The 144,179-nt window shown below is 39.4% G+C and overlaps 1 non-coding gene across 1 annotated transcript; it reads right to left on the reverse strand.

Moving 5' to 3' along the window:
- Window positions 1-69,254: 69,254 nt before the first annotated feature.
- On the reverse strand, window positions 69,255-69,361 carry LOC130030940 (U6 spliceosomal RNA). Its single transcript, XR_008793584.1, has one exon. It is a non-coding gene; the product is annotated as a U6 spliceosomal RNA (small nuclear RNA).
- Between the last annotated feature and the right edge of the window lie 74,818 nt (window positions 69,362-144,179).

Consider the following 144,179-nt stretch of genomic DNA (forward strand, 5'->3'; position numbering starts at 1 on the left):
AATTTCTTTTTTCTTTTGCTTTCACTTAAGAATGTCCTTTATGTATACGTGAATCATCAAGACTGCAGAGGTTTTCAAGAAAATATCTTACACATAAGATTACATTTTCTTCTTCTATGCATGCTTTCCTCTGCAGCTAAAATTATTCAGGAAGTTATTTTACCAGCAAAGAATACTATAATATGCATTCTTATTTTCTCCACTTAAAAATAGGAAAAGAAGAAGTTGATATTTGTCAGGATTGCATATCATACTTCATGGAGATACACGTTTCTTCTTGGTCCTTTTCTATAACATGCCTCACTAGCAATATTGAATAATTAAACACTTTTGCATTTACATTAGGCAACCTGAATTTAATGAAACAGTTCTCTTCTCTTCAACTGCTCTTACCAAACCTCCAGAAGTTGAAGGGTGTTGCTGTTGACAATGGCAGTCCACCATGTGGAAAATTATGCAAAGAAAATTGAGAAAGTAGGAAAAATGCCAGGCCTGGTGCCTTAGGGAAGGTGGAGAATAGGAAAGTAAATACAGTACAGAGTATTTTGGTTATTGCTGTTGGCACTTGTCTTGATTATGTAATTGACTTTGTAAATTGATATATTACATGTTTATTACTTATTATCAAATCACAGGAATAGGAAACAATTTTGTTCTTGAAAGAATGATGGCCCATTACACAAGTCCCATCAAGAATGTATTTGGCTATGTAATTGACCATGGTGGCAAATTAAGCTAATTTCAGCATAGGCGTTGTAAAGCAGTATTTATCTGTGATTTCCAATAGTTAGAGCCAACTTTTTATGATATTCATATATTTCACATGCACAGGTCCATTTCGTTTTCATACAATTAGCATTTTGCTACCAGGGACAATTAAACATTATGTAAGTAGAATCTGGATTCCCATTTTCAATGTTCTGAAGCCATGGTGTTCTATTGATGTAGCATTTGTTAACTTTTAAGAATTAGTACAACTTCATCATTTAATAGATATTTAGAAAAACTATAGTTATTGGCTACAAATATAGTTCACATTCTTGCAACAATTACAAAATGCCCACTGTGTACTGGCATGCTGTATATTATACAGTAACACAAAGATCAAGTGGGTATGGTTTTTCTCCTCAATATGACCCTAAATTTTAATGTATTAAATTCACTACCAGGATCTCACCATTCTACAAAGAAGTAATCTTGATGTCAAGAGAGGGGTTCGGCAGGGTGATACCATTTCACCGAAACTCTTCAGTGCCACCCTTGAGAACATCATGCGACGACTGGAATGGGAAAACATGGGAGTGAAGATAGATGGTCGGCAACTACACCACCTCCGCTTTGCTGATGACATCGTTCTAATAACACCAAACATCAACCAAGCGGCACAAATGCTGAACGACTTTGACCGTGAATGTGGAAAGGTCGGACTACAGCTGAATCTTACGAAGACAATGTTTATGAGAAACAGCCTCGTTCCTGACACCCCATTCGCTCTCAACAGAACGACCATCTCCGAATGCAACAGCTATGTGTACCTAGGTCAAGAGGTCAACATGACAAATGACCTGGCACCCGAGCTGCGCAGGAGGAAGAGAGCGGCTTGGAACGCCTTCAAGAACGTCGAAGAAATAGCTAAGAGGATGAAGAACCTCCGGCTCCGGGCACATCTCTTTGATTCCACTGTTCTTCCTGCATTAACATATGCCTCAGAGACCTGGGCCCTACGCAAACAGAATGAGAGCACTATTTGGGTCTCCCAAAGAAGAATTGAAAGAGCTATGCTTGGAATATCACGTTTCACTCAAATGAGAGAAAGAATCCGGAGTTCCAGCATCCGTCGATGATCAAGAATCAGGGATGCTGTCTCATTTGCCAAGGTGTCAAAAATCAGATGGGCTGGTCACATAATGAGATTTAAAGACGACCACTGGACTAGAGCTGTTACCGACTGGATTCCACGGGATGTCAAAAGACCGTGTGGCTGCCCACCTACCAGATGGTCAGACCTCTTCATCAAGATCATGAACGATCGGTTTGAGGCTCTTCATGTTCCCAGAGCGAACAGATGCCATTGGGCTACACTAGCACGTGACAGGGACAAATGGAGATGTTACTGGCGCCCGCTAGATCAAATCGACAACTAAAGGGAAGTTAAGTGATTAAGTGATATACACACACATATTAAGTTGAGTGATTGTGTTCCACACCAAAAGAAAGAAAATATGTCCTGGAACCTGTAACTGTGGAATATTTAATAGAAGGGTCTTTGTAGATTTTAATGATATCTTTATCTTTATCTATATCTTTATCTTTAATGATATCTTTATCTTTATCTTTAATGATATCTTCTTAGATTAGAGTGTGCCCTAATTTGGTAGAATTGTCCTTTAAGAAGAGATATAGATTCTTAAAAGTGAATACTGAGTACTTAGATGAAAAGATGTAAAGATTTAAAATTATGCTAAGTGAAATCACCTAGTTAGACACAGAAGGACAAATACTATAGAATATCTCATTCATTATATCTAAAATAGTCAACTCACAGAAACAGAGTAGTAGAGAGTAGTGACAGCTAGGAACTCATGGAGGGCAAAAGGGAGATGGGATTGACAAAGTGTGCAAAGTTCCTGTAATGCAAGATGCATAGGTTCTACTAACAAATAAAATAGCAACTCCCAGAATGGAGAGACATATGAAGATATGCAGAGGGCAAAGTGAAGAAAAATGGAAGAAATGAAAAAAATCTCACTTTGGGTGAGATTGTACTGAAACTCTGGTGCGTGTGGTAAATCCATACACAAAGTGTACTGCACACACACACAATGTAATAACTGAAGGGAGCAAGAGAGAACTGCTTGAGCTGATAGATATATTGACAATCGTGATGGCTTCACTATCTCCAAATGCACTGAGTTCCATAGATTAAATTTATATAGGTCTTTACATGCCATGGGAAGAGGAAGGGGATGTTGGATTTGGGTAGAACACTGATGATGTTTGAAGAGGGCACATTAAATGTCCTGATCTCTTTATGAAATGTTTTGTAAATCAAGGTGCCTAAATACAAGGTGCCTAAATACCTCAAGAACCTCATGTGACAACTGGAATGGGAAGTAATGGGAGTGAAGATAGATGGCCAGCAACTACACCACCTCCGCTTCTCTGATGACATCATTCTAATAACACTAAACATTAGCCAAGTGGCACAAATGCTGGCTGACTTCAACCATGAGTGTGGAAAGAAAGGACTGCAGCTGAACCTCAAAAAGACAATGTTCATGAAAAACAGACTTGTTCCTGATGTTCCTTTCGCTCTCAATGGAACGAACATCTTTGAATGCAGCAGTTATGTATACCTAGGTCAAGAACTGAACATGACAAATGACCTGGCACCTGAGTTGCGCAGGAGGGAGAGAGCGGCTTGGAATGCCTTCAAGAGCATTGAATAAATAGCTAAGAGGACAAAGAACCTCCAGCTCCAGGCACATGTCTTCGACCCCACCGTTCTCCCTGCACTAACATACGCTTCAGAGACCTGGGCCCTAAGAAAACAGGATGAGAATGCTATTTGGGTCTCCCAAAGAGGAATCGAAAGAGCTATGCTTGGAGTATCACACTTAACTCAAATGAGAGAAAGAATCTGGAGTTCTGATCTCCGTCAATGCTCAAGAATCAGGGACGCTGTATCGTTTGCCAAGGCGTTGAAAATCAGATGGGTTGACACGTAATAAGATTTAGAGATGACCACTGGACTAGTGCCATTACCAACTGGATTCCACGGGACGTCAAAAGATCGTGTGGCCGCCCACTTATGAGATGGTCAGACTTCTTCGTCAAGACCCTGAATGATCAGTTTGAGGCTCTTTGTGTTCTTAGAACAAGCAGATGCCATTGGGCTACGCTAGCACGCCACAGGGATGAATGGAGACGTTACTGGCACCCACTCAAGCAAATCGATGAGTAATAGGATATCAAGTGATCAAGTGATATGTACATATCTATCTGTACATGTGACCTGTGGAGAAATTTCCATGAAAATCACAAAGCCTGGAGTGATGTAACCTTAATCCAGGGCACTCAGGGATACCAGACTCAGGAATGGAGAAAAAGAACCACCGAGAACTAACTCAGAGAGAGAAAAACCCTGGAAATTCCTTCATCAGACTTCTAAGTCTGCAACTGTGAGAAAATAAACCTCTATTGTTTTTAAGTCACACATTTAAGGAAAAATTCATTGACTTTAGCTGTCATTCTGCTAAACATTTTCAAAATTTTTTTCTTTTTGTTTCTTGTGACAACTCCCCATCGTGCCCCCACCCCATGCTGCTCCATTCCATGCCTTATCCCTGGAAAAGGAGGCTGGGACAGTTTTACAGTCTGCAGAGGTTGCCCGCAGAGAGCACCCTTTCCTAGGAGTGGAAGATTTGGGATATGTTGTGACCATTTTTTTTTTTTTTGCTTTGTGGGTCACAGCTGGCGATGCACAGGGGTTGCACCTGACTGTGCACTCAGGAATTACTTCTGGTGGTGCTCAGGGGACCATATGGGATGCTGGGAACCTAACCCATGTCAGCCAGGTGCAAAGCGAATGTCCTATGCCCTGTGCTATTGCTCCAGCCCCCTTTGTCGCCATTTTCATTCCCTGTTCATCTCTGACTGCTATCCAAGTGAGGACACGCCTGACATTCCACTGATATTGCTTTTGATGAGTTCACTAAGGAAAGTGATGTGGGAATGTGGAGAAAGGTAATCATGGAACTCTCATAAATAGTTGGATGTCGTCTGGGTCAGTCTCTGTGGAAAACAGAGAACTGCTCAAAAAGAGAAAAGAACAGACTCATCATGCGACACAAGTATTCCAATTCTTGACATCCACCCAAACACAAAAATATTAACTATATAATAAGTACAATAGCTAGTATATACAAACAACTCAAATATCCAATGTCAGTAAACACACACACATATATACATATATATATAAATATATATAGATATAGATATATACTGTTATTACTGGCACCTGCTCGAGCAAATTGACAATCAACGGGATGACAAGTGATACAAGTGATATATATGTATATGTGTGTGTTTAACACAATGGAATACTATGCAGACATGAGAAAATAAGAAATCTTGCAGTTTCCTCAAATTTGTATAGAACTGGGAGGCATCATATTAAGTGAAACTGGCCAGAAGAAGAAGAACAAATGCCAGATGATCTCACTCATCTGGTATATACAGAGAGAAAAAAAAGACAGTAAGTAGACAGCATCAAATGGTGAACTCTTGGCTCTGGATTACAGAACTGAGACTGCCAAGCCAGAGGGGGAGTTGGGGGTATGGATGGGGTGGACAGGAAGTAAAATGAGGACATTTGTGGAGAACTTTGGGCACTTTAGTGGTGAGGTATGGGTAACTGTGTACAATGAAACCATGAACATTTTAACACTATGTAAACATGTAACCTAAAGTATAATAATCAAGTTTAAAATCATTAAAAATAAAGTGATTGGCTTCAAAAGTAAGGAAAGAAAAGATAAATCGTGACACTAAATTCAAGAAACCTTTTACTCCTTGGGTACAGTGGACTTAGCTGATGACTCCTTTTGTCTGTTGAATAATTTGCTACATTTGCCAATATTTATATAAAGAAAAGAGCTGACTTAAGTAGTTGTCTGTTTCTTGGAATAGGATGACTATTATTAGCCTATGCAGACTTTTAGTTTTATTTTTATGTATTTTCTTTTCCTCTGTGAGCCCATCCTAATTACTGGCACAATGGACATCATTCTACTATAGCTGGTAATTGCTCTTGTATATAAAGCAGTTTTGAGAAAAATATACTCTTTCTGCATTATTAACTGAACAAACACAGTGTTGGCTATAGATTTATTGTGAGGAAATTCTGTTGCTTATGTCTACCAACATTTTTTTATGTAGGAGTACTGCTATTTATTCAGCCACTGATTAGCTGATTGATTTGGGCATGAACTCCACCTTACTTTTTTTTCATAGTTTTATTTATTTATGTTTCTTCTTATATTTATTTATTGAATCACTGTGGAAAAAGTTACTAAGCTTTCAGGTTTAAGTCTCGGTCATACAATGAGCAAACACCTTTCCCTTCACCAGTACTCATTTTTCACCACCAAGAACCCCAATATACCCCCTCTCACCCCTCCCAAAACCCGTGAGGCAGATGATATCCACTTAACTCTTCTCTACATTGATTACATTCATTATTTCGACAGAAGATGCACCATTATTATTTAGAATCCCCCCCCCAACAATCAGAATTGCTGAAAAGGCATTGTGAAATACTTTGTTTTCTATAGCTGGTTGTGAGAATCATATAATGTCATGCTGCCGAAATAGCTATTTGTATATAATTTGATTGAGAGTGCAATTAACCTACAGATAGGTGTGTTTAGAATTTTAATCTTAAAAACATTGACGTTTGGAAAGGCTAGAGAGGTAGTGTAGCAGGCAGGGTGCTTGCCCTGAGTGCAGCTGACCTGAGTTCAATTTCAGACATCCCATGGATTCCTCCAAGCCCACCAGGAGTGATGCCTGAGCACAGAGTCAGGAGTAAGCCCTGAGTACAGCTGAGAGTGCCCCCCCACACACATTGGAAAAATGAGATTTTAAATTCATAAACATATCACAAAATGACTTTTAATTTTTTTCTTTATCCCAATAACTTACGTTTTCTAAAAAGTCTTTAAAATATTAGATTTCCACCTAGACACTGTATAATGTGTATACGTCTATAAATGTTATATTTTACATTTCATCTTCATTTTTGTTAATATAACTAAAAAAGGTAGGGCATTTGCCTTGTACGCAGCAGACCTGGGCAACCCAGGTTCAGTTCCTCTGCCCCTCTCGGAGAGCCTGGCAAATTACCAAGAGTACTCAATATGCCAAACAGAGTAACAAGAAGTCTCACAATGGAGACGTTACTAGGCCCGCTCAAGCAAAACTAAAAAAGGAAGGGCGTTTGCCTTGCATGCAGTAGACCTGGGTGACCCAGGTTCGATTTCGCTGCCTCTCTCAGAAAGCCTGCAAGCTACTGAGAGTATCTCGCCCGCATGGCAAAGCCTGGCAAGCTACCTATGATGTATTCAATATGCCAAACACAGTAACAACAAGTCTCACAATGGAGACATTACTGGGCCCACTCGAGCAAATTGATGAACAATGGGAAGACAGTGAGAGTGACAACTAAAGACCAAAGTAGCTACCACTGTTGTATTTAATTTCAGGTTTCCAGGGAGAAGTATTTGCTTCTAGTTTCTTTTTGCATCCATAGAGTCAGAAAGCTCACACACACACACACACACACACACACACACACACACAAACATGTAAGCGAAATTTTGTTGCAAAAGTAAGTGAATAAATTGCAGATATACAGGTAGATATGAATCAGGGGATGAATTTCCACATTGATGCTCACTTTGTCTCTCATCAATAAACCTTTAGCTATAGTTTTTTTCTCATTCTCAAAAGGATGTGAGTTTGTCCAAAATGCATTCACTGTATCACTGTATCACTGTCATTCCGTTGTTCATCGATTTACTCAAGCAGGTGCCAGTAACGTCTCTATTCGTCCCAGCCCTGAGATTTTAGCAGCCTCTCCTTACTCATCTTTCCCATTGCTGCTGTATTGGAGGCTCTTTCAGGGTCAGGGTATGAGATCCATTATTGTTACTGCTTTACTAATGCCCAAAATGATTTAGTTATTGCACTCCATCATTGCTCTCGATACCAAAGACAAACATTTCAATACTAAACACACCAAAGAATGAAATAAATGAATAAAAATCAGCTTTGTCTACCTACTGTCAAATTTTTCAAAATTGCCATCACGCGCAAGTGTAGGGGTTAGCTAAAAGCCACAGTGCAAATAAGGTAACAATTCTCTGAGCTAAATTCCTATGACAAAACAATGAACTGTTGTAAACTGTACCTGTCATAAAATCCCAGAAAATCATCCTTGATTCCCTTCATTCAAAACCCAATAATGCATCTAAAGTTCTGATTGTTGGTAATGAGCAATTTGCACATAATCAAGAGGTAGAAAATGCAAACAAGTTGGTCATGTGCATTAAAGTGAGACAGCTTCTCTGTGATTATTCAAATCAAATATTTGGCTCTGCTTTTTTGGGAGAAGGTGCCTGCCAACTGTCAAATGTCAGGCTGGATGAGACTGGAGGAAGGAGAGGAAGCTGAGATGGGGGAAGAGATTTCCTTCTGCTTCCGTCCGCGCATTTCAACCTCATCCATGCTTTCGTGTCAAGAAGCATCATTGTCTCCTGTCTATCGCTTGCCCCAACCCCACCATCTGGACAGTGCAGGAGGTTAAAAGCCCAGTGTAGTCAGGGTTATTTCTATCATTGTTCAATAAAAATGTGGACCATTTTTAAGTTTATTTCTCCTTTTATTTTTTTATTGAACTACCGAGAATTACAATGTTATTCAGGATTCAGTTTCAGGTGTAGAATATTCCAAGCCGATCAGTGTCCACTTCCTTCCACCAGTGTCCCCAGTTTCCCTCCGTCCCCCAACCCGCTTCTATGGCAGGCATCTTTTTCTTTTTCTTATTAGACATGGTGGTTTGTAATACTGCTACTGACAGAGTATCGTGCATATCACTTAACCATCTTTCATTACTGAGTCCTCTGCCAGAGTGACCATTTCCCTCTATCTTTGTCAGAGAGTTCCCCTCCCTGACTTATGCCACATTCTTCCTCAGCCCCTGTGGCAAGTTTTCGAACAAATACCACTTCTGTTGTGCCTTTCTATTTTCTTTAGGCATTTAGTTCTTCCCTTACTATGTTTCTTTATATGTTACATGTGTGTGAGACCATTCTGTGTCTGTCCCTCCTCCTCTAAACTCCTTTCATTCAGCAAGATACTCTTCAGATTTATCCTTGCAGCAGAAAATCATCTGATTTCTTCTACTACTTCAATTTCAATATCAAAATAAAAAGCAATAGTCATGTGCTATCCTTTCAGAGGCCAAAGAGAAACATATATTTTGTAATTTCATTAGAAAAAAATAGTTTTCTAATGAAAGAAGCATCCACCCATTTTTCTGTTTATTAGTGAAATATCATTTGACTTAAAACTTTGGAGCAAGTTACATTTACTGGCTTTTATATTGTATTCATTTATTTATTTATTTATTATTGAATATAGTTACAGAGCTTTCATGATTGAGTTTCAATTATACAATAATCAAACACCCATCCCTCCACCAGTGTACATTTTTCATCATCAATATCCCCAGTATCCTTCCTGCCACCCCATGCTAACCCACCCCCTGCCTCTGTATATATTTTTATGGAAAACTAACTTCCAAAGTGTTCATCTCTCCAGAAAATTTTCACAAATGTCACAAAATAGATGATAAAAATTTCTGAAATATAGCATTGTTTGAGATTTCATAAGAATTATATTAAAACCAAGGTATCTAAATTTTTTATATATACCTATGTATTTGCCTGACAAAATCTGTACTATTGATCAAACTTGTCATCCAAAAATAGCAAGGAATTGCTTCTCAGTAGATTTTTAATATAGATTGCATAAACAAAAATTATATTTAAACACAAACTTCACCAGTAGTGAAAGATAGTGAAACTGTCTTCAAAATTGAACATTAAATTTTGTCTTTACAATATAATAGAGAAATTCTTAATCCTTTACCTTCTTTAAGAAAAACTGGAAAGTTAACTTGTCATTTTGAATTATAAAATTTTTTCACATATATGAAAATATACTAAAAGCTACAATAGTACACCAGCAACTTAAGTCCAAAAAAAAATTCATTGAAAAAATAAAATAGGCAAAATATCCCATGATACTTGCTTCAGTGTTTTCTGTTATTCAACTTCACTGGCAAGGAAGTAAAACCTTAAATAAAAAGAATTATATCAAACTACAAAGTTTCATATTAGAGAAACAAATTATCATTTAAAAAAGGACATACTACAAATTTGAGAAATTAGTCACACACTATACATATGACAGGAGGGCCAATATCCAAGATATATAAGAAACTCACAAAACTCAACAAGAAAACAATCTCAGCAAAATTTGGGAAAAACTGAGCCAATGTTTTTCAAATAGAACACAAACAGGCACATAAAAAATGCCCATTATTATTATAACTAGGTAGATGCAAATCAAAATAATAATGAGATATCACGAACTGGTGAGATACTATATCAAAGTTTTCAGGGAAAGAAAACCTTAGGAGTGTATCGTGAAAGGAAACCTCATTCACTAGTAATGTGAATGCAACCTGTTCTAGCCTCTGGAAAATAATCTGAAGATTTCTCAGAAGCTTACTGTGGAGCTACCATATGATCCAGCAATTCCACTCTGGGATATATACACAAAAGCAAGAGCTGAAGATAAATTTCAATGGGATGAGTACATGATTTGTCTATGAGAGGCTGCAGTTGGTTTTTGGTACTTCATGGAACAAGCACTTGAGCACTTCAGGGAACAAGCCCCCCAAAGCACAGAGCTGGCATGGTCCTGAGCACCACTGCATGTGCCCTCATTAATACACACTCACACAAACACACAGAACACACAATGTTAACTTCAGATCTATGCATATCTATGTTCAATAGTTCACTACAGAGCTATTGACAATAGTCAAGGAATAAAAACAATGCAAATACCCAACAAAAGATGAGTGGCTAAAGAGTATGTAGTAAATGAGCATAATGGAATACTACTCAGCTAGAAGATGGAATCTTGCATTTATTCCATGAAGAAACCTAGAGGTTGTCATTCTATGAATCTGAAGGAGCGGATTCAGTATTTGTTGACTGGATAATTTCACTCATATGTGATACACAAAGAAAGCAAGGAATAGATAATGTAGGGCTGGAGTGACAGTACAGTGGGTAGGGCATTTGCCTTGCATCTGGTTGACCTGGGTTTGATATCTGGCATCCCATATGATCCCTTGAGCATCACCAGGAGTAATTCTTGAGTGCAGAGCCAGAAGGAATCTCTGAGCATCTTTGGGTGTGACCCAAAATAGCAATCAATCAATCAATCAATCAATGGAATAGACAATGCCCAATGACATCCAATTCTCTGGTTACACTGGCAGTTCAACCCCACACTAAACAAAACAAAAAAAACCCTTTAATCCTCTACTCCATTCACGACCCCTCCTGAATTCGTGCTCTTTTTAGAATTAAGTTCCCCTTTATCTACGCTGGCCCTTTGAATGCCTTCACCACGAGAATATGGAGGAAGTGGTGCTTTATATCTCTAAGTTCAAGAAATAACAACATGGCCAAGTTTTTCTTTTTTTTTTATTCTGGGAAATGCCAGTTATGATCTAAGAAGTCAACTACCCTGAGATTGTCTCACTGTGATATGAATAACCTTCCCAGATGGAGGGGTGACACGGAACACAAATAAGATCCTTGGCCAACAACTCTAGCTGAGTTCCCAGATGAGAAAGAGAACCAGCCTGACAGACATGAAAGTGAGGTCATTTTGGAAATACATATTTGTTCCTATGAGATTGTCATGGGTAATATGACAGGTTCAAAAGTAGCCTGTTCTCACCAAGTGTTACCTAACTTGATCATTTATTTTCTCTACTCTTATAAAAATAAAAATATATATGTACATATATATTCACATCTGAAGACTCAACACTGAAACATGTAAAAATAAAGATTATTCTTATACTGGTCACACAAAACTATTCCTCTTCAAGTTGATTTCCAATGGATAAAGAAATTGGTGCATATCTCCCAAATGATTTTCCATACGTAGGTATTCATGGAAGCTCACATAAATATTCCTGTGTAGCACATCAAACTATATAAAAGTATTATCTGCATCTCTGATAAATAATATTTCAAGCCCATATGTGCACCTTGAACATTTTAATAAACCTATCAATAGAAATACATAGACATATTTAATAATTTTTATTATTTTGTATTATAAATTGGATTAACCATATGAATGATCATATGGGTATTTAAGTTATTTATACTTTTGGATTCACCAAAGCAATTCCAATTAATTTTCTTGTATGGCCATGAATACACACAGATACACGCATGCATATTAAAACAAATACTTCTCTATGAGATTCTGCAAATATACCTCCAGAGTTAAGAGAAACAAACTCTCTAAAGTTAAATCAGCTACTGTAAATTCATAAGACAATCATATTGAAGGGCTAGATATTGGTAGACTTACATAATTCACATAGAATATAATTGTTTTGCTTTATAAAGAATTTATTTTGCTGTTTGGTTTCGAGACCACACTTGGGTATGCTCAGGGTGTACTCCTGGCTCTGTGCTCAGGGATCACTTCTGGTGGTGCTTGAGACGGAACTGGGGTCAGCAATGTGCAAGGCAAGCACCTTAGCTCCTGCACTATCTCTCTGGTCCTAGCTTAATAATTTATCAGAATTTTATTGTATACAAGACATTTTCATTTGGTGATAAAAGATAAGTTGTTTGCTCCCTGCCACTTTGGTCCCATTTCCATCTATTTTGTAACCTATTCCTATAATCATTAACGTAAATTATATATATTTCTGCACTAATAATTATTAATTACACATCCCTAATGAGAACAGTAAGCCAAGGGCAACATTGAAAATTATTTGCATTAGAAGTTGATTTCTTCAGAGGAAATGAATTTTATTTATCTAGAAGATAATTTTGAAATCGAGATATGTCCATCTTTTAGCCGAAAGACTGGATGCCATTTGATAGGTCACCATTTGTATTTCAATATTTAAAATATACAGTCTACAAAGAAGCCCAGACTATTTTTCTCATTGGATAATCTATATGTCAAATTACATGACTGGAGTCGCATTTCATACCAATGTAATTCATTGATACTATTTAATTCTTCCTTATATCTCTTAGAGAGAAAGGGCTATGCTCATCATGTGTCCTAAATCTTGATCATGATTAAATTAGGGTTCATCGAACTTGGTACCTATTTTCCTAGGCTTGATGATTTTGCGTCGGACGGTCCCTCTGCTCAGAAATCTCATTTCCTTCTCTCCTGCCATACTCATGTTCTCCTTCAAGATGCCTTTAGCCACATACCTCCTCAAAGAACTGTTTCCTGGAGTCCATCCTCTCCCAGTGGGGCGATCTGCAGAGCAGATCAGTGTGCCCGCGTGTGTGCTGTGTTCTCACCAGAACAACTGCCTCTTCCTGCCTTTGCAGCAACTGCATCCTCAGCCTCCCACTGGCTCCTGTGAGCATCTTAAAATGCACATCTTGTATCTGCAGCACCTAGTTTCTGCTAATACCTCCCACACACTCAATTATCCTCTAAAAGGGTTTATCAGCAACTTGAGAGCAGGGACTCAAGTTCTTTGGGTGGGTTCTTTTCCCTCTTGGCATTCAATAATCATCACTGCAGTATTTACATGCGATTATATTTCTAGGTACTAATGATATTTAATTTTCTTCATTAAGTCCTCACAAGAAACCTCTGAAGCTTGTATTTTTTCTTTTTTTGGTTTTGCAGCACAAGGACTTGCAACTCACCCATGGAAAGCATGCAATCTTCCTCTGAGTCACACACTTTAAACCAGAAAATGCTGAAGAACACAGAAAATCAAGTGAATGCTCCAAGGTCACGCAGCTAGTTTGTGTCAGAATCAATATCCAAACCCGAGGAGTCCAGACTCAGACTGGAGGAGGTTCGTGCAATGCTTACTTATAATCTGAGGCACAGCAAGCCAACAAATATGCATGCAAAGAGTAAAAGATCATTACAAATCCTCAAGTGTATATCGCAGTGGTGTGAAACCTTTTAAATGTTCCAACCTTGAATATAAAAATTTGAATTTATAAATGTAAGCAGGATGCTAGCAATTAAGTCCTTTACAGATCTACAACAATTTTCCTTCAAAGCCTGTGCACTAAAAATAGGACTTTGAGAAGAATTTTAACCATTTAAACACACCTGCCTTTTGAGAATGAGTTTTCCCATGTTTAAATCAATGAAAATAGTCAAAATAAAATTTTGATAGTATTAAAAACAGAAAAATTCCATTTATCAGTTTTACCAATTGTTTCTAAAATTTCAGGGGAAAATCAATTTATTCTTAAATATACATACATAGATAAATAAGCATAGCTAATATTCAAGCAGCAGTTAATTTTGTACTCCATTGAAATTTATGCTTTTATTTTTAATTCTATGCATGAATAAAAATAATCTAAATTTTAAGAAAGAGTTAGAACTCTATAAATATTTGAGGTAAATTTATATGTATTTTAGACTACATCTTGTAATGATCATGTAGGAAAGCATGTTAGTGATTCCTTTATTGCAGCAAAAGTTTTGAGGATAAACTTTTAAATATTGCCACATGCCAATTTAAATAAATGCCAATTCTGTTTTCTGGCACCAGAAATAAAGTCAATCATTTAACACTGAGATCTGCAGAATGCATACTCTACAACACACAAAAAGTTAATATTTGCTTCTCAGCAAGCCAGGGTTTTCTATCCTAACCTTCCTAACTCCCTGTGCATGGAAGTAATAATACTATACACATCCCTAGGTTTATTCCACTTCCTTTTTTCTCTTCTCAATCATTGTCGTAAAAATAAATGAATATTGTTCCACCGTGCATGCTTTTTACACTCTTCATGATGAGAATGGATTCATGATAACCCATTTATTTTCTTTTCTTCTAACAATCTTTGCGGCAAGAATAAGATGCCTGAATTTTAATGTTTAATATGATCTTTGGAAGACTATAAACTTTCAATGGACTTAACCATAAAGTGAGGGAGAGGATATATAACAGGGACATTTGAGGTTTGTCCCAGGAAATTCCAATTAATAGCTTCTGATTGGGTCAGACCACCCTGAACACATTCTGAAAACAATTGGTTGATTTTATTGACAAATAAATTGTAATTATACATTCTAACTTCTCACCACATTACTCTAAATGAAAGGAGGCAGAAAAGAATAAAAATACACATTTCTTTATTTGAGACGGATCTAGAACATATTTTATTTGCTCTCCTCAGCACTCTTTATCCCTGCTAATTCCATGTGATCAGCAACCTATAATGACAAAGGTTTTGTTTTTGCACTTATTCTCTCTGTGAATCTTGCTTGGGTAACCCTAAATTAAAGTTAAGTCAGAAATATTAAACATTGCCTTTAAAAAATCTAAAGGGCAAAAAACAGAAAAATGGACTAAACTCAGTGGGTATGCAAGTACAAAATTTAAATTTTTCCACTGAGAAAAAAATCTCTTCTGTAATCTCACCTTTAACAACATTATGAAATTTAAAACTTGGTTCTCTGTCTACGATTTTTAAAATAAGTTGTAAGCGTTATGATATGTAGAGCTCTTTAGTCTTTCTTGACTTTAATATAACAAAACACAATTGCATTATATAACCCAGAGGTGGGGTCCAGGAGGATGTAAGTTATTCATATTGTGCAAAGAGGTAAATCGCACATATGTTTTAATTTCTTTTTATGTTCTTTAAAAAATACAAAATGAAAATTTATTACATAAATAAAAGCATGTAATTTCTTGGAGTGCCAAAATACCTCTATTCATTTGTCCAAAATTGGATCTCCCTCTATTTAAGTGGAGGGGAGAAGAAAGTGGTTAAAAAAAATTAGTTGGTATTGCTACAGTATACACAACCCCCTCAGCTTTGCCTTTTAAATCAGCATTCTGCTGTTAAATAATAAGAGGAAAGTCCCATTATTTTCCCAACTTCACTTTGCTTCAAGTGATTGATGTAGAATTTTACTGCCATCCAATGGCAGGCGCCTAATATAGCTCAAGTAAATGTCTGAAGCCTTTTGATCAAATTGCAGCCTAGGGAGTTTAACTTATGTAGCACACTCAGAACTTACATCAATACATCTCTGTTTGTTACACAGTGAGAGAGAAATATGACTCCCATTTCAATTTATTGTGCGTTCTCCAAATTCAATTTAACAGTGAATTACTAATACAGCTGAACATAATTACCTAAATGAATAAATCAACCTAGGCTACTCGCTAGAGAGAACATTAGAGCATAATATTAATTTTTACATGCACCTCATCTTATTAGTTTAAAAGGTTTCTTTTTACAACTAACAATATTTTCCTACCAGGCAAAATGGCCTTTATTAAAAGACTGTTCTCAGCTCTACTTACGTTAGTTGGAAGTCATTAAAATCTTTTAAGCTGTTACTGTACGTCATATAATTTCTGATTAACATTAAATTGCATACTGTTTTAATTATAATCTCCATCCTTAAATGATTGACTATTTAGATCATTTCTCAAAAAGGCAAAATAAAAATTATGTCTGATTGATATGAATGAGTTTGTGCTTTAAATATTCAAGCTATTTAAAATTCCTGATTCGAGACAGAAGAGATGATATGTTATAAAGCAATTTTATTTTTCATTATCATTAACTTAAATATAATGTTTGATATGATGGGAAAATTGTTATCCCGAAGTGATTATTTGAATAAAACTGCATGAAATGTATTTTATTAATTTATATGTAAATGACCAAATATAAAAAGTTCAGTTTGGTAATTATTTTAAGTAAAATCCAAATTCAGATAAACATCTGGTTCATAATTTTAAAAATTTTTTAGTACTATTTTATCCAACTGGATATTTTGAAATTGTGTGTGTATGTGTGTGTGTGTGTGCATTTGTGTACAAAAACTGCCTCAGGCTTTAAATATGTTTCAGTCTCCTTGAACATCTGAGACCAATATTTCAATGAAATTGAAACACAATAACATGCTTATTTTAACTTATTTTGCTACTGAATATTTAACTCCCACTTTTCTTGTGGTTAAAAACTTCACCAGACTAATGTTTTTCTCTGAGGTTCCCAAATAAGTTTACAAATTTTTTAGAAAAATTCAAACTAACTACATGTAGCGAGAGATGTGTTCAGGAACTAAAAACAATTGTAGAAATTTGGGATGAAAAAGATAAACTAATGAGCATCTAGTGGTGTTGGATGAAATTTGAAGAGCAGGTATTTAGAGGAGAAGCATGCACTGGAAACCTCAGGCCGCACAGTCTGATTTGCAGCCAGGCCCCTTAAGGAGCAATCTAAAGAAAATAAATAACAGGATTTGAACAGACACCCACAATCAAATCAGATGTTCCATCCCAGAAACATCACAAGAGTAGAAACTAGAAAGACATTTTTTGTCCAATGGCTTTTTTTTTTACATTTCCCATCTCTCTCTTGTAAATTTGATTTCTGTTTCAATATTTTATATTTACATGATGACATGACCCTCAATTCCATCCCAATGTCTCTGGTCAGGAAGCTGAAATTTCTCTTAGTAAGGACTGTACAAGTCTGAAATTTAGTCTACCTCAGCTACATTACTGATAAGACTTCATGAGAAGTAATAGGGTAGGTTAAAATACCAAGAGCTTAGGATATTAGACATATTAAGAGCTTAAAAGTAAATTTAAAACAAATTTATCAAAGGTGCCATTTTACATTTTACATACTATATGTTTATATACTGCATTTTTATGTCTACATGCAAAATAATTCACTTCTGCACTACAAAATATACTTTTAGAAAGTTTTATATTTGACTGTCTATTGTTAAGTATTAGAAATTATATTTTTATATTATATCTCTGATATTTTTATATCATGATTTCTATTATATTTAAAATTATATTTTCTTTATCTGATAAATATAACTCTACATGTTTCTTTATAAAAGAAAGGTATTTTCTTTATCACTAATCATTGCATACTATGCACACATTAGCATTTTCTTCACTTGCACATATATTTCTACAAATTACAGCATCCAGTTTTGTTATTAAAATTCATTGTGCATAATATTTTTCTTATATCCATATTTATTCCCATTTTCTTATCCAATGCAACAAACATTATTTAACTTCTTTCTTCCATGTAAAATATAAAATTTCAAGATTCAGTAGTTTGAAATATGTTGTGTTGTAATTATTTTAATGTCCCTTCATTATCAAGAATACATAGAAATATTTATGTACTGTTTACAATATTCACTGCAACTTGGAGAAATGTCTGTTTTGTAATTGTTCTAAAACATCAAGGGTTGCAGTAGACATAGCATATGTAGATATTTTGTTTAAAAATATTTAAACGTGTATGATTGTTTTGACTACCTGTGATATTAATTCTTGCACTGATATTAGTCCTTAAATATAACTGTAGAAAACATAACTTAATATGAAATAAATCGTATATCAACGATGATTTTCCCAGATATAATTTTTTTATGTCACAACTATTGAGTACACTCGTGACACCACTATATAGATATAGGGAGTGAAGTGGGGGGAAGACCATATACCATTAGAGACAGGAATGAGTAAACTTCGAAGCCATAGATATATTTAAACCAAGAAATCTTTAGATACTTCTTTATCCTTTTGGTTATAAAATCTATGCTTTCATATTTGCACTACATTAAGAAAATCTGCTTGGAATGAAATATACACATGAAATCTGTGATTACTTATAGCATTCTGTATACTTATTTCCCTGAAAATTAAAATCTTAATACGATGGATAACACATTTCCTATGCCAGGATGACACAGAAGTTCCCACAGCTTTTCAGTTTGACCAGGAAAGGCAAAGCCCATTATGTTTCTGAAGACAAAAAACACTGCTGAAGGCTACTGCAGGTCACCTAATAAAATGATTGCTATTTTGAGTTCAGCATGCTAATATCAGGGCCTATAAAACCTAAGAATTTCAGAAGCACAGAACTTGTTCTTCTTCCAAAGACAGCATCAAAATCTGATTAAGATAAAAGCCAAACTTTCTGATAAACAGATACTACATGATTTAAACTCTAAGTCCCTATGGTATAAACCTTGAAGATGTTTTAATTATCTCTTTAACATCTTGCTATTTCTGGAATTCTGACTGAGAATGTTTCTGACATAGTATTTTGTGGAATGTCCTTTTCTCATACTGAGCAGCTTTTTAGACTCCAAATGTAAACACAAAAGCTTGCCCTTTATCTTTTTAAACTCCAACACATAAAAGGAAAGGTGAAAACCAAAAAACAAACAACCCCCCCACAACAACCAAAAATCACTATTTCATATTTTCCTATCATATAGAGTATAAATAAATATTTTTCTCTTTAGATCTAAAAGTCTAATTGTTTTCCTTAAAGTTGCATATGCTCTTAAAGAATGTGTTTATAAATTCTTTGACTGTCACAACTTAATTTTTGTGTGCTAAGAGGGGAGAAAAAGCTATTTTAGATTTGATATAAACTGACCCTGTGCTTTGTTACAAAATTTGGCATTAATTGAAATGTCCACTGAGTTTTCCATCTGAGTAAAGTCAGTATCATCATTAAAAAAAAAAAAATGTTCCATGTTCCCCTACAAGTCCAAATTTACATTTGCTGAATGCATTTTTACTTACAACAAAGTTGAGCTCAGTTAGGTTTAATTTTCTTTAAACGAAGTTTTATGCAAACCTTGAATGAAAGTGGACTTGTAGCCCCATGTACTAAGGAAATTTTGATGTTTGCCAGGATCAAAGCCAAAAGCAAATGTCAAACTTCTTATAGTGCTATAGTTCGAGATTTTTCTTCATCTAATTTGTCATTTCTTTATATTCTTGCTGGAAGGCTTACTTGGGGGCCTCTGTATATCTAGAAAGGTTAATTCTAAAGTTCTGTCTCTGCATAATCATTTTACCTTTGAAAAGATATGAACAGCGAACCACGATATATTTTCTATTGGCACACATATCTCAGAATACACATGGTACAAAACTCTAACTTTTTGTATTGGGTTAAAAGATAGGTAAAGTTCAAAAATAATTGTTTCTAAAGCGTGCCCAAATTGTAATGGGATTTGGATTAAAAAAAAAACAACTATGCCTTTGCTTGGGTTTAACAGCCTTATGGCCCTGATGGTTACTCAGAGGAGACAGATTTCATCCTCGAAGGGGGTATTTGCTAACTAGGATTGAAAGCCTCATGGAGGTGGCATTCTCCCAGCTTACCACTTCAGAGCCTTTGCTGCCTCATCAACAGAGTAGCTTTGATTGCACTTTGACGAAGCCAGGTTCCTGCTGTCCTGGCTATGAGGTTTGTTTCCTTTTGTTTGTAGCAAGAGGGAAGGTGATGTGATGCTTGATTTTTCTCCTTTGGTCTCCACCTCCAAGCTGAATTTGGGCAGAAGGAAGGAAAGCAGTTTCTCCAAACCAGAGTTTTTCCACTTGGCTACATGAAAACACTCAGGAAGAAATTATGCCTGCAGGTTTTTCATTCCCATTTGATTCATCTACTTACTTTTCGTTTTCATTTGAAACTCTTTTTGAATTGAACACGATCTCTGAACCGAAGTAGCAAGATAACCAAGGTTTCCAGTTCTGGAAATGGAGAAAGGACTCAGTTAAACACTAAAAAGTTGTACAAAGAAAATACAGAGGCGCCAAGATGCCAGTCTCCATGTAAGGAAGTACTTCCTCTGGCTACGATAACACATGACAGAGAATATGTCCTATTAAATTGATGTAAAACAAAATACTGAGTTGTAAAGTAATATTGAAAAAATGTAAGATTGTATTTTAAAAAAAACATGTGAGTGTTACCTAAAAGATTGAAGTTTAAAGCATGGTTAGACTTAAAGCGAAAAGGTGTGGTATTTACACATGGCAGAACACTCTGCAGCCCTGTGAAAGGACAAAATGATGCAATATTCTTCATGAATGGAACCAGAGTAAAGACAGTCAGTAAAGCATGCTGAGTAAAGACAGTCAGGAGAAGGACAGATAAAGAATGAACTTCCTTATGTGTGGAATTAAAGACACACAGTAATGGAACAACCAGTGGCTGATGGAAATAGAAATAGAGAATTGATCCCAGAACTAAGTGGGCAGTGGGGTGGGAGTGGGTGTCTCTGGGGTCTTGGTGGAAGGAAGAAAGTACTCTGGTGACGGGTGTGGTGTTGGAATGAAGTATGTATGAGACCATCATTAGTTGTACTGTAAATCACAGGACCTCAATGAAGTGTAAAATATAATACAATAAAATGAAGGAACCATTAAAAATATGCTTTGTCAGCTGCCTCCACCTTGACCCATTGGCCCTACTCTACCAAGGCGTGACTAAATCTCCAAGGAGATGCAAGCCAAGCAGCTCAAACACATGGACACAGGAGTTACCCCAGACGAAATCTCTGGGGCATGCTTGTGGGGCGGCAGGGGCAGGATGAGTCCCTGATAAAAGTCTGGCCAAGTAACCAAAATTCATGGACACATGATTTCCCTGTGAAGGCTCAACTAGTAATGAATAGCTTAGTAAATTCTCAGAATTAGACTGAACTGCCCTGTGATGAGATGCAACAATTTTCACAAGTTTTCTTTTACTGAAGTATTTTTTGATAATTTCACAAGCCACTTAGTTATAACAAGCAATATAAAATAAATTATTGTGTGCCTGGTAAGGGGACAGTGGTGAAGGGTAGGTCACTCTGGTGGTGGAATTGGTGTTGAAACATCAAAAATCTCTAACTGTATTATGAACAATTTGTACCAAGGTGTTTAAATGAAGTATTTCATTTAAAAGTCTGCTTTGTTATATGCCTGTCATCAGCATTATGGTGTATCTTGTTGTTCAAAGTGGAATATATAATTATGTCTGAGATTGTACTTGCCATTATCCTATTGCATCATCATACCGAGCTTCACATTCCAAATGTCTAACATGTGCTCAATAAACCATGCTTAACAGAATGAAATATAAATGGAGTGACCATTATTATTTTGTAAATTATCAGTATCCTGCACAAACTTGATGTTGATGTTAGAATGCTTATGAATTATATTTATCCACCTAGCTCACAGCTATCACATGCTCCTTCATTTTAGACACAAAAATGAATTAATATTATTAGAGAACTTTTTATCTCATTGGACTTTCCTTCCTCCTTCCAGGAGTGTGAGACAGGTTGGGACTCCTGTGTGCTACAGAGAGATACTTTCTGTCACTATTAGTTCAAGTTTTATTTCTAGGAAAATTCATGTTACCCAGTCATTAATTCTTATTTGGAATGGTTATTTTGGGCCACCTAGATCATCAGAAAAATAAAAGTCATTATTTCTAGAACAGTCAATGAATTTTGGCTGAAATGACCTTTTCACTAGTGGTGGTCCAAATATTTTGCTGTGGGGTCAACCCCTGTAGACTGAGACTTATATTGCAAATTTTCTTTATATATAGTACTTGATCGAGTCATTAGCCATTAAATGACAATCAGATACAATTCTCAAGATGTGTCCCCAGGTTTTCAATGGGATATGACTTTACATGATCATAGTATTCGATAATAAGAAAAAGAAATTTTTTTGCCTTGGCCCCAGAATATTTGCAGTTTCAAAGTTTATGCACTGTAGCACTGTCCTCCCATTATTCATCAATTTTCTCAAGCAGGCCAAGTAACGTCTCCATTGTGAGACTTGTTGTTATTGTGTTTGGCATATCGAGATACTCTCAGTAGCTTGCCGGGCTCTCTGAGAGGGGTTGAGGAATCAAACCCGGGTTGACCCGTCAAACACCCTACTGCTGTGCTATCACTCCAGCCCTGGAAACTTTATAAAATTATTTTTCTATATTACGTTAAAATTTTTTCTGTCATTATAATAACAAGAGTAATAAACCAACCATCCTTAACACTTTCTACATATTAGTTGCCAAATATACTCTTAGAAACAATTATCTAGAAGAAAAAGTTAACCAGATACATTTTTATGGACTTGAAGGTTATAGCACAATGAGTTATTAAACTAGAATGAAAAATAAAATATAGTCAGATTTAATTAATCAAATGTGTAGTATGTATTTATGGTTTTAAAAATAGTAACTTTCTTAATTATTTTATTTTAAAATTATCTCACGTATTTCCAGCATCACAGTGCCTAGGTCAGGCTAAAATTATTTTTGCAGGGGGAGTTAGTAGCCTATAAGAAAAACTCAAAATTTGACTTAATCCTGCCTAGAACTCAAAGGAATGATTCTGGGTTTTTTTTCTCATCATTGTTATATTGTTGTTTACCTGCTTTGCTCTGTTTAATTTAGGGTGAAAGGTTCTCTCTCTCTCTCTCTCTCTCTCTCTCTCTCTCTCTCTGGTTTAGACTATGGTACGAACCCTTATTTTTTCAATGGAATGGGTGAGTCAATCTGATTGTTTATTCAATGATTGTAACAAAGATACCTTCACCTTAGATGAACAATAAGCCTATGATGTTCATAGGGTGCTATTTACCCATCAAATTTAAATTACCCTGTAGATGAAGTTTAATTTGAATTAGGAGCACATTAGGCTTAGTAAATAATTTAGCAAGTCCCCTAGAGAATGATCTAAAATGCCAGCACCCACTTGCACTATATGTATGGTCAATATTATTTTCTGTTATAGACCCATGATGAGATTATGGATAAATTAGAAACTAATTAAGCATATAGAACCAAACTTTTCACTCCCTAGTCCATTATATGTAGCCTATTACTCCTCCAGGAGCTTCTTAAACTTCACTTTAACAAGCTGAAAAGACATTATGAAGATGAATTTATCAACAGTTCTAATACATATTTGCATATGATTAACAGTGCAAGAATAAAACACTCTCAGAACTATACTCGATAGGATGTATAGTATTTTTCCTCCTGATATATAACCTACTCAACTATTTATTGGCGAATTATAATATACCTTTTCACAGTAAATGATCGTCAATATTGAAAGAATTAGTTTAAAATGAAAGCTAATTTTTCTTTCAAATACATTCAAATACGAATCACCTGGAGTTGATGTTGCTCTGACTCTTTGAAAATAGAATATTTTTATTTGGTATAAATTCTAGGTTACTTTATGTTGTCTGGAAACTCTATTACCACAAATTTTCATGAAACACTTTTAAGAATTCCCAGACCATCACAAGCAACAACCAAATCATACGAAATACATACGTTTTACTTTCATAAAGCAGAGAAAATCAAGAAGGCAAGGACACTGCTAAGAGAGTTACAGAGGCAGAGTGATAAAGCAATGTGACACAGAAAAAAAATATATATATACACACATACACATATATATACATTATATATATACATACACAGATTGGGCACTTGCCTTGCACACAGCCGACCCAGGTTTGTTTCCTACGTTCCTCTTGGAGAGCCCGACAAGCTACTGAGAGTATCCCATATCATATTCAATATGCTAAAAACAGCAACAACAAGTCTCACAATTTGATGTGAGACGTAACAGGTGCCCACTCGAGCAAATCGATGAACAACGGGAGGACAGTGGACAATGGATACACATATACATTGTAATACCATGTAGTCATAGAAAGATAAAATTATGCAGATATATATATATCACTGATGTATATATACATAATATGTGAGTGTGTATATATATATGTATGTGTATATACACACACACACACATATATATATACATATATATAAACTCTATCTTTTTCCCCTGAAGCTTATATTTTATCCAGGAGAGCATTTTTTTTCCACACAAGCACCGGGTTTGCTCCACCAATCCTTTAGGAACGCAGGTGAACCCCAATAGGGAGTGGGATAAATTGATTTGAGTAGGAAATGCAGGGTCCAAATTTTATGCAAATATGGCAGTTGCAAATCAGTCAAGTTAAATTTCCCAAGTGTTGTTTATGGTTGCAGCTATTGGAGCCACACCCAAGGTGGGGTTAAAGACAGGTGAGCATGCACTATCGAGCATTAAGCCCCGGGACTCTGGCATCTGTTGGACCTGAGTCCGTGTTCTCTACTGCTTGAGCCTCATCCCTAAAGACTTGAGCTGCTGTGGTTTTCAATGAAGTGAGCAAGGCAAGAAAACACCTTATTTTGACTTGATTATGGTTGCATCCACAGCCGTGGTGATTCTCTTGTTAATGTCATTTACTTTGGATACTCTGATATAGGCTTCATCTAATACTTTCATTTTGCATTGAAAAATGAAGTTATTTGTTGATTGAAACAGATCAGCTAGGCTATTGCCATAACAATGCCGAAAGCTTCCATAGTGGAGTCTGGAGGCAAGTTCTCAATTTCTCCCCCGTTGATCCAGGGATCTGTTGCAGTTGAATTTATCCAAGCTGGGCTTAGCTGGGTTTGGCTTCAATCTCCTTGTGTGCCAATGTGTCGCTCTTTAAACCAACAACTAATCAGGTCATTTCCTGTCATGAAAAAAAGATAGGGAGTTCAGTTGACAAACACATTCCAAGTCTCTGCTTGCATCTCATGTAATAATACCCTATTGGACTCTGCCCAGAATTAAGGAGTCAGGAAGAATTGATTTGCCATGTAGAGGAGGACTATTTGCCAAGTCATTGGACTATCCCCATAATTTTCACTGACTAGAGTGTAGGACAGCTTTAATCTTGTTATCACTAATATGGGGTATGCAAGTGTCTCCTTCTCCAGAAAAACCCTAGGGATTTTCTTTGGAACTTTACTATTGCAACCCTTTCTGAACTAATTTTTGAGTCAGGCTGACAAAATAAGCCTGTTAAAGGTTTATTGGTCTCATATCTTACAATTATGTAATGAGGCAGACACTAGATTGAATGTAAGAACTTGAGAGGTTATTTTGGTGGGAAAAATGTAATATTGCAACTGGTGTGCAAATAATTTCATAATAGATTCCATTTTACATGAGAAATTATATATATTATTTAACTACTCTCCATGGCTAATTTGCTATCTGGTAAAATAACTCAACTAAGCTGAAAACTAGAGCAGTTAATCAATGTAAGTAGTGAGGATTTCTGGTTAAATGCCAGGAATTTGATCCATTAATTTAAGATTCTTTTTCTTTTTATAACAATTTACTGCCTAATTATGGGAAATTTTATCTCCCATGACCACAAACAGTTGTTAAAAGGATCAATACAGATGAGAAACTTTGGCTATGTTTTCTGATTCTAAATTCCTTCTTATTTTAATAAAGATATATAAGGTAACTTAATATGTCCTGTGCTTGGGGACTCCTTTTATTAATGATCCAGAAAATTAAATTAAATGTATACATTTATGAGTGTGGTTTTTAAAGTCTCATTTTTGTAAGTATGCTAACTGTATTTTAAGGAATGATACTTGATATGTGGGATAAAAATATTCTTGAACTTTTGCAAATTTTGTTTAGATGTTGTATATAGTTCATTGTCACTAGAGATCCAGGAATTAATCAACAGATTATAGATTTAGAGAATAAAATATCCCAAATGAGAGGACTCTATTTCCCAGATCCAAGATCAAGTAAGTTACCGTGAAAAATTATTAACAAAGGCCTCATTCAAGAGAATTTTAGACACTAAACTATGCATGGCAGAGTTAGTCACATCATGTGGCATAAAGACACTGAATAAGAATTATGATTAATGTTTTGTTTTGGGAGCATCTAAGTTTTGTTTCTTGTAGCAAAAATTCTATCCTGCTCCAATGCAATCTTGCAGTGAAGTATTGAGGCGTGGGAGGAAAATCTGACAAGCAGATTAGGAATTTCAGATTTGCTAGCAAACTTGTATATCTCCCAAGGGACCCTCACCTCAGGATGTCAGAAAGCATGTGTGTTGCTCCAAATGTGACCTGTCCATCGCAGACACTGCCTTAAAGTTCTCTGCTCTTGCCTGAAATCCAGGATATTCCATCTTTTCATGACTTTGGGCCTGCACAGACCAGCAGCACATTAGCAGATGAAGATCCACTGCTCTACATGGCTAAATTAGGATCAGGGCAATAATACTACAGGTAAGGCATTTGCCCTGCATGCAGGTGGCTTGGATTCGATTCCTGGCACCACATGTGGTTCCCCAAGCCCTTCAGAAGAGATCGCTGAGCAGAGTCAGAAGTAAACCGAGAGCCTGCCAGGTGTGGGAGAGCCACAAATAAACCCTGAGCACACCTGAGAGTTCCCCCTCCCCAGAAAATGTTAAATCAATAGTCATTAAGAATTCTACATGTAGAGACTGGAGCAATAGCGCAGTGGGTAGGCCGTTTACCTTGCACATGGCCAACCCGGGTTCGATTCCCAGCATCCCATAGGGTCCCCAAACACCGCCAGGAGTAATTCCTGAGTGCAGAGCCAGGAGTAACCCCTGATATCACTGGGTGTGACCCAAAAAGCAAAAATAAATAAATAAATGTAATCTGAAGGTTTTTTAATGTTATGAGGAAATATAAGATTACCCTAAGTTAAAATTGATTGAGACATTGAAATAACCACAAGTAACTGCAAAATTCCTCTTGATGTTAACAACTAAAAATTAATTCAGGATTTCATCTTGATTTGTACCTCAATCAAAATTTCCCCATTGGGAGTCCCTGGGAGTAAATGGACTCAGTGAATTCCAACTACACTGAAAGGAGACATAGTAACTTATGATTTAAAAATAAAAAGTATGTTCTCTAACACTTTTCATGGGTGGTAATGAATCTTTGAAAGGAAAGAGCAACATTTTTACTTCTTAAATACCTGACAACTAGTATCATTTTTTTATAGAAGCCATTTTCATTCATCATGAATTATTCATGCACCTACCTTAATTTTAATTACCAAGCCAACAAAGTTAAAAATCACACTGTACCTAAAAATATAAACACTATCACACTGAAGTTGAGAATGCATTATTCTTTATACATAATTGCTATCATGCTGAGGTTGGGTTGCCACCTTTTCCTGAGAAACCACAAAAGAGGTTCTGCATGTTGGCTTCAACATATGCACATGTTACTTTTACCTTTGTTAAAATCAGACCCTTTTGGCAATCTTGTTTTTTTCTACTACTTTTAATCCTAGAAATTTCATTAGATTGACTTCACAAAACCATTCAGAATATATTGTTACTAAGTAGAAGACTTCTCACTAAATAATTGACTTAATAACTTATAGGTAGGGCAGACTAAGGTTTCATGAGTCTCAAAATGGAGATACTTATGAATTGCATTGTTCTTAGTCTCTGATATAAATGTGTAGGAATTAAAATAGATCTAGGGATTGAGTGGTGAACTGCCTCTAGCAAGGGTCAGAAGCTAATTTTAATTAATCTACTTAGATACCCATGGTTCAGTGATCTCCCTTTGATAGAACATCTTTCCATGAAGCAAAAAAAAAAAAAATAGTACTCCATACTGAATTTCAACTCTTCCCAAACACATCCAAAAGAACATTTGAGAGACTGTTCATTAGAGCTCTTGGTAATCAAACACATTTTTTTTTGGCTTTCACCTTTTTTTATCATTTTTTTTATTAGTGAAACACCATGAGGTACAGTTATAGACTTATAAATTTTTGTGCTTGGGTTTCAGTTATACAATGATCAAGTACCCATCCCTCCACCAGTGCCCATCCTCCCCCACCACGGGTCCTAGCATCCCTCCCACTCCGCATCCCCCCCCGTCCCACCCTGCCGATGTGGCAGGGCATTCCCCCTTGTTCTCTCTCTCTTCTTTTGGGTACTGTGTTTTGCAAGAGAGGCATTGAGTGGCAATCATGTTTGGTCTATAGACTACTTTTAGCATGTCTCTCCCGCCCTGGGAGGGTCTTCACAACACCCTTATTTGGTGCTCTCTTCTCTATCTGAGCTTCCTTTTCACCTAGCACATGTGGCTGGCCTTCCATTCATGGAGCAAAATTCCTGGTACTAATCTCAGCCATTCCTGGGTGTTAGTCTCCCGTTTTGTTGCTTTATGTTCCCCAGATGAATGCAATCTTTCTGTGTCTATCCCGCTCTTTCTGACTCATTTCGCTTAACATGATACTTTCCATGTAGTACCACTTGTATGTAAATTTCATAACTTCATCTTTTCTAACAGCTACATAGTACTCCATTGTGTAAATGTACCAAAGTTTCTTTAACCAGTCATCTGTTCTCGGGCACTCAAGTTTTTTCCAGATTCTGGCTATTGTAAAGAGTGCTGCAATGAACAAACAATTGCAGATATCACTTCGACTATACCTTTTTGCCTCTCTGGGATATATTCCCAGGAGTCAATCACATTTTAAATACTACATTTCATTTTAAAATACAAGTATAACACCAATGATTTAATGCCCTCTTTATTGATAGTGTTTCCAAAATTTTTATAAATTGCTAATTCTATTAAGGAAACTATCAGAAATCAAAGGGAAAAAATTAAGCTAAATCAAAAATAGTCATCTTAGTCTCCTTTATAATAGGAAATGTAATGGGGAGATTATATAGCAAAATCTATTAATGGGAAGTTTTTATAAGAATCAGTAAAATAGGGATACTAAAAGCATTGCATTGCTAAGTTAGAAGGCACATTTTCAGAAGAGCAGTTTTCATACAGTATTATTTATATTCATGTATTTATTTTGTAGTGTATATATTAGTGATCTTCATAACAGTCATATGGAGTAAATGTCATTACAACACTTATTTTCAGATGGCACAAATTATGTGCAAATAAATTGTAATAATTCTGTCCAAAGAACCGAGATTAGAACCCAGAGTATTTAACTCCAGAGTACAATTTTCCAAATATACCCAATTATTGTTTTAGAAGAGAAGTGATTTACTGAATTGATTTTGTTATTAAAAAAAAAAGACTTGTGTATAGTTTATTCAAATGCAAAATACTTGCAAACCATAACACCCAAAAAGAGAGAGAGGGTAAAAGGAAGTGTGACTGCCACAGACGTGGGGGAAGAGGGAATGGGATGAGGGTGGCGGGAGGGATACTGGGAATATTGGTGGTGGAGAATTCACACTGGTGGAGGGATGGGTACTTGATCATTGTATGACTGAAACGTAATCACAAAAGTTTTTAGAACTGTAACTGCATCTCCCAGTGGTTCATTAATTTTTTAAATGCAAAATACTTTGAAGACTTTAGGTAAGAAATTATTTTCTGAGTGCAATGTATCTATTTTCTAGTTTGGGTTTGGGGGCCATATCCTGCAGTTCTCAGGGTTCCTCCCTGGTCTGAGTTGGCATTATATGCAGTGACAGGATGTGTTTAGCCTGCAGTGTTTAGCATTCATGTAGTGACAGGATGTGACCCAGGCACAGGGATATAAAGAATGTACTCATCTCACTCAGGTATCTCCTTATCCCCTCATTTCTTTATATTTAAAATAATGAATACATTTCAGCTTTGTATTATTAGTTAAAACTAAGAACTATTCCATGCTCTGGTTTTCATGATTGTTGTTATAGGGACTATAGCTGGTGGTGTCAGCCATGGCAGATATCAAACTCAAGGCTTCATACATGCAAGTTATATGTGATGCCACTTGAGTAATCACCTCCAACAGAAATTTTGGCCAAAGTATTTCAGACAATCCCCAAACGGAACTTGTGTCAAAAAATCCCTACGTAACATAATCCAATGATGCTCTATTTTACAAAATAAAACAAAATAACCAACCACTAGCACCGGAATAAAGTCTTTGAACCAATCTCTTTTTTGTATGTTTGTAAGATCACTTTAGGAAATATCATGTTTTTCCTGTAGAGTATTAGATTCCTTTCCATTGTGACTTTGCAGGAAGCTTGTTCCACAGAAAATACACCTGGCACAAACTATGATTATGCTAGTTATTTGATTTCAGAGGGGAGCTGGAGCTCACAAAAATATGTTATTGGCCACTGGATTTTTACAATGCAGGAATTTTGGAACTTGTTTTCAAATTATGTGTAGCTTTTAATGGACCAAGGTTACCTGGTTGATGTATGAAAATTCTACAAATCTGGGCTTTCCCCAGTTGAACAAGCTGACTTTCCTTCCTGTGCCTGAACTGGCAATGTAGATTCACTTTTTCCTCATTTATCTATCAACCTTACAAAAACAAAAGGAATTTGTAGGTTTTATCCAGACTAATACCCTTCTGTCTCTCTCATTCCTTATCACTCTAATGCTCTAATGCACACAGTCGAGTGCAGTTACAAAGGATGAATTCCTGCAGGTTACTGGAGAAGGAAATTAATTTTTAAATTTTTCTCAATTTTTCATTGCTAAGAGATCACTTATGCTGAAGAAATGGACAGACAGTTTTCCTGATTTAATAACCATGAACCAATTTGTCTTTAATGCTTCCCTTCTGTTTAAAATGGGGTCTCATTAGTCTATGAGCATATGAGCATATTAACCATATTGTCTTGATTGTTCTTTCCTCATTCATGAGCCCTCCATACCTCAAGACTTTTTTTTTAAGGCGGAGAAGAAGGTTTAACTTTGCTGTTCAGCTCAAGTTAACAGAGGCCACAAGTGGCCTCACACAAGATCCAGGGAACAGATGGGCTTGGAAGGCAGGGCCATGGTGACCAGCCGTAAAAGAGCTGCTTCCAGGGTGTCCTAACAACAGTGCAAGCATCAGAAGCATTTCCTCCTGAGCCATCTGGCTTTGATTTTTTTTATGCTTTTTTTTTCTGTCGACAGACAGAGCCACAAAGTTAAGGAAGCAATCATTCTTTCCTAGTTACTGTAACTGCTGATGCTAAACCCGATTTTCCTGAAGTCCCCAATTGAGTGCAGGGACCCATGTCACAGAATGGCAGACAGTGGGGGGAAAAGAGGACATTATCGTGGGTGCCAAGTGAGTGACACCAGGGTGGAAAGTTGGTGAGTATGTTCTGCAGGAGTCCTAATTACAGACTTGCAGTGATGTTTGCTTGCTTCATTCCCACTGTAATTGAAGGCCCAGTTACTCCCTTCCAATACACCCCCACCCGTGCAATATCTTTTAAAAAAATAAGGCAATAGCGAGACCCAGTTCTGAAAAAGCACTCCTACCTCTGCCCACCCCTGCCCCGTCTTCTCTAATGACAGCTGAAGTCCTTTGAATGTACAGATGCAAGTCCTTGAGTCAGATTTGTGACAGCTTTATGAAGTTCTCATCAGATCCATCACTACAGTTAGACGTGGAGTTTTGAATTCTTTGTTGGAGAGACTGGCCCCCGGCTGGGGACGAATGATATGATACAACAGGAAAAGTCATTAGAGAAGATGAGAGCATCAATTGGCAGAGTGGGAAGAGGAGGTGAATGAAAAGTATATGGAAGCGCTTTCAAAGGTTTGATCAATAACTCGGCTCAAATCATAGGTTGTAAAAGATTAGGAAGACAGGAGATTGGTGGTACAATATCAGCCTTGGTGTGGGAGCAGAACAAAAGGAGAGGCTAGCCATGGCCTAAACAGTTTGAGAGGAGAGACTGGATTTGGAGAAAGACTAAATTCATAAATTGAGCATGTATGGTGGTTAAGAAGATTAACCAGATGTCTGAATATGTAAAACTATCACTGTACCACTGTATCACTGTCATCCCATTGTTCACTGATTTACTTGAGAAAGGGTCAGTAACATTTCCATTTGTCCCAGCCCTGAGATTTTAGCAGCCTCTCTTCACTTGTCTTTCCCAACGTTGCCCTTTTGGAGGCTCTTTCTAGAAACAGAAAAAATAGGCCCGACAGCCAAATCTATAGAAACTTGGCTGCATGTAGGCCACACTTGTTTCCAATGGGGTGCCCATAGCCAGAAACGAAGTTGGAAGCTACACTGTGAGCCACAGAGCAGGAAGGCAGCACAAGTGTGTTCTTCGAATGCCTTCTTGCTTGGCCCGCTGCAGCCTCACCTGGAGGCACCCTAGGAGGTCAGACTCACACATGCGCACAAGACTACCTGCATCCAGCCCTGCCTGATGCCCAGCAAGGTCTGCTGGTGGGTCTATTCTCACCAGCAGGATTTCAGGAGAAGTTAAGTGGTGAAGCACAGAACTTTTATTTTGGAAATAAATGCAAAGAAGGGGATAGAAAGAAAAGAGAGAATACACTTACCCATAAATGTTGGAAGGGACAGAGAGAGAAAGGGGGAGGGGGAGAGAGGGAGGGAGAGAAAGGAAAGGAAGGAAGGGATGGATAGGGAGGTAGGGAGACAGAGAGAGGGAGAGAGGGAGAGGGAGGGAAAGAGGAGGAGAAACAGAAAGAGAAGGAGAGAGAGGGAGGGAGAGGTAGGGAGAGAGGGAAAGATAGAGGGAGAAAGAGAGGGAGGGAGAGGGAGGGAGAGAGGGAAGGGTGGAAGGAGGGGGAGGGAGAGGGAGAGAGGGAAGGGTGGAAGGAGGGAGAGAGGGAGAAGGAGAGAGGGAAGGATGGAAGGAGGGAGAGAGAGGGATAGGGAGAGAGGGAAGGGTGAAAGCAGAGAGAGGGAGGGAGGAAGGGAGGGAGGGAGGGAGGGAGGGAGGGAGGGAGGGAGGGAGGGAGGGAGGGAGGGAGGGAGGGAGGAGAAAGAAGCGGAGGTGGGGCATCAGAAAGCAGAGCAGTTGTTGGCATGCAGGTGACTCTCAGGACCAGACTGTGCCCCTTGGTAGCCAAAGAGGCAACCCCCAGTGTAGGGGTTTGTGTGAGACTCTGAGCCTAGGGTAGCGACCACAGAGAGGACAGGTGCCTGCCCAGAGGGGACACAGGGCACTTCCAAGCAGGATGAACAGTGAGCTGCATCTCCTGATTTTCAAAGCTGCTCTTGCAGGATTTTCCCAAGATTTTCTGTCATGGGGTCTGGGGCAGGGTACTGTCATGGAACTGCTGAATCCTCCCTCGGGGTTCTCTGAATGGTCCTGCAGGGGCTAGAGCTGGTTCTGACAGGATGAAATTCAAGAGAAACTGTCAGGGCTCTCCCTCCCTACCTCCAGCCTCAGAAAGGGAAAGGTCACTTGGATGGATCCCTTCCTTCACCCCTGCCTCAGGGCTAGCTCCACCTCTTAAAGGAATCCTTCAGGAACTGGGGGATTGGCCAGTATTGGCCAGTATTGGCACTGATGGCAAGCTTTCAGTTATCTTAGGCTTTGTAAGTTTGCTTGTTGGTTGCTCTTAATTTGGGGTTAAATTAGAAGCCCAACTGGACAGGCCTTCTGTGTATTGTCCAGTCAGCTGCTCACTCTAAGATGCTCATCATCAGACCAAATATCAGGGAGCCAAGAGGAAGGACAAGGAATCGCAGGATCATTTACAGCATCCACCAGCTCTGTGGGAATAGCTCTGCTGAAGAACCAAATAATTAGCTTGTTGAATAATTCCTAATGAATAGATTCTATCTTCTCATCACAGCTTTAGTTTTGTTGAGAAACTGAGCAGAAAGTACAGAAAGTTCCATATCCTCTCCATTTCCACAAACAGCGTCCAGCTCCCTCAGTAACTACATTCTACACGATCCCACTGTTGTCCAAGTATTGCTACCCCTAAACCCATTCACACATTATTATCACCCCAAGTTCATAGTTCAGGATTCATTCTTAGTGTAAGCATGAGATCTTAATAAAGATCTCGGTTATCCAGACCTATGTTCACACCAACACCTAGTTCAATAGCCGGAATATACTCCCAAATGTCCAACAGGTGGATGGATGAAGAAGGTGGGGATTATACACACACAGTGCGGTCATAGAAAAGATGAAGTCTTACAGTTTGTGGCAACTTGTGTGGAACTAGGCATGATACAGAGCAAAATAAGCCAAAGGGAGAAGGACAAGTACCAGATGATACCACTAATCTATGATATATAGAGAAAGAATTCAACGGTATTCTTTCAAGGCAAATCAACTGATGACAAACTCTGGGCTTCCAGACTGCAGAATAATATCAACTATAATAACTGTTTTTCAATTTCAGTGGTGGAGGCCTGGGACACTATGGACAATATTGACACTAATTCGTCAATATTGCACATCAGAACTAAACTTATTAATACTACTCTAACCATATTATTAAACTATAAAAATTTATTTAAAAGCTAATATCAGTCTCAGCTTTTTGTCACATAAGCATTGCATTGAATAATTCTGTCCACTATGCTACTTAAAAGGGGAAAACAGCGATGCACTTGCCAGTAATATACAGGAAGACATTCATTCTCACACTGAGACCCTTAAACTGAGAATTCTTGGTGCATGCAAGTAGTCTGTATTTCTGAAAGTCAGCTTGCCTGTCTTGTTCACAGTATGGCAGTACTAATGCTTTGTCTCTTAAAAATTGTAGGCACAAAGGGAGCTGATATCAGGGGAAGTAAGTTACATTATATAGTAAGACTTCCTTATGTATGTTACTAAACTGTACAGTTTGTCTCCTAATGATGCATTAGCAGAGGCAATATAAAAACTATTCAGTGGGTTTCAAGCTAAAAACATCTAGTTGGACTACTCAGTTTTAACATATATTCATGAGTATTTCATACAGCCTAATCTTATGCCAAAGACAGTTTAATAGTAAATGTTTCTAAGTTATACTGATACAGTTGGAAAACAAACCTTCAAATTGTGGTCACACTCTACTTTTCTGTAAAAGAAGCAAATTGAAATGAAATTTGTGACAATTATGTTATGAAATATGGTTCTTTTCTACCTGCTTCTCTGCCTCTGAGTGGTTTGCCCACAGGTCTTAATTCTCTTATAATCCAAGTCTCTTTTTTTTAGCTTGTATAGTTTTTGGCCAGAGGGATAGCATAGCGGGTTTAGCATAGCATAGCATTTGCCTTGCACGTGGCCGACCTGGGTCTGATTCCTCCGCCCCTCTCCGAGAGCCTGGCAAGCTACCGAGAGTACCCCACCCGCACAACAAAGCCTGGCAAGCTGTCCGTGACATATTCCATGTGCCAAAAACAGTAATAATAATTCTCACAATGGAGACATTACTGGTGACCACTCGAGCAGATTGATGAACAATGGGAGGACAGTGCTACAGTGCTACACATATCGTTTTTAATTTTTCCTAAGGCAGAGAGGCAGCTTCTGAGTTCTTAACATGCTAGAAATCCAGAAATCAACCACACTGTTTAAAATTTTGCAAACTTGGTTGAAATAAAGAGTGTCATATGCCAAGAAAATGAGCTAGAATTATGAGATCAAGTAAAGGTAACCCAGAAATTTTGAGTTGTTGAAGATGACAGTACCTGGGGTTCCCACATGCAAAGCATGTGCTCCAGCCCTCTGAACCATCTCTCTGGATCCTGATTTGTTATTGTTAAATGTGCTATGAATCAGATTCTGATATACAGAAAAGGTGAATGTTTTCTGCAGACTCTTATTGTGCAATATAGGGCCAGAGCTTAGCAGTGTTCTGAGCTGTCATACCTGGTCTGTAGGAAATAATATTGAAATTCAGGGGAAGTGAACAGAGGCTGCACTTAGATGAATGTATTGCTATTAAGACTCCAAGTTTAAGAGCTTAGATTCTCTTACGCATCATTTTCTTAAAAGCCTGCATAATTTTAATTTTATTGTAGTCATCCCCTTCAGACACTGATTATTTTGAAGAAGCAATCATAGAAACCTGAAAAAAATCAAGATCTGATGAGAATTCCTAAATAAACCATGTTTCAGAAGCCCAACTCTAAAAGGCAAAGGTGTTTTATATCTTCCAGCACAAAGGCTGCATTTCTTATCTACTGAGGAATAGGAAGCTGCGTAAACAAACATTTACTTAAAATGTTGAAGAAATAACTGTTTAGTGAGTTAAAATGACTTACAAATAGAGGAGAAAAGAAAAGGGGTAATAGAAAACATCTGTGAATAGAATTTAGCGTTATTTAATTTTTACTTAGAAAATATCATTACACTGATTCAATTATATATTTACTTTTAGCACTTCATTGTTTTACAACTGGATACCTCATCAGTGATTCTCTTTAAATGTAATTCTTTCTCCCAATTTTCTCACTATAAGTTAGTTGCCTCAAATCCTCTCACCAAGTAATTTTACTTTTCCTATATATTTGCATGTGAACTTGAAATGCCTTTTGTTGGCTTCTCTACTAAATCTCTAGAGGTTGGAACTAAGCTGGTCTCTATGGTATGTCCTCTTTGCTTTTTCTTTCAAGGGGTAGACATACTTCGTGTTATAAACACGACTTCTATGTGAACCAATAACACATTTATATCTTCTGGCCAGATCTTTGCTGATGATCAGACTAGACGTGTACAACTGTCTACTTTTTATCTCTCTTACAGCCACTTTGGAAGAAGAGAGGGCCTTTGTGGGGAAACTGTAAAATGAGCATATAGCCGTCAGTTGTTTGGGGACTATATTTCTTTTCTGGCTGAAGCATGCATGCTTCTACTGTTGGCTGTAGTATCCAGTCTCTTCTTCCTGTATATGGTGTCCCATGTCCAGGTTCTTGCTGGCCTCTCCTTTCCCTGTCCAAGATCCTGATCTGAGGTGTGATGCTCGAATCACCAAAGATCCCCGCCCTGCTTTTCGAGTCTGTTGTCTGCTGCTCTCTGTCCCTTTGGCTTTTCCTTTGGTCTCTAGTTGCATGCATGTGGGGAGAACTACACTGCTTGCACTTGAAAACCTCCAGAACTCAACTGTCACCATGCTCATGCCACTCTCCACATGATCGGGCCAAGACTTACCCATTCCTGGATATCCCATACATTATGCCACTCATTTTCCAAGAGTAGAGCCCATATTTGATGGGGTTTAAAGTAGAAGGCAACCAATCTTAGAGGGAAATCTATTTTTACATATATATCAGTGTGTGTATATATATGTGTGTGTATATATATGCGTGTGTGCATATGTGTGTGTGTGTGTATATATGTATATACACACACACATATATACACACACACATGAAGGTACCAGCAGAGGAACAAAGGCACGCAGGTTCCGGGGCTGAGATCTCCAAGCCTGCTTGGATCAGGGCTGAGCATCCTCCACCCAGATCCTCCAAATTCCAGTAGGCAGGGGTCACACCCACCAACTGGCCCCCCTGGCACCGTGTAATCCCATCAACGGCCAAGACTCAGAGACTATAAAACCTAACATCTTATTATCTCATTCCTACTTTGGACAAACTGGCAGGCTACCGAATGTAACCTGCCCACACGGCAGAGTCTGGCAAACTCCCCGTGGCGTACCCAATATGCCAAATACCAGTAACAATGATGCATCTCATTCTCCTAACTCTGAAAGAGCCTTGAATTTGGCACTTTTTTAAAAATCTCAGGGCTAGGACGAAGGAGATGTTACTGGGGCCTGCTCGAGGCAATCGACAAATATGCACACAAGGCTCAACCTTTAACAACATATTAGTAATCTCTTATAGAAAGGCTTAATGGTCCCTGGGTGAAATACAACAATCTTCACACACTTTCCTTTAAGGAAATTTTTTGAAGCTTTTCAGTGGTATACTCATAACAAACAATACAAAATAAGTTATTTTGGTTCTGCTTTGGGGCAGGGATTGGGGTTCGGGATGGAAGCATTCGAAATATGGTGGTGGAAGGTGCAACAGTGGTGGGATTGGTATTCAAATATTAAATGTGATCAGATATTGTGAACTACTTTATAAAAATAAGATTAAATTAAAAAAATAAAAAGAACAGCACTGCTTGTTTCCGCTACCTGGGGACAGGTGAGAGGTCAAAGATGCAGTTACCTGAGCCAGACTCTCTTTTGTATTTACTTCATTCTTTCCCCAACCTATTTCTATTATCTGTTCAGCTGGCTACACCTTCTTCACATGAGAATTAAAATGACCACCTGGATAAAAAAGGTTCTTTGGAGTCCCATCCCACCCCTGTCACTTCCACTAATAATGGATCCATCTAGATGTTGGGGCATGTCCTTAAAACACGCTCTCTCCAAGGTATTCCTCTAGTTCAGAAATGAGCAGGACCATGCACCCAGGTTCAAGCTGGAAATTTATCAAGAGAACCTTTTCCCGGGGTTTCTTCTTCACATCTGACTCTTCCGTGCAGGCTGAAAATAGCAACTCAGTAAATAATGACAATCTTCCAACCTACAATTATGCACTTCTTTTGGCAAGTCACATCACTTTCTTTCCAGAACAGCTGGAGTCTGAAAAGTCAATCTTGGACTAAGTACCCAACTTTCATCACTGGGAAATTGTTCCTCTAAAAATATATATCCAAACAAAGGTCTACAGAGCAACGACATTAAACAAGGATCTTTATTGGAGTGAAAGTCTAGAGCCAATATAATCAATTGCCATTGTTTTATTATATATTTTTATAGCCAACCTTACAGGTAGTAGTTTTAAGCCTATTTCCCGAACCTAAAATTTGAAACTTAAAATGGGGGTACTGTCTAACTTCTGTTGTCTCAACTCTGAAATTATTCTCTTTCCACTATATTGTGCTATCACTCCTTAAGAGCCTCCTCGAGAATCAATGAAGAATCAGAAATATCCTTGTCTTCAAAATCTCCCAGCTGAGCCAAGGTCTAAATTTCCTGTGGAGATTTTACCACGTGCAATTCTACCAAAGCGTTTACAACTGCAACCACAGTTATGCTTCAGTGACCTTTCTGTTCATCAGATACCTGCATGCCTACTTTAACAGAACAATTTAAAGTTAATAAGAATAAGAACTCTTCTCATTATAGCCTCTGACATCTCAAGCTGCTTTCCCATAGCCCATGAATATCTGAAATTCAAAATGTCACTCTCCAAATTTTCAGTATAATCTTAGTTGCGACGGAACATTTACAGAGGTTATTTTGCTACAGTGGTGAAACATTTTTGTTAAATACTGCTATTTTGTAGCAAGAAATAAGCATTAACTGACACATGGGTTTGTCTGCTTGAAATGTTATGTTCCCAGAGAAAATGTTCAGAAATAGGTTTCTTACTTTTTGCTAAATTACAAACCAAAGGATTCCTGACTCTTGAAATGCTGGATGGCTGGAGCATTATTTACCAAGATTGAGAAAGAAAATGAAGGACAAAGATTGGGGAAGGTGCAGATGCATAGAAGATAAGTTATGCTGGGGTGTGTGTGTGTGTGTGTGTGTGTGTGTGTGTGTGTTGTGTACTAGTAGAGTTTCCCAAACTTTCGCAAAGATAAAAAGAATGTATTGAACCTTAAAAATCCTGAGTTCTGGATATTTTCCTTGGAACTTTTCATTCAGAGATCTTAAATAGTACCTAAGAAAATTTGGATTTTTAACAAGACTGCTTAAAGTTATTTATCAAAAAGATCCTCATGAAATACTACTGAATAATCTCAGAGCTAGGTAATCACATTTGATAAAGTAGCTCTTTCTATAAGAATCTTGGTGTATAGCACTATAAATTCAGCATTTATTAAAAGAAAAGCATTTAGTACTCTAGGATTTTTTGAGTATGGTTATAGACTGAGTTGGTAAAGTACTTTAGTTTATGTGAAGTTATTGTTACAGGCTTAGATTAATTCTGACTTGGTGTTTTGCAATCCTTTGGATTATATGTTCTAAACTTTTTTTTGTGTGTGTGTGGCTTTTTTTGGATAGCACCTGGCATGCTTAGGGGTTACTCGTGGCTCTGAACTCAGAAAGTATTCCTGGCGGTACTCAGGGGACCTGATGGGATGTTGGGGATCGAACCCAGGTTGGCTGTGTGTAAGGCAAATACTCTACCCACTGCACTATCATTCAGGCCCCCTGTGTTCTAAAATTTATCTCAGTGGTACAGGAGTTAAACTACTTGCTGTGCATATCTGTGGCCCTGGTTCCATCTCTGGCATTACTCATCACTGGCTTAGCAAGGTCAGGCGTGATCGCTGAGCACAGAGCCAGGAGTAGTGCTTGAGTACTACCTAGTGTGGCCCCCAAGCCCAAAGTAAAATGAAATATTTGTGTTAGGATTCTAATAAAATCCTAGTATAATAATATGTAAATAATATAATAAATATTAAAATACCTTTTATAAATATGCATGTCAAACTGAAAGATCTAATTTAATAGATAGAAATAAGAATAATAGTCAATAAAATGGTATGAGTTTCAAGCACATTAGTAATTATGTAAAGGCAGCTCACCTACATAAATTTCCACTTTGTACTCATTAGCTTGGAAACTACTGAAATAAATAGACCAGCTGTTGAATAGCATAAGGGAAACACAAGATTTTCTGCACTAATCTAGTGGAATTGGGTTATATGTAGTAAAGTTATTGTCATATATGTATTGGCAAAAGTGACTTTTTAAAATAAAACAATGTGCTGGTAAGTATAACATTAAGTAAAATTTAATATTCTTACTGATTGGCATACCATTGTTTTTATCTTGGTGTACCTATAGACCATTTTTGTCAACACTGTTTTTAAAAATTAAATTCATCAAAATCAAAAACACTATTGTGTGACTTGAAACAAAACCAAAGTAATTACATTTATTACATTTATTTACATTTATCATTTAATCATTAAGAATAGCAAGTAGCTTGAGAGATAGTACATAGGGTAAGGAGTTTGCTTTGCATGTGGCCAACCCAGGTTCAAATCCCTAGAACTACATGGTCCCCTGACCACCTCCATAGGTAACTCCTGAGCACAAGCCCAAGAACAGACCCCAAGCATGGCTGGGTGTGACCTAACAACCCAAAACCAAAAAATACCAAGTTGGGTAATTATTCTACAGCTAACTTACAGACAAACATAATTAACACAATTATTAATTAGACACAGTCCCATGACTCTTATTATTTTATAAATATTTTTTGTATAATATAGTTTATAAATAAATTTTAATAAAATGATTTGCCAACTGCTCGGGGTGGGGAGGAAAACTCAATCCGCCTCTCTCCAAGGGGGCCCGGCAAAGGCAGCCAGGCACGGGGGCAGGAGACTCTGTGCTGTTCTCTATCCTAAGAGTTTAGATTTTGGAGATATTGGGGTAATTTTAGGGTTTCATCAAGTGGTGTTCAGGACTTACTCTGTGCTCCGAGTTCACTCCTCACAGGACTCAGAGGAAATATATATATATATATATATATATATAATATCATATATAATACATATAATATATAATATGCATTATATTATATACATAGTACTATAGTACTCAGTATCAAACTGAGGTCAGCTATGTATAAGGCAAGTAAGTGTCTTAGCCCCAGAGCACCCCTCTAGCTTCAGAGTTTCACTTTTGAACTGAATTTTAGAAACCATTCATAACATTGTCAAATACTTCATTTCTAGCAGAATAAACTTGCAAAGGATTAATTTTTGTTCCATTAAATAGCTACTCAACTGAAACATTAATTAGATACTCAGATGACACCGTAATATACTGCTGAATATTTCATAAATGCAGAAAAAAGTTTAGAGTAGAAAATAGTCTATTTGAGAAAACAGTAATTTGTCTTGAATCAAAATCCAGTTTCCAGACTGATAACTTTCTCCATAGTCACATCAAACCTGCAAAAATGCCAACTTTGGCAGTTATCTTAATCTAAGTATTAACTTTAGAAATAGTACCTCATCTTTACCCCTCAGATTGGAATCTCCTGAGTTTCACAGGATCAAAGTTACTTTTTTTGACCCTGATAGAGGATAGAATACACCAAACAGATATATTGTACACATTTTAAGGTGGCCATAAATTCCTTAAAAGGGAAACTAAACAGTTTTCTTTTGAAATTTATTTTCCAACTCATTTCTGAAACATGATTTCAAAATAAATAGTCACACAAAAACAATAGTTGTAGAGATCTGTGGGATGACAAAACTGCACAGTAAGAGCAATTAACTACTGCTCTTTAGCTCTTTGTTTCATTTCACACACAGACAGACACACACATATACACACACACATGCTTCATTGATATAAATTATATTGTCACTTTTGGGGAGTAAGTGTATGCCTTACAAACAGGTCAACCACAGAATCATGTGAATTTTTAATACAACCCCTACCATTTGTTTAGTTTTAGTACCTTTTTATAGTATTACAGAAGGAAAACTCTAGTAAATTTGGGCAATGTTGGTTGAGTGGATGCATAGCAAGAACTACATTTGTATTGGTGAAACAGGTCAAAATGAATGAAGGTGCAAAACAATTAAGACATCTGAACATGCAGACATGAACCATTCTCCTATGGCACCCATCTCCATGCTCCATGATATGACTGGTGCAAATAATTTGCCAAATTCATTATGATTGGACAACCCCCACATACACAAAAAAATCCTTCCAATATACCAATTTCCCTGTTGTATTTCAATAAAGATCAAGTACGACATCATTGGTCTGACCGAAACGAGAAGACACCAATCACATCATGCCGTTTTCGACACTGGAGAAGAACTGTTCCTTGGAACATGTGATAAAAGAGGCGTCGGTGGTGTCGGTATCCTTAGCCACGAGCATTGATTCATTCGAATGCCTAACAACCCGAATCGGACGATTACACTTGAATAGATGTGGCTCACTACCGGCAGTTTCTATCTTTGTTGTCTATGCACCAACATCCAGTTATGGTGAAAGAGAAACTGAGAAGTTCTACATGGAGCTGGAGAAGTTCTATAAAGAAGATCACACCTTCTACAAGATCATTGTCGGTGATTTTAATGCCAAGATAGGACCAAGAAGATCAGTCGATGAACTCCACATCGGGACCCATGGCCTAGAATGGAACAAACAGGGTGACAGACTGTCTGAGTTCATCATGTCAACCAAAACCTTCCATGGTAACTCACAGTTCCAAAGGGCTGAATCTAAACGTTGGACATGGGAGTCTCCCGATGGACGGTACCACATCATATTCAATCGGCGGTTTTGCCTAACCAATGTTGCTGTTGTCCCAAAATTCCAAACGGGATCAGACCACCGTCTTCTTTGTGCAAAATTCTACCTCACAGAACAAGGAGAAAAGAATGCAAGGTTTAAGAAGAGGACTCCCAGAACGACCACCAACTGGGAGCTCTTTGGCTCTGTTGCGGCAACATGGGAAGATGCCGTCATTGACAACACTGATGAGGAATACAATCGAATGATTCAGCACCTCCATGATTGTGCGAGGAATGCCAAGAGAGAGATAACCACAAAAAACCGCCTTTCTTCGAACACTCTTGAACTTATTCGCCAACGTGGCTTGGCATATGCCTCAGGCAACCACAAGCGAACATCCGAACTGGCAAAACAGTGCGGAGAAGCCATCAAGGATGACCTCAAACACAGGAGAGCAGCAGTACTGGTAGATGTGGCAGAAGCTGCGAAAAGCATTCGTAATGCCCGCCTGTCCTTCACCAACTACAAAACCGAGATGACTGCCCTCCGACATCATGATGGATCTATCACATCTTTCAGAAGGGCAATGGAGAAGATTATTCATGACTTCTACTCAGATCTCTTTAATAGCCACGTCCACTTGCCCACATACCACATACCACATGATGGATATGTCGTTCCCAATGTTCTCCCTTCCGAAATCCAACATGCCATCTCGTCAGTAAAGAAACAAAGAGCACCTGGCCCAGACAAGATCAGACCTGAACACCTGAAGAACTTACCATCAGTACTCATCAATACATTGGCTCGGCTCTTCACACGCTACCTGTCTGAATGCAAGGTTCCATCCCAGTGGAAAACCAGCAGGACTGTACTACTATACAAGAAGGGAGACATCCACGACATTGGCAACTATCACCCAATCTGTCTATTGTCTGTCGTCTACAAACTGTTCACTCGAGTCATCCTAAATAGGATTAGAAGAACACTAGATGAAGGACAACCATGTGAACAAGCCGGATTCCGAAAAGGATTCAGTACCATTGACCATATCCACACGATTACTAAGCTCATTGAGGTTTCTCGGGAGTTCAAGATGCCGCTCTGTCTAACGTTCATTGATTTAAAGAAGGTCTTTGATTCTGTTGAGATGGAAGCGGTCATGGAAGCCCTAGCCAATCAGGGCGTACAAACTCAATACATCAGGATCCTTCGTAAGCTCTATTGCGGATTCACTACCAAGATCTCACCATTCTACAAAGAAGTAATCATCCATATCAAGAGAGGGATTCGGCAGGGTGATACCATTTCAACAAAACTCTTCAGTGCCACCCTCGAGAATATCATGCAATGACTGGAATGGGAAAGCATGGGAGTGAAGATAGAGGGTCGGCAACTACACCACCTCCGCTTTGCTGATGACATCGTTCTAATAACACCAAACATCAGCCAAGTGGCACAAATGCTGAACGACTTTGACCGTGAATGTGGAAAGGTCGGACTACAGCTGAATCTTATCCTGACGCTCCATTCGCTCTCAATGGAACCACCATCTCCGAATACAACAGTTATATATACCTAGGTCGAGAAATCAACATGATGAATGACCTGGCACCTGAGTTGCACCAGAGGAAGAGAGCGGCTTGGAATGTCTTCAAGAACGTTGAAGAAATAACTAAAAGGACAAAGAACCTCCAGCTATGAGCACATATCTTTGATTCCACTGGTCTTCCTGCATTAACATATGCCTCAGAGACCTGGACCCTACGAAAACAGGATGAGAATGCTATACGGGTCTCTCAAAGAGGAATCGAAAGAGCTATGCTTGGAATATCACGATTCACTCAAATGAGAGATAGAATCCGGAGTTCTAATCTTCGTCAACGCTCAAGAATCAGGGACGCTGTCTCATTTGCCAAAACATCAAAAATTAGATGGGCTGGACACGTAATGAGATTTACAGACAACCACTGAACTAGAGCCGTTACTGATTGGATTCCATGGGACATCAAAAGATCACGTGGACGCCCACCTACAAGATGGTCAGACTTCTTCGTCAAGAGCCTGAATGATCGGTTTGAGGCTCTGCATTTTCCTAGAACGAATAGATACCATTGGGCTATGCTAGCACGCAACCGGGATGAATGGAGACGTTACTGGCACCCGCTCGAGTAAATCGATGAATAACGGGGATTAAGTGATTAGTGATTTCAATAAAGAAGAAATTTCTCAAGAGCATCAGGCATTATTTTTTACTACATGAATATGAGATAAATGAGAGAAAAGATTTCCTTCAGCACCAAGCAAAAGAGAGGAAGGAGTTAACCACTACAGTTTCATGCATGTCACTTGTCTTCAAGTTTTCTACCCCTGAAGGGGAAACATTAGCCAAGTTTTATCAAAATGGGTCAGGGGAAAAAAAGAGTCCATTTTCTGACCTAACCTCCTACTGAGGACAGAACTATTAATGTGTTGTTTGTCTCATGTTCTAATAGGGCTAGGACAAACGCTGGAAATATTACATAAAACTCACAACTCTAGACAACAGAGACAAGGGAATGAATTGGAGGACATGCACCCCAAGTATAACTAAATACAATATATACTGAACAAGGTGTGCACATTAATTATTCTTTATAGATGAAGGTAAAGGTAAAGGCCCTCCCGTTGATCGTCGATTTGCTCGAGCGGGCCCAGTAACGTCTCCATTGGAGACTTTGTTGTTACTGTGTCTGGCATATCGAATACTCTCGGTATTTGATAACTTTTACTATATCAGAAAATTTTAAAATATTTGTACTTATTTTAATTATGGAATTTAAGGGCGTTCGCCTTACAAGCGGCCAACATGGCCGACCCGAGTTCGATTCCTCCGCCCCTCTCGGAGAGCCCGGCAAGCTACCGAGAGTATTCGATATGCCAGACACAGTAACAACAAAGTCTCCAATGGAGACGTTACTGGGCCCGCTCGAGCATTCTTTATAGATGGGCTGAAATATTGTATTTTTCAAAATTTACTCCAAACCAAAATGGAATGAACTGAGAGACAGAGTACATCTGTAACATTCAGGAGACCTGGATTTCATAGCACCACCCAAGTTTCCCCAAGCACTGCCAGAATTGATCCCTGAGCACTGAGCCTAGAATAGCCCACAGATTCTGTTAGGTGCCCCTAAGCCATATCATCATCATCATTATGATAACGTCATAATGAAAATTTTACGGTTTGGCTTGGAATCTCTTCCTATTTACTTTGCTTAATTTTCTTATTGTTACTGCCAGAGAATTCAAAGCAAGGAAATTAGAAACTGTAGGATTTTCTCAAAGAAAATCTTTTATTGATATAAATAGGGGAAAAGTTTCCAATTGTCAATAATCACACCTTGGATAAACCTCATTGGCTACTGTTACTGCACTGCGCAAAGCTATTGTTTAATATAAATATGAATTAAAGCATGTAAATATGAATTAAAACATATAACACTTTCTTTGACTTATTATAGAAGTGATTGAAACATGATAATAAAATTTTTAGAGGGCTAATGGAAATATGAATACTTACCTGAATTTTAAAGCATAAACTATGGGAAGATGGAAAACCTGCATGAAATTAACTAGACTTCAGTTTCACTAATTAAGAGAACTACAGGTCTGTCAATCAAATAATAATAGGTGAGTTGGAGCACATGATAAATTTGTATTTTATTAAATTAGCTATGGAATCTTCCTCACCTTGTCTTCTATGTGGAAGAGCATCACTTTGCTAAATATGTAGACAAAAGATTGATTGTGCAGATTAGTAGGATTCCAATAGAACATGTTTCATCTTCCAAATCTAATAGAACTTTCCAATCCATAAAACACAAGAAGAGAAAACTGTGAATCAGACTTGACACACATTTCAAAGAGCTGATGAGGTTGCAAATCACTTCCGCCCCACTCTCGAGTTCCCACGATAATGCTTGGCACTTACACCGTGTTTTCTAGCTTCAAAGAGCTACAAACTTTAACTAATTAATCTTTACACTACCCAGTGAGAGAGCGGTAAAAAACCCCTTGAAGAGTGCATCTAACTATATCATTCACACTTTCCTCTATAGAATTCAGTAGACATGCAATGTTGTATTTTGTTATCTTTCTATTTCACTACATCTTGAGAGAGAGAGAAGCCATCCATATGTTAATATATGATGCATCACCATCAACCATGAATCAAATGATGTACGTGAAATTCAATCTGCAACCCACCACTAACAAAGAAAGATATATGTACAGCCAGCACAGAAAAAAACATATGGTACATTCTTCTGTAATTTCCTTTCTCATCCATTTTACAGCTCTCCAGATCATCCAGTGTGGGCATTCTGGATTGGAAATGACTAAAATACCTTCTTGACAATGTGTTCTTCAGCTAATTTTTAGCAATTTTTATTTATTCTGAAATAAAAAGTATTAAAATGAAAAAAAATCTCTGTTACCTCCAATATAAGAGAATACAATATGGTAAAGCTTCACCCAAAAAAGGAGTATTTAAGTAAAATGTTAAGAATTCTCTCTACTGGAAGTCCCTTCTCTCCACAGGTAGCTGGTCATAGCAGTCTACCATAACAAGTCTATTCCTGCAGGAAGGCCAACGTGGGGTCATTCAGGAGAGGGCAATTTTTACAAAGAGCTAAGTTTCTTTTCCCAAAAATAGGAATAACACCAAGCATTTACTGGGATAAACTCATTTTAAAATAAAGAACTGATTTTATTTTGCAGCTCAAATAAATTCTGGTCACTTTCAAGTTTTTTAACCCTTATCTAATCCCTGTACAGAACTAAAAATATTTAGACACTTTTACATACTAAAGAAGTAGTACAACTGGGAGGGCATCCAATCAATGCAGTCATGTCATTTAAAAAAAATTCCCTGGTGTCCTATTTTCGCTAAGGATATAGCTATCATTCAATGATGATCTATTTTACAAATTCCCTAGGACACCATTGGGGTAAGACTGGATAAAATGTTTAACATGACTTCTACAGACTTTCTTTGTAACTAAGTGTGCAGCTAAAGGATCAACTTTGCAGAAACACACCAGCTAAATTTTGATTTTTTGTTAACAATCTTTACTTTCAATTTATAAGTGTTGTTCTTTCAAGCTTATCTAATATGGACTGTTGAATGTTTAAGTGAAATAAAGAAAGGTAAGTTGAAACTATCTGACTTCTTAGTTTTAATAATACAATCATTTTACAATTTCTCTAATCAATTACACAAGGCTAGTGATGGTCACCATGTCACATTGGTATATTCTTTGAGTCTAGAGAAAATAAAATAAAATCCTTTTGGAAAGGGGAATAAATGAAAGATTTTACATATATCTACCTTAACACAAACAATAAACTCACATTCTATCTAGTTATAAAGAAATTTAGCCCTTAATTCTTATTTTCTCTCCTTGTCTGTCTTAAATGGTTGAACTTGAAAATGGAAAAAAAATAGAAGTCTATATAGAGTGACAGACATTTTACACAGTATGAGTGTGTATGTTTATTGATACTAACTTCCTGTCACAGGAAATGTTACAGATGTGCATGTGTGTGTATGCATGTGTGGGTGTGTGTATGTGTCTGTCTGTCTGTCTGTCTGTGTGGAGAGGAAAAGAGAGAGTCAGTGAGAGCATGAGAAAGTGAAAAAGAGAATGAGTGAAAAAAGTGTTAAAGTTATGGAGAGAGGGAGAGAGATGATTTTTTGGGTAAGAGTAATCCAGCAGTAACTGGAACCCAGACACACAGTGAAATTCTAAGTACATTATAAAGGCCATCTGCTGCCAGAATTCCTTCTTGGAGGGAGGTCAGTTCTCCCATTTGATGTCTTCAACTATCTGAACAGAGTCCATGTGACATTATGAAAGATAAAGAATTTCAGGCAAAATTTATTGGTTCAAAGGCTAACTTCAAAAAAACTCAGACATATCTATAATAATGCTCGACAGCTTATTATTATTCATAACTATAGACCTTACACATTTAGGCCTTTACATAAAGACCTAAACTACTTACATATAAAGTTAATCAGTCTATTGAGAACTCTGCAAGATCTATTATAAACAGACATAGGAACTATCCACTTGCTTAGTTCAATGTGATCTGGGCATTGATATAGAAGAATAGTCTTTATTCCTACAACAGGGTGGCCACGGATTGGTGAGCTACATCTACTGCTCACATTTTAGCAACAGTGTCTCAGCAATCTGAAAATACCTGTGAATTTGAGTCATTGCTTTAGAGAATTCATCTGGAATCTGAGCTTGAACCCTAGTGACTGCCCTGGGAAACTCTGATCTTGGTCAAACTAATTTCAGAGACTATAGAGAGTTGTTTCTGCTCATTTACTCCTGGAAAGTCTGAGCTAGTACAGACTTAACTGGAAACTAAAACAGTGAAAGTGAACTTCATACAGGACCAGGGGCTTCAAGGAGAATAACTGCTAATATCAAACAAGCCTAAAATATAGTAGATGCAGTAAAGCTTTGGTTCATTCCTACAAATCGCATTGTTTTTTATATGTGTATGTATACACAAGCTCCGTAAGGTTTGTCCTGGGGGCTCAGACATAAAGAGATCACACAGGGACAAGACAGGGTAGGAACTGGGGGATCTAACATGACTGGTTAGTCTGGACTGAGAGGGGCATATTCTTCTTTCTGGTCTCTCCTTGAAAATAAAACAAACCATGAACTGACTGCAAGGAAGAAAATTGCAAAAAAGAAAATTTAATCTCTTTGTTATAGCCTTGTAAACCCTTTATGTTATCGCTAAGGTTTCATTTAAATATTTTAAACACTCGTTCCTAATCTTGTCTACCAACATGGGAGATATGGTACAAAAGTAGGCAAAATTGACATGCAGGAGCGTGGAAAGAGGCTCAGAGAGAGATTCACTGCCTGAGACGTATGTGAACATATTGGAGATGCCTAAATGCATTAGGGAGAAGCAAAACTGATTTAATACCGTTACAAAACTAAGCATGAGTATATCACAGACTACAAATGTATTTATTTAGTAGAAAAGCTAGATTTCACATACTAACTCTGTCTGGATTTGCACATGTTTAAACCCTCCATTATTCCAAAAACATCTCATAATAAACACATCTGCTTTGGAATGAATGAAAAAGTACTATTTGTCCTCTAATGGAAACAAAATATCATGAGGGCTAATCTTAAACCAGGAGAATATTTCAGCTTCAAGAAAATATTTAACTTGAGACAGAGCAATACTGATTATGCTATTTTTTGATATTATGATAATGGATTTAAATTAGGATCTCCTTAAAATTTTCACCTTGACTGGTGGTCTGGCCACCAAACTAAATGACAAACACTACTAATCTAAGAGGAGCATTTGTATTAGGATTTTTCTTCTTTAGAATATGAATTGGTTTCAATTCTGGCCATGGAAATATGGCACCGCTAAACATCAAGACCCAAATAATCTCATCAATAAATAACAAAACTTTAGCAAGATTAAATAACCTAAAATATTGCCATATTCTCATTAGAATGAGAGAGTAGTTGAAACTTCTGAGCACAGTAATGTTAAGCGAATCTTAATTATATTTTTGACATTTGTCAGGATATGTCCTAGATAACAATTTCAGTTTTCAAAATTTTTTTCTTCCATATTTTTTTCATTTTTACAAATTGGGCCAAAATCCTAGATAACATCAATATTTTTCCTGTCTTCATTCCTATGCAGAAAAATGAAAATAACACAATAGCTTAGTTTGACTCAATCCATGTATAGATAAATCATATTCATTAACACTTACTTTTGTACCTGGAATACTGACATTAAACTTTTTAAGAGGAATACTGATTATGTTTTCTCTCTGTTAAAAGTCATTGAAACCTTTTCTATTTTGCATGAGCAAATACTGTTATTCTAGAAATAGAAATTATACTCACTCAAGCATATTTGTGTTGCTTGTTTTATCTTACTCTATGTACTGGCAGCACATTCCTTTTATGTCCAAGTTTTAAGGAAATTAGAGCATATTTCTTGGTTAAATCTTTGAAGACAGAAAGAAAATATTTCATTAAGAAACTATAGCACTCAAACAATCCCCTTTTGCCCTGTACCAAATAACCTCTCCCTTGAGTGAGTATCTGAGTAGAATATTCTGATATTAAGTCTGGAGCTAATAACTGACACCCAGTGTCTCCTGGGAAGGGCCCAGAGAGACTCCAGAGGAGGTGTGGACATTCATCTCAGAAACGTAACATGTCTGCATTTTATTTTCCTTTTCCTCTTTTTAAAATAATACAGGTAGCATGGGTACAGTGGTGTTAAATTTTATGATTTTGATGTGTAAAGGCTCTACAATGTCACCAGTACCAAATGCCCAACACTCCATGTCCTTGTCAACTTCATCTTTAGTAAGGGACATTTTGTCTGGGGAGAAGACAAATATGACCACAATTTTTTTCTTTTTATTGAATCACCATGAGATACAGTTACAAAGTTTTTATGTTTGAGTTTCAGTCATGCAATGATCAAACACCTATCCCTCCACTAGTGCACATTCTCCACCACCAATGTCCCCAGTATCCACCCTTCCCATCCACCCCCACCCCCTGCCTATATGGCAGATAATTTCCTTCTTACTTTCTCTACTTTGGAGCATTATGGTTTGCAATACAGATACTGAGAGACTGTCACATTTGGTCCTTTATCAACTTTCAGCACACATCTACCATCCTGAGCGATCCCTCCAACCATCATTGACTTAGTGATTCCCCTCTCTATTCCAGCTGCATGAACACAAATTAAGCAGGTTGAGTTGGTGCCACAGGCCCCTTTAAATACCAACCTTGCAAATCCTGAGGAGAGTTTTCTCCCTTGGGCTTGTTTGTCTGATTGAGAAAGTCTTATTTTGCTTTGTTCTGTTCAATAAAATCTCTTGCTATATATATATATATATATATATATATATATACACATATATATAATATGTATGCAATATACAGGGTTCCTTGCATAAAAGAGGATAGAAAAAAATTTGTTTCAGGCCTAGGAGAGGGATCCCCCTGCATGTGAATTCTTCAAAACTCTTTAGAAAAGGAATCTGAGAACATGTTACCTATTTATCCATTAGTCACGATCAACCCAACTACATGATTCAAATGGAACTTGAAATGTTGGTAATTCATATTCTCCTGAAGAAAAGTGCCTTTAAAAATATTAGCTAGATGAACGGCTCCAATTCCAAACAGGAGACTTTCCCAACTCCTCGCCTAGTGCCAGGGACTCTTTCCGGAGCCGCGGCCGCATTAGCGGCCGCGAAATATTTTCCCACTACATATGCCATAGGAACCATAAGCTAACTTCTTAGATGGAAACTTCTCTATTTTAGCTCGGCCACTAGAAACACAGTAGCCAATAACTCATAAGCCTATCTTAACTCACACTGCATATCAAAGCAGAATAGTAACAGTGAACGTGAAGGACTAAACCACACCTCTCACAATGGTAAAGCAACGCAAAAGCCCACCAAACTTTCATATTGAAGAGTCTAGCCCAGATGACACCAACAGTACTGTAGTGTTAGACAACCTCTCTGACAAGGAATTCAGAAGGGAGCTACTTAGGATGCTTAGGGAATTAAAAAAAATAATGGAAACCAATGCCAATAGAAGACAAGAGGATCTGAAGGCAGAAATGAGGAAAATGCAATCAGAAATGTCAGACCTGAAAAATCTCGTAGGCGAATTGAAAAGCTCAGTGGAAGGCCTCAGCAGCAGAGTAACAGCTGCTGAGAACAGAATCAGTGAGCTCGAAGATGAAGTTCAGAGACTCTCCAGAAAAGAGCAGAAAATGGAAAAGAGACTCACAATTCGGGAACAGATGGCAAGAGAAGATCGTGATGAAGCCAAGAGGGGTAACATAAGAATTATTGGAGTCCCAGAGGGACAGGAAGAAAACCTCGATGAAGAAGAAACTGTCAAAGAAATCATTGCTACAACATTTCCAGAGCTGAAGAAAACTTGTGACCACATTCAGGAGGCCCGAAGGGTACCAGCTAGAAGAAATCCGAATAAAAATACCCCAAGACACATTCTGATCAAAATGACCAAAACCTTAGACAGAGACAAAATTCTGAAAGCAGCAAGATCAAAGAAAGAAATCTCTTACAAAGGAGCATCCTTAAAATTCACAGCTGATTTTTCTGATGAAACCCTCATGGCCCGAAAACAGTGGTGGGACATAGTAAAAAAACTCAATGAAATAAATGCCTCCCCCAAAATACTTTTCCCAGCGAGACTCTCATTCATAATAGAAGGAACAACACACAGTTTCACAGACAAACAACAGCTCAGGAACTTCATAGACTCAAAACCATGGTTACAAGAACAACTAAATAGGCTACTTTAAGGCAAGAAAGGCCCCTCAAATACACCAAATTTTAACAGAACAATGGGACAAAATCCCATAACAATAATCTCTCTCAATGTCAATGGGCTAAACGCACCAATTAAAAGACATAGAGTGGCAGGATGGATTAGAAAATTGAACCCAACATTCTGTTGCCTGCAAGAAACGCATCTCAATAGTCAAAGCAAACACAGACTCAGAGTCAAAGGCTGGAAAACAATCCTACAGGCAAACAGCTCCCATAAAAAAGCTGGGATAGCCATCCTTATATCAGACCACATCAATTTCAGAGTGAGGAAGGTCATAAGAGACAGTGAAGGCCATTTCTTATTGATCAAAGGATCTGTACAACAGGAAGAACTTACAATAATAAATGTATATGCACCTAATGAGAGACCAGCAAAGTACTTAAAACAACTACTCATAGATTTGGAAAAAGACATCAATAGCAACACAATACTAGTGGGAGACTTCAACACTGCTTTGTCACCTCTTGATAGATCAACCAGACTCAAGCTTAGCAAGGACATACTTCATTTGAGGGAAACAATGGAAGAAAGGGACTTAGTAGATATATACAGGACACTTCATCCACAAAAAGCTGAATACACATTCTTCTCAAGCGTACATGGAACATTCTCCAAGATAGACCACATGCTGAGCCACAAAACATGCCTCCATAAAATTAAGAAGGTAGAGATTGTATCAACAATCTTCTCAGACCATAAATGCGCTGAAATTAGAAGTAAATCACACACAAAAACAGAAAACTAAATCAAACACCTGGAAATTAAACAGTGCACTATTGAACAACGAGTGGATTAGACAGGAAATCAAAGAGGAAATCAAAAGATTCCTAGAAACGAATGAAAATGAGAACACGAGTTACCAAAACTTATGGGACACAGCAAAGGCTGTGTTAAGAGGAAAGTTTATAGCTCTACAAGCATTCCTCAGGAAGGAGGAGCGAGCACACATAAGTAATCTAACCTCACAGCTTAAGAGCTTGGAGAAGGACCAAAAAAAGGAGCACAACCCGAACAGGAGAAAGGAAATAATAAAACTCAGAGCAGAGATTAACGAGATGGAAACCCAAAAAACAATCTGAAAGATCAATGAAACCAAGAGCTGGTTCTTCGAGAAAATTAACAAGATCGATAAGCCTCTAGCAAAACTCACAAAGAAAGGGAGAGAGAAAACCCTAATAAACCGAATCAGAAATGAAAAGGGGGTCATTACAACAGAAACCACAGAAATTCAGAGGATCCTCAGGGAGTACTTTGAAAAGCTTTATGCCACGGAACATCAAAACCTCGAGGAAATGGATAAATTCCTAGACTCCTACAGACTCCCAAGGCTGAACCAAGAAGACCTGGAATACCTGAACAGACCTATCACCATCAAGGAAATTGAAATGGTAATAAAAAGTCTCCCCAAGCACAAAAGTCCTGGCCCGGATGGATTCACTAGTGAATTCTTCCAAATCTTTAAAGAGGACTTACTCCCAATGCTCTTTAAGCTTTTCCACGAAATTGAAATATCAAAAACACTTACAAACAGTTTCTACGAAGCAAATATCACACTGATACCAAAAGCAGACAGAGATACCACAAAGAAAGAGAATTACAGGCTGATATCCCTGATGAACACAGATGCAAAGATCCTCAACAAACTACTAGCAAATAGAATCCAACTACTCATCAAAAAGATCATACACCATGACCAAGTAGGATTCATCCCAGTGATGCAAGGATGGTTTAACATTCGGAAATCGATCAACATAATCCACCATATCAACAAAAGAAAAGATAAAAAGCATATGATCATATCAATAGATGCAGAGAAAGCATTTGATAAGATCCAGCACCCCTTAATGATGAAAACCCTAGCCAAAATGGGTATAGAGGGGACCTTCCTCAACATAATTAAAGCCATCTACCACAAGCCTACAGCAAGCATCATCCTCAATGGGGAAAAATTGAGAGCCTTCCCTCTAAGATCAGGGAGGAGACAAGGATGCCCACTCTCTCCACTGCTGTTCAATATAGTACTGGAAGTACTTGCAATAGCGATTAGGCAGGAAAAAGATATTAAGGGCATTCAGGTAGGAAAGGAAGAAATCAAGCTCTCACTATTCGCAGATGATATGATACTCTACTTAGAGAACCCAATAACTTCCACCAAAAAACTCCTAGAAACAATAGACTCGTATAGTAAAGTTGCAGGTTATAAAATCAATACCCAAAAGTCCATGGCTTTCCTATACGCAAACAGTGAGAGAGAAGAAAGCAACATGAAAAAAACAATCCCGTTCACAATTGTGCCCCAGAAAATCAAGTACCTAGGAATCAGCTTAACTAAGGAAGTAAAGGACCTGTACAAAGAAAACTACAAAACGCTACTTCAGGAAATAAAAGAGGACATGAGGAAATGGAAAGATATCCCCTGCTCATGGGTCGGGAGACTTAACATTGTCAAAATGGCAATACTACCAAAAGCATTGTATAAATTCAATGCAATCCCTATAAGGATACCCATGACATTCTTCAAAGAAATGGAGCAAACACTCCTGAAATTTATATGGAACAATAAGCCCCCACGAATAGCTAAAGCAATTCTTGGGAAAAGGAAAATGGGAGGAATCAACCTCCCGAACTTCAAACTGTACTACAAAGCAGTAATAATTAAAACAGCATGGTACTGGAACAAAGGCAGAACTGCAGACCAATGGAACAGGGTTGAATACACTGACATCTCTCCTCAATCATATGCTCATCTAATCTTTGATAAAGGTGCAAGTAATGTGAAGTGGAGTAAGGAAAGCCTCTTTAATAAATTGTGTTGGCATCACTGGACGGCTACATGCAAAAAAATAGGCTCAGAACTCTGCCTAACACCATGTACAAAAGTAAGATCAAAATGGATTAAAGACCTCAACATCAGACCAGAAACCATAAGGTACATTGAAGATAAAGTTGGAAAAACCCTCCATGACATTGAAGCTAATGGTATCTTCAAAGATGCCACGCCACTGGCCGAGCAAGTGAAAACAGATATAGATAAATGGGACTATCTTAAACTAAGAAGCTTCTGCACCTCCAAAGAAACAGTGACCAAAATACAAAGACAGTCTACAGAATGGGAAAGGATATTCACCGAATACACATCTGACAAGGGGTTGATATCCAGGATATACAAAATACTGGTTAAACTCCACAAGAAGAAAACATCCAACCCCATCCAAAAATGGGGCAATGAAATGAACAGAAACTTTCTCAAAGAAGAAATCCGAATGGCAAAAAAGCACATGAGAAAATGCTCTACATCATTAATCATCAGGGAGATGCAGATCAAAACCACAATGAGATACCATCTCACACCTCAGAGACTAGCCCACATTCAAAAGAACAAAAGCAACCGATGCTGGTTGGATGTGGCGAGAAAGGGACACTCCTTCACTGTTGGTGGGAATGTCCACTGGTTCAGCCCTTCTGGAAAACAGTATGGTCGATTCTCAAAAAATTAGAAATTGAGCTCCCATTTGACCCAGCAATACCACTCCTGGGAATATATCCCAGAGAGGCAAAAATGTATAGTCGAAGTGACATCTGTACTTGTTTGTTCATTGCAGCACTCTTTACAATAGCCAGAAACTGGAAGAAACCTGAGTGCCCAAGAACAGATGACTGGTTAAAGAAACTTTGGTACATCTACACAATGGAGTACTATGTAGCTCTTAGAAAAGATGAAGTCATGAAATTTACATACAAGTGGTACAATATGGAAAGTATCATGCTAAGCGAAATGAGTCAGAAATAGAGGGATAGACATAGAAAGATTGCATTCATCTGGGGGATATAAAGTAACAAAGTATGAGATTAATACCCAAGAATAGCTGAGATCAGCACCAGGAGGATTACTCCATAACTTAGAGGCCAGCCGGGTATCCTAGAGGAAAGGGCAGTTCAGATAGAGAAGGGAGCACCAAATAAAGGATGTTTGGAGGATCCTCCCAGGAGGGGAGATGCATGTCGAAAGTAGACTATGGACTGAACATGTTTGCCACTCAATGCCTCTTTTGCAGACCACAACACCCAAAAAGAGAGAGAGAACACAGGGGATTGCCCTGCCACAGAGACAGGGGGGATGGGGGGATGGGGGTGGGAGGGATATTATCCATGGTGGTGGAAAATGGGCACTGGTGGAGGGATGGGTATCTGATCATTGTATAATTGAAACCAAAGCACAAAAAATTGTAAATCTACAACTTTAAAAAAAAATAAAATACAATAAAGGGGAAAAAAAAGAAAAAAAATATTAGCTAGAAGCTTCTGGGGATTATGATAATGTTCATACAGATTATTGTAGAGGTTCTCTTGGAACTGAGTGGGGTTTCTAATTACATACACATAATGGAAAGATGTGGTTGAAAAATATGATAATGGAAGAAACCTAAACTACTAGAATTAGTAAAATACAGAGTGGGCCTTTTTCATCCAAATTATGTATCTTTTAAAAAGAAAAAAAAGAACTCCTAATGCACTTTTTTTGTTCTTTCTCTGCAATTATGCTAACAAGTATCATGCTGAGAAAGGATTAGTCCTGATGGACAATCAAAGACAATGCTTCCTTCCTGGTAAAAAGGTGAGAAAATATGTAGGCATGGGACTTGCAGTTATTAGGCACAGCGGCAGGAGGTCCATCTGACCAGAGTTTGCTAAAGTAGGAAACTGCCTCGTCACTCTTGCAGTCTCCTCAGGGCCACCATAGAGGGAACATTTCTGAGTTGGTATGTCGAAATCACGCCACACACATCTCCGTGACAGTTTGACTTAGTGTGCTTCCCTCAGCTTGCCAGCCATGACACCTAGCCAGGTAAAAATCTCCCGGTGGGAAGAGGCATTTGGCATAGCAGCGGGATATGCACCTGCAAAAACTGGAGGATCAGAAAACATCCCTAAAGGGAAGAACCGACCCAACTCGCTCCCTGTATATAAAATATGGGAAAGCAGGATTTTCAAAGGCAAGGTTAAATTATGCTTCATGATATCCTCCTTCCTTTTAGTGGTAGCTAATACAGCTAAACGCTGAAAGGGTAAAACAAAATCTGTTGGTTTTCATGACACTCTTGAGTGATGATGATATGTTTTCCTAGATCTTTTTAATTTTTCAGTGACTGTTCTATTCCATGTGACCTTCTGAAAGTATTTTCCTTAATATCAAAGTTTGGAACATAAAAATCAAGACTTATTTTCTCTCTACTGTTAAATGCTGACATTTTACATCAAAATTCATTTCCGATTCTTTGAACAGATTCATTTAAGTAGCACAATAGGTAATGTGTTAGCCTACCCTTATATAGTGTGTAGACTACCGAAATTAGCATGAGAAAAATACAAGTCTTCAAATGAGCTAATCATATAATACTAAGTAAACATGCCTTGTCTAGAATATATGGGTTAGATTACATTCCAAAGGGACAACTTAGAATAAAAACATGGTTTCGTAGAAAAGGGTGTCTAATACAATCATTTTTAATGTACCTCCCAGAGACTGCTTTAAGGCAAAGGTGACCACAAGGCCAGTGGTTGATGGTTACAAGCCGTCTCCCCCAACATCTGTGTAAATAGATTCAAGGATCCAAAGGCTGCAGTCTCAAAAATTAAGCTACTAAAGGCCATAACTATAACTGTATAAAAAAATCTCCTGTCTACCCCTTCTTCTTACCCCCTACATCTTCTTTTGCTATTAATGAAAAAGAATGCCTGAAGACCACCAAGGAGAAAAAGGGCAGGAAGAGGACATGGGAATGATTACTTCCAAGAGTGCCTTGAAACAGTTGTTAATCCTCTTCGGAACTCTGTAGAAGTAATATCTGTGCATATAAATCAAACCAGACCCTTCAGATGCCATGTGCTTACCAACATGGGCACTATAAGTACTTGTCTTTACCCCTCTATTTCCCCATTGATTTCAGAGATAACAAGATTCATTAATATGACACCTAGGAGTGACACACTGTTCTTTGTGGGTTGCTGATATTTTCAAATATTGCCACACATGGAATTTGGCTATCCCACTTCCCAACAACAAGATCTAAAGAGATCTTTTTGTGTGTCATTAATTCACTGATATAAAATGACCATCTATTTATAGGAGAAAGAATACAAATTCTGATCTGAAGAGAAAAACTGCACATGTCTTTTTAGTTGAAGAATGGAGCAGAGGATGATGGTGCTTTTATTGAACCATGGGCATCAGGTACACAACATATAATTTCTCTGTGAGGATAAAGAAAAATGAAGAGTTACCATTTCCTAAGGGCCAAAGAGTTAACAGGGGCTAAGACCAAATTTAACTCCCTCCCAAATCCTCTTTTCTTTCTTCCAAGCCTTACTGTGCTTTTTTCAGAGTTATTGATTCACAGATAAGGAATATACTGGCATTGGAGAAATTTAAAATCTAGGGGATAAAAAAGAGCAGATATATCTCTGAAAATGGCATGAACTTTCAATTCTGATGAAAATCTATGAAAATTACTATCCATATTTTTTTTCTACTAACTGCTCAGAGCCCAATCTGTTCTCCAAATACTATCACTCTGAATGGCACACATTACTCCATTGCATGGTCATATCTTTCTTTTTCTCTAATATATGATATATATGTATCATATATAATATTTGCTCGAGCGGGCCCAGTAACGTCTCCATTGGAGACTTTTGTTGTTACTGTGTCTGGCATATCGAATACTCTCGGTAGCTTGCCGGGGTCTCCGAGAGGGGCGGAGGAATCGAACTCGGGTCGGCCATGTTGGCTGCGTGCAAGGCAGACGCCCTACCCGCTGTGCTATCTCTCCAGCTATAATGTATAATATATTACATATATGTATGATATATAAAGGAACTAATGTTCTTTTATTTTAGAATCAAGAAAGAAAAGAGAAAATATGTCATATCCACTATTGCATCATATCTATGACTTGAATTCAGGCTTCTATATGCCCACTTTCTTTTTTCATGGTATATTTTCATTTGTATCTTGAGTGGAATGATTCAATGCTCAGTTTCTTTATCATGTCTCAGTGGTGCTCAAAGGCCGGTGTGTAAGACATTACTTCTTGGCCTCTGGACACTACTCTCCAGGCCCCCAGTCCCTACTACTTGCCCCTCCACATCAGCTGAAACAACTGCAAGGGATTCACCACTCTATTTCAACTCCTTTGAGCTGGTTCTGTACACATAAAATACAGACTATATGGAAAAATTACTCAGCTGTGGAAGAAAAGGGAGTCAGGACCCAGGTTTGTGGTTGAGTAATAGAACATGGGGGGCTTTGCCCATGGGGAGCTGGGAGTTCAATTTCCTTGTGCTGTAAGAGATCCTTCAGTATACCAGTGAGCCCAGGGGCCACAAACAAAGTGTACAAATCTCTGGGGCACTGCAACCCTGCACAACAATAACCAAAGAAGGGAGAGAGGGAGCATCAAGAGAAAGCACTGCCTTTTGTAAGCACATGGATGGGATTGGAAAGGATTATGCTCAGTAAAATAAGTCACAAAGTATGAGATAAAGATTCAGTTTGATGCCGATTTTATTCAATATACAAAATATATTGGATATATTTTTAATAGAATATAAATCACTGGGGCCAACATAAGAGAGAATCATAACCAAAAGAGCTTTTGAACCCAGAAAAAGATGTTGTATACCAGGGGTCAAAGAGAAAGGGGTAGGTAGGAGTCATGGTGAGGGCAGGCACTTTAAGTGTTATGGCACTTTGGTGGTTTGGTGTGGTAAGACATGCTTATTTAGAGGTGTGAAGTTGTTCTATGGAAATGTTGTACTATTATAAAGTAACAAAAATTGATTAAATGGCATTTGAAAGTAGTATAATGTCTTTCCTTCCTTATGACAGAAAGAATACATAGTATTAGTATATAATATTATAAACCTATGTAATGGGCTGGAGCGATAGCACAGCAGGTAGGGCGTTTGCCTTGTACATAGCCAATCTGGGTTCGATTCCTTCGCTCCTCTTGGAGAGCCTGGCAATCTACCAAAAGTATCTCACCTGCACGGCAAGGCCTGGCAAGCTTCCTGTGACGTATTAGATATGCCAAAATCAGTAACAGCAAGTCTCACAATTTGTTGTGATATATAACTGGTGCCCACTTGAGCAAATTGATGAACAATGGGAGGAGAGTGCTACAGATCTACAGTGCTATACTTGTGTAATATATTAATAGATAATATTATATAATTATATAAAACCTAAAATACATAAAAATAATGCAGAGAAATAGTGTCACATATTAACTAAAAATGCATTAAAGACTTGTATGTTAGTCCTGAAGCCATAACATTTATACAAGAAAATACTTCATAACATTGGTTTAAAAGCTGTATTCATTTACTTCCTTCTATTGGCAAGGAGAAAAGTATAAAAAAAACTAAGTTCTGTAATCTTTATACTAGAAAGCATCTATGCAGTGAGGGGAAAATTATAAAATATAAAAGTACCCTAATTCATGAAAGAAAATATTGACTTAAGATGCATCTGACAAAGGAATAAATATTCAAGATATTTAAGGCACTCACAAACTCAACAACTGGAAAATTGGGGAAAGGAACTGAATAAAATACTTTACCAAGAAAGACATGCAGATGGCCAGCAGACAGGTGAAAAAAATGCTCATTATCACTTATTATCAAGGAAATGAAAATCAAAAGGACAAGAAGGTATCACCTCCCACCTGTGAGAATGGCCTAATCAAAAGGCCAGATAAAAAAGTGTTGATAGGGTGGTGGAGAAACAAGCACTCTCATGTACTGCTGGGAATGTAAATTGGTCCAACATGTATGCGTCTATGAAAAACGATTAAGATTTTTCAAAATATTAAAAATGCATCAATTATACATTGCAGCAATTGTATTTGGAGGTATCTGTTTCAACAATATAAAATTATTAACTTAAAAAATATATGTAAATGTATATTCATTGCACCACTATTTACTATAGCCAAGATCTGGAAACAATCCAAGTTTAATTAGAAAAGCGAGTTAAGTGGTCATATATATGGAATACTACTCAACTCTAAGAAGAATAAAATCTTGCTATTTCATGGAGGAAACAAGAGGTAATCATGTTAAGTGAAATAAGTCAGAAGGATAAAGACAAAAATTGTACGAGCTCACTCATATTTGGGGTATAGAGTTTCAAAGAATGGGGAAAGTCCGAAGAAGCACAAAGAAAGGGCCCATATGGACCAAAGAACCAGGTGAGCAGAGGAGAAATGGGAGAACATGTAGTGAATATGGGTACTTTGTGGCGAGTATAGTGTGATGACATACATTTTGTTTTGTTTTTGTTAGGGCGGGAGCGATAGCACAGCAAGTAGGGCTTTTGCCTTGCATGCAGCTGGGTCGGCCAACCCAGGTTCTATTCCTCCGTCCCTCTCAGAGAGCCCAGCAAGCTACTGAGAGTATCTAGCCCGCACAGCAAAGCCTGGCAAGCTACCCGTGATGATGTATTTGATATGCCAAACACAAGTGTCAAAATGGAGACGTTACTGAGCCCACTCGAGCAAATTAATGAACAACGGGAGGATAGTGACAGTGACAGTTTGTTTGGGGGGCCATATCTGTGCTCAGGGCTTCCTCCTGGCTCTGCACTCAGGAATCACTCCTTCCAGGACTTGTAGGACCATATGGGATGTGGGAGATGAACTTGGGTTAGCCACATGCAAGGCAAGCTTCCTAGCCACTGTACTTTCACACTAACCCTGGTGGTTATATTTTGAAAAGGTGTGAAATTGTGCCCATGAAACATAGACAATAAGTATAATCCAATACCATCTGGTTTAGGTTTAATATATATGAAGTAATTTAGCTGATAGTTCAAATGCATGGTCTTTTATAATACAGCTCCTCAGTGGAATCAAACAGAGAAAACAAAGCCACATCAGAAAAATGTTATGAATGTTACTTATAAGAGTAACAAAACTACCATGGTTTTATTACTATACTTTCCTTTCTAAGGTAACATTGACATCTCAAATGATAATTGTGTGTGTGTGAGAGAGAGAGAGACAGAGAGAGATATATATATATATAGAGAGAGAATGAACAAGTACACTTTCAATGACAGCAAGATGGGTGTCATAAAACAAATGAAGAAATTCACCTGAAGGATATTGGTGGTGAATCTTACACCTTATTAAAACTCAGTAGCCTAGATAATTGAAGAATACAGAAGTTGGTTAAATCCACTTACTTTTACATAACCTACTCTTCTGGTGATTTATTGTTAACCAAAAGACAAGAGTGCATACTGTGTCTGAACAAAGTTTAAAAGGATTCCATCTTACTGGTTTTACCAGTGCTCTAAATTCCCAGGTAAAGGTCACACAACCAGAGGAAGATACCTCTCTCTCTCTCTCTAAGAGCGGAAGATACCTCTCTCTCTCTCTAAGAGCTTCTCAAAGAAAATATTTGTAGGGGTAATTGTTACCTCTTGGAATGCTACTAAACTTTCATACCTACATGCCGTGTAGGTTGATTCCCTAGTCCAACTAGGGAACTCATCTGATATCTTGGTAATGGTACAAAACCACAGATAAAAGAATTGAAAACTATGTATGTCAAGGATTTTTCTCATTTTTTTAAAATTTTTTATAATTTTTTTTTAATTTTTTTTCCCTTTATTTTATTTTATTTTTTTTAAAGTTGTAGATTTACAATTTTTTGTGCTTTGGTTTCAATTATACAATGATCAGATACCCATCCCTCCACCAGTGCCCATTTTCCACCACCATGGATAATATCCCTCCCACCCCATCCCCCCATCCCCCCTGTCTCTGTGGCAGGGCAATCCCCTGTGTTCTCTCTCTCCTTTTGGGTGTTGTGGTCTGCAAAAGAGGCATTGAGTGGCAAACATGTTCAGTCCATAGTCTACTTTCGACATGCATCTCCCCTCCTGGGAGGATCCTCCAAACATCCTTTATTTGGTGCTCCCTTCTCTATCTGAACTGCCCTTTCCTCTAGGATACCCGGCTGGCCTCTAAGTTATGGAGTAATCCTCCTGGTGCTGATCTCAGCTATTCTTGGGTATTAATCTCATACTTTGTTATTTTATATCCCCCAGATGAATGCAATCTTTCTATGTCTATCCCTCTCTTTCTGACTCATTTCGCTTAGCATGATACTTTCCATATTGTACCACTTGTATGTAAATTTCATGACTTCATCTTTTCTAAGAGCTACATAGTACTCCATTGTGTAGATGTACCAAAGTTTCTTTAACCAGTCATCTGTTCTTGGGCATTCAGGTTTCTTCCAGTTTCTGGCTATTGTAAAGAGTGCTGCAATGAACAAACAAGTGTAGATGTCACTTCGACTATACATTTTTGCCTCTCTGGGATATGTTCCCAGGAGTGGTATTGCTGGGTCAAATGGGAGCTCAATTTCTAATTTTTTGAGAGTCGTCCATACTGTTTTCCAGAAGGGCTGAACCAGTGGACATTCCCACCAACAGTGAAGGAGTGTCCCTTTCTCGCCACATCCACGCCAGCATCGGTTGCTTTTGTTCTTTTGAATGTGGGCTAGTCTCTGAGGTGTGAGATGGTATCTCATTGTGGTTTTGATCTGCATCTCCCTGATGATTAATGATGTAGAGCATTTTCTCATGTGCTTTTTTGCCATTCGGATTTCTTCTTTGAGAAAGTTTCTGTTCATTTCATTGCCCCATTTTTGGATGGGGTTGGATGTTTTCTTCTTGTGGAGTTTAACCAGTATTTTGTATATCCTGGATATCAACCCCTTATCAGATGTGTATTCGGTGAATATCCTTTCCCATTCTGTAGACTGTCTTTGTATTTTGGTCACTGTTTCTTTGGAGGTGCAGAAGCTTCTTAGTTTAAGATAGTCCCATTTATCTATCCCTGTTTTCACTTGCTCGGCCAGTGGCGTGGCATCTTTGAAGATACCATTAGCTTCAATGTCATGGAGGGTTTTGCCAACTTTATCTTCAATGTACCTTATGGTTTCTGGTCTGATGTTGAGGTCTTTAATCCATTTTGATCTTACTTTTGTACATGGTTTTAGGCAGAGTTCTGAGCCTATTTTTTTGCATGTAGCCGTCCAGTGATGCCAACACAATTTATTAAAGAGGCTTTCCTTACTCCACTTCACATTACTTGCAACTTTATCAAAGATTAGATGAGCATATGATTGAGGAGAGATGTCAGTGTATTCAACCCTGTTCCATTGGTCTGCAGTTCTGCCTTTGTTCCAGTACCATGCTGTTTTAATTATTACTGCTTTGTAGTACAGTTTGAAGTTCGGGAGGTTGATTCCTCCCATTTTCTTTTTCCCAAGAATTGCTTTAGCTATTCGTGGGGGCTTATTGTTCCATATAAATTTCAAGAGTGTTTCTCCATTTCTTTGAAGAATGTCATGGGTATCCTTATAGGGATTGCATTGAATTTATACAATGCTTTCGGTAGTATTGCCATTTTGACAATGTTAAGTCTCCCGACCCATGAGCAGGGGATATCTCTCCATTTCCTCATGTCCTCTTTTATTTCCTGAAGTAGCGTTTTGTAGTTTTCTTTGTACAGGTCCTTTACTTCCTTAGTTAAGCTGATTCCTAGGTACTTGATTTTCTGGGGCACAATTGTGAATGGGATTGTTTTTTTCATGTTGCTTTCTTCTCTCTCACTGTTTGCGTATAGGAAAGCCATGGACTTTTGGGTATTGATTTTATAACCTGCAACTTTACTATACGAGTCTATTGTTTCTAGGAGTTTTTTGGTGGAAGTTATTGGGTTCTCTAAGTAGAGTATCATATCATCTGCGAATAGTGAGAGCTTGATTTCTTCCTTTCCTACCTGAATGCCCTTAATATCTTTTTCCTGCCTAATCGCTATTGCAAGTACTTCCAGTACTATATTGAACAGCAGTGGAGAGAGTGGGCATCCCTGTCTCGTCCCTGATCTTAGAGGGAAGGCTCTCAGTTTTTCCCCATTGAGGATGATGCTTGCTGTAGGCTTGTGGTAGATGGCTTTAATTATGTTGAGGAAGGTCCCCTCTATACCCATTTTGGCTAGGGTTTTCATCATAAAGGGGTGCTGGATCTTATCAAATTCTTTCTCTGCATCTATTGATATGATCATATGCTTTTTATCTTTTCTTTTGTTGAAATGGTGGATTATGTTGATTGATTTCCGAATATTAAACCATCCTTGCATCCTGGGATGAATCCTACTTGGTCATGGTGTATGATCTTTTTAATGAGTAGTTGGATTCTATTTGCTAGTAGTTTGTTGAGGATCTTTGCATCTGTGTTCATCAGGGATATCGGCCTGTAATTCTCTTTCTTTGTGGTATCTCTGTCTGCTTTTGGTATCAGTGTGATATTTGCTTCGTAGAAACTGTTTGTAAGTGTTTTTGATATTTCAATTTCGTGGAAAAGCTTAAAGAGCATTGGGAGTAAGTCCTCTTTAAAGATTTGGAAGAATTCACTAGTGAATCCATCCGGGCCAGGACTTTTGTGCTTGGGTAGACTTTTTATTACCAGTTCAATTTCCTTGATGGTGATAGGTCTGTTCAGGTATTCCAGGTCTTCTTGGTTCAGCCTTGGGAGTCTGTAGGAGTCTAGGAATTTATCCATTTCCTCGAGATTTTGATGTTCCGTGGCATAAAGCTTCTCAAAGTACTCCCTGAGGATCCTCTGAATTTCTGTGGTTTCTGTTGTAATGACCCCCTTTTCATTTCTGATTCGGTTTATTAGGGTTTTCTCTCTCCCTTTCTTTGTGAGTTTTGCTAGAGGCTTATCGATCTTGTTAATTTTCTCGAAGAACCAGCTCTTGGTTTCATTGATCTTTCAGATTGTTTTTTGGGTTTCCATCTCGTTAATCTCTGCTCTGAGTTTTATTATTTCCTTTCTCCTGTTCGGGTTGTGCTCCTTTTTTTGGTCCTTCTCCAAGCTCTTAAGCTGTGAGGTTAGGTTACTTATGTGTGCTCTCTCCTCCTTCCTGAGGAATGCTTGTTGAGCTATAAACTTTCCTCTTAACACAGCCTTTGCTGTGTCCCATAAGTTTTGGTAACTCGTGTTCTCATTTTCATTCGTTTCTAGGAATCTTTTGATTTCCTCTTTGATTTCCTGTCTAATCCACTCGTTGTTCAATAGTGCACTGTTTAATTTCCAGGTGTTTGATTTAGTTTTCTGTTTTTGTGTGTGATTTACTTCTAATTTCAGCGCATTTATGGTCTGAGAAGATTGTTGATACAATCTCTACCTTCTTAATTTTATGGAGGCATGTTTTGTGGCTCAGCATGTGGTCTATCTTGGAGAATGTTCCATGTACGCTTGAGAAGAATGTGTATTCAGCTTTTTGTGGATGAAGTGTCCTGTATATATCTACTAAGTCCCTTTCTTCCATTGTTTCCCTCAAATGAAGTATGTCTTTGCTAAGCTTGAGTCTGGTTGATCTATCAAGAGGTGACAAAGCAGTGTTGAAGTCTCCCACTAATATTGTGTTGCTATTGATGTCTTTTTCCAAATCTATGAGTAGTTGTTTAAAGTACTTTGCTGGTCTCTCATTAGGTGCATATACATTTATTATTGTAAGTTCTTCCTGTTGTACAGATCCTTTGATCAATAAGAAATGGCCTTCACTGTTTCTTATGACCTTCCTCACTCTGAAATCGATGTGGTCTGATATAAGGATGGCTACCCCAGCTTTTCTATGGAAGCTGTTTGCCTGTAGGATTGTTTTCCAGCCTTTGACTCTGAGTCTGTGTTTGCTTTGACTATTGAGATGCGTTTCTTGCAGGCAGCAGAATGTTGGGTTCAATTTTCTAATCCATCCTGCCACTCTATGTCTTTTAATTGGTGCGTTTAGCCCATTGACATTGAGAGAGATTATTGTTATGGGATTTTGTCCCATTCTTCTGTTAAAATTTGGTGTATTTGAGGGGCCTTTCTTGCCTTAAAGTAGCCCATTTAGTTGTTCTTGTAACCATGGTTTTGAGTCTATGAAGTTCCTGAGCTGTTGTTTGTCTGTGAAACTGTGTGTTGTTCCTTCTATTATGAATGAGAGTCTTGCTGGGAAAAGTATTTTGGGGGAGGCATTTGTTTCATTGAGTTTTTTTACTATGTCCCATCACTGTTTTCGGGCCATGAGGGTTTCATCAGAAAAATCAGCTGTGAATTTTAAGGATGCTCCTTTGTAAGAGATTTCTTAAAAATATGGAACGCTTCACGAATTTGCGTGTCATCCTTGCGCAGGGGCCATGCTAATCTTCTCTGTATCGTTCCAATTTTAGTATATGTGCTGCCGAAGCGAGCACTTTTCTCATTTTCTAAATGTACACAGCTCCATGGTTGATTTGATGTTTATTACAAAATTAGAATAGGATTATTAAGATAAGGCAGAAAGGTTTGATGGTAAACTTTGGAAATTAAACACTAACATTGATTGGAACGGCTATGTAGTGCTTTGTCAGATTTCTCAGAAAGGAAATGGGAAATAAGTCATAAAGATGAAAATCTAGGGGAGTACATGGCTGATTCAACAGAACATGAGTCACTGATTTGAGTTCTTTTAAGAGGGATATTAAAAGACAAAATATTCTCTTTGGCCATATTATCACTTCAGATAAATTATCAATAATATGAAATAATAGGTCATACTCTCGGTCCAAAACTCTAAAATGCTGATTATAAACTTGCCTAGCAAGCAATTGACTTTTACACCAAGAGCAAATACCTAAATTTAACTTTAGAAGTAACATTACAGTACTAACAATACTGTCAATTTAATTCATCTTCTTTGCTCTGGAGAAATCTTTTATTTTATTTTATTTTGCTTTTTGGGTCACACCTGGGTATACACAGGGGTTATTCATGGTTCTGCACTCAGGAATTACTCCTGGCGGTGCTCAGGTACCATATGGATGCTGGGAATCGAACCCGGATCTGTCTCGTGCAAAGCAAATGCCCTACCCACTGTGCTATCACTCCAGCCCTGAGAAATCTTATCTGTATAAACATCTTGCTTATTGTGAAATTAAATCAGGTGATTTACACTGTGTGCATAACTTGACAATTTGTGTAAAAATGTTATCTCTTCCTTTCTCTTCTAAGTTTTATGGCAAGTTTTAAGCACTACAAGTGAAGCGGACACTTTCTTTTACAGATAGAAGAATGCTTATTTGCTTTACAAAGACTGAAAGCAAGATAGAAAGACAGAAAGATAGATATATTAAATTATTGGATCCATATTGAAAATCTAACATTCAAACTAATATATGGTCAATTTGTTTTTGTTTTATTTGGGGGTGAAGGTCACATCTGGCAGCACTCAGGACTTGCTCCTGGCTCTGTGCTAAGGGATCACTCTTGATGGGGCTCGGGGGAACAATATGAGATACGAGGTTGGCCCCGTGCTAGGTGAACGCCCTACTCAATGTACTATCTCTTGGCCCTCAGTGTTTAGGAAAAATGTGCTTCCAATAGCCCTCTTGCATTTCAATAGCCAATGAACATGCAAGGTATTACTGCAATTTTTTTCTCTTAGGTCTTTTAGGTGACAGAATGATTATCTATCTTCAGAAATTAAGAGAGTGTAGTGGTAAAATGATCATATTTCATTGAAATGTAATGATTAAATTTTAAAAAGCTATCTTCATATCACGATCACGATCACGACCACCCTGTTGTTCGTCGATTGCCTCGAGCAGGTGCCAGTAACGTCTTCTTCATCCTAGCCCTGAGATTTTTTTTTTTAAAGTGCCATATTCAAGGCTTTTTCAGGGTTAGGAGAATGAGACCCATCATTGCTACTGGTATTTGGCATATTGGGTATACCACGGGGAGTTTGCCAGACTCTGCCGTGTGGGCATGTTACATTTGGTAGCCTGCCAGTTTGACCAAATTAGGAATGAGATGATAAGATGTCGCCGCGCGCTTCCGGGAGCTGAGTGTGATAATCTCTGGATCCTGGCCGTTGTTGGAGTTACACGGCAGTTGGTGGGTGTAACTGTCTAGTTACTGGCAGGTCCAGTCCCAAACTGTGCAGGCTTGGAGATCTCAGCCCCGGGTCCCACACACCTGGGTTCCTCTGTCAGTTCTTTTATGCGTGAGGCTCATCCAAGTGTGTGGAGAGTGGTCCCAGCATGGCCTTGGCTGGGCCTCGGTGGTCTTCAGCTGTTGGGCCCTGGTGGAGACAGTCAGGCATAGGGTAGGAGACTCTGCCTTGTTCTCTCCCAGGAGCTGAGTGTGATGATCTCTGGATCCTGGCCGTTGTTGGAGTTACACGGCAGTTGGTGGGTGTAATTGTCTAGTTACTGGCAGGTCCAGTCCCAAACTGTGCAGGCTTGGAAATCTCAGCCCCGGGTCCCACACACCTGGGTTCCTCTGTCAGTTCTTTTATGCGTGAGGTTCATCCAAGTGTGTGGAGAGTGGTCCCAGCATGGCCTTGGCTGGGCCTCGGTGGTCTTCAACTGTTGGGCCCTGGTGGAGACAGTCAGGCATAGGGTAGGAGACTCTGCCTTGTTCTCTCCCAGGAGCTGAGTGTGATGATCTCTGGATCCTGGCCGTTGTTGGAGTTACACGGCAGTTGGTGGGTGTAACTGTCTAGTTACTGGCAGGTCCAGTCCCAAACTTCATATAAGTCAAAATTTTAAAATAAATGTAACCATTATAGAGAAATATCAGTATAATGCAAATTTGTATCAGCAAATTGTGTTTGTTTGGGGCCACACCTGGTACTGCTTATTACTAGCTCTGTGCTCAAGGATAACTCCTGGCAGTGATCTGGGAACCATAAGGGGTCGAATACAGTCCAGGGGATACAAGGCAAGTCTCCCACTCACTGCACTATCTTCGCAGCACCATATTAGTATCTTTTTAAATAAATTATGTAAGGAAACTAAGGGGTCACACCCACCAACTGGCCCCCTGACGCCGTGTAATCCCATCAACAGCCAAGACTCAGAGACTATAAAACCCAGCTCCCGAAGAGAACAGCGCAGAGTCTCCTGCCCCCATGCCTGGTTGTCCTCACCAGGGCCCCTTGAAGGGGAACAGGTTGAGTTTCCCTCCCTGCCGCGACCAGGGCTCTAGCAGCCGAAGACCTCCAGAACCAGCCACCACCATGCTGAGACCACTCTCCACACACATGAAGGTACCGGCAGAGGAACAAAGGCATGCAGGTCCCGGGGCTGAGATCTCCAAGCCTGCTCGGATCAGGGCTGAGCATCCTCCACCCAGATCCTCCAAATTCCAGTAGGCAGGGGTCACACCCACCAACTGGCCCCCTGGTGCCGTGTAATCCCATCAATGGCCAAGACTCAGAGACTATAAAACGCAGCTCCCAGAAGTGTGCGGCCGCGCGACATCTTATTATCTCATTCCTTCTTTGGACAAACTGGCAGGCTACAGAATGTAACCTGCCCACACGGCAGAGTCTGGCAAACTCCCCATGGCGTATCCAATATGCCAAATACCAGTAACAATGATGGGTCTCATTCTCCTAACCCTGAAAGAACCTTGAATATGGCACTTTTTAAAAAATCTCAGGGCTAAGACGAAGGAGACGTTACTGGAGTCTACTCGAGGTAATCGACGAACAACAGGATGGTCTTGATCATGATCGTGAAGGAAACTAAGGATGTTGTTTAGTGGGAGAACACAGTATGCACATAAGAATTCTTGCTTAATTTCTAGCATGCAAGAAAGACATGTGGATTTGTAATACTTGCAAATTATATATGTAAAATATAATCACATATCTGATAATAAAATTAGTAAATAGATAACAAGATCCATTAATTTTGAGTTTTAAACAGCTTACTCAAGTACTAAGATTAAGTTTTTAGTCACAAAATGAAGATAATCTTTCAGGGATCCCTACCATATCAGTGGTGTATAGGTTATATAAAGATAAATGTATATGTCTAAACACAGAGCCAACAATTCTATGAGCAGGAAATCTAAGCTACAATAATTAAACTTAAACATTTTTCCATAAAGGAGGTGGACTGGGGATGGGAGTGAACTTGATGTCATTGGTGGAAGGAAGGAAGGTGGTAGGTTTTCTGCTAGAATATTGTATGCCTGAAACTTAACTATTAACATCTTTGAAAATTATGGTGTCTTAAACTTAAACAAATTAAAATTAAGGATATTAGAATACTTGAATCAAAGAGTTGTATAGATTAAATAATAAAGGTATATAAAACACCTAATGTCTTAGTAATATTAGTAAGGTAAAAGGTAAAGGCCCTCCCGTTGATCGTCGATTTGCTCGAGCGGGCCCAGTAACGTCTCCATTGGAGACTTTGTTGTTACTGTGTTTGGCATATCGAATACTCTCAGTAGCTTGCCGGGCTCTCCGAGAGGGGTGGAGGAATCAAACTCGGGTCGGCCATGTTGGCCGCTTGTAAGGCGAACGCCCTACCCGCTGTGCTATCGCTCCAGCCAGTAATATTAGTAATATCAGAAATTATATTTATATAATTTATATATATGTTTACTATATAAACAAGGTTTACTACTATGAAAGACTATAATTTTGAGTACATTATATTAAGATACTTCACTAAACTGAGATATATTTTGCAAAATGATGACCAAGATAAAGAGTCTAGAAAAAAATCATCACTTGATCACTTGACTTCCTGTTAATCATCGATTTGATCGAGCAGACGCCAGTAACGTCTCCATTTGTCCCTGTCGCATGTTAGTGTAGCCTAATGGTGTCTGTTTGTTCTAGGAACACTAAGAGCCTCAAACCGATCATTCAGGATCTTGACGAAGAAGTCTGACAATCTGGTAGGTGGGTGGCCACCTGGTCTTTTGACGTCCCGTGGAATCCAGTAGGTAATGGCTCTAATCCAGCAGTAGTCTCCAAATCTCATTACATGTCCAGCCCATCTGATTTTTGATGCCTTGACAGACGAGACAGCATCTCTGACTCTTGACCCTTGATGGAGGTCGGAACTCCGGATTCCATCTCTCATTTGAGTGAAACATGATACTCCAAGCACAGCTCTTTCGATTCCTCTTTAGGAGACCTGTATAGTGTTCTCATCCTATTTGTGTAGGGCCCAGGTCTCTAAGGCGTATGTTTATGAAGGAAGAACAGTGGAATCAAAGAGATGTGCCCAGAGCCGGAGGTTCTTCATCCTCTTAGCTATTTCTTCGAAGCTCTTGAAGGTGTTCCAAGCACTCTCTTTCTTCTGCACAATTCAGGTGCCAGGTCATTTGTCATGTTGATTTCTCGACCTAGGTACACATAACTGTTGCATTCGGAGATGTTTGTTCTGTTGACAGTGAATGAAATGTCAGGAATGAGACCGTTTCTCATAAACATTGTCTTTGTAAGATTCAGCTGTAGTCCAACCTTTCCACACTCACGGTCGAAGTTGGCCAGCATTTGTGCTGCTTGGCTAATGTTTGGTGTTGGAACAATGTTATCAGCAAAGTGGAGGTGGTGTAGTTGCCGACCATCTATCTTCACTCCCATTCCTTCCCATTCCAGTTGTCACATGACATTCTCGAGAATGGCACTGAAGAGTTTCGGTGAAATGGTATCACCCTTCCAAACCCCTCCCTTGACATGGATGATCACTTCTTTGTAGAATGGTGAAATCCTGGTAGTGAATCCATAATACAGCTCACGGAGGATCCTGATGTATTGAGTTTGAATGCCCTGATTGGCTAGGGCTTCAGTGACTGCTTCTGTCTCACCAGAATCAAAGGCCTTCTTTAAATCAATGAACGTTAGACAGAGTGGCACCTTGAACTCCCGAGAAACCTCAATGAGCTTGGTTATCGTGTGGATACAGTCAATTGTGCTGAATCCTTTTCGAAAACTGGCTTGCTCGCATGGTTATTCTTCATCTAGTGTTCTGCCAAACCTATTCAGGATGACTTGAGTGAACAGCTTGTAGATGACAGACAATAGGCAGATAGTTGCCAATGTCGTGGATGTCTCCCTTCTTGTACAGTAGTATAGTCCTGCCGGTTTTCCATTGGGACAGAACCTTGCATTCAGACAGGTAGTATGTGAGGAACTCACGGTAGGTTCTTCAGGTGTTTAGGTGTGACCTTGTCTGGGCCGGGTGATGTTGTCGGCCATACCGACGAAATGGTGTGTCGGATTTCGGAAGGGAGAACCTTGGCAACGACATATCCATCCTGCGGAATTTGGTATGTGGGCAGGTGGACCTGGCTATCAAAGAGATCTGAGTAGAAGTCATGGATAATCTTCTCCATTGCCCTTCTGGAAGATGTGAGAGATCCATCAGGATGTTGGAGGGCAGTCATCTTGGTCTTGTAGTTGGTGAAGGACAGGTAGACATTATGAATGCTTTTTCTGGCTTCTGCTGCATCTACCAGAACTTCTGCTCTTCTCTCTTTACCACATCTCTGCACTGCTTTGTGAGCTTGGACATTCGCTTGCAGTTGCCTTAGGCATGCGCCAAACCACATTGGCGAATAAGCTCAAGAGTTTTTGAAGACAGGCTTTTATTTTTTTTTTTTGTGGCTATCTCTCTCTTGCCATTCCTTGCACAATCACGGAGGTGCTGAACCAGTCAATCGTATTCCTCATCAATGTTGTCAACGATGGCATCTTCCCTTGTTGCTACAATAGTGCCAAAGAGCTCCCAGTTGGTGGTCATTCTGGGAGTTCTCCTCTTATACTTTTCAGCCCTTTCTCCCCACTCTGTGAAGTAGAATTTTGCATGAAGGAGAAGGTGGGCAGATCCCATTTGGAATTTTGGGACAACAGCGACATCGGTCGGGCAATACAGTCAATTGAATATGATGTGTTCAATTTTGTTGTGGAACCATCCACTGGGAGACTCCCATGTCCAACGTTTAGATTCGGCCTTCTGGAACTGTGAGTTGCCATGGATGGTCTTGGTAGACATGATGAACTCAGACAGTCTCTCACCCTGTTCGTTCCATTCTAGGTCATGGGTCCTGATGTGGAGTTCTTCAGCTGATCTTGTTGGTCCTATCTTGGCATTCAAATCACCTACAATGATCTTGTAGAAGGTGTGGTCTTCTTTATAGAACTTCTCCAGCTCCATGTAGAACTTCTCAATTTCTCCTTCATCATAATTAGATGTTGGTGCATAGACAACGAAGATAGAAACTGCCGGCAGTTAGTCACATCTATTCAAGTGTAATCGTCCAATTCGGGTTGTTAGGCGTTCAGATGAATCAATGCTCATGGCCAAATTCGTGTTGACAAGGACACCGACCCCTCCGACACCTCTTTTATCATATGTTCTGAGGAACAGTTCTTCTCCAGTGTCGAAAACAGCATGATATGATTGATGCCTTCATCCACTACCTCCGCTTCCCAGCCTCCACCATGCTTCAGGACGCTTTCCGGAAGCTCAGGCTGAGACTCACACATGACTGAAGCTCCACAGAACAAGATAAGTGGAACTCTGAGACCTTGAACTTCAGGCTCAACGGACCGGGACAGAGATCCTCTGCTTGCTCCCAACCAAGCACAGGTGATGAAGGGATTAAAACCAGGAGCCCCACCCTACCCTGCCCTGCTTGCTTCCACCAACTGCAGAGACCCAGGGATTGGATTATGCACAGAAAACCCACCCTATCCCTATCGTACCAGATAAATACTTCACTGACAGACCTCCACTACCTCCACTACCTCCATTACCCAGCCACCTCCACACTCCAGGACGTTTGCTGACCACGCTTCAGGATGCTTTGCGGCCAGCAACACATTATAACACACCTATTACCCATCTTCTGGGAATGCTGCACCATATTTGATAGGGTTTAAATGTGGTTTAAACCATGGGAACACCTATAAGGGCGATTAGAGGCCTCCCCAAAAGCCTCTATCCCTCTCAGAGAGCCGAGCAAGCTACTGAGAGTATTCGGCCCGCACAGCAGAGCCTGGCAAGCTTTCTGTTGTGTATTCAATATGCCAAAACTAGTAATTACAATGGGTCTCATTCCCCGGACCCCGAAGGAGTTACCAATACTGCGGCGCTGAGAAGGATGAGGAAGGAGAGGCTGATAAAATCTCAAGGCTGACCTAGGCTGTCAAAACAAAGAAAGACAAAAATTATTGTCTGTACTTTCAATGCATGCACACTGGCATCAGATGCATCCATCGAGGACCTGATGGTATAAATACGAAAGATCAAGTACGACATCATTGGTCTGACCGAGACAAGAAAAATATCATGGAAGAAATAATTAGAAGATAAAAAGATCACTGCAACATGGATGGAACTTGAAGAGATCATGCTAGATGAAGTCAGCCAGAAGAAGGACAAACACAGGATGGCATCACTGATACCTATGTTTATAGTAAGTGAGATGAGGAAATGCAATGGTTTAAAGGAGGATACCTAGGTTACCCTTGACCCCGGAGTATAGGGAGGAGAAGGAAATAAATGAGTGAAGGAGAAGGGGAAAGAGATAGAGGAGAAGCAACAGGGATAAGGGTCAAGAAGATCCAGGTACACTGGTGATGTAAAAGAATGATAGACCTAAATATCCAAACCAAAGAGTCAATAACACTGAAATCATGAGAACGAAACTTTAGTAACAAAATTTCAAAGGTGCCTTTCAAGATGGCAGGTGGGATCTGGGGTGGGGAAGTAGGATAGGGAATCTGAAACACTGTTGGAGAGAAGTTGACACTGGTGATGGGATAGGTGTCGGAGAATTGTTTGTCAAAAATCCAATTATGAATAACTATAATTCATGGTTCTTTAAAAAAACAAAGATTTTAGAAAGAAAAAAATGAAGGTGAACAATATATGAAAAATACTAAAACAATAATAACCTCAAAGACCATACCACCCAATCTCTTCATGTAATATTAAGGATGTGAAGAAATAAACTCATCATGTCATTAAATTATAGTGCCTTACAGACACGTGTAAAACCAATTTCCACAAGAGGAATTTCAAGCAAGTGGTTTTTTTGGAGAAGTATTTGAAATTAAAGACTTATAGACAAAAGTCAATGTACTTTGCAATTTGGACCTTTAATCCAAAGGGGGAGAGTTCGACAAGCACAATAGAATATATGAATCAGAGAATGAGAGACTGTAAAAGAGCATAATTTCTCACAATTTAATCTTTAAACCCATTTAAAACAAATTTTGTTTAGTTTACCTCTAAGAGTGAAATGTATTAATGGGTGACGACAAGTAGGAAATGTGTTGGTGGCCATCAGGGAGGATGGTGGAAGGCATTCTTGAACGATGAAGAGTAATAAGTCAAATGATTGCATGGGTTACTTGCTACCCTACAAGTTGAACATAATGGACGATTGAGTAAAAGTGGGATGACAGCAGGCTGAGCAAGCAATCAGTGACACCTACCACATTTCCTTAACGCGATCATCAGAATTAATTACATCTAATTCACAGTGAAGGCAAAAACTAAACAAATTCAGTGCAAAGCTCTCTCTTGAGGTAAGAGTGAACCAAAGTGTGAACACAGGCTATGTTATTATTAATTATCTCGAGACCTAACCCTATGATAAAATATATTTTCTCTATTGTATATAATTTGATATCATTCCTGAGAATCTGGGTCATTGGAAAAATCAGGTTATTATTATTTTCATTTCTATAAACATTTAATAGATGTGAACTCTTTTTTAAAAATTTAAAAATTAGTGAAGCAAGATAGTTTTACTGAACACAACTTCCTGAGAAAGATAGGAATAGGAGAGAAAGAAAGAAATATGTGTTCAAGAGAGAATGTTAGTTTGAAAGAATAAGCAAGCAAAGAGAGACAGAGAGGCAATTAAGTGAGATATGTGGTAAAGGGAGAAAATGGGCTTCAGGAGCATGCATGAAAATCCTTTTATTTAAGAAATGAATGGGGAGAGGAGGGTTGGAGCAATAGCACAGGGGATAGGGCATTTGCTTGCAAGCAGCCAGCCCAGGTTCAATTCCCAGTATCCCAGATGGTCCCCAGAGTACCACCAGAAGTATTTTCTGAGTGCATGAACCAGGAGTAACCCTTGTGCATCGCTGGGTGTGACCCAAAAAGAAAAAGAAAAGAAAAGAAAAGAAAAGAAAGTTAAGGAAAGGAAAGGAAAGGAAAGGAAAAGAAAAGAAAAAAGAAAAGAAAAGAAAAGAAAAGAAAGGAAAGGAAAGGAAAGGAAAAGAAAAGAAAAAAAGAAAAGAAATGAAAAGATAAAAGAAGTGAATGGGAAATAGTGGGGGAACTGGCAATAGGGCTTCCGTTATACTGGTGATATGGGTGAGTGGAATAGGCATAGATCCAAAACACAGATTCAGCAACACTGAAAACATAAGATCTAAGCTGCAATCACTGGAACTTTGTAACAAGCATGTCAAGGTGACAGGTGAGCGTTAGGGCTGGGGTTGGGAGTGAGGAGGGAATATGGGAACACTGGTGGGTGGAAATTGACACTGGTGGTGGGATTGGTGTTGCAATATTTGATGCCTAAACTCAAGAATAAATTTGTAAATCACAGTTCTTTTGTTAACATTTTTTAGTAATTTTGAAAACAGATGAGCAGTTTCAAAAATGTAAAATTCATCATGAGTCCTGGGGGTAAGGATGTCTGAACCTCAGAAAGCCAAAGTCATTGGTTGTAGCCGATAGACTAGGGCTTAGCCCCACAGAAGATTAGAAACTCTGAAGGCTTAAGAGTTGAAGTAACTCCTGACATTGGCATCGTGACTAAAAACAGGTGGACCAGGTGTAGCTGGACACCTCGTTTCCTTTCTTTGTTTCAGTTCCTATATATCTCTTCCAACCTGTGATCTCCAACAGTTTTCAACTTGCTTGGTTTCAAACCAGCCTATCAGTCATGGCATTGTCTTAATACAAAGCGTTTCCAGTGAAACCATTCACTGCTCTCAAAGCTGACAACCTCCCCTTCCTCTGCTGTCCCAAAGATTCCCTTCTCTCAGTGGACTTAGCTGATACATCACTCATTTTCCCTTTCAGTATCATGATTTAGAAGAGTATCAATAGTGATATTGTAGGCATGCAATGTAATCTCACCATACCACCTCTAGAGTGCCGACATTCCTCCACTTCAACACTCATTCTCACCCTCCTTCTCTGTTACAGCTTTTTACTAAGGAGAATTTAAAAAAGCCAAATATTTTCCACTCCAGGCTATGTTGTGTGGCCAGGTGTCATATTTCCATTAAGATTTTAGCAGAGTCATTAAGGTATATAAGAAAACATGGTATAAGAGTAATGACCAAAGGCAAGAGAAACAAAGGCCAGGAGGACTGGTCCACAGTAGGAAGCTTGCTGCAAGGGCAGGGAGGGGTGATGAAGTACAGTTAGGATAGACAAAGGACCACTATGACAATGATAATTGGAAATGATCACAAGACAAAAACTGGGTACTGAAAGGAGGTAAAGTGTTTTGTCTGATGCCCTTTCAGTAATAGCATTGCAAACCACAGTGTCTAAAAGGAAAAAAGAAATAGAAGAAAAGTGTCTGCCATAGGCAGAAGGAAATGGGGGACATTGGTGTGGGATAGTATACTGGTAAAGGCACAGGTATTGGGACATGATAACTGAAACTCAACATGAATAACTTTGTAACTGTGTATCTCACAGTGACTCTATTGAAAAGATAATTTTACTGATGAAAGATTTCAGTAAAGTTTTCTAGCATTCTAAGATAGCTTTTAATTTTTAGTTCCTGAAAGCTTAATGCTTAACTCAAAAGTTCCTTATTCCCTTCTTACTCTTCTAAGCAAGTATGGAGTCGAATGTGCCTGGAGCGAGTAGCAACCAAGTCAATGAAAGTAACTGCCTCCCTCTGATTGGCAACTTTGTGAGAAAAAGTAACCCCTTTTTGCCTAACCCAGGGTGAGTTTTCTGCAGGTGAAGTTAAAAAAAAAAACTTTCCTTTTGACACAATGCTTCTTTTGTTCATTCATTCCTTACACACACCACACACACACACACACACACACACACACACACACACTTTTTCTTCTCCTTTGAATGATTTGTTTCTCAACTGGGGCCCGGAGGATATCCCAAGAGTAACCACAGGTGAAGCTCATGTAAATGAAGGGAGGAGGGGCTGGGGGCAAAGCATGAGACCAGGGGGCAACTGGTAGTTTGGGTTTTCTGTCTTTGCTTAAAATTATGAAATCCAATATGAATAGATACTAAGGATCAAAATTATTTCTTTTTGTATAAAAAAATATTTATCTTTGTGGGGTGATCCGATGCAGAAAAAATTATGGTATGGAGTAGAAAATGAGAAAAATGTCACACTATCTATGTCATACACACTATGGTACAAGATACCATATTCCATGCCTTATTGTGTACACGGACACTACTTCCACTACCCAGCCTCGTTCCTGACGCCCCATTCGCTCTCAACAGAACGACCATCTCCGAATTCAACAGCTATGTGTACCTAGGTCGAGAAGTCATTCGGAACGACCATCTCCGAATGCAACAGCTATGTGTACCTAGGTCGAGAAGTCAACATGACAAATGACCTGGCACCCGAGCTGCGCAGGAGGAAGAGAGCGGCTTGGAACACCTTCAAGAGCATCGAAGAAATAGCTAAGAGGACAAAGAACTCCGGCTCCGGGCACGTCTCTTTGATTCCACTGTTCTTCCTGCATTAACATATGCCTCAGAGACCGGGGCCCTACGCAAACAGGATGAGAACGCTATTTGGGTCTCCCAAAGAGGAATAGAAAGAGCTATGCTTGGAATATCACGTTTCACTCAAATGAGAGAAAGAATCTGGAGTTCTGACATCCATCAACGATCAAGAATCAGGGACGCTGTCTCATTTGCCAAGGTGTCGAAAATCAGATGGGCTGGTCACGTAATGAGATTTAAAGACGACCACTGGACAAGAGCTGTTACAGACTGGATTCCACGGGATGTCAAAAGACGGCGTGGCCGCCCACCTACCAGATGGTCAGACTTCTTCGTCAAGATCATGAACGATCGGTTTGAGGCTCTTCATGTTCCCGGAGGGAACAGATGCCATTGAGCTACACTAGCACGCGACAGGGACAAATGGAGACGTTACTGGCGCCCGCTCGAGCAAATCAACGACTAATGGGAAGTTAAGTGATTAAGTGATTATTGTGTACACACAAAAAGACAGCTCTCTCCGCTGCCCACGTTCGGTAGTCTCAGGCCGTTTCTCCCACCCAGGGGAGGTCAATGGAGTTGGCAGGCGGAGGAAGGTGTCAGTTGCAGTTCATTCCATTCCCATCTCCATTCTCCTCTGATTCTCCTCCTGCTTCTTCCTCCCCATGCTGCTTCATTGTCCTTCTGGATCACACATCATTCTCCTTCTGGCTCTGGAATCTGGTTCTGTATCCCCCAGCCCCCTCTTACAGTCGAATTAAATCTCCCCGCATAAGGTAGATTACACATAGGTGTGGTCACAATTAATAGGGGTAAGGTTCTTTCCCTCAGGGGGTACATCTAGGTACTTCTAAATACTTCTAGGTACTTCTAGTACTAGTACTATTAGGTACTTCTAGTACTTTTAGGTACTTCTCAGCAGGACAACCCAAGACTGGAATCTCATGGGTGTGTTTCTCCTCTCCTTGTCCAACAAACATACAAGCATTCATAATATTAATCATTTTGTGTGGACACAATAAGAAATACATTAAGCTTATAGAATTGCTCTCCTAGGGCCATCTTGATCTCAGACTACAGTGCTCAGGCCAGATAGTCTTTCCTATCCCTAGCAGGATCCTAGTCTTGTCATTTCTTTTGGATCATGACAGAATTTGTCCATGATCAAGCTCTTATAGTTAAGAATTGTAGTGCTTTGGCCTGGCCCATTTCGATGCCAGGGTAGCTCACAGCTTGCACTGGGTCCATTCAGTCCCTTGTTGGGACCCTGCTTTTGGGGTGCTAGGAACTAAGGGCAACTGAGGCTTAAGTCGAGAAAGCAGATGCCCGGGAGTGAATAATATTCAAAGCCAATTAAATCCTAAGTTACAAAAGCATAATATTAAGCATAATATCCTGTAGCTATACAAAAAGAAGATTGCTTTAAAGTAAACTATTCAAAAGACATAAGGAGAGGAGAAAGGCAATATTAACTTACAATACACATTCAGTGTCCTAGAAGGATCTTACCTTACAAATTAACAGATTCAGATTAGGGGGAAAAGCTGATTAACTGGTTGGGGAAGAGAGCATAGAGAAGTGGTTACAGATAAACAAAGGAATGGGAACAACTTGGGAGCACTGTGATGGGTGTAACCTGATAAACCTAAGCTCCTAGTGGCAAGGGAGAAAGGACAAATCAATTGTTATCCTACACCTTATCATGGAGTAAAGTAAAGTAAAGTAAAGGCCCTCCCGTTGATCGTCGATTTGCTCGAGCGGGCCCAGTAACGTCTCCATTGGAGACTTTGTTGTTACTGTGTTTGGCATATCAAATACTCTCGGTAGCTTGCCGGGCTCTCTGAGAGGGGCGGAGGAATCGAACTCGGGTTGGCCATGTTAGCCGCTTGTAAGGCGAACGCCCTTAAATTCCATAATTAAAATAAGTACAAATATTTTAAAATTTTCTGATATAGTAAAAGTTATCAAATAAATCAAATAATATAAAGAATTTCCTAAGTTCAAAGACAAATGTACAACTAAGATTAAGAACTCTTTCTTCACTCATAAGTACTAGAAATTTTTGTTTGTTTTCAATAGAGGAGGTACTAGGCTGGCTAAAAATTATAATGTTATAGACCATTTGTATCGTCTGCCTAGAGGCAAAAATGTGTAGTTGAACACACGGCTAAGATGCCATATTGCCAGTAAAATGTAGATTCCTCTGCTTTGAAACATTTATGCTACAGCTCAATCATTGCAGCTGAGGTATTTACGTGGCATGCATGTTTTTATTAAAACACCCTGAAATCGATGTCTTAGTGATCAATTCAGCACTTGCAATTTTCCAAACTTTATTTTAATCAGTAGTTAATGATGTATGGCACTTCTAGTAAGTAAATGAAAGTTTGAATTGCTGTAAGTTATTTTAATAATTGCTCAGCTAACCATTTAAATTATCAAAGATCTTTACTTGTGCAATGTCATATAAATGCTGGAAATTAAAAATTAATCAACACGATTTACGTAACTAAAAGCTGCCATCTAATGGGATATTTTTCAATAAGACGACAGCAGTAATTATGCTGAAAAATATTCATTCCTGTAGTTTGAACGATTACAGCAATTTCCACCAGGGGATTTCACAGTCAGATTCTAGTTCTGGGCAACAGTGATTAATATAATGGTTATTAATGAGAAGTCACTTTGATACTTTTGCAGTTTTTAGGTGTCAATGCCTTGAAAGCAATGTGTTTAGCATATTAATAATAAGAATTGCATTGGACTTGGCTATTATGTAACCCTATTAATTTCTTTATCTTCTATAATGTGAAAGGTCAATTAGATGTATAGAAACAATGGAACTATTCACAGCAGGACCTAACATTTCTCTACACTGACATCTCTTTAACTGTGAACAAAAGTTCATTCAATGTGCAGAGGTAGTAAGGTTAGGGAAGAAAATGGCAGGGTCAGAGGTCACGATCCATAGCAAGGTGACAATCTCTTGTGGATGGCACCCTGGGAACTGAGTTGGAGTGAGAATTGCCTTTCAAGCTGCCAACAAGGACGCTGGGAGAGTAGAACCCTCTATCAGTAATGATAATGGGTTAATTAGATGAATCTTGACAGAGATTGTTGACTTTACGATACATTGAGTATTATTATTTTCAAAATCCATGAAAATAAAAGCATGGATTAAAGCAATGCTTAGACAATATATAGCTTCAGGTAACACCATACCCAAAACCCATCTCCAGTAACTTCCATCTGCAAGAATGTGTATATATTTAAGACCATATAAATCCACTGACTATGAGCTGGAAAATAAGAAGTCACTCTTCCATTTTACCATTCTGTTGAATATTCTTTCCCATCTGTTTGAACTCTATTTTTAGGAGCATATAATAGCGATAGCACAGCGGGTAGGGCGTTCGCCTTACAAGCGGCCAACATGGCTGACCCGAGTTCGATTCCTCCACCCCTCTCGGAGAGCCCGGCAAGCTACCGAGAGTATTCGATATGCCAGACACAGTAACAACAAAGTCTCCAATGGAGATGTTACTGGGCCCGCTCGAGCAAATCGACGATCAACGGGAGGGCCTTTACTTTACTTACTTTACTTAATATATTAATATGGTAAAATTAAATCATAGTGTTCGTGGCAAAGAAAGGATTAACATTATAGGCGTTTGGTATTGTGAAAATGTAGAATTATAGTATTAGAATTGCCTTCAATCTTTTCATTGATTTATATAAAAGGAATTATTAAAAACCAGTAAAAACAGAATTATATAAAATTAATCATCTCAAAATAGTATTTCTGGTGGCTAAGTGACTCATTTTCTGATATTTTAACTTTCATTAATATTAATAGAAATAAATATATTCATAATTTTTTATGATTTTAGAAATTTAAAACTACTAAAAATGTTAATTACATATGGAATTTTTTATTTGCCTAAACTGTCATTCTTAACGTTAGTTGAAAAAATGTCCAGGAATGAAATGAAATGGGTATCCACATTCTGACTGCCCAGTGAGTGCTAAATTTCTCATGCAGCTCAGAGAATAGATAGTCATTAAAGTTTATTTTCCTCATCCAATTCATCATCTCTCTTTTGATTTGTATACTGATTTCAGCAATAATAAATGCATGATCATTCAGGATAAGTTGGTAAAAGTTATAATCATAATTTTTTATTTTTCTGATTCCTTTGGTGCAGAAAAAATACAACTAAAAGTTAATACTGTTCAAGATAGGTCAGTTCTTAAGCATACAGTAACATAAGTACAAAAATATTAGTAAATGAATATTTTATTAGTAAATGAATATATGCTTTAGCCCAAATACAACATAAAATAATTGACTTTAAATAAATGAACATTTTTACTATCTTTGTTAAAATATATATGGCACCAAAAATTCTATTTCCCTCTGTATCACTGTATCTTAGGCTTTATTATAAAAGTGATCTCTAGCTTAAGGAACAATTGTATAGCCCTTCCAAAAGTCTATGCAATGTCTGAATTTCTACCAAATATTTCATAATTAACATAGGAAAACAATTACATTTCTCTATACCGACAATGAATTATCAAAACATTAAGAAAACAATCTCACTAGCAATAACATAAAGTACACTAAAAAAACTTAACCATGGCGCTGAAAAACCTGGTCACTGAAAATTATGACATGCTGATTTGATTATGACATGCTGATTTGATGTACAGCATTGTGAAATCAACAACTACACTATGCTCTGAACTATCTGCTTACACCTTCAATCTCTTTAACGTTATAAATCAAAGGCGATCAGAAATTTTAAAATAGACATGGATGAAATGAATTACGGAAACCACAAACAAGCAAAATGTGTCTGTATTACCTAAGGCAATATGTAGATGCAATGAAATCTGTCAAAATTCCAATGGAATTTTCTTATAATAACACTGTCTTCCCGTTGTTCATCGATTTGCTAGAGCAAGCACCAGTAACATCTCTATTGTGAGACTTGTTGTTACTATTTTTGGCGTATCGAATACACCACAGGGCGAGCTTGCCATGCTCTGCCATATGGGTGGGATACTCTGGGTAGCTTGCCAGGCTCTCCGAGAGGGATGGAGGAGTCGAACCTGGGTAAGCCGTATGCAAGGCAAACCCACCATGCTATCACTCCAGTCCTTTCTTATAAATAGAACAAATAATTCTAAATTTTATATGGTGCCAGAGAAGTACCATATGGTGCCAGAAAAGTAAAAAAAATTACCTAGAAAAAAGATAAATAAATATGAAGGCATCACAATCTTTATTTCTAATTACATTACAAAAATACAATACTCAAATATTATTTTAGTGTCATACAAATGGACACAGAGCCAGTGAAACAAAATGGAGAACCAAAAATAAGCCTATGTATAAATACTTCATTTATGACAAAAGAGGCGATGAAATATGTCAGGAAAATGACAATCTTTCATTAAGTGATGCTGGGAATATAACACAGTCATGAAAAAGAATAATGCTGCACCACTCGTGGGTAGCACAGTGGCTAGGGCACTTGCCTTGCACACAACCAGCTGAAATGGTTCCCTGAGTACCACCAGGAGTAGTTCCTGACTGCAGAGCCAGGACTAAGCCCTAAGTGTCACCAGGTGTGGCCCCCCAAGCAAAACAAGCAAAGAAAACAAAACTTCATCACTCATCCTAAACAATACACATAGACAAAAGTGAACTTTAGTGGATTAAAGATTTTAGCATAAGAATTGATTCGGTTGAGACTGAAGCGGTCATCGAAGAACTGAAACCATAAAATTCTAAAATATTTAAAGGATCAATGCCTTCACATCCATCCTATACATGTCTCTAATTTTATACCAGTGGTAATGACCATCAAAGCAAAAATAAGAAATAGCAATACACCAAACTGAAAGGGTCTATGTGGTGACCAGAGAGGTAGCACAAGTGGTGGAGCAGGTGCTTAGAATGTTCAAGGCTTGAGTGCATTCCCCCAGCACTTTGTGTCCCACAACACTACCCGGCCCTGACAGAAGTGGACCAATAAAATAATTTAATTAGATGGTTTCCTAATAATGAAAAAATTATCAATGAAAGAAAAATGCAGCCTACTGAAAGAAGATATTCACAAACCATAGATTAAAACATGGCTAATAAAAACCAAAATATACAAAAAACTCATGCAACTCAAGAAAAAATATCATGAGAAGTGGGCAGAAGAATTTAACAGTTAATTCCGTGAAGAAGACACATAATTGGTCAATATCACCATAAATCAGGGACAAACAAATCAATACCACACGATAATATCATCACTCTATTTAGTAGAACTATTATTCAAAAGAAAAGAGACAGTGTTAACAAGGATGTAGAGAAAAGGGAATTTCCTTGCACTGTAGCTAGGGAAATTAAATTGGGTAAGTTCTTTGGAAAACAGTATGAAGTTTCCTCAAAAATTACAAAGATGGAGCCAGAATAATAAAATGGGTAAGACAATTCGCTTGCGTGCAAAGGATTTGCTCGAAGGAGCACCAGTAACATCTCACAACAAATTGTGAGACTTATTTTTACTGTTTTTGGCATATCGATATATGTACATATCGATAGCTTGCCAGGCTTTGCCATGCAGGCAAGGTACTATTGCCAGGCTCTCCGAGAGGGACAGAGGAATTGAACCTGGGTCGACCAGGTCAGATGCGTGCAAGGCAAACACCCTACCCACTGTGCTGTCGTGCTGTCACTACAGCTGAGGTGGTCGATTGGTTAAGGCGAGGGACTGCTAACCCATTGTGCTATGCATGCGTGGGTTCAAATCCTATCCTCTTTTCATCATTTTTCAAAAATTAATAACCATGAAGGGCTGGAGCGATAGCACAGCGGGTAGGGCGTTTGCCTTACACACGGCCAACATGGCCGACCCGAGTTTGATTCCTCCACCCCTCTCGGAGAGCCCGGCAAGCTACCGAGAGTATTCGATATGCCAGACACAGTAACAACAAAGTCTCCAATGGAGACGTTACTGGGCCTGCTCGAGCTCGAGCAAATAACCATGAAATCACAAAGTTATTCATAACTGGGTTTTAGATATACCTTGTTTCAGCTTCAATCCCTTCACCAGTGTCAACTTTCTTCCACCAACTTCTCCCTCCTGCCATTGTCTTCCACCAACTAGTTTGCTTCTACAAGGACCCCCAAGCACATGTTTTTGCATCGTGGATTGCTGTACTGTGGATGATAAGATTTCATACATAACTCTTCATCACCTTTCAGCACCACCTCCCTCTCCTGTTTGATCTTCCCTCCACCATAGCCATTGCCCCTTCCCTGTCCTATCTCCAGCCGCCCCCTCAGTTGGCTTTTTGCCTACGGATTACCAGTTCTCATGTCCTTTGTTTCCATTGTCTTGGACATTCATTATTCCTCCATTATGTTTCCTTATATCCCACATATGAGAGAGATCATTCTGTGTCCATCTCTCTCCTTCAAACAACGTCACTCAGCGTGATACTCTCCAGGTCTCTCCCTGTCGCACCAAACTATGTGACTTTATCTTTTCTTATGGCGAAGTAGTATTCCATTGTGTACATGTACCACAGTTTCTTTATCCAGTCATCTATTCTTGGAGCTTGGGTTGTTTCCAGATTCAGCTATTGGGGATAATGCTACATGGAATATAGGAGTGAAAATGGCTTTTATTCATTTTGATTTTGGGATTCTTGGTGTATATTTCAAGAAATGGGTTTGCTGAGTCAAATGGAAGCTCAATTCCTAGATTTTTTTAGGACTGTCCACATTGTTTTCCAAAATGGTTGAACGGGTCAACATTCTTAACAGCAGTTAATGAGAGTCCCTTTCTCCCCACATTCATGCCAGCACTGGTTGTTTTTCATTGTTGATGTTTGATGGTATCTCGGTGCTGTTTTGATTTGCATCTCTGTATGATTAGTGATACAGAGCATTTCTTCATGTGCCTTTTGGCCATTTGGGTTTCCTCTCTGAGGATGCTTCTGTTCCTCTTTCTCTCCATTTTATGGTGGGATTGGATAATTTTTGTAAATTTCTAACAGTGCCTTAGATATCTTGGATACTAATCCCTTTTCAGATGAGTGTTGGGTAGTTTCTCCCATTCCATGGGTTGTCTTTGTATTTTCTGGTTATTGTTTCTTTGAGGTGCAGAAGCTTCTTAATTTAGTGTAGGCCCAATTGCTGCATCATTTTAAATATCTTTACTTACCTCTTTTCCCTTCTTTCAATTAACAATAAAGAGCTTCTGCATAATACTTATTCTGGAAACTTGAGATCCAGTCATGTATAGCCAGTAACTAGTAACACATTCTAAGAAATATGTCATTAAACAGTTTCATCAAGGTGTGAACATTAGACAGTATGGTTATATAAACCTAGGTGAGCTAACACCTAGGTTATATTCTGGCATAAGCTCTAGGGACCCTGTCACCGAAGCAATCCAACAGTGACCAAAGTATTGTTGGCCAACATGGTAGCATGCAGGTAGCACCAAAACCAACATTCCCAGAGATTATGTTATAGTGATAAGATCAAGTATAAATCCATGCACTGGATACTGCAGCAATAAGAGACATCTAAAAATTAAGACATAATCAGAAATTTCAAATAGCAAATTAATAAAACTTTAGGGTAAGATATAGAATTCCAACCCAAAATATCTGATAGTGTTTGTGAGCTCAGTAGTTCATTTGATCAAGAAAAATAGTATGAATCAGAGACATAAGACAGTAGGAAAATCCCTTGCTTTTAATGTAGCTGACCTAGGTTCAATCCCTGGCAATGACAAGTGTGACCCCAAGCACACAGCCAGGAGTATAACCCAAGAATAACTGAGTGTGCACCCCCCCCAAAGAACCCCAAAATGATAACAATATTTTGTGATATCCCCAATAAACAATATCCATTATCAGCTTAATCCCATTCATTTGAATATTATTTTCAATCTAACAAGGCCCATATGTTTACCACTTACAAATTTTACACTCTGCCAAATACTGGCATAGGAATAATTTTCAATGGAATACTGCTAATATCAAAGTTAAGAATGTATTCTAAGAGTAAGCTTGTGATGATTCAAAATCATTACTATGATTCTACATAGTAACAGAGCAATTGCACAAAGATGAACTAATCAGGTCTTTTACTGTAAAATTCACCTTTTAACGAATAGTTCCAATGTCATCCAAAGAGGGAGAATTATGCACAAATGATCCCAGTCCAAGAAAGGCTGAATGATAGTGAAAAGTGCGCAAGATTCCATTGGAATGAACACAGCAGTTGTTCCTTCTCTGTATGTTATTCTAAGGAGAACTGGGGGTCAAATTGCATGAATGATAAATGGAAGGTGCTGGTATTGGGTTGGTTTTTATGAACATTATACATCGGCCTTGGCAGTTTTGACAATTACATCCATCATTCCTCGGAATCCATTCCAACACCCCAGCCTGCTCTCTGATACAACCAAATAAACAGTGTTTGTGAGTGTAAGAATCCTAGATTGATCTCCTGTGCCACTTCGCTGATGAACAGTTTGTGACTTACTGTACCTTTTTCATTCCATGGATTATGCGGGGTTCATGATTCACTGTGGGACACCTGTAGATGAGAAGCAAGAGTTCTTTCATCTTTACTCTTAGGCTTTGAAAAGAGCAATGGTAGGTTTCTAAGAATCCAAAAAGAAGTAAACCTTTCAGGATCACACTGCATATTTTGAATATACATCTTGTTATTTTCATGTTATTCACTAGAAATCATTGTTTAGACACGTTTTAATGTGTGACTATCTAAACACTTGTTTACAAGTGTAAAATAACTTTTCTGCATCAAATATTTTTGGAAGGAGTACAATTATAGAAGTTAGGATAATCAGATCTTCTTCCTTCCACAAAGAGAAACATTAAATGCAATATTGTTTGCAGTTCTATTTTTCCATCATTTCTATCAACGGTTATATGGCAATAACTTAAAAGCATAAATCAATGTGTGTCTACATATTGGAATGTGTGTGGGGTGGGTGGGAGAGAGAGCATTGGGAAATTCTAAACTGTCTGCTGTTTTAAGATTTAAGGGCATAAAAATTGAGGTATTAATGATTCCAGTTTCTTTAGAATGAGGTGTTGATAAAGTCTCCATATCAAAGCTTATTGTTCTGTCTCTTTAAGCTTTATTTTAGAGTTGATAAGTCAGTTCACTGGAGTCAGTGATGTTGTTAAAATTTATTCATAAACCCCGTTTCATTTTGGTTTCAAACACATCTCCAGCTCGTACCAGAAATTTGATAATTTCTGGATTCACTGCAGAGGTCATACATCAACCCACCTCTTCCAAGATTCAAACTTCTCCCAGTTAACAGGTGTTGTGTTTCTGGCTGCGGGTCCAAACAACCCCAAAGCCATTTGTGTCAGAAAGCTGCTCTGGGATACCCCCACGAATGACTGCTTTTAGCACCATCTGTTGAAGGCCACTTGCCCTGCCAAGACGATTTTGTCTCCAGCTCCTTTCTGTATCTGCCCTGCGCTTCTGGGAATCGTAACACTCCATCGATATCACAGCAGACGCAGAAATGAGCATCACCACTTCCGGTTCACTACCACCGCCTCCTCATGTCTGAGGTGAGACAGTTTCTTAAAGTGGAAAACAAAACACGAGACTTTCAAAGTTCTGACATCCCCATTTCTCAGGTCACTCTGGTTAGGAAGTAGCAACTTGCAGAGTGTATGCCAAAAGCATTCCACTTCCTCTTGCTAGACTCAATTTCCTCCAAGTTCTGCTATTACCTAGTATCATTTCCCGTCTAATCTAAGGCAAAAGAAAATCACATTTCTTTTTGCAAGGTGTAACAGGGATAGATAATTTGGAGTTGGTTGTATACTTTCAGTGGTATATCGGCAGCTACTTCTGCAGTTAATCAATCTGCAAATATGTGGCAGGGCTCTGGGTCTGCTGGTTATATGGAAGTCCAGCAGAACAATCTCATGCTGCACCATGCCCCTATTGCTTTATTCGGTATGAAAGTACCGTGTGATGCTGGGAAAATAAACAATCAAAAAGGTATTGCACCCAAAGATTGGGTGTGGGTGTGGGGGGTGGAATGAGAGAGAGAGAGAGAGAGAGAGAGAGAGAGAGGGAGAAAGAGAAGGGAGAGAGAGAGAGAGCACACACACACACACACACACACACACACACATCATTGCCATATAGTTCAGCTCTTCCTAAACACAGAAGCACCAAAAGATATAAAGATTTCAGCACTTGCCTCCTTCCAGAAAAGGTGGGCATGTTTTCATAATGGAGTTACAGGTAAACAAGTTAAAGTTGCTGTGAGAAATACAACTCAGATGAAATAGGAAAAAAAATGACATTGAAGTTCAAAATTAAAGGCTGCTTAAGAAATGTATAAGAATTTTGAAGTTATTTTCATCCTTATTTTTTAATTGAGCTTTAATTAGGTGCTGTGATTTATAAATAATTTGTTTACTTGATTTTAGGGTCACATCCAGTAGTGTTCAGAGCTTACTCTTGACTATGCTCAGGGATTACATCTAGTGGTGCTCAGGGGACCCCATGTGATGCCAGAGACTGAACCTGGGTCAGTCACATGCAAGGCAAGAGCCTTAATCCCTGTACTATTCCTTAGGCCCTTATTTAAAAAAATATATTAATAATAGAGTACAAGTAAACAATGTAGTTCCCCAACATTCCACAAGCACTGAAGTGCTCAGTTTTATTGTTTTGTTTTTGTTTTATTTGTTTTTACTTTTTGTGTCACACCCGGTGGTGCACAGGGGTTTCTCCTGGCTCTGCACTCAGAAATTAGTCCTGGTGGTGCTCGGGGGAACATATGGGATGCTGGGAATCGGTCCCGAGTCAGCAGCATGCAAGACAAATGCCCTACCCACTGAACTATAGCTCCAGCTCCCACTCAAGAGCTCAGAACCCTTCACCTGTCTCTTCTACTCTGGTCTTCCTTCCCCCTCATCCCTACCCACACTGTTCGGTAACTGACTTTGTATTTCTGTGTCCAGGGTTTGTCTCTGTTTCGTTTTGTCTATTCTGTTCTGATTCTCTGCACTCTACAGATGAGAAGGCTCACCCAATATTTGTCTTTCTCCTTTTGACTGATTTTGCTTCACTTGCTCCCTTTCAGTTGATAGTTCTGTCTTCCATGGGCCAAGTGGAATTGTTTAAGATGCAAGATGCAGCTGGTGTTTTAGGCATGAGTCAGAGTTAGCTCAAGTTCAAAAGGAAGAACTTAATGCTGCCATTCCTTAAAGCTAGAGAGTTGAGTGGTTTCTGGCCTGAAGAGAATCAAGGGTGCAAGGGTAAGTAGGAGCTGATGCATTGCCCTGGAGAGCCGCTCAAGGCTTTAAACCTTGGATGATAGGTACTGGACTAAAGCTTCAGACTGAGATCAGACAGTAGGTAACACATTCACATCACACATAGCTAATCCTAGTCCAGGCACCAAGTATGTTCCCCCAAGTACCACCAGGAGCAATCCCTGAGCACAACGCCAGGAGCTAGTCCTGAACACAGATGGTCTAACTCCCCCCCCCCCAAAAAAAAAGACACACAAAAATTTAAGCCCTCTGTATAGTAAGAGTTTAGTGTCAAAATTCAGAGACCTGAATTTAAACTTTAACTTCAACGTTTAACATTTACTTTGGCTTGGGGACATATTCTTTCCATCATTTTTTTCTTATACCAAAGGACCCATAAGTTATCCCTTCAAATGTATAGATCCCTTAGCATTAAAAACTTTACACTATACCACAATATACATATATTATTGTTTTATTCACTTAAGAATTCTATTATCACTATCACTATCACCCCATTGTTCATCGATTTGCTCGAGAGGGCCCAGTAACATCTCCATTCATCCCTGTCACGTGATAGTGTAGCCCAATGACATATTGGGGGCTCCTTCAGGATCAGGGGAATGAGGACCATTCATTGTTACTGTTTTTGACATATCGAGTATGCCACAGATAGCTTGTCAGGCTCTGCCGTCGGGGTGGGATACTCTTGGCAGCTTGCTGGGGTCTCCGAGAGGGATAGAAGCTTTTGGGGCAGCCTCTAATCACCTTTACAGGTGTTCCTAGTCAGGCATATAGGTGGGTATGATGCTCTCAGTAGCCTGCTGGGTTCTTTGAGAGTGAGAACTAGAGAATAAGAGGTTGTGCGGCCGCGAATGCTTGGTTTTAGAGTCTCCGGATCCTGGCCATTGATGGGGTTACCTGGCAGTTGGTGGGTGTAACTGTCTAGCTACTGGAAGGTGGGGGAGCTGGGTGGAGGAGACCCAGTCCTGAACCGAGCAGGCTTGAAGATCTTAGCCCCGGGTCCCGCACACCTGGGTTCCTCTGCCGGTTCCTCATCCAAGCATGTGGAGAGTGGTCTCAGCATGGCTTTGGGTGGGTTCCAGAGGTCTTCTGCTGTCAGGGCTCTGCTCAGGGCAGAGAGGAAACTCAATCTGCCCTCCTCCAAGGGACCCCAGTGAGGACAGCCAGGGGCGGGGCCAGGAGACTCTGCCTTGTTCTCTTCCAGGAACTTGGTTTAGAGTTTCTATTATATATTAGATTATAATAGAATTCTATTATATATTAAGTTATAATAGAATTCTATTATATATTACTTTATGCATGTGTGGGTATAGTCTAAAATAAAAGTTTTAGAGGAGGTTAATAATGAAGAGTCTCCTGCCCCCGCACCTGGCTGTCCTCACCGGGGCCCCTTGGAGGGGGGAGGGTTGAGTTTCTCTCCCGCCCCCCCCTGCCCCGAGCAGAGCCCAGAAGCTGAAGACCTCTGGAGCCAGCCATGGCCATGCTGGGACCACTCTCCACACGTCTGGATGAGCCTCATGCATGAAAGAACTGGCAGAGGAACCCAGGCATGCGGGTCCCAGGGCTGAGGTCTCCAAGCCTACTCGGATTGGGACTGGGCCTCCTCCACCTAGATCCTCCATCTTCCAGTAGGTAGCATCATACCCACCAGCTGCCGCCAGCGCCAGGTTGGTCCCATCAACGGCCAAGACGCAGAGACTATAAAACCCAGCTCCCGGAAGTGCACGGCCGCATTCGCGGCAGCGCAACATCTTATTATCTTATTTTCCTTTGGAGAACCTGGCAGGCTACCAAAAGTATCCTGCCTGCATGGCAGAGTCTGGCAAACTTCCCGTGTTGTACTCAATATGCCAAATACCAGTAACAATGATGGGTCTCATCCTCCTAATCCTGAAAGAGCATTGAAATGGCTCTTTTAAAATCTCAGGGCTAGGAAGAAGGAGACGTTACTGATGCCTGCTCGAGGAAATCGACGAACAACAGGATGATCGTGATCATGATCGTGAATAATGAAATATTTTACTCCTATTTATAAATTAAGATAACTTTTTAAAAAGTATACATATTTTCTCGTAAATAGAAAATGCATCATCATTTTCAAAATTATCATTTAAAATATGTTGCCAGGGGGCTGGAGCAATAGCACAGCGGATAGGGCATTTACCTTGCACGCGACCGACCCAGGTTCAATTTCCAGCATTCCATCTGGTCCCCCAAGCATCTTCAAGAGTAATTCCTGAGTGTAGAGCCAGGAGTAACCCCTGTGCATTGCTGGGTGTGACCCAAAAAGCAAAAAAAAAAAATATGAGTTGCCAGATAAATTTCATTGTCAGATCATGCATTTGCTTCATCTTGGTGTGTTAGTGTTTGGTAATAGATGAAAATGACATCTCTCCTATTCACAATAGACACAACAGAAAATGCAAGAAAGAGATGAATTGGGATATACCTGAGAGTGGATGTGATACCACAGCCAGAGTCTTGATAATTTTGTCTTCTTTTTTCTCACTCAATATTATCAGCTTTATTAGAGCTCAAAGAACAGGATTACTAAGCTAGAGCCATGTTCTGGCACTTCTTTGTTTGTTTCTGTTTATTTGAGCCATATTCTTGATGAGTCATTTTAAAACATTTGTTAGTTTTGTGGTCAGTACCAGCAAAACACAACTATCAATAACCCCCCTGAATTGATTCAGCATGGAGAGATAATACTTTGCAATTATATAAGATCAAACAATTGGACCACTGAGACAGGCTTTACTCTTTTAATCCCCAACTCCCTCCCCACCCAATCCTTCCTCTGGCACCTTCTTGCCCCCTTGGTTCTAACTTATCAATCATAATGTCGATGATCAAGAGGCATACGAGAGTCTTTACCAAAACTGACTTAGGATTTACAACTTAAGGCAGCAAAAGTATGTTATTACATATTGACATTTCTACTCTCTGTGGTGAGTTCAGCATACATGTGGAAATGTGAAGCAAGCTCCATATTTTTACTCTGAGTCTCTTCAAAATACTTTCAATTTCGTTGGGTTCCTAGTATTATGATTTTTTATCAAAAATTTTGACATTGTTGCTCTGAACGGTCACTCTTGATGTCACTTTCCAGGCTGGATCGGGATCATTTCCTTCTGTCTCATCGTGACTTGAATTACCTCATCTTCGGGGAGAAAATATTATTAAACTTTAGGGGCTGGAGTGATAGTACAGTGGGTAGGGTGTTTGCCTTGCAGGCATCCAACCTGGGTTTGATCCCCAGCATCCCGTATGGTCCCCTGAACACTGCCAGGAGCAATTCCTGAGTGCAGAGCCAGGAGTGGCCCCTGAGCATCGCCAGGTGTGACCCAAAAAGCAAAATAAATTAATTAATTAAATTAAACTTTGGTCTTTCAAATAGCCACTTAAGTTGGGCTAGGCTAAAATTAATCATTATCTGTTTCTGATAGTTCTCCCTTTGCTCTAAATTCTAAAGGGCTATTTGTGTTTCAGAACATTTTCTTAATGTGTATAGGTTATGTTTTCAGTTATATTATTAACAAAGAACATGCTACCTTCAAATAATTTTTAAAGTTTTATATTGATCATCTCATATTTTAAATATCAAAATTCTCCTTTGTGTGTTGTTCCTGTTTATATTGCAAACTTGAAGATGCCTTCATGTTTTTAAATTTTGAAATAGTAAAACAGTAATAACTTCATTTTTCTTACTCTCACTTCTAAAGAATGTATTATAAAAAGAACAAAAGTAATTGCTTGAGAGCAACTAAGAAGAATTAAATTACTTATTTAAAGTAGAATTAGATAAAAAGAAAATCCCTAAAATATTAATTAAAATTGGAAAAAAGATAGTAATGAAATGACTTTGAACATGAAATACATTACACAGAGGACTACTATTAAATGTTTGATATTTGTCTTTATAGAATCAGATCTATCTCTTAAAATATTAAATTCTATTTGATTAATTTGATTTAAAAATTGTGTGACTCACAAAATACCAAAAACATTACTCACCAAAATATTTAAATAGCAAAATGTTCGTTGTCTTATTAAAATAATCTTATTGAACCCATTTTCCCAGATTTTCTCCTGCTATTAATTAAAGAATATGTGCTCCCCCAGGTTCAAGAATTTTTTTTTAAAATAGGGAATTCTATTTATTCTTATTTAATGCAGAATGCATTTTACAAGCATTTCTGTCACGGCCTTCACCATATCAACAAAGAAATGGTTCAGGCACAGAAAATGAAATAATAAAATTTTATATATAATGAAAGTCATAAAGTACACAATTTTCTTAGATGGGGGAATCAGTTTTAGTGGTGAGGCAAAATCAGACCCCCATCCTACTCTTGAGTGTTTATGTCACTGTGAGTATAATAAAATATAGAAGTGAATAAACCCTTCCTGGCACCATATTAATTCTAACATTATCCTTGGAGGGAAAAGTTACAATATATTTCCCTTGAAAATGATACCTAATAAAAATAAATTTTGCATTGAGCATCCAGTGAGACGTAAGCATTTGCACTCAGCTGGAGTGTGCATTGTGGTGGTTTCACTGATTGTTGAACAATGACATGCTTCTTTATAAGGGGGTTTCCAAGTGAGGTTCTGATGCATGTTTCCCAGTTCGCTAGAAGACTAACACCTAAATCCCCCAAAGATGTCTACCACCAACTGAAAGCGTTTCAATATGAATTCATGCTGTCAAGCTTTCATTCTGCCATGTGCCGCTCCACGTTAGACTGTTTCACACAGGACATCACAACCATTACTGTTTGGCCATTTCTGTAACAAGGGCATTGCCCCCTCCCATCTATACCTTTTACGTTGCTGTCATAAATGTTGTGCCCTGCTCATTGTGGAATAAAAGTTATCTCAATATGAGACTAACATCCAAGGACAGGAGAGACAAGGGTCAGGAAGACTGCTCCACCGTTGGAACCCTGCCTCATGAGCTGGGGGAGAAGGCAGCTGGGATAGAGAAGGGATCACTAAGTCAATGATGGGATCGCTCTGGATGAGAGATGTGTACTGAAAGTAGGCAAAGAATCAAACATGATGGCCTCTCAGTATCTGTATTGCAAACTATAATGCTCCAAAGCAGAGAGAGAAAGAGTAAGATGGAAATTGTCAGCCATCGAGGCAGGGGGAGGGCTGGGATGGGAGGAGGGATACTGGGGACTTAGGTGGTGGAGAAAGTACACTGGTGGAGGGATGGGTGTTTGATCATTGTATGACTGAAATTAAACATGAGAGCTTTGTAACTGTAGCTCATGGTGATTAACTGTACCACTGTAGCACTGTCCTCCCATTGCTCATCGATTTGTTCGAGTGGGCTTGTTGTTACTTTTTTTTTTTGGCATGTTGAATATGTCACGTGTAACTTGCCAGGCTTTGCTGTGCGGGCATGATACTCTTGGTAGCTTGCCAGGCTCTCTGAGAGGGGTGGAGGAATAAAACCGGGTTGGCCACATGCAAGGCAAATGCCCTACCTGCTGTGCTATCACTCCAGCCCATGGTGATTCAATAAAAAAAAAAAGATAGATAAATAAAAACAAGAAAGAAATGTTGTGCCTTAAAGAATGCCAGTAGCTTCACAATAAGCTCATACCAAACTTCATTTTTGTGATAAGCTAAGTAGTCTTCTAAGAAATATACAAAACGAGTCCCCAATTCCACAGTTTCTTATCACTGAAAATTGTTTGAATTCTTTCTAAACAGTAACACTTGTATTTTTAAATTCCAACCTATTTTAATCATCCTTTTTGCCCTAACGTTGACTAAAAACTTACATGAAAGTGCCTATCCCCCAAAGTACAACCTTCCTCCCTTAAATGAGATTTCCAGTTGCCAACCTCCTGTTCCAGTGACAATTGCTTATTGAAAACATGTGTAGGAGAATACATTCTTTAATTTCCTTGATGAAGAATTCTTATTGAGAGGTCCTAAGGGTGCAAAGACAAATATTTTTATCCTACTCTCCACAAGTCATAACAGAAAAGAGTGTGTTATAAAAAAATTAAGTTAAAAAAAAGTTAAGTGATAGAATGGAAGTATGGGAAATACAGCCTTCAGTCTCAACAAGAAAGAAGACTGGAGTGTTTAAAAATATTTGTGGTCACCTAGCAGAGAGAGGTGCTGTGAGCAGGAAAACAAATAGGATAACTGGGAATAGGAGCGAAGAATATCGAGGACAAAAACATAGAAAGTCAGCAGAAAGGTTATCCAGAATATCCCTCACCTGCTTTTAACTCTCAGCTCTTGTCCAGTGTGATCATTCCCAACTATTATTGTCATAGTGGTCTCTTCTCTGTCTTATCTACCCTCATCTCCACACACACTTGTGGTTAGTTCCAACCATTGACCAGTCTTCCTAACCCCTGTTTTCCATGGCTACGGATATTAGTCTTCTACTATATAGAGAGGCATGCAGGGGGTGGGGGATGAGGAAGATGAGAGGGGACCCTGGTGCTGGAAAATGTACACTGGTGGAGGGATAGGTGTTGAAATACTGTATGACTGACATCCAATCATGAATAGCTTTATAAAAAAATAAATAATAGAATTTTAAAAAAATTTTAAATTTAAAAAGATGGAAGAGAGCAGAGAAGTGAATCCCTGTGAATATCAAGGGACTGAGCACAGAACGAGAGACTGGGTCTGAAACAGGCATTAACCCCTTAATTCACTAGGGTTTTTGACACATATCAGTTTAGAACTAATTTTTCAAATCCAGTGAATATTTTTACTATTGAGGAAGGAGAACAAGATTAGGTAGGCAGCAAGTCAAAGAGATAAGAGAATGGGTAAATTTTCAAAACATCAATGTTAGAATGTCTTAGACAGATATCCAGAACTTAGCTGAACTGTTTCATGGGGCCATTTTCAATATTGTACAAGACAAATATTAGAAACCACTGGATTATAATTTAAACATTTCCATATGTGAAATACGCTCCATAAGTGAACATGTATGAAGTAATCAAGACAAAGTCTAGGTATACTTTTCAACAGAAAAAAACATCTGAAATGTTTATATGCAACTAGCATTGTTCTCTGCTTATACTCTCTTTCATAGATTGGGTAACTTTATGAATGAGATTAATTTTATTAAGTCAAATGCCCAGAAAGTTGGATTAGTTTCCCTACATTTAAGAGTACTAGGATAATTCTAAGCAATAACCCAAACACTTTTAGTACTGACCTACCTATCTAAACTGTATATACCCATTACATTTGTATCAATTTTCAGAAGAAAAAAATAAAGGAAAGCCAAATTGCAGAGTTATAGTAAAGAGTAAAGTTATTCTGTGGTAACAAATACTCTCAATTGCTTACTACAGTTAGTTAATTTCTCACTCATACAAAGTCCACTGTGAGCAGATAATGATTATCTTCTGAGAATATAGAGATATAGGCCAATTCTCAGAATAATCTGAAAATTTCTATCCCAACATGTGACCTCCTAAAGTTTCTTGGAATAAAAAAGGAGATGACTGAAAAACCTGGTCTCCAGTAGGTAAATACAAAAATAATTTATTACTTTGGTTTCCTCTCTACCAGCACATAGTCACATGATCACCATCCAACAGCAACATGGCTGAAAATACAGAGCTGTACATGAATCTGGAATACACATCATTTGTCTGTGTCATACAGAAAATTATAAAATGAGGAAACAGCATTGAGTGTTTCAATAATCCATTTAGTATTTCATATGGAAGCCAGGGGATACTAGAAATCTGGATTCTAATTAGCAGAGACTAAATCTTATCTAACAGATACTGTATAAAGAAGTCAGGAGATGAGAAATCTCATTCTCAAGAAGCAAAAGTCCAAGTTGTTTACATATTATCTTTCATAATTGTTAGATTTGTGGGATTGTTCTAACTAAAAATATCTCATTTACTCCAACTAAGTGCTGAAGACAGATCCAGAGAGAAAAGGGAAGGGTTATCTTGTTATGAAAGTAAATTAGGCTAGACCTGGGATTAGTCTGATTTTCAATGTATTTCCAATCCAATTGCCCTTTCCCACTGCAATTTTCCTTTGGAATAGTTTTGCAATCTCTCTCTTGAAATACAATTCTAGAATTCTTAATTAGGAATTCTAAACAAGAAAATCTGGAATTCTGGTTTATAAACACATGCCATTTTTCCATTATTATTAGAATTAACATACAGGATGATTTCCTAAAGTAGCTATCTAGGACATATATTCAAAATATTGAATAACTCACTTATTCTTATACACAGAGGAGCAAATTTGATAGCCCAACAAATGTCATTCAGGAATTGGATTCGTATATCAGTCCCTAAGTTCTCCTCTTACACATAAATAATAAAGCCACCTACTTGCTTATATATTTATCCATTCATACATCAATTATTTGTAGTGTATTTCAGTATGTTAGTTCCCAAGGAGAGGGAATTAGACCTATTCAGAATTGCTTCATGATGAAAAGTAAGGCTGAGATAGTGACACCACAAAATACTTACACCCTGAAGCAAGGAGATTCTTTCTCTCCCCTGCTTGCTCCTGCCACCTTTTATCAAATCCCTCAGCCTCTCTCAAGTGTGATTTCACCGCAGAAGGAAAGATGTTTGGACTCTAAGACCTGAGCCATAGCCAACGGTCTTCACACGTTTCCCTCCCCCTCCCGACTCCGATTCTCAGTAATTCTTCTGTATCTTCTAAAAAACTCACTCTGGAGTTCACTTGAGTCAACATTTATACATCGTAAATTAGAGATTACTCATATGAATAGAAATGAAACAGTATTTTGTTCATCGGCAAGGAAAACTGGAAAAAAAGAACAGCCACAAAGGAGTCTCTTTCTCAAACGTCTTTTTCCACCCCCTGATTTGTTCCAGTGGGGGGAGGTCTCTTTGTTTTATTCTCCTAGCACACTTTACTTTTCTAAATCTTTTCAAAATTAGCCTGGAGAAAATTCCAGCTCTAAAATCCCAATGCTAAATGATTTATTGATTCACTCAGGAACAGATTCATAATTTTTGCTTACACGTAGGCTATAATGCACCTCAGCCAGGGCAATCACAGAAGAGACGAGGAACCTACGTTTTTGGTTTTGTTTTGTTGTAGCACCAGAGGTTCAATCTGGAGTCTTACATGCAAATCTGTATTCTCAAAAATATGGATTTTGAAAACATGGGCTGTAGGATAACATTGATTTGTTCTCTCTGCCTTGCCAAAGGGAGCTTAGGTTCATTGGGTAGCACCCATTCACAGAGCTCTCAGGTGCTCCCATTCCTCCGTGTTTATCTGTAACCTCTTTTTCTTTGTGCTCTGCTTCCCTAGTAGTCAATCACCTTTATCTCCTCATTAGATTCTGAATTAACTATTCAAAGGACCTAAGGAGAAGAGAAAAGCAATATTTACAAGTCAATAGAGTCTGAATAGGAGTTAAAGGTGATTGACTGGTTGGGGAAGCAGAGCACAAAGAAAGAGGTTACAGATAAACACAAAGGAATGGGAGTGCCTCAGGAGCACTGTGAACGGAGCAACCCAATAAACCTAAGCTCCCTGTGGCAAGGCAGAGAGGACAAGCCAATATTATCCTACAGTAGACTAACTGAAAATGTGGATGAAGATATTTAGGATAAGGAGACACATCTAGCAGTGCTAAGGAATGACGCCTGGCTCCCTGCTCAGAGATTACTCCTGACTCTGTGCTCAGGGATCCCTCTTGCTGGTACTCTGGAGACCATATGTGGTACTCAAGGATAAAACCAGGACACCTCCTATGAGTAAGGAAACTACCTAAATCTCTGGCTTGGCCTTAGATGTTTGCCTTGGTTAGTTGCCCTGGCCATATGCGTCCTTACTATTTCTCTGTTACTCTACTCCAAACTGTCATTTTGATGTCAGGGGGCCCCACGGATGACTTATGTGAAGCGGGAGGAGAAAGACGGTCACTTTCTCCCCAACCGCCCCTGCCACCCGTGATCCAGGGTAACTGGGTTCTTGTCTCGCCTCGCAGAAAGGAGTAGACAAGCAGTGAAATAAACAGATTTTATTTGGAGGATTTTGAATGTGTGGAGGGGGAGAGAGTGAGAGTAATGTACTCAAGAGAAAACACGGGCTTCTCCAAGGGCGGAGAGAGCCCCTACACACATCCTAGCATTAGACACGAAAGCATGAAAGTACATATCTCAAGAGGGGAGATGCAGGCGACACATGTGCTCGGGCACGTGGACACAAGCACACATGGGCTCAGGCAGCATATGGGCACCCTTCCTTTGTTCAAGGTGGCCTTTATAGGGTTTCTACAACCTGCACCACGTGGGCCCGTTGTTAAGGAGGTTGGGGGATGTGGGGGAGGGAAGGTGATGGTCTTCTTTGAAATTCCATTCCTGGCCTTTTGTTTCTGCAGGAGCTTCCCTGGGTTTATTGCTATAGATAGGTGAGGGTCTTATCAGGCCTTAGTTTCTGTTTTTCCTATTTTCTGCAGGGCTGGCTTTTGCCATTGCCTTGGGAGGGGGCCTTCCCTGTCTATCTGCCTACATCAATTTTATAAACATGTTTTTCTTCCTGATTCCACTGTGAATGTTGAGAGGGAAGGCATGCATCTGTATTCAATAGGACAGTTTCAGCATCAGCGGAAGCACTTGGTGTTGTTTGAGGAGGCCCTCCTTCGGGTGTAGAGTCTGCCTAAGTTCTCGGCTGGTACCCTTGCATTCCTCATGAGTTTCATCTTCTTTGTACGGGGGAGATAAAGAAGATAGGAAATGCTAGAGCACGGAGGCGAGCTTGACGTGCCAAATCAGTAGCAACGTGTTGGCTGGTTGCTTCCTCTTCCCCCCCCCCCCCCCCCATGTCACGTTCTGAGTCTCTTGCTGCCTGCACCTGCTGCAGCCTGAGTGAGGCTGAAGGCAGTAAGATCTTGCTGAATCCTTCCCCAGGTCTCCCAGAAGACAATCACGGCTTGGCACTAGTACACTGGCTTCATGCAAATTGTTACCTTGAAAATCTCTTTTGTTCTTTCAGACAGAATATTTTGCCATATCAAAATAATTTGGATGCGGTAGAGAGAGGGCTAGGGATGTACGTGCTCAGTGGATAAGCTCCTATTTCCTTTTCCTGAGGCTTTTCGTTAAAGCCCCAGGGCAGCCTACTGATAAATAGTAATAATTTTTTAAAATTTATTACTCATTAAGAGTTTTTTTAATTTCTTTGAATTTAACTCACCAGTAAATTTTTATTTATGAGGGGCTTCTATTTATGAAGAACAACTAAAATAAGGTACAATCTTGCTAATAAAATTTTCACTAGTCTGATCACCTTTTTTCTCATTAACTTTCTCTCATAATAAATGTGTAAAAGAGAACAAAAGAAGGAGGAAAATTTAAAAAAAAAACACACGCACGCCTTCCACTGAAAGTTTATATTCCTTGGTAGCAAGTGAAAAGAAAACCATTTCCTTGCCCCAAACTAGCTATTTTTGCGTTTCAGCGTAACGAATGACACGGAGCGGCTTTCGGCCCGGAATGTGGGCAGAGCGCGCCCCCTACCATCCCCTGTCAGAACAGCACCCCTCGGCTGGGAGAAAGAAGTACTGCAAATATTGGGCTCCAAAAAGCAAGCGATGCCTCTCTAAGGTTCATTAACTCTTGGCCTCTCTTGGCAATAACCCATGTTCAGGAGGCCACCGTGGCGACACCCTCAGAGGCACTCCCCGAAGGAGACAGAGTGGAGAAGCGGGGATATCTGCTCTGAAGTTTCCCACCTTCCCTGAACTGCATCTGCAGAACCACCCCAGGAGGGGAGAATGTGGCTTTGAAAAATAACACCTTTGTTTTTCCAAGTGTTCGAGATGAAGCTGAGTTTTCAGGTGGCCTCAAGGTTTGTGCACCCTTCACCAAACACAGATGGAAACTGGACTCTTTGAACTGCTTTGAAAAATCTGCATTTAGTATCTCTGTGAAGCAGCCAGAGCTGTCTCGGGTCGCCTGCGACTTGCCGGTTTGTGTGATGCTGAAGGAATAAATAGCTTCATTTTAGCACGAAGTGAGGAGAAGCTCCCCATCTGGGCAAGATTTCACCTTCACTGTGATAGGTCTAAACAGACTACAGTGAAATAAAGGCTGACTCCAACACGCAAACATATCCTGAAGGCTTAGGAAACGTTCACTCATTTCATTCTCTGGTTAATTTGGATTTATTTTGGTTTCAATACACTTAAGACAGTAAGATCTATAAGACTATTTTTTTTTCTTTTGGGGCCACATCCAGCTCCAGCGACGCTCAGGGGTTACTCCTGGTTCTGCACTCAAGAATTACTCCTGGCGGTGCTTCGGGTACCATGTGGAATGCTGGGGATTGAACCTTGGCAGGTTGTGTGCAAGAAAAATGCCCTGTCCGCTGTATTATCTCTCCAGCCCCAGGCACCTATTTCTATATCAGCAGTTGAGCCAACAGTTTGGGCTTTACAGTTCTTTTCAAATTCAGTAAATGTTAAAGCACGGTCACCTTCCCGTTGGTCATCGATTTGCTTGAGCGGGCCCAGTAACATCTCCTTCATGAGACTTGTTGTTACTGTGTTTGGCATATCGAGTACATCACGGGGAGCTTGCCAGGCTCTGCCGTGTGGGCGAGATACTCTCGGTAGCTTGCCGGGCTCTCCGAGAGGGGCGGAGGAATCGAACTCGGGTCGGCCATGTTGGCTGCGTGCAAGGCAAACACCCTACTGCTGTGCTATCGCTCCAGCCCAATGTTAAATCTAGATAATAAATTAAAATTTATAATTTTCTGTATTAAATCAAGACATGCTCTAAATGACATAGAGCATTCATTAAAAAAAAACCCACAGTTTTCAATATTTTTTTTGCCAAAATAAGATATCTGACAAATTGTCAGTCAATGAGAACCACCATAAATAGACAATCTGACTTATGTTATATTTAAGTTGAGAATTGTCAGTTTACGATCTGAGTCTGCTACATATGCAGTCTATAACTGGTAATCTTCTCATTTTCTCATCACCTGACCTCCATAGAGGTATCGAGATATTCCTACACACTGGCAGAGACCGAGAGAATTCCAATCATAATAGTCTTAACAATGAAACCAAGGTTTGGCCAACACAAATGACAGCACAATACCATGGGTTGTCGATATACCCTGATGTGCTTTCATAAGTAGTGAGCATTCTGCATAGAGCTAGAGGGCATGTTTATAGCAAAGCCCCAAAGCAACTATCCCTTAGTTAACATTAGATCAAGCGAGTTTGAGCACAAAGATTCCCTACAGAAACATCAAGTTAGCTGTGTTGTCTAAATGCAGTTTTTAAAATAGGAGTTTAACAATGTCGACAGAGGTGCCTTATGATATGTATTTAATAAGCACTCACTCATGATTTAGCCACAGTAAGCTTCCTCACAGTAAGCTCAGCAAGGAAAGCTGTATGATCCTGTATCTCATCTCAGGAGGCCCAAGCCAAATCGGTCATCTCCACTCTGGACCTCTTGAACTCCCCGCCTTCCCTTGCCCCTCCCTCCCAAGATGATGTCTATATAAAGAGAGCAGGAATCTGAACTTCCTTGCAACTTCCACTCCTCAGGGTTCATGGAGGGCCTGTAAAATCCAGGCATGCACCATATTCTTTATTCCATCCTTCCTGCCACTGCACGAAAAATAGAGGCAAAAGGAGAAACTCATCTGAGGAGAATTTAACTCTTGACATCTTCTTTGTGTTTAAAAGGCTCGTATATATTCAAAAGTGGCACTCAAACTTAGCTGGTATTTCAAGAAGAGGGTGAATGGAATGCTTACTAGTGTGGAATATTAATTCCCCTGTGGCAGAGAAAGGAGGGGAGGGGAGAGGGGGCAGGAAAGAGGAGAGGGAAGCAGGGAGGAGGAAGGGAGGGGAGGAGAGGGGAGCGGGAGATCTGAACCTAAAGAGAAATAAAGGAAGGAACAAAAGAATTTTAGTTGTCACCTGGCTGTCCTGTGTTTATTATTTCATTGACAGAGAAATCAAGAAGAGTCATAAATCCTCATTCACAGTCTTGGAGAAGGGGATGGGGTATATCTGAGCAGGAAAAATGAGCAATTTGCTGGCCCGTTGGTGTGGCCATGACATTGTTTTGACTCATTCATTTCCTTCGTCCCCTCCCCTCTGCGCTGGCCCTTGACTGTTGTTGGTTGTTGTTCTGCTGACTAGGGTCCTCACATGTCTGGCTGGGGTCCTTGCACATCTCTCATATCTTTTTAGCTGTAATGCTTGCCAAGGTGTGCAGAGTGGGCCATGGTGCTTCCTCCTTAGCCATGGCAATGAGCTTTGCATCCTTAGGGTAGGGATGAGCTCTCTTGTGGTGCTCAATTTTCAATAATTTTTTTCATTTTTTGAGTTCATTTGGGGAATTTACATCTCAGTGTATATTTTTCTTTCATTTTCCATAGGTCTTCATTAAAACCCAAACATATTAACAAATGATTGCCATTTAGAAAAGCAATCTTTGCCTTTTTTCATCATATTTTTGATCTGTTTAGGACCACATCTAGTAACAATCAGGCTTACTATTGGCTCTGCAGTCAGGGGTCACTCCTGTTGGACTCAGGGACCATATGCAGTACCAGGAATCAAACTTGATTTGATTTAGCACATGTAAGGCAAGTGCCCTGCCCACTGTGCTGTCATTACACTTTCCCTTTGCTTTTAATCACTATCACTGTCACTGTCCTCCCGTAGTTCACTGATTTCCTCGAGTGGGCCCAGTAGCATCTCCATTGTGAGACTGTGTTTTGCATATCAAATACGTCATGGGTAGCTTGCCAGGCTTTGCTATGCAGGCGAGATACTCTCAGTTGCTTGCTGGGCTCTCCTAGAGAGGTGAAGGAATCAAACCGGGGTCGGCTGCATGCAAGGCAAATGCCCTCCCCGCTGTGCTATTGCTCCAGCCCTTGCTTTTAATATTGATGAATAAAGATTCTTCATGTAAAGTAAACAGAATACATATTGCCCATATTGTACATTTAGTGTTTACCTAATACAACAATGATTATGATAAAAATGTACACATTTGCACATGCATTTGCATAAATATATAGACTTCAACATAAACTACTTTAAACCTAACTATAATATTTTTACTATCGTGCTACTTTCCTGTTAAAGTCATTATAACACATTTTTATACATTGCATATTGAATCAAGGTTTATATTAAATTCCTTATTTCCACATTTGTGTTCCTATGCTCCATGTAATGAGCTAATCACAACACTAGGGTCTGGAAACAACCCAAGTGTTTAAGTACAGATGACTGAATAAAGAAACTAAGAAACTGTACTCAGAAAAAAAAGATGAAATTGTCCACTACATGAATGGAACGAGCCGGTATCATGCAGAGTGAAATCAGTCAGAAGGAGAGGAATATAGAATGATTTCTTTCAGATGTCGACACAAATGAGTCTAATTAGTAAGGGAATAATTAACGACTAATGACAACAGAACCTGAGAGTTGGCCAGCAGAACTGAGTGTGCCAAGGAGATGGGTGGGATTAGGTGGGAGGGTACCTGGATGCACGGGTAGGGGAATATGACATTCTGGAGGTGGGTATGGCATAGGAACATCAAATGCATGAAAATTAATCAACAGTATGCCTGGAGCATAAAAAAAAAACTTAAAAAATAAAATAGCACAGCGGTAGGGCGATCGCCTTACAAGCGGCCAACATGGCCGACCCGAGTTCGATTCCTCCGCCCCTCTCAGAGAGCCCGGCAAGCTACCGAGAGTATCTCGCCCTCAGGGCAGAGCCTGGCAAGCTCCCCGTGATGTATTCGATATGCCAAACACAGTAACAACAAAATCTCCAATGGAGACGTTACTGGGCCCGCTCGAGCAAATCGACGATCAACGGGAGGGCCTTTACCTTACCTTACCTTATCTACAAAATAAATAAAATAACTACATTCTGCTCTTCCCTCCACAAGCCATTAATATTCTATGTTAAGACTAATGATAGGCATAAGATACAACAAAGAAAATGACCAAATTGAATGTGATATATTAATTAGACTTCTGTAAGACCTGGCCATTGAAATGATTTTATGGATATAGTTTCATAATTGCCTTACCAATAATACTGTTATCCCACAAAGATATAATTAAAATTTTTTTATTCTAAAATAACACATAAAAGTCCTCTCAAAGGGCTAGGATAATTCTCTGATCAAGGACTCATGACTTTATAATCAAGTAATTGACAGTTTTTCTATAGCTTAAGAAGAATATGTGAAAACCAGTTTGGTTCATTAAAAAGCCAAGAGAAAAATGAACTCATCAATGATTGGTAAATTTCAAATGGTCCCCAACTATTCTTACCGTCCTGATATTCAAATGCTGACATGATTCCTCTGATCCAATAATAGCCTTCATCAAAGAAACCAAGAGAAAATGGCAGGACAACTCCAAGATCAGATGAGAAAAGACCGTGGCTTCTACCTCAGACTATAATACTTGGAGTATTATAAAAATACTGCCCCTATCATTTCATCTAGGAAAATGATATTCTAAGCAGTCCAGAAGGGAAGTCTCAGTGGGAAGGAACTGAAGTTTCCAATCAACCATTAAAGTGAGCTCATGAGAAGAATCTCCAGCGCCATTTGTGGTCTTGTAAACTACAGTCCTGGCTCGGAGATTTACTCAGGATACCCTAAGTACCTAGGGGGGGGGGGGAAATCAAGTCTAGAATGTTGACCCTCCAAAGTGGTGAGAAATAGGAAACGTTCATTGTTTTAAGCAGCTATGTTGAGGAGAAATGTGTTATGTGGCCACAAACCACAAATTCAATATCTAAGCATCACAGTAAAAGGGAGATTACTGGGCACTAAACTTTGATTTCCGGACTAATGGGGCTTTCTATCAATAGAGAGCAACGCAAAGAATCTTCAGCAATCACCCCCAAGACATCTGGCACGCATAACTCCATGTGTGCTCCGTGGATCATGCACTTTAGATGGTCATTATACAATCCATCAATATAATTCCTCTTTTCCTGACTTAATATTCACCACGCAACCTTTCAACTGATTTGACTGTCCAAGAAGTTCTGACTACAAAGAGAAATTGCACTGATCATGCTGGCTTGGGTATTCAAATGAAGGGGAGAGAGCTGCTTCCCTCTCTGAAATTAAAATGGCAATCTGATTTTAGACATTTGTATGGAGAGACGAGTTTGTGCAAGGCTGCCACGGAGGGAGTTCACTTTTGATGTCCTATGAAGCTTGGGATTCTGAGTCTCTGAAACAACACATTTTTAAAAGGAGTGTTTCTTGCAGGGAATATGCTATAAACCTTCTGCAGAGGACACTTGTCTTGAAGCCAACATTTCTTCTGAGAGTAGACATGACAAAAAAAAAAAAAGAAATGTCCTTTTTCTGAAATTAAGAGAAATGATGTTGTAATCCCTCTGGAATCTCTGAGAAAAGGATCGTTCTCTTAACTGGTACATTTTGTACGCTTAAGGAGATGAATGAATCTCTGTTGACTAAACACAACCTTAAATACTTCTCTACTACTCAAATATGTGTCTGTGCTTCACTACTTGATTCTTTCACTCATTCCTAGCATTGTTTCTTCTTCAATTTTCCAATAATGAAATATCTCATTGTAAGTGACTTGTATCTCATACCACTATTAAAATTTGAATTTTTAAAGAAGAGGTCTCCTCTGCCCAAAACTCTCAATATTAATACATAATAACACATCCACCATGCTCTTACTCTTTCACATGTAGGTATTTTAAAAAACTACTACGAATGGTTTAACACAATTAATAGATCAGAGTAATATTATGACTAATACATTTCTAGAACAAAGTTGCAGGAAATGGAGGGACACGCCAATGTGCTTAGGGCTTACAAGTGCCCTGCCCACAGAACTGTGTCTCCAACACCCCAAGGTTGCATATATTTTAAACGTGGGAGCTATTACTCAATTACTCAGAGAAGGAATCACAATGATAATAATAGTGGAAGTGATCACTCTGGAAAAGAACTGGATGCTGGAAAGAGTCGTTGTGATATGCATGATATCCTATCAGTAACAATATTGCAAATCACAGAGCCTAAAGGAATAAGGGAAAAGAGAAAAATGTCTACCATAGAGGCAGGCTGGAGGGAGAGCAAGAGGGAAACTGGGGACATTGGTGAAGGGAAGTGGACACTGGGAAGGCGCTGGAACATTGTAGGACTGAAACTCAATCATGAACCACTTTGTAACTTTGTATCTCAGTGATTCGATAATTTTTAAAAGACATGTGTTAAATTTTACTAAATTGTATGATTGAACTTATTGAAAAGATTATTGTCTCCCTTATTTTGTTTAAATATATGAAAGATTTAATTATGGTTTAATAATTAAAATCATACATATCTCTGACAGATACGAGACTGCTCAAGCTTTCTATTTCCTCTTATATTTCATAATTTTGGCTTTCAAAGAAATGAATTTACTTAAAGGTGTTGAATTCTCTAGCAAGCATTTGTTACTAATACTAACTTAATTTCCTTTTCACATTTCTGCTGATATTAAAATATTTTTGTTTTCATTTTGAGAACAGCAATTTTAATCCTCATTTTCTCTAGATATAATTTTATACATTTTATTAATGATTTCAAAGGTGCTACTTTAGAGAAAATCACCTCAATAGTACATCTATTTTCAAGATTATCTCTCTTTGTTTTCTTTCTTTTGTCCACTTCATCTAAGTTAAATTTGCCTTCCTAATCTCCTAGAATATTGAGACACCATATATTCTAAATAGTATGTTAAAAATTGGTTTTCAGCTTTTCCATTTTTCTAACAGATGTGTGTCAAGTATATTGTTCTTCTTCAGCGTAGTTGCTAGAAAAAGAGAATAAACAAAAGTCCAGATAAACTCCTAAATCGTGTTTTTAACCAGTAGGAGAACTGCCAGGTGAGCTCACCTAAACAACAGCTAGGTGAGCCGTATTTGAAAATTTTAGAAGCTTTGAGACCAGATAGTACAGTGGGTAGGGCATTTGCCTTGCATGCAGTAGACATAAGTTTGATCCCCGCCATCTTATATAGTCCCCTGAGCACTGCCAGGAGAGATTCCTGAATGCAGAGCTGAGCCAGCAGTTACCCCTGAGCATCACTGGGCGTGGTCCCCCAAAACAAAACAAAAAGTTTTTGAAGCTTCTCTGTATAGCTGCCCACAAACTGTCTTACCTTCTCTGATGCAGGGAGAAGCAAGAGGTTACTATAGCAGGTAAAGAAGAAAAAGCAGCGACTTCCTAGATGCACAAAGGCTGGGCGCATGGGAATCCTAGAATCCTGGAAGGCAGGAAAAGCACCCTCTCTGCATGGACAGGACAGAGCCAGCAGCAAGACCTTTCTACTGGGCAATTTGGCTTACTCCCTGGAGGCACACACAGCTGCCCTGCCCAAGAAGATGCAGTTCATCCGCACACAAGCAGTTCCTCTGTGGGTGCTTTGAGACCTACATGTTTTTGTAGTTTATCATTTGGGTAATGTGTTGACCAATGTGAACACATTCCCATTCTTGGTGCTGACACTTACCAAAGTGCTCTAGATCCCCATTCCCCACTCCCATTCCCTTAACCTAGACCCAAATCCCACTGCCCCTACAGATGAGCTATGAAATCTTTGGCAAATGACTTTTCTTTTTTCTCTCTTGTCTGGGCTTGGGGGTTCAGGAGGAGCAGAGGGATTACTCAGGAGGAGCTCAGGGATTACTTCCGGCTGTGTGTTCAAGGATCACCCCTTTTGGTTCTGAGGCGTGGACACCATATTCAGTAGTGGAATGAAGTCAAGGGAACACATTGCTTGCCAGAGAAAGCAATTCTTAACCCCTGTACTATCGCTCTGGCTTTGTAAACTTGGGGAAGTTGTTATTGGGTATTGAGTTTGTACGCCCTGATTGGCTAGGGCTTCAATGATCGCTTCTGTCTCAACAGAATCAAAGGCCTTCTTTAAATCAATGAACTTTAGACAGAGCGGCATCTTGAACTCCCGAGAAACCTCAATGAGCTTGGTTATCCTGTGGATATGGTCGATGGTGCTGAATCCTTTGCGGAACCCAGCTTGTTCACATGGTTGTCCTTCATCTAGTGTTCTGCTAATCCTATTTAGGATGGCTCGAGTGAACAACTTGTAGATGACAGACAATAGGCAGATCGGGCGATAGTTGCCAATGTCATGGATGTCTCCCTTCTTGTACAGTAGTACAGTCCTGCTGGTTTTCCATTGGGACAGAACCTTGCATTCAGACAGGTAGTGTGTGAAGAGCCGAGCCAGCATATTGATGAGTACTGACAGCAGGTTCTTCAGGTGTTCAGATCTGACCTTGTCTGGGCCGGGTGCTATTCGTTTCTTTACTGATGAAATGGCGTGTTGGATTTCGGATGGGAGGACATTGGGAGCGACATATCCATCCTGTGGAATTTGGTATGTCGGCAAGTGGACATGGCTATCGAAGAGATTTGAGTAGAAGTCATGGGTAATCTTCTCCATTGCCGTTCTGGAAGATGTGATAAATCCGAACTGAATGTCAGAGAGTCTTGTAGTTGGCAAAGGACAGGCGGGTGTTACAAATACTTTTCCCAGTTTCTGCCGCATCTACCAGCACTTCTCTTCTCTCTTTGAGGTCTTCCTTGATCGCATCTCTGCACTGCTTTGTGAGCTCAGACATTCGCTTGTGGTTGCCAGAGGCATGCACCAAACCACGTTGGCGAATAAGCTCAAGAGTTTTTGAAGACAGGCATTTTTTTGTGGCTATCTCTCTCTTGGTGTTTCTCGCACAATCATGGAGGTGCTGAACCAGTCGATCGTATTCCTCGTCAATGTTGTCAATGATGGCATCTTCCCATGTTGCCGCAATAGTGCCAAAAAGCTCCCAGTTGGTGGTCGTTCTGGGAGTTCTCTTTTTAAACTTTGCAGCCCTTTCTCCCTGCTCTGTGAAGTAGAATTTTGCACGAAAGAGATGGTGGTTTGATCCCGTTTGGAATTTTGGGACAAGAGCAACATCAGTCAGGCAAAACCGTCAATTGAATATGATGTGGTCTATTTTGTTGTGGAATCATCCACCGGGAGACTCCCATGTCCAACTTTTAGATTCGACCTTCTGGAACTGTGAGTTACCATGGATGGTCTTGGTCGACATAATGAACTCAGACAGTCTCTCACCCTGTTCGTTCCATTCTAGGCCATGGGTCCCGATGTGAAGTTCTTCAGCTGATCTTCTCAGTCCTATCTTGGCATTGAAATCACTCACAATGATCTTGTAGAAGGTGTGGTCTTCTTTATAAAACTTCTCTAGCTCCATGTAGAACTTCTCAATTTCTCCTTCATCATAATTAGATATTGGTGCGTAGACAACGAAGATAGAAACTGCCGGCAGTGAGCCACATCTATTCAAATGTAAATGTCCAATTCAGGTTGTTAGGCATTCGAATGAATCAATGCTCATGGCCATGTTTGTGTTGACAGGGACACCGATGCCTCCAACACCTTTTTTACTGCATGTTCCGAGGAACAATTCTTCTCCAGCGTTGAAAACGGCATGATGAGATTGGTGCCTTCTTGTCTTGGTCAGACCAATGATGTCGTACTTGATCTTTCGCGCTTGTACCATCAGGTCCTCGATGGATGCATCTGATGTTAGCGTACGTGCATTGAAAGTGCAGACGATCATTTTTGTATTCCTTCTTTGTGGCAGCCTAGTTCGGCCTTGAGATTTTATCGACCTCTCCTTTCTCATCCTTCTCAATGATACCATATTGGCAATACATTCTCAATACATAAAGATCCTCCGTGAGCTGTATTATGGATTCACTACCAGGATCTCAGCATTCTACAAAGAAGTAATCATTGATGTCAAGAGAGGTGTTTGGCAGGGTGATACCATTTCACCGAAACTCTTTAGTGCCACCCTTGAGAACATCATGCGATGACTGGAATGGGAAGGAATGGGAGTGAAGATAGATGGAAGGCAACTACACCACCTCCGCTTTGCTGATGACATTGTTTTAGTAACACCAAACATTAGCCAAGTGGCACAAATGCTGGCCGACTTTGACCATGCGTGTGGAAAGGTTAGACTACAGCTGAATCTTAAGAAGACAATATTTATGAGATACAGCCTCGTTCCTGACGCCACATTCACTCTCAACAGAACAGCCATCTCTGAATGCAACAGGTATGTGTACCTAGATTGAGAAGTCAACATGACAAATGACCTGGCACCCGAGCTGCGCAGGAGGAAGAGAGCGGCTTGGAATGCCTTCAAGAACGTCGAAGAAATAGCTAAGAGGACGAAGAACCTCCGGCTTCGGGCACATCTCTTTGATTCCACTGTTCTTCCTGCATTAACATATGCCTCAGAGACCTGGGCCCTACGCAAACAGGATGAGAACGCTATTTGGGTCTCCCAAAGAGGAATTGAAAGAGCTATGCTTGGAATATCATGTTTCACTCAAATGAGAGAAAGAATCTGGAGTTCTGACCTCCATCGACGATCAAGAATCAGGGACACTGTTTCATTTGCCAAGGCGTCAAAAATCAGATGGGCTGGTCATGTAATGAGATTTAAAGACAACTGCTGGACTAGAGCTGTTACCGACTGGATTCCACGGGATGTCAAAAGACCGCGTGGTCGCCCACCTACCAGATGGTCAGACTTCTTCATCATGATCATGAACAATCGGTTTGAGGCTCTTCGTGTTCCTAGAGCGAACAGACGCCATTGGGCTACACTAGCACGCGGCAGGGACAAATGGAGACGTTACTGGCGCCAGCTTGAGCAAATCAACGATTGACAGGAAGTCAAGTGATCAAGTGTTATTGGGTGTTTTTCCTTTGTCTTGTTTTGTTTGGGGCCACACCTGGCTGAGTTCATGATTTATTCCTGCCTCTATGCTCAGGGATCACTTCTAGAAGGCTCCAGAGACCATCTAGGGCACTGAGGTTTTAAATCCAGGTTGGCCACATGCAAGACCAGAGCCCTACCCACTGTACTATGTTTTTAGACCTGTACAAATTTTAAAAATAAAATGAATGTTTGATACTTGACCATCATCTCAGAAATTGTGGTTATACAGGCATTCAGCTATGCAGGAGACAAGTCTGTACTAGGAGAAAGACTGACCCCCAGTTCCTCCATTCCACAGCCTGACCCTGGCACAGGCAAACTTCCCCTGAGAGTCCAGGAAGCCTGAGTATGTGACTGGGGCTGGAAAGAGGAATCTTGCCTCATGCAAAGCATCTGTGTCTTAGCACCTGGATCTCATCATGCTTGGGGAGGTGGCATAGACAACCCACTCAAAGCAGGCTTCCAGGGGATTTCAGGGGTGTGTGTGCTTGCGTTAGCAAATACAAACTTTCAAATCAAGGGGTTCAGCTTTGCCCCTGATGAAACAGATCCTCCAAGGGGAGCAAATTAAGACTGAAAACAGAACACAAGAGAGGACGTAATATAATGAAGATACAAGCAGAAGCAGATAAAGCAGTAAACAGGAGCAACAGAGAAAGCTCAATGAAAACCAAAATGGACTTTGAGATGAATTTCATTGATAAATTAGGAAGAAATCAGTGTCACTGACAAATCCCTGGCTATACTGATGAAGAAACAAAATTAAAATGGCCATTTCTAGGAGTAAAAGTGAGGAAATAGCTCTTCAAATACTGGAACATTATAGGAAACTGTGAGAAAAATGAACATATCTTCCACAGCTTAAAGCAAATAAGTTCTTTGAAAGACAAATCAGCAAAACTTCCTTAAGAAGACATAAGGGCCAGAGAGAAAGCATAGCAGGCAGGATGCTTGTTTTGCATGTGACAGGCCTAGGTGCCCTGTACCACAATCCCCTGTACCTCATATGTCCTCCAAGCCCCACCAGGAGTGATTCCTGAGCACAGAGACAGGGGAAAGCTCTGCGCACCACCAGGCGTGACCTTCCTCCACTCCCAATAAAGTTAATGAAATTGTGTGGAGGGAAGTCTTCATAGACAACACTGATTTGGGCTGTGAATTCTGCTATTGATAGATTGGAATGATACTAACTGTACACTTTAGTTTCCTGAAAAATAGAGAGGAAGACATTCTTCTAACTTCATTTAAGAAGTCAGCATTACTATGCACCTACCATGCACTTTATAAGAAAGCACTGTAGCACTGTAGCACTGTCCTCCCATTGTGCATCGATTTGCTTGAGCAGGCCCAGTAATATCTCCATTGTGACACTTGTTGTTACTGTGTTTGGCATATTGAATATGTCACGGGTAGCTTGCCAAGCTTTGCCATGAGGGTGAGATAATCTCGGTAACTTGCCAGACTCTCTGAGAGGGGTGAGGGAATCAAACCCGGCTCGGCTGGGCCGGCCATTCACAAGGCAAACACCCTACCGCTGTGCTATTGCTCTAGCCCTGTAAGAAAGGAAAGCAATAAATAATAATCCTCATGAATATAGGTGTCAAAATTACCTTAATCTAATATATAAAGAACTATAAAATTATATATTGTAATTACAAATAGAATTGCAAATTATAAGCAAACAGGACTTATTCCAGGTATCATAAATAATTAGATAAAAACTTATATCATTAAGTATCTACATTCAAAAAGAAAATTTTTGAATCAACCTCCTCAAAATGAACTCCCCCCCAACTCTGTCACTGTATCACTGTCATACCATTGTTTACTCAAGTGGGCACCAGTAATGTCTCCATTCGTACCCCCAACTCTAAAGAGGAAGAAATGATGAATATTTAAACTAATGTAAAAATAAATACTAATTGTGCCATAAAGATAAAACCAAACTTTGATAAACTTCAAACCAATTATTTGAGAATATCATTAAATTGATAAGCTTCCAGCCAGACAAATTGTGAAGAAGGGAGAAAGGTAAATAAATAATCAACATCAGAAACGAGAGCAATAACTCCACCAGAAATTGACATTTCTGGTAGAATAAAAATATTTCAGACATTTCAAAGATAGAATAAAAATAGTATTTATAAGTGCATACTGATAAATTTGACACTAAAATGGCTAATGTCCTTGAAAGTCAAAGTAGAAATGCTCTGCACTGCACTGTCCTCCTGTTGTTCATAGGTTTACTCGAGACGGCCCAGTAACGTCTTCATTGTGAGACTTGTTACCATGTTTGGCATATTGAATACATCACGGGGAGCTTGCCAGGCTTTGCCATGAGGGTGAGATATTCTCGGTAATTTGCCAGGCTCTCCAAGAGGAGTGGAGGAATCGAACCTGGGTCTGCTGCGTGCAAAGCAAACACCCTACCTCTTGGGCTATCACTCCAGTCCTGAAATGCTCACTAAGGGAAAAACAAATAAGAGGAATCGACCTCTTTAAGTTCATGAGAAGGTATCGTCAAACATTTATAGTCTCGTGAAGGAAATTCTAATGCGGGGAGAGAACACTGGGATTAAGAAGTTTGTCTTGCAGGCAGCAACCTCATGTTTGATCCTTGGCACCCCTGGAACTGAGGGAGACCTGGGTGGTCCCCAGCTTTACAGGACCCTATCAACACCACATCCACCTGCCTTTGCATTGATGTGCAGTTCAGGTTGGCTGAGAATAGCCCAGAGAGCCCCGGCACCTCTGAGCACCTCTTAGTAGAACCCTCCCCCTCATTACAAAAGAAATTCTAGACCCAAATACATTCGCTGGTAAATTATTTAAGGTCAAATAATACAAACATGATAACTACTTTTCTAGAAAACTGAAGAACTTAATTCTCTTCTCCAATAAATCAGAAAGAGACCATTTGCAATTTATTATGCAAGGTATGTTTTACTATATAAGCATCACTGATATAAAAATCAGCACAAAATTTTTGAGAGTAAAAATTTTAATAGATGCTTTTGCAAGGATGTTCTATTAAATAAAATCATCATTTGAAAGGGCTCATAGCATCATAATCTCAAAAGAAATGTAAATAAAACCATAAATACTACATACGCCCATTATAATACCTAGAAATAACAACACTGACCATATTCAGCATTGAAATATATATTCAACACCTGGAATTCCATGCTTTGCTAATAGAGGCATAAAAATTCTAGTCACTTTGCAAATAAACCTGGCATTTTCTTAAAAAGTTAAACATATAACTATCACATGACCCAACTAAACTACTACTAGATATTTCAAGAAAAATTAAAGCTTTGTCCATTCAAACATAAATTTTCATTGCAACTCCTACATGCAATCATCAAAAAGGTAGACAGTCCAAATGACAATCAACAGTAAGCAGAGGACTGGAGAGATAGTACAGTGGGTAGGGTGCTTCCCTTGCCTGCAGCCAACCTAGATTTGATTCCTAGTACCCTATATGGTCCCTTACCCATGCAGTAATGATCCCTAAGTGCAGAGTCAGGAATGACCCCTAGGACAGCATGGTGTATTCCAAAAATAGAAAATTTTTAAAAAAAGGAAAAAGGAAAAGAAACAGGACTGAACTGAACTGTGCCTACTTAAAACACTAAACTTTCAATAAAATCATAAAAATTAGAAAGTTTTCTAAATTTACATACACTACTCTAGAATCCACACATGTGGAAATGAGGTCAGTTACATTAATCATTAATATGGACACACTGATAGCTATAAAACACAGACAGATGAACAGGGCTGTGTTCTGAGAAACAGATTATTCTTTTCCCCGTGTGGAACAAGGCACTTCTTCCAAGGTAGAAAGCAACAAGGGCCCAGGAGTACTTGTACTTCCCATAGTTAGCGTTTAGGGAAGAAACCACACTGTTCCTCAGAGGGTAGAATTATCAGTTAAAATAAGAACCTCCCAAGGATGAGATGCTGGTGTCCTTTGGCAAAAAATATAATTTTCATACCCTCTGTGACCTTACCTGGAATTTTCCCAAATCACTGCCAAAATGAATGTGAAGATAATTTTTTAATGTTGTAAAGCACATTTTCATCTTGAATGCTGATTGTGAAGCGTGAAACTGGTTTGTTTGCCTGATAGAGGTACATTAATTCTATGAACTCTGAATAATGGAGCACAGTCTTACCTTAATTGACTTTAAAATCAGGCAATTGTGGTATCAATTTGTAAATAATGTCAATGTAAATGGCATGTTAACAAACACAGACTATTAATTTGAATACGCTTTTGAAAACGCATTGTGCACACAATATTGTCTTAGAGCACCTTAGAATGGGTAAGTCAGGGGAAACGGCCCAGGTGAGCTTGGCGTCAGCCCATCTGAGAGTCCAGCCTTCTACAATTTGATGGTGCAGAGAGCACATATCATTACTGGGAGTGTAGATGTCATCAAGAAGAATACCAGTGTTGTGTCTTGGTTCTAATTTCTCTTGAGTGGCAAGATAAGACAGAGTCTCAGATATTCTATTAAGGAAACAAAGGTGGACCAGGAGGGAAGCCAGGAGGCCCCAGCACACTCAGCACAGCAGAGAATAGCCCTGAGTATCACCAAGTCTGGCCCAAACCCACAATGCTGCAATCCACACCTTCCCCAATAATAGAACCCTACAGAGACAATGGCAAACATGGAAAGAGACAATCTGCTTCATAGCCAATGCAGTGGGTGGTCTCTTAGTGAAAACAGCCCCCCAGCTGTGATAGATGGCCATCTCTTTTTTTGTTCTTAATTTTGTGTTTCTGTAGAATCAGCCTTCTTTTCAACATCCTTCATTGAATAAGTGCAAGCCAACTTTCTGCCCTGCCAAGGTACCAGCAGCCCATACTCTACATCCTCTGGCATAGAAATGGTCCAAATCCACATCAGAACCTCATCAAGCTACTGAGACAACAAGTCATTCCAGTTTATGGTCACATACCCCTGCTGCACAACACCTCCAAATTTTGCCATTCTGATAGACCAGCAGGAGCACAGCAACTTTGAGGGAAAGTTGTGTAGAAACCTACCAAGCTCAGTGAGCAAAAACAACAACACAAAAGGTTCACAACCAACTGAAGTCAGTAAATCCTTGACTTCAGCAATACCATTGTGAGATACAACAATTCTCATAAATTCACCTTTATTTATCTATTTTTCTGATCATTCTATGGCTATTTTGTTGTAAGAAGCCAAAGTAATATAAAACATTTTATTCTATTCAAGATATATTATGCTGTTAAATGCCTGTGAATTTCAAGTGCAGTAAAACTGGCATTCTAATAAATTATCTGACAAAATTGTTGAACAGCAAAGGACACAGAGATATTAGGTCCCACTATAACTATGAATAATATCACCCAGACACCTATTAACATCTCATAGCTATGATTACTTGTCATCGGCCTTGTTCTTCTAATCAAACTTACATCTTTTCAGTTCATATTTTGATTTCAAGAAGTTATGCTAAGAGGGGGTATGGTGCCGCCAGCAGGTCCGTCTGTACCTGTGAGGTGAGTGCATCAGCAGCCTGATGGCAATGTCAGACTTTCAGATACCCCAAAATTGCTGCTGTGACTTTGGCCAGACCCCAAAAACTTGGGGAAAAGTTTACCAAGAAAGTAAACGGCCAAAAGTTAGGTATGTGGGAGACACACCCACAAACCACCTCCGGCTCAGCTATATAATTGGAGGCATGGCCTCTCTAGTTCCTGATAGAACTGCTTAATGGCCATGATCCCAGAGTCTCAGAAACAAATCTTGGAACCCAAAGGCTTTTGGCAGAAATGCGTCCTGTTCCTGCAGTAGGTTACTGGCGCTCGGCCACTCCAGGTGGGAATAGGTTTCGTGCCTTGGCCTGTTCCCCCCTGGCGGCCTGGTGACCACCATCCTCCAGAGGCTACTGGACAGTCAGGTTTGGGCCTGCAGTGATGAGACACACGGGTCCTCACCACATGGGGGTGGGGCCGACTCTTTCTCCCCATACCAACAAGACCCTGAGTCGCCGGCTACAAACAGCCTCTCTGGCTCCTGATTAAGCTGATTAATAGCCATGATAACAGAGACTCAGAAACAAATCTTGAAACCCAGCGGCTTTTGGCAGAAATGCATCTGGACTGCATACAAGATGGCCACCGTCTCAGAGCTCATTGGAAAGCCAGGTATGATCTGGTGGTGACGGGGCAACTGCAGTCTCATGGGAAAGGAGGTGGTACTGGCTCGTCCTTCACACCCTACCAAGGTCACGAGTTGCCCCCCACAAGCGGCTCTCTGGCATGGCCATGGCTCCAGAGGCAAAAGGACTTAATCCAGAACCTGGCAGCTTGTGGCAGAAAAGTGAGTGGACCATGCGTTAAAGTACAGTGCCATGCCTCCCCGGGAGGGAAAGGCTGTTGCTCCCTTCTGCCTTTTTCCCCCTGGCAGCAAGTTGGCCACCACCTCAGAGCTTATTGGAAAGCCAGGTATGGTGGTGAAGGGGCAACTCCAGTCTCATGAGAAGGGGATGGTACCGGCTCATCCTTCACGCTCTTCCAAGGTCATAAGTTGCCCCCCACAAGCGGCTCTCTGGCAAGGCCATGGCTGCAGAGGCAAAAGTACTTAGTCCAGAGCCCAGCAGCTTGCAGAAGAAAAGTAAATGGACCATGCGTTAAACTATGGTGCCATGCCTCTCCAGGAGGGAAAGGGTGTTGCTCTCTTCCTCCTTTTTCCCCCCTGGCAGCAAGGTGGTCGCCGCCTCAGAGCTTATAGGAAAGCCAGGTACGAGCCAGTGGTGAAGGGGCAACTGCAGTCTCATGGGAAGGGGGGGCAGTACCGGCACGTCCTTCACGCCCTACCGAGGTCACGAGTTACCCCCCCAAGAGCGGCTCTCCGGCATGGCCATAACACCAGACACACAGAAACCAATCTCGTAATTATCTGGCTCTTTGCAGAAATCCAAAATTGTGGCCGCGTGACATTATATGATTCTCATAACCAGCTATAGAAAACAAAATATTTCACAATGCCTTTTCAGCAATTCTGATTGTTTGGGGGGAAATTCTAAACAATAATGGTGCATCTTTTGTCAAAATAATGAATGCAATCAATGTAGAGAATAGTTAAGTAGAACTCATCTGCCTCACAGGCATTTGGAGGGGTGGGAGGGGGGTATACTGGGGTTCTTGGTGGTGAAAAATGAGTACTGGTGAAGGGAAAGGTGTTTGATCATTGTATGACTGAGACTTAAACCTGAAAGCTTAGTAACTTTTCCCACAGTGATTCAATAAATAGATATAAAAAGAAAAAATAAATAAAAAATTAATGTGAAGTTCAGGCCCAATTCAATCAGCTAATCAGTGGCTGAATAAATAGCAGTACTCCTAAAAAAAAGAAGTTATGCTAAGAAACTATTAGATGTATCATGAATGCAAATAAATGTGAAAGACTTAAAGTGAATAGAGTTTATAACAACTGAGGATTCAAAAAGGAAAGTAAAATTGTTCTGCTTCAAGGAAAATATTTTAGAAAACAACTGTGAATGATCAAGAAAGAAATATTTTTGTTTTCTTACTCAATGATTTGGTTTATATTTCTATAAACAATCACACATATTTCATTGCTAGAATATTTTGAATACTGTCTTCATAATGTACTACTATGACATGGAAAGATCAGAGAACTGTATTTACCAAACATTTAAAGAGAGCTCTTGCTAGCTAGTAGCAGAAAGATAACACAACCTAGCACTGACAAGAAAACTTTTAAAAACAAAGTGGAAAGATACAATATATGTATATATAAAATGAATGTTTGGGCTTATGAATATGTAACATGATCATGTAATATTTCCAAATGTGTGTTACTAGAACAATTTAAACTAAAGAGTTGTTTCTTGAGAACAGAGTATCTTTAACTGTATCTCTGTAATCTCAGACTTAGACTGTCATGAGAAAATATATGGTATGCAATTATTCTAATTGGTATGGAAAAATAACTTTAATTTTGAAATGCACCAATGATGATAGAGGTAGTAACTAGAAGTCTGGTATAAAAAAGCAACACATAGAGTAGAAGTCTGGCATCTGGAATAATTATTTTCTCTCCAGATACAGATTGAAGAATGTTTTGGCATTCCTGGGCAACCTCTAGATGGTTGGGATAGTGCCAGTCTAAATGCCTGAGCCTAGAATCTAAGCCTGAGACTAGAGGCTAGAGCCAGTCTCAGGCTGTAGTACATGATAAGGGGAATCTATTTCTTTAGGTGAAGCTTATAAAAAAAGCCATTAAATCCTTATAGCAAAGGGCTGTACTGAGACTCATTAAACTTTTCATATGTCTGGATCTTTTTGTTTCAAGTCCCTAAAACATTTATATAGGGCAATAAAATTTTCACAGAATCAGAGTCAATTTCTTTAAATAATAATGAAATACATTGCTTTGAGTACACAGTTTTCTTCTGAAAGCAGCAATATCATTGAAAGAGGAAGACAAGAAGGCAGGAAGGCAGGAAGCCAAGCAGGAAGGCAGGAAGGAAAGAACAAAAAGGAAGGCAGGAAGGAAGGCAGAAAGGCAGACAGGCAGGCAGGCAGGAAGGAAGGAAGGAAGGAAGGAAGGAAGGAAGGAAAGGAAGGAAGGAACAAAAAGGAAGGCAGGAAGGAAGGCAGGAAGGAGGAAGAGAAGACAGGAAGGGAAGAAGAGAAGAAAAGAGCAAAAGAGGGAGGGAGGGAGGGAGGGAGGGAGGGAGGGAGGGAGGGAGTAAGGGAAGAGGAAAGGAGGGAGGGAGGAAGGGAGGGAGGGAAGAGGTAGGAGGGAGAGAGGAAGGGAGGAAAGGAGGATGGAATGAGGGAGGGAATGAGGGAGGAAGGGAGAAAGGAAGGAGGGAGGGAGAAAGGGAGGAAAGGAGGAGGGAAGGAGGGAGGGAGAGAAGGAGGAAGGTATGAAGGGAGGAAGGAAGGAAGGAAGGAAGGAAGGAAGGAAGGAAGGAAGGAAGGAAGGAAGGAAGGAAGGACAAACCTTATTCTGGACAGCTTTTCATTTATTTATTAATTTTTTGAAACTTCAGCAGAGTTTATATCATATGTTAGTATCCTGTGAGAGAAGCTAAGAAAGTGCTTATGACAGAACATTGATCTACATCAAGTTTATTCCAGCTGAAGAGAAAGAACTGTAAATGTCACCAAAAAATGAAATCATATCTATTATAAGATGAGAAAAAGTGCCCAATATTGTGTGAAAGGAGAAAAAATAGCTTCATAGAAAATATTTATACTAGGATGAATGGGGGTGGGTAGGAAAGAGGGAACCCTCCTGAGTATATTGATTTGTGTGCTAACTGAAATTGTCCCATGTGCATTAGAAACCATTATTAAAATAATGTTAGCGACAGAATCTCTATAAATTTCTTAAAAAGAACTGAAAGTTTTCATAGATAACGAAAGCAAAAGGAAAAGGATTTTGTTTCAGTGATGAGAGAGAGCACAGCAGAGAGGACGCTTGCTTGCCTTGCATGCGGCTCACCAGCTTCAGTCCCTGGCACCCCATATGGTCTCCCAAGCCTCACTAGGAGTGCGCCCTGAAAGCAGAGCCCGGAGTCAACCCTACACACTGTGAGGTGTGGCCTAAAATCCCCCGAAAATTTTTATTTTAATGTATCAGAGTACTAATTTACATAGTATAAATTTATGATGATTTCTAACTAATTTCGTACTTATTAAGTTAAAGAACTATCTCTCAGAAATAAAAAGAAATTCCAGAGGCAAAGAATAGAATAAAGATATTCATATGAGCATTAAAAATTCTGCATTTTAATGGAATTTCATGGAAATATTTAAAAACCATGAAATTTTACGACTGTAGATGATCAAATATTTTGCTGGAATTGTAAAACCATTATAAAATAGCAAGATTCCCCCCTCTGATTAGGTTAAAATGTCAGAAAAATTCAAATGAATCATCTGAAATTATGTTGCTTGTTTACTCATCATAATCTCATTCATTCATTTGGACAAGTACTTGTTAAGAATGCAGCTTTCATTAATGATTATTGTAGGCATTGGGATCAGAGGAATTAACTAGAGATTCTTATTTCCTGTTTTCTAAGTCTATAGAAGATAAAAACTAAACATATTTCAATGTCAAGACATTTCTTAAAACCCAACAAAATTTTACACATGTTTGAATAAAAATTTTGTAAAGATTTTTTCTAAACAAAAAGAATTGGTGGTTATAAAAGCTATATTCTCAGATTTTTCTATGCACTCTAATCTTTAAGCTTTTACCCTCTTGACTATACTCATTGACTGAAACCTATTGAGAAGATTTTTCTTTGAAGAATCGAAGGTATCAGAAAAAGCATTCTGTTATTTGTGGATTTTCAAAAATCCCTGGAGTATTCCCCGTGAAATAAAAATAATGTCTCTCTTCAATGTAATGACTACTGTTATCTTCCTTTTGTGTTTTCTGTTTCCTCAACCCAGATCTGTATCATTTTCCACAGTAGAACAATTTCATAACTATTTTAGTTAACTTCAACTCCCAGAAGAAAATGATTAAACATTAGTAGAGACTTTTTTTTAAATTTTGGAATAATATTATAAGTTAGATATTGGCCTGGGATCATGGCTGTTCGGTAACTTTAAAGCATGTAGATATTAAATAGTAGAGGATTTGGGGGCAGGAGAAATAATATAGAAAAACAGGTTCTTGCCTTGCATGCAGCCAACCCAGGTTCAACTTCCGGTATCCCATATGGCCCTCTGAGCCCACCAGGATTGTTCCCTCAGTGCAGAGCCAGACCTAATTCCTGAGCACTGCCATGCCTACCCCCCCCCCCCAAATAGTAGAGGACAGAAAAAAACTATGAGAAAATTATAAATATTTTGAGAATATTCAAGCAAATAAAGTACAGAAAGGAAGTTGTTTACTATAATCACCAGGTAGGAGAAAAGTTTGTGAGTAAGAAATGTGAGTTCCATTAGTTTGTGTGCTTTGATCTGAAGTCCTTGAAAATATGTAGAGTAGCCAATTGACATGAATGTCATCTTGCTTATCGATGGATTCCTGAGCAACTGTCTTCACACAGTCTCTATTTAGGGAGCTCACTTAGTCTTGGCATTAAAATTTTAGTGGTAGTGTTCTATCATGTAAATTGATTAGAATCCAAAATTCTTAAAATGCCAAATTCCTCCCCTCCTAGGAGGGAATTAAATCAAGCAGAGCTCTTCAAGTTCCAAGGCACTGGGGTGACACCATGGAAATATGGCAGGAGACAAATTTTCCTCATGAGACATTTATTAACTTATGATTATAGAAAAGCAGCTGAGAAATCACATCAAATAGCCACAACCTCATCTTCTTAGAAAATAAAGACAGGTAATGGGGTACTGGGATCAGATCTATAGAGATCAGATATAAATATATATGTCTTTATATATTTATATGTAATTATATATATCATAATTATATATTATATTTGTATATATAAATATATAATATAATAAATATAATAAATATATAAATATATTTATATATATCAAAATATTGGTCAAATGTTGAATCTAAAGGGTAAGTCTATTATCTGTAAATGAAGGTCAACTTTTGAGATTCGATAATTTCAGGAAGATAACTACTTGGTTAGGTTAGAAGAATTACACAGAGGTAAATTCTATCTTACAAAAATTACTACTATCTCTAGTTCAAACCAATCCCTAATTGTATTGCAGGCCATAAAACAGAGAGAAAAGAACAGGAATTATTACCAAAAGATGATAAGTCAGCTGGAACTTTCATGGTCTCTTTGTATAGTATATCACTGTCATTGTCACTGTCATCCCGTTAATCATCGATTACTCGGGCGGGCACCAGTAGCATCCCCATTTGTCCCAGCCCTGAAATTTTAGCATTGTAAACTTTATGCTCTCTCTCTGCAGATGCGGCACACCAGCTGGATGTCCTTGGGCATGAGGGTGATTCGCTAGGCGGGGAATACGTAGAGGTTGGCGTCCTCGGAGAGCCTCGCCCACCTCCTGCAGCGTCATGACGATTGAGCTCTGGGAGCGCATGTCGGTATTGAATTCCTGTGCGATCTCGGGCACCAGCTTCTGGGAACTGGCAGATCTTGCGCAGCACCACGGTGTCGGGCTGTAGTGCACCACCCGTGGCTTGTGGGCCACCTTGGTGGCAGCTGCTTGCGGGGCGCCTTCCCGCCCATTGACATGCACCGTCAGCTTAGTATGAACCCTCTCATTCTTCCCAACTCAACTGGAGACTCCTTCAGGGTTAGGGAAATGAGGCTCTGTTTGCTACTGTTGTTGGCATATTTGGTACATAATGGGTGGCTTGCCAGGTTCTGCCATGCAGTCTGGATAACCTCTGTAGCATGCCGGAATCTGGGGGGGCGGGTGGGGGGGTGGGGGTGGGGCGGAAATGGAGGCTTTTGGTTTTGGGCTATACAAAGCTCAAAGGTTTCTTCGTATAGTATATATTCAAACAAAAATTGGTAGCCATAGAAAGAAGCAAAAACCTCATAGAGAAGTAAAGCGAAGGTAAAAATAGTGAACAAAAGCAGAAGAGCAGATGATTCAGATATTGGAGATGGTGGACAAATTAGGAGGTAAAATATCTGCAATTAATGGAAATAGGGGAAACTATAATGCACTGTAGCACTGTCCTCCCATTCTTCATCGATATCCTCGAGCAGGCACCAGTAACGTCTCCATTGTGAGACTTGTTGTTATTATTGTTTGGCATACTGAATACATCACAGGTAGCTTGCCAGGCTTCGCTGTGCAAGAGATATACTCTCGGTAGCTTGCCGGGATCTCCAAAAAGAAAAAAAAAACAAACCAAAGAAATCATATTAAATGAAGTAAGCCAAAGAATAAGGGCAAACACAGGATTATCTCACTTATATGTGGTATATAGAAAAACAACATGAGGAAATGCAGCGTTTGAAGGGGGTGAGAGATGCCTTGTTCACCTTTGGCCCTAGAGTACAGATAGGAGGACAGAAAGGGGAAGAAATTAAGAGGAGAAGAAGAAATAAGACAGGAAGCAGCCATGAGCAGGGATCAAAGGGATCTGTGTATATCCGTGATGTGAAAGAGTGATGGAGCTAAATACACAAACCACAGTCAACCACACTGAAAATGAGAGATCCAAACTCCAACCACCAGACTTAAAAATGTGTCTTTGACAGGAGGGAAAACAACATTGCTGATGGGACTGCTGTGGGACATGGTATGTCTAAAATTCAACTCTGAGTAAATGTATATCATGGTTCCTCAATATTTTTTAATTTAATGAGATAAAATCCTAAGCAGAATACATTTTAAAGTATAATTAAACTCATCATAAAATCATTCTAGAACAATGAAATATATTTTAGAGTAGAAAAAAGACTCATTACCTTGAAGTGGCAGCAATGAGATAGATGACTGATTTCTTATAGGAATGTATGGGGGCTGGAGAAATAGGATCAGTAGTAGGGTACTTGCATGCAGCCATCCTGTGTTTGGTCTCCAGCACCCCAGATGTTCCTCTGAGCCCCACCAGGAGTGATCCCTGAGAACAACTATTCTTAGTAAAGGAGATTTCAGAATGCAGGGAAAATAAGGATTTTAAAGATGATTAATGAGATATATATTGCCCAGTGGCCTGAATTGAAATTAGCCTTTCGGAGAGTTATTTGGGTCAATATAATGTGATTCCAGTTAGAATTGTAGCAGTTGGAGCCAGAGAGATAATAGATCAACCAGGGTGCTTGCTTTGCACAGCCAACCAGGGTTCAATACACAGCACCCTGCATTTCCCCTCACTATGCCAAGAGTGATCCCTGAGGGCAGAGCCAAGAGTAAGGCCTGAGCATCATACCTCCTCCAAATTAAGTTCAGCAACAGGAAAGGGAACAATAAATCCATCAGAAATTTACAAATAAATTAATATTTACTACCCCAACACTTACTGAAATATTTTTGAAGTTTGAACTATATATGAAATAAATTTACCTAACAACAATAATACAAAATAAAAGATTTTTATTAAAAGGTTTGTAGACTCTAAACAGTGCCAGGAAGCTACTAAAATGTACTTGAATGTATAAGCTACTGACACAAGTGCGCTTGTATGTTTTAAGCTAATAGATAATTATAAAAAGAGCAGAAAGATGAAATATAACTGACAATTTACTGAAATATAATAAAGATGAAATTTATAGATCATTAATCCCAAGGAAGTAATAAGTAAAAACAAAACAATTAAAATGTATAAGATAAATTAATAAATCAGAAGTTAGATATAGTATGCCCAACTATATATACTACATTATGTTAAAAACTCGAACACAATGGTTGTGAGATACAGGGTTTAAAAAAAGTGCACGTTGTTGAAATTCATGCATTTAATGTCAATATATGATACTTTTGCTCGAGCGGGCCCAGTAACGTCTCCATTGGAGACTTTGTTGTTACTGTGTTTGGCATATCGAATACTCTCGGTAGCTTGCCGGGCTCTCCGAGAGGGGCAAAGGAATCGAACTCGGGTCGGCCATGTTGGCCGCTTGTAAGGCGAACACCCTACCGCTGTGCTATCGCTCCAGCCCTGGCAAGCTATCCGTGGTCTATGCCAAATAGACCAAATTGATATGCCAAATCCAGTAATAAATGGATCTCATTTCCCTAACCCTGATTATGCAGAGTCGAGAAGGATATGGAAGGAGAAGCTGATAAAACACCAAGGCAGACATGGGCTGCCAAAACGCAGAAAAACAAAAATGATTGTCTGTACTTTTAATGCTCGTACGCTGGCATCTGCTGCATCCATTGAAAACCTTATGGTACAAGCACGAAAGATCAAGTACGACATCATTGGTCTGACCGAAACGAGAAGACATCAATCCCATCATGCTGTTTTCGACACTGGAGAAGAACTGTTCCTTGGAACATGTGATAAAAGAGGCGTCGGTGGTGTCGGTATCCTTGTCAACACAAACTTAGTCACAAGCATTGATTCATTTGAATGCCTAACAACCCGAATCGGACGATTACACTTGAATAAATGTGGCTCACTACCGGCAGTTTCTATCTTTGTTGTCTATGCACCAACATCCAGTTATGGTGAAAAAGAAACTGAGAAATTCTACATGGAGCTGGAGAAATTCTATAAAGAAGATCACACCTTCTACAAGATCATTGTCGGTGATTTTAATGCCAAGATAGGACCAAGAAGATCAGTCGATGAACTCCACATCGGAACCCATGGCCTGGAATGGAACGAACAGGGTGACAGACTGTCTGAGTTCATCATGTCAACCAAAACCTTCCATGGTAACTCACAATTCCAAAAGGCTGAATCTAAACGTTGGACATGGGAGTCTCCCGATGGACGGTTCCACAATGAAATAGACCACATCATATTCAATCGACAGTTTTGCCTAACCGATGTTGCTGTTGTCCCAAAATTCCAAACGGGATCAGACCACCGTCTTCTTCGTGCAAAATTCTACCTCACAGAACGAGGAGAAAAGAATGCAAGGTTTAAGAAGAAGACTCCCAGAACAACCACCAACTGGGAACTCTTTGGCTCTGTTGCAGCAACATGGGAAGATGCCATCATTGACAACATTGATGAGGAATACGATCGAATGATTCAGCACCTCCATGATTGTGCAAGGAATGCCAAGAGAGAGATAACCACAAAAAAACCGTCTTACTTTGAACACTCTTGAACTTATTCGCCAACGTGGCTTGGCACGTGCCTCAGGCAACCACAAGCAAACGTCCGAACTGGCAAAACAGTGCAGAAAAGCCATCAAGGATGACCTCAAAAACAGGAGAGCAGCAGTACTGTTAGATGCAGCAGAAGCTGGGAAAAACATTCGTAATGCCCGCCTGTCCTTCACCAACTACAAAACCAAGATGACTGCCCTCCGACATCATGATGGATCTATCACATCTTCCAGAAGGGCAATGGAGAAGATTATTCATGACTTCTACTCAGATCTCTTTAATAGCCACATCCACTTGCCCACATACCACATACCACATGATGGATATGTCGTTCCCAATGTTCTCCCTTCCGAAATCCAACATGCCATCTCATCGGTAAAGAAACAAAAAGCACCTGGCCCAGACAAGATCAGACCTGAACACCTGAAGAACTTACCATCAGTACTCATCAATACATTAGCTCGACTCTTCACACGCTACCTGTCTGAATGCAAGGTTCCATCCCAATGGAAAACCAGCAAGACTGTACTACTATACAAGAAAGGAGACATCCACGACATTGGCAACTATCGCCCAATCTGCCTATTGTCTGTCATCTACAAACTATTCACTCGAGTCATCCTGAATAGGATTAGCAGAACACTAGATGAAGGACAACCATGTGAACAAGCTGGATTCCGAAAAGGATTCAGTACCATTGACCATATCCACACAATAACCAAGCTCATTGAGGTATCTCGGGAGTTCAAGATGCCGCTCTGTCTAACGTTCATTGATTTAAAGAAGGCCTTTGATTCTGTTGAGACGGAAGCGGTCATGGAAGCCCTAGCCAATCAGGGCGTACAAACTCAATACATCAGGATCCTTCGTGAGCTCTATTGCGGATTCACTACCAATATCTCACCATTCTACAAAGAAGTAATCATCCATATCAAGAGAGGGGTTCGGCAGGGTGATACCATTTCACCAAAACTCTTCAGTGCCACCCTCGAGAACATCATGCGACGACTAGAATGGGAAAACATGGGAGTGAAGATAGATGGTCGGCAACTACACCACCTCCGCTTTGCTGATGACATCGTTCTAATAACACCAAACTTCAGCCAAGCGGCACAAATGCTTGCGGACTTTGACCATGAGTGTGGAAAGGTCGGACTACAGCTGAATCTTACGAAGACAATGTTTATGAGAAACAGCCTTGTTCCTGACGCTCCATTCGCTCTCAACGGAACCACCATCTCCGAATGCAACAGTTATATATACTTAGGTCGAGAAATCAACATGATGAATGACCTGGCACCTGAGTTACGCAGGAGGAAGAGAGCGGCTTGGAATGCCTTCAAGAGCATTGAAGAAATAACTAAAAGGACTAAGACCCTCCAGCTACGAGCACATCTCTTTGATTCCACTATTCTTCCTGCATTAACATATGCCTCAGAGACCTGGACCCTACGAAAACAGGATGAGAACACTATTCGGGTCTCTCAAAGAGGAATCGAAAGAACTAGGCTTGGAATATCACGATTCACTCAAATGAGAGATAGAATCCAGAGTTCTGATCTTCGTCAACGCTCAAGAATCAGGGACGCTGTCTCATTTGCCAAGACATCAAAAATCAGATGGGCTGGACATGTAATGAGGTTTACAGACAACCGCTGGACTAGAGCCATTACTGATTGGATTCCACGAGACATCAAAAGATCACGTGGACGCCCACCTATAAGATGGTCAGACTTCTTCGTCAAGACCCTAAATGATCGGTTTGAGGCTCTACATGTTCCTAAAACGAACAGATACCATTGGGCTACGCTAGCACGCAACCGGGATGAATGGAGACGTTACTGGCACCCGCTCGAATAAATCGATGAATAACGGGGATTAAGTGATTAAGTGATATGATACTTTTAAAATTAAAAGGATACAAGATTTAAAAAAAAGAAACTCTACACCACTCACACACACACAAACCAACTATTATTGTAAATGAATATACTAAATTGTTGTCATTGGTATGTCAGAGTAGGTTTTTAGGTCAGATAACTGACATAATTTACTAGAGATAAAGTGACGCTTGCTATCAATAATGTACAAGTCAACAAAACAAGGAGATATAACAAACCAACCTTTTGACATGCAAAAGTTAAACAAGGAAATGTTAATAAGAAATAAAAAATGCATAAAGAAAAATAGACAAACATAAAAGCACTCGAATAAACATAATTTAAAAAATTAAATAGTTTTAACCAAATCATAAAATCAGATATATGATACAAAATGAGTACTTTTAAAGCTTAGGTTTATATTTTATGTGGAAACAGTAATACTTTAAACTGTTACCTCTTACAGGTATGCAATGGAAAATCAAACTACAGAATCCAGAGAGATATTTTCTGCCAAGTTTCCCCTACAGATGCAAGAAAGAGAGTCTTCATACTTTCTGTCAGATGGAATGGGGGAACACAGGAAAAAGGTGAGGAATATTTTCAAGTCACATCTGTTTTCTTCTAAAGAAGAACAAAAAATATGAGCTAACAAAGAAAAGAACTGACAATTACTACAGACATTAATGAATATATAAAACAGATGTACAATATAGTACATCAACAAAGCCAAATTTGGTTCTTTAAGAAGGTTGATAGTTTGTCTTTTACCCAAAGTTCCAACCACTGATGAACAGATAAAGAGCTGTGTACACACACACACACACACACACACACACACACACACACACACACACAGGAATCTTAGGGTCAGGAATAACAAGGAAGTTAGCACTTCTCTTGCATATGACTGACCCTGGTTGATCCCTGTCATCGCATATGGTTTCCTGAAAACCTAAGGGAACCCTAAGCACAGAGTCAGTAGTGAGCCCTGAACACAGCCAGGTACGACCCCCCCAAAAAAAAAAAACCCCGAAGAAATCAAAGCAAAAATTTTATTTAAAAAATGAAATAAAACCCTGCACTTTGCTGCAAACCGGATGCAAATCACGTTATGTAAAGTAAGTCAGAGGGTGGTCAAATCCCAGTTGTTTTCATTCATCTGCAGTATAGAGAGAAAGCAAACAAGAGAATAGACAGTATGAAAGATGGACAGTGGTTGACACTACATTGAAAACTGAGATTGACAAGCACTGGGAAGATGAAAGAGAAGAGGCAGAAAAATATCACTTGATCACTTGATCACTTGACATCCAATTACTCATCGATTTGCTCAAGCGGGTGCCAGTAACGTCTCCATTCATCCTTGTCATGTGCTAATGTAGCCCAATGTCACCTGCTCATTCTAGGATTATGCAGAGCCTCAAACCATTCATTCAGGGTCTTGATGAAGAAGTCTGACCATCTCATAGTTGGGCGGCCACGCAATGTTTTGACATCCCGTGGAATCCAGTTGGTAATGGCTCTAGTCCAATGGTCATCTCCAAATCCCATTATGTGTCCAGCCCATCTCATTTTTGAAGCCTTGGCAAATGAGACAGGGTCCCTGATTCTTGAGCGTTGACGGAGGTCAGAACTCCGGATTCTTTCTCTCATTTGAGTGAAACGTTATACTCCAAGCATAGCTCTTTCAATTCCTCTTTGGGAGACCCAAATAATGTTCTCATCCTGCTTTTGTAGGGCCCAAGACTCTGATGCATATGTTAATGCAGGAAGAACAGTGGAATCGAAGAGATGTGCCTGGAGCCAGAGATTCTTTGTCCTTTTAGCTATTTCTTCGACATTCTTGAAGGGGTTACAAGCCGCTCTCTTCCTCCTGCACAACTCAGGTGCCAGATCATTCGTCATGTTGACTTCTCGGCCTACATACACATAACTGTTGCATTCAGAGATGTTCATCCCGTTGAGAGTGAATGGAACGTCACGAACAAGACCATTTCTCATAAACATTGTCTTTGTTAGATTCAGCTATAGTCCAACCTTTCCACACTCACTGTCGAAGTTGGCCAGCATTTGTGCTGCTTGTTTGGTGTTATAAGAATGATGTCATTAGCAAAGTGGAGGTGGTGTAGTTGCCGATGATCTATCTTCACTCTCTTTCCTTCCAATTCCAGTCGTTGCATGACATTCTCAAGAGTGGCACTGAAGAGTTTTCGTGAAATGATATCACCCTGCCAAACCCCTCTCTTGACATCAATGATCACCTCCCTATAGAATGGTGAGATCCTGGTAGTGAATTCGCAATACAGCTCATGGAGGATCATGATGTATTGAGTTTGAATGCCCTGTTTGGCTAGGACCTCGATGATGGCTTCTGTCTCAACAGAATCAAAGGCCTTCTATAAATCAATTAATGTTAGACAGAGTGGCATCTTGAACTCCCGAGAAATCTCAATGAGTTTGGTTATCGTGTGGATATGGTCAATTGTGCTAAATTCTTTTCAAAAACTGGCTTGCTCACATGGTTGTCCTTCATCTAGTGTTCTGCCAATCCTATTCAGGATGACTCGAGTGAACAGCTTGTAGACGACAAACAACAGGCAGATTGGGAGATAGTTGCCAATGTCGTGGATGTCTTCCTTCTTGTACAGTAGTACAGTCCTGCTGGTTTTCCAGTGGGGCGGAATCTTGCACTCAAACAGGTAGCGTGTGAAGAGCCGAGCCAGTGTATTGATGAGTACTGACGGCAGGTACTTCAGATGTACAGGTCTGACCTTGTCTGGGCCAGGTGCTGTTCGCTTCTTTACCAACAAAATGGCATGTTGGATTTTGGAAGGAAGAATGTTGGGAACAACATATCCATCCTGCGGAATTTGGTATGTGGGCAGGTGGACGTGGCTATCAAAGAGATCCGAGTAGAAGTCATGAGTCATCTTCTCCATTGCCCTTCTGGAAGATGTGATAGATCCATCAGGAAGTCGGAGGGTAGTCATCTTGGTCTTGTAGTTGGCAAAGGACAGGCGGGCGTTGCAAATGCTTTTCCCAGCTTCTGCCGCATCTGCCAGCACTGCTGCTCTTCTCTCTTTGAGGTCTTCCTTTATCGCTTTTCTCCATGCTTTGTGAGCTCGGACGTTCGCTTGCAGTTGCCTGAAGCTAGCACCAAGTCAAGTTGGTGAATGAGCTAGAGTTTTTGAAGACAGTTGTCTTTTTGTGGCTATCTCTCGGCATTCCTCGCACAATCATGGAGGTGCTGAACCAGTAGATTTTATTCCTCGTCAATGTTGTCAATGATGGCATCTTCCCATGTTTCTGCAGAAGTGCCAAAGAGCTCCCAGTTGGTGGTCGTTCTGGGAGTTCTCTTCTTAAACTTTGCAGCCCTTTCTCACTGCTCTGTGAAGTAGAATTTTGCATGAAGGAGATGGTGGGCAGATCCCATTTGGAATTTTGGGACAACAGTGACATCAGTCAGGCAAAACCGTCAATTGAATATGATGTGGCCAATTTCGTTGTGGAACCATCCACCAGGAGACCCCCATGTCCAACATTTAGATTCGGCCTTCAGGAATTGTGAGTTACCATGGATGGTCTTGGGCGACATGATGAACTCAGACAGTCTCTCACCCTGTTTGTTCCATTCTAGGCCATGGGTCCCGATGTGGAGTTCTTCAGCTGATCTTCTTGGTCCTATCTTGGCATTAAAATCTTGGCAGAAAAATATTAACATAAGAAAAATAGTGGAGGCTTTTGGGCACTTTGTCAGTTTGCAATAGCTGCTTATCAAAACAGTAATCATTGACACTAATGTGAATGTGCTACCTTAGCTATGAGAATAATTTAAAAAATCTTAAATAAATATGATTACTCTTTCATAAAAAAAAGATGAACTAAAACACAGGATAAAGAAAACACCATTTGCCAACATTAGCACTTAAGGGAAGATTTTGTGTAGTCTTAAAAATAGCATTTATTTTGCTATCTAATCTATGAAAGATAACAATAGAAAAAGGGAAATAATAACTTCAATAACATCAAATGTATTAAAGACAATTATTTAAAACAAGTATCCATTTGGTCAGAGATAACAGCTTGTAAATATTAAAGGAAAATATTGCACTAATCTTTCCTACATCCTTCCAGAGAATTCAGAGGAGAAACACTTCCTTACTCTTTTCAGAACAGGGTGTATTTGTGTACAACAGCAGTAGAATATTACACAAGGATAAAATGAATCATTAAGAAGAAATATTGAGCCATAATTAGACATGAAGGAACCCTGATGGACATTACTGAGTTATAAAAGCCAATCTGAAAAAGGGCACTTACCATATGGTCCGGAAAAGACATTCCAGAAAAAGCAAAATTAAATTCAGTACCAAAATTAGTGATTACCTGGCTTAGAGAGAGGGAAGATGGGATGAGTAAGTGTAACACAAATAATTTTTTTTGGGGTAGCAAAAATGTATGATGGAAATATACTTTGGTCTAAACCCAAATTTAGAATTTTAGAATTTGCACAAAGAGCAAAATCTAATCTAACCACAGACTTTGAGTGATTATGATGTGTCCATAGAGTTGCATCACTCATAACAATGTACTACCCCAAAGGAAAAATTAGTGATGTGAGTGGTCACACACATGTGGAGATGTAGTGCATATAAAGCATCTCTGTATAGTCCTATCATTTTATGTGTACCTACACTTCTTGATTGGTGAAGGGAAGTGAATAATGGTAAAGGGAATAGTGTTGGGACATTTTATACCTGAAACTCAACCATAAATAATGTTGAATAATGAATAACTTTTAAATTTATTATAATTCAATAAAAAAAGAAGAAAAGGCAACCACATTAGAGACAACCATATAGAGTTTCCTGCCCCCGCACCTGGCTGTCCTCGCCGGAGCCCCTTGGAGGGAGCAGGTTGAGTTTCCCTCCCCACCCCGACCAGGGCTCCAGCAGCCGAAGACCTCCAGAACCAGCCACCACCAGGCTGAGACCACTCTCCACACGCATGAAGGTACCAGCAGAGGAGCAAAGGCATGCGGGACCTGGGGTTGAAATCTCCAAGCCTGCTCGGATCGGAGCTGAGCATCCTCCACCCAGATCCTCCAAATTCCAGTAGGCAGGGGTCACACCCACCAACTGGCCCCCTGGTGCCGTGTAATCCCATCAACGGCCAAGACCCAGAGACTATAAAACCTAGATCCCGGAAGCGCGCAGCCACATTTGCGGCCATGCAACATCTTATTATCTTATTCCTACTTTGGACAAACTGGCAGGCTACCGAATCTAACCTGCCCACACGGCAGAGTCTGGCAAACTCCCCGTAGCGTACCCAATATGCCAAATACCAGTCACAATGATGGGTCTCATTCTCCTAACTCTGAAAGAGCCTTGAATATGGCACTTTTAAAAAAAATCTCAAGGCTAGGACAAAGGAGATGTTACTGGGGCCTTCTTGAGGCAATTGACGAATATAGAGTGAAAGATATTTCCATTACATATATCCAAGAAAAAACTCATAGTCAAAACATGTCAAGAACTCAGTCAAATCAGCCCTGTGCATGCATATAATAAAAGTATACTGAGAATATATATAAAATGTATAAAAACTAATTTATAACAAAGGCAGTTTACTTACAAGTCTAACTTACAAAAATACTTAAATTTTTAAGCATTTAAAAGGCCCCTTTATAAAATAAGAACTTCAAAGGACCCAAAATTATCTGAAGGATACTTGATACTTTTAGGCATAAATGAAATGGACAATTATTAAAGGTAGATGGAATATCATTGGGCACCTTGTCACCTTGTAATATTTTAGATTTCAAGGACAAGGGATAAGTTTCCAAGATGTAGTTTAAATGAAACTTTGGCATATTATGTTGTTGGTAATGGTAAAAAACGCACACAATTACTTCAAAACACAATTTGATATTACCTCTGAGAACGAATGTATCATAGAACTCAGCAACTCCAGTCCAAGGCTTAGCAACAAGTGAGACTAACAGGAGTTTCTAGAAAAGTTTTATTCAACTCAAAATGGGATGCACTTAGATTCTGAACAAATATTAAAATATCAAAAGATTAATTATCACTAAAGTAAGAAATGAACATAGCTAATTTTATTCTTTATCAAGGAAGCAGAGGAAAACAGAATTCCACTGGTGGTAAACCAAATTGCTAAGAAATGTTCAAAACCACCGGGTGCCCCTTTGGATCTACAGCCTCATTCTAAAAGCTTCCCACAGGCTGCTTCCAGCTTCTCTGAGCACAGCAGGGCTATTAGTGTTGGTCCATTACAATTAGAAGTGTGACTTTTCTAAGTGATGACTGGTCCTGAGCATGATAAAGCTTTCTCTGAATTTCACTGCAGTGTTTAGAGAGTCATGGCCCAATCTCCACTTCTATCATCATAGGTGTCAGTCAAAAGCAAATGGAGAAGACAGCAGGTTTCCTCAAAGGAGATGGGATTCTTCTCAGGGTGGTGACTTTATTATGTTTGGGGACATAGTTAATTTCTTGAGGTTAGTGCTCTTAACAGAAGGAATGGTTGTGTTGAAACAAAATAGTAATACATTTGGTCAAGACTCAGATTCTGTGCATCATATCCAAAGAATATAATCTCTGTATAAGCAGTTCATCAGTTTGATCCCAACTATGTGGCTTGGTCAGTTCTATAGAAACGTCACCAGTGTGAAAATTTTGTAAGACTTCAAGGAAAGCATGTCAAAGAATAATTCAAAGACATTTAGCTATAGTTATTTGTAGCTGAGGAAAATCAATCCTCCAGAATGTTTCTCCTAACAAATGCAAAAGTATGTCTAAAAGTAAAGCCACTCTTAGGAGAATAAAGAGTCTTGTTTATCTTCCCACACTTTGTACAAGTTGATCAGTTGAAAGTTACCAAATGTCAACACATTCCATGATGTCTATTGTGAAAATATATCCTTGAGCTCCTATGTGCTAGATAGCGATATTTATATGAGTAAGGAAAAATTTCGTTTTGTTTTTTTTTTTGGGTACCAGACTCAGCAGTACTCAGGCAGGGGATAGTGGTGCAGATCAAATTTGGGGCTCTCCTTTATGCAAAGCATTCTACCTCTGAGCCCTCTTGCCAGCCTGCAGGGGGACCATTGTAAATGAATAGTTTGAGTCATTATCTTTTTGTTGAAAGAAGTAATATTTTAGCTAAGTATGGACAGCAGGTTCTATAAGAATTCACCGTGAAAAAATTTGGAAAGAGATGCTCTAGATCAGGTGATATAGTAGAATCTACTTGCATTGTTAGGAGTGAAAAGAAAGCAAGTAATCAGCAATCCTCCTGATTGCTGTTGCTCTTGTGTGTGGGTTGCATATTTAGCTAAAGCATTCTGATTACATGGGACAAGTTATCATAGTCTAGACAGGTACCCAGTTCACGGCTTCAAGCATGCAAAACAGGTCTCCGCCATGGGGATACATATCAAGGCCCCCAAAGGTTTCCATTCTTAAACAAAATAGGAATCTGCTGGATGTTGTTATAAAGTATAGTTACATGATTTCTGTGCATGTTTTCATAAGATTACTCTTATTGCTATATAAATAATGAATTGGATGTGAAAAAATGGAAGCAGGGATGTGGAGAATTGTAATTGAATTGAATCATTGGAAATAGAAGTTAGAAATGAAAATGAGGATATATTTGGAGACAAGTCTATTAGGTGCTCAGCTAGACTTTTGTTTGTATTGGGTGAATGAAAGCAAAGCTTATTGAGCATTTGGGAAGGAACTACTCATGCACAATGGTTCCAATAACTGGTGGAGATGGAAGTCTGAATCAGAAGTTTTCTGTCAACTTGGTAAGTTTTGTTTTCCCATGTGCTATCTCAGTGGAGACAGAAAGTACTGAATGTATGAATCAGGTGTAGAAGCATTGGGGAATGCATGTTTGAAATGAGCAGCATATGGTGAGTATATTAAAGCCATCAAGATTTATGAGATCCTGAAAGAAAAGGGAAAATCAGTAATACCTGTATCGAGTGTCAGTGTCTTCATTAGACACTGAAGAAGAGGAGATGAATTTCGAAAGAGAAATTCACAAGTCAAGAGGGGAAATGAGAACAACAGTGATAAGGGTTCCAAGAAGAGGACACAGAAAAATAAAACAAAGTGAAAATCTCCAGGAGAAATTGGCCACTTTATCCAGTCAAGGCAGAGATGTGGGCCTTCATTGCACTAAAGTAAGAGAGAAAACCAAGAATCTTGGTTTATAGAGACAGTTGAAAGTGCATTTCCCTGTAAGTACCAACTCATTTCTCTAAGGTTGCTTCTCTTATTTTCTAATAAAGCAACTGATGTATTAACACACAGATAGAGTAAAAAATTTTACTGGTGTGATTCAATGCTCATATATATGCATATACATACACACACAAGATATTGGGTGAAATCTAGGAGTGTAAGGGAGATTCAGTATGAGAGCTCAGTGAGATCCAGGAAGAGATTCCATGTGTGACTAAGGCGCCACAATGAACTGTGTGTGATCTCCGAGTCACTGCAAACCAGTGTGTGTGAGCACCACAGCCGAATGTGTCTGATACTCAGCAAGCACTGCAACTAAAATTGTATAGGCACTGCAACCAAGTGTGTGTGAACCCCTAGTTCGGGCAACTGAACATCAATTGCTAGGGAAGGAGAAAGGGAAATGAAAATCATGTGGATATATCACAATCACAATCATCCTGTTGTTCATCAATTGCCTCGAGCAGGCACCAGTAACATCTCCTTCTTCCTAGTCCTGAGATTTTAAAAGAGCCATTTCAATGCTCTTTCAGGGTTAGGAGAATGAGACCCATCATTGTTACTGGTACTCATGTGACTATAGATGGGTATAAATTCATAAAGATTCCATTGTGTAGATGTACAACATTTTAGTATATGTTTTGCAAACTACAAAAGGAGAGAAAGATAGAGACAGAGAGGGAAAAAGAGGGAGAGGGAGGGAGGGAGAGAAAGAGGGAGAGATAAACACAGACAGAGAGCCAGAGCCAGAGAGAGAGAGAGAGAGACAGAGAGAGACAGAGAGAGAGACAAAGAGAGAGAGAGAGAGAGAGAGAGAGAGAAATACCTTTGAACTCTTAGGAAATGACCAAAAGAAGTCCACTTGAATAACAACTGAGTTGACACCTATATGTCAACTAAATTTTTTCCCTGTGCTGTAAAATTCCCACTACACCAAGTAAGAGGACACATAAAAGAAAAGCAACAAGCACTTACATCCAAATCTCCCTCCCTCCCATACACATGTGGGAGCGATAGCACAGCGGGTAGGGCGTTCGCCTTACAAGCGGCCAACATGGCCGACCCGAGTTCGATTCCTCCGCCCCTCTCGGAGAGTCCGGCAAGCTACCGAGAGTATTCGATATGCCAGACACAGTAACAACAAAGTCTCCAATGGAGACGTTACTGGGCCCGCTCGAGCAAATCGACGATCAACGGGAGGGCCTTTACCTTTACCTTTACCCATACACATGCATGCACAGTCTCATAGCTAGGAAGGGCTGGAAATAAAAATCACGCTCACTAGAAACTCTAGCATCAGTCATAGGAGTAAGATAAGTTATGATTGATTGATCATTGACAAGTGACACATTCTTAGAAACAAAATATATTCCA

The sequence above is a fragment of the Sorex fumeus genome, unplaced genomic scaffold (genome assembly GCF_029834395.1).
Source record: "Sorex fumeus unplaced genomic scaffold, SorFum_2.1 ptg000044l, whole genome shotgun sequence".
NCBI classification, from domain to species: domain Eukaryota; kingdom Metazoa; phylum Chordata; class Mammalia; order Eulipotyphla; family Soricidae; genus Sorex; species Sorex fumeus.